The sequence below is a fragment of the Lagenorhynchus albirostris genome, chromosome 12 (assembly GCF_949774975.1).
Source record: "Lagenorhynchus albirostris chromosome 12, mLagAlb1.1, whole genome shotgun sequence".
Lineage (NCBI taxonomy): Eukaryota > Metazoa > Chordata > Mammalia > Artiodactyla > Delphinidae > Lagenorhynchus > Lagenorhynchus albirostris.
This window is the reverse complement of record NC_083106.1, coordinates 69,463,504-69,607,682: the sequence shown is the minus strand read 5'-3', so window position 1 is coordinate 69,607,682 and position 144,179 is coordinate 69,463,504. Positions and strand designations below refer to the sequence as shown.

The window sequence follows — 144,179 nt, the reverse complement described above, 5'->3', positions numbered from 1 at the left end:
AAATTTTCCTAATAGAATGTTATTAAAAAAAAATTAAAAGGAAGAAAAGAAAAAACACCAAAGCACCAGGAATGTAATAAGCTGTAGGTCCAGGAAAGAAAGTTTACTCTATGAATATAACTGAGTTGTCTCTCCAAAGTACTCAATTGTCTTCATTTCAGCAATATTGAGTTATTTTATGAGAAAGTTTAGATCCAGATAGAACTAAAATAAAGCTGATTTCTGTCCACTAATTTGTCTCCATAACAAAGTTACCAAAGCTTTCACATTTCTCTCGTTTTATTTCCATTTCCAGGAAATCATGAAAAGTATGGCACTGGTTCATAGAAGTTTTAGAATATAAATTGAATTTATAGTTAGTAAATGAGTTATGATATAAGCTAATTTTAAAGCAAACTGACTTTATAATTTTATTTTTAATCAGGAAGTAAGGTAATCTTATGACCTAAAGTTTGGAGAAAAGAGAAAAAAATAAAATAAAATCCTCCTCCTTAAATACAATGGTTATAATTTTTATATATTTTTTCTGGTCCTTTATTTCCTAAAGATGCTTTTAAATAGTTGCAAACATACAGGTTTAGACCCTGCTTTTTTCACTTAGTGTTATATATTAAGTGTTTTTCTATGTCAACATATTTAACATATTAAAGGTTGCATAACCCTTTACTGTTATAAACAGTGCTGTGATGAATCTTCAACTGTATGGCTTGTTTTACATTTTGGATTAGATTGCTGGAAGTGGAATTACTGGGTCAAAGAGCAAGAAATTTTAATAGCTCTGTGTATTAATAAATTGCTTTCCAAAAGTGTTGTACTAATTTATATTGTAAATGTAATGCAGAAAGTCATCTTTGCCAGCAGTGAGTATTATAACTCCTCAAAGTTTGCAAAGGACTGGCCCTTATTGTTTGCATTTGTATTTCTATAAAATATTTTAAAACAGACTCCTTCTGCCTACCATGTGAGTTGACAAGCAGGAAGTATGACAGTCAGTGGATTTCATGATCCTTCTGGTTATAATTAAGTGTTTCCCTATTGCCCACCACAGCAAATTCAAATTCCGAGCTCTTGTCTTCAAAGTCCTGGACCCATTCTCCGCCTCCTGTCCTGTCTTGACAGCTCCCTCCCAATGTGTCTCAAAGTTCACTGAGAATGATCACCTGGGCTGCTTGGTAAACACACACATGAAGGCTCTGAGCCCCACTGGACGCCCCTGAGGGTGGGGAGCCCGTATATTACCCTCTGCATTTGTTTCTTCATAAATCTCCTGGCTTCCTTTCTTTTATAGATTTTTATGCCAGGAATAGTCAGATTAAATTCAAAACTCATTTAGGAGACTATTTTCCCCAGGAAGTCTGCATAGATTAGGCAAGAAACGAATTCAATATTAGTACTAAAGTGATGAAATACAGCTAAAAGTGAATGATGATGGTCTTTGCCATCTGCAAACATACTTCGTTCTTAACTATGGAAGAAATAGAGCTATTCCGGTGGGGGACCCAGGTGGCTGGATGGTCCTGCTCTAAGCAGACTGACTCACCCCTAGAGGGAGAAACAGAAAAGTCCATGTGAAGAGAGGGTTAGATATGCTGGAGACCACTGGTGAAGGCGGGGTGGGCTGGAGTGTGAGGGTCAACCTTTGAGAAAGTCAAGGCAGCTTGAATGGGAAAGTAGGGACTTACCAGGTCTAGGAGGGTCCCCAGTTCTTCAGATCAACGTAGGGAAATATTTTCTTCATTTCTTTATGACTATTTCAGTCTCAGGCTGATGAAGCCAAGAAAAAGACCTGTCATGTAGCATAATAACTATAATATTCACGATGTCACAGATAATATTTGTAAGTACGCATAGTGTGCCTGGCATGGTGCTAAGTTCTTTTCGTATGATTTCATTTTAACCCTCGTGCCACCACCTCGCGCATGAAGTAGGCCCTGATATGATCCTTGCCGGGTTACAGAATAATAAATGATCCCGAAGTCACCTTGCAAACATCCAAACGTCTTGGTCCTTTTGTTGGCTGTTTTCTTATATGGGATTGTAAATTCCCCAAGGTTGTCAACCATGTCTTCTATGGTTGACATCGATAGACGTGTCTTCCATGTCTTCAAGTACTCACAGGAGGCAGGGCTGGAGACAGAGCCCAATCAGGTAGCTGCTCGACATATGAATTGAACTATAATGAAAGAAAAAGAATGCTTAAAAGATCTCTTGGGATTTTCTATTAAAAGATTTTTCTTAACAAATTACAAAATAGGTTTCTTCAAAAACCACCATAATTATCTGGGCCGTCCTCCTGCCCCCTCCTCCCACCCCTTGCCCAGCAAACCCTTGGAAGTTCCTTTTCCTTTTGGGTCCAGGTTAAAACCAAGCAATTCAAATCATCAACCACTAGGCTTTTATTTTTCCAGACAATTAGCAAAGGCCTCAGTAAACAATATTGTTTCTATTCCCTTGAAGTAAGCACATATTTTAAAATGCAAACTTGGATGCATTTTACGTAGGTCAAATCTTGGTCAAAATGATTGAATGGCTTGATTCCCACCTCTCATGTTGATGAGTGGAGGCCCATCATTGAGCTAAAACATCACACATGCTCAGGTCTTAGAAGGCCCCCAGGAGGCCCAAGTCGGTGTTGGCACAACACATTTTTTCAGCTTGAATTACGTGTTTGGGCTTAGATTCGTATTTCCTATTAAAGCTACTGGAGGAGAGCAAATGAGTAAGAACTCTGACAAACCCACTTCGCCCCAGCTGGGTGCTGGCAGCCCTTCTCCAGCTCCCAAAGACAAGGAATGGCTCTCTCCACCTCCCACCCTCCAAGGCAGAACAGCGCTCTGTGCCCGCTGTTCAAAGCCTCCATTTCGCAGGTCCAAAATCAGGCTATGGAATAAAACTAGGAAGGTTTTCATGGCTCTGCTGTGGATGTCAGAAACTTGGTTAAAAGACTAAGAAAGCCCACACTACATCCATTCCTAAAGGCTTGAAGGCATCACCCACTTGAAAGGCAGCCAAGGAGACCCTGTCCAGGGTTTGAGGCTGATCCTCTTCCTTCTCACTGGACTGGGATGCCGCATGAAGGCTTAAAACGCAAAGGAGCCTGGGTTTCCTTCCGTGGACCACAAAAAAGACCTGTGCCTTAAAAGAAAAATGTAAATGAAGCAAGAGGAAGTTTCAGCCCAGCAAGATGATGTAAAGGCTCCCTTTTCCAGCTCCCAGGAAACCCCGTAAAGGTATGAGAGAGGCTCCCTCCTATGCATTTCTTAAAAGTTGTTGTTCTCCCAGATTCTCCCTCTTAGAGCTTGAAACTGAAATGTCTTCCACCGATGATGACATAACATTGAGCTTCTATTTCTAAAGAAATCCAAAGTGAGCTTGTTACGAATCAGGGTATGCTGCTTAGGTAACGCTGCTGACATTTCCTGCCAAGTCTACCTTAAACCGTATTTTAAGGGCAATTGATTCTAAAGGCATTGATAATGATAAAGAAAAAAAGAAAAAACTATTTTTTAATTGAAGAAGAGGTCCATGATTTTGGGAGCTAGTCAAGTTCTTGGAAGACTTACACCTACACACCTAGGAGCGGCTCTGACTCCTACTTGGCTCTCTCCTTGTTCCTCCTGGCTCCTTATCAATCTTTATCCACTCCCAGTTTGCGGTTGTTTTATCCCCAGCTAAGAAACGATGCACTTCCATATGCCACACTCCCCAACCCCAGCTCTGACCTTAGAAATGACCCAAAGTTGATCCTGATACTCCACATACAACCGATGAGAGAAAGTGGCTTTCTAGAGATTGGAATATCCATAGTAGAATGAGACAACAGGGCCAGAAAAGTTGCATCCTATGTACAAATCTGTCAGCCTGTCCCCTGTAGCACCACGCTGGCCACGCAGTGTGCCAAGGGCACCTGTCAGCAACTGCTAGAAATGCTTTTCAAACCTCCTATAAATTTCAATAAGAGAAAAATAAACTAACAAACTCCAAACATTAATTTTAATTTAAAAATTTGTTTCTACTTCACTGTGTGGCTCTGTTTTATTTCGCTGAATTTTGGTGTGGAAAGGACGCTAAGGGGACAACTGATGTCCTCTTCCACTCTGTGAACAAGGAAACCAAGCCACCAAGCACGGTCCTGTGGTGGCCACAGAACTTATTCACGTCAGAGTCCCAGCTTGGAGGCCCAATGCTTTGCCAATTTCTATTTTTTACTTTTTAAACAACACCAGAATAGGAGTAAAAGCTCTCTTACTCCTATTACAAAACATGATATGCTTAATTTTTAAGATACATTTATATTTCTGAGTTTGTATTTCTAAGCCCCCTTTTCCCCCAGATATCTTTTTTCTTCAACATTTTTCTCTGTCTCCTAATACTCTTGGTATCTTCAGCCTTTTAATTTTTCTGATTTTTCCCCCTGCATTTGATCTTTAATCCCCTTGGTTCTCTCTCTCTCTCTCTCTCTCTCTCTCTCTCTCTCTCTCTCTCTCTCTCTCTCATCTACTTCTATAATCCATTTGTGTGCATCACTTTCCTTCCTCAACATTTTCTTATATCTCATTCGTATTTTCTTTATTCTTTTTAAACTTCTTTCCGGAATCTCTACCTCTCCCCCGCATTCCTTTTCATCTTGTTTCTATCTGTATTCCTTCCTTCTTGAATGCTGTTCTATTAGACCATTTTTAACCCTTTCTTCATTTTTTATCTCCTCCTTTTTTGTCCTGTTTCAACATGACCTCTTTGTTTCACTGCCCTTTCCACATAGCAATGAAGGATATGTGACTGAGTGTGAGTGCGTGCGTGTGTGTGTGCGCGCGTGCACACATGCATTTAGAATTACTTGGGGTAGGGGTGGAGAAAAGGGGAGAAGAGATTGAGGGAGACACCAAAGAATGTGTTCATAGAAGGAGAAATGCTTTGCTTATTCTCTCCCTGGGGACGTTAATCAGAGAGTTTCGATTCTAATGCCCGTTTAATAAATACAAGTTATGTACATATGTTTCCTATATAAAAGTATCCTGAATCAGTACTGTATGTGTGAAATGTTTCAATTTTCCTAAAACATTCTAAAACTTATTCCAGATCCATTGTACAAATAGTTAAGGAGGAACGGGATTGCTTTCTGAGTTTCATTTGGACCTATTTCAAGTGTAATAAACACATGTTAAGATTATGTTTTGAACATCACAGAAATGTTTATCAACTATTTTGAGACAACTATAAAATTACCATGGTAGCATTGAGTAAAGTTACTTGCTACTTTCTATACAAGAAAAATCTAGATATTTAAGCACAGTATTACTTAAAAAATTAATTTTTTCTGAGCTCTAGACTTTTGAGTGAATTTGGTTAATGTATATTATTTAAGAGTACTGCTTTTTAACAAAAGAAATTTGTTTTATTAGTCAGAGTACAGTAATAAAAATGACTGTGTGTGCGCCTTAAGGATTGATGTCTTAAATATTTATAAAGGTTTATCCTGTCTATACCATTAGGCACAAAATGTTTCCCTTTGTTCCATAATCACAGTTCCTTACCCAGCTCCATGACTGAGTAATTCAGAGTTGGAAATGAGCCCATGTATAACTGCATACATCTAAGAACCAAATCTTAACAATGACTGAGGACAATCATGGCACAAAAAGAACTTAAATCAGAAATAATTCAGATAACTCCCATTCATTTCTTAAGTCTGAAAATTATAAAGCATCCTTAAATACTAATGAATGAAAAAATAAATACATGAACAATAGTAATTACCTTTTAATTACAAGACCTCTGCTTAAAATCTTGTAAAAGGATCTTTCCTCACAGACTGCTTTTCGGTCATCTTATATTGGTGAGTTTGCCTGGTGTTCTCCCAGATGACCTGGGTTCAACATCTGCTCCGAGGAAAGATTCTCCTGGCTCAGTAATTAAAATGCAATGATCTTATTACAGTTGGAAAAATGATTTATTCACCTTTCTTATACATTGATTTTTGGCATGGCAGAAAATAGGGGAGAGATATTATATGTAATTCCATGGGGCCGGAGATGGGTCTAATATTACCTAATACCTTCAGAACTGACCAGATCAAATTAGACAGTAATCCAGAGTTAGAGAGGCTGACTCACACTTTGAAGAGATGGAACACCGCAGAGGCCATTGAGCATTTGATGAATCAGTGGGATCAGATGGCTTGAAGGAGGGACACTGTGACATACACCTGGAGAGCAAGAATAAAATATATGAATGGTGGGGGAGAAATCCAGAGAAACTGACAAAGAAGAAAGATGATCAATGAAATGACACATATGCAAAAAGAACAGAACTGACCTGAAATGCAAAAATAGAATGACCATGTGAGGTAACTATTCTTTCTCTTCTTAGACACAACTGTCTAAGGAAAGACACTATTGTTAAATCATAGTTTGGAAAACTAAACAGTCTGATTTTCTCCTGGCAGAAAGAATATGGGAATGCCGTGCCGCGTTTAATTCACCATTACTCTTTCTTAACGAATGAATTTGCTTCTCAATTCCCCACTTTCTTCTAATGCCAAATTCTAAATTAATGCATTTAATTGCCACCCCATCTTAACCTTTTACCTGTATGTAATCAGGTGTATTTATTTTCTAAAATGATTCAGTATTTCTGACCATGGTCTGAATGTCTATCTTAGTGTTAACAGTACAGAAAATAACATGGCAACAGATTAACAATGTTTTTAATACAAGGGCCAATAATGCATATAAGAAAAGATGACATTAAAAAATCAGCAATAACTGGGTAGACTGTTCACTTTCATTAAAATGCCTTGAGTCTGTCTGAAAAAAATCAGCTATAATAAATACTCATTAGGTAAATGGAAAGGTCTGTCTCTATAAAATGTTGTGACTCATCATTCTGTTAATCCTAGTTATTCATAATTTTTCTGTTTAAAATAAAATCACATAGAATAAGTCACTAAATTTTCTCTTTTTGAGAATTATTTTGCATATCCTAGGTTTTTTGCTTTTCATACAAATTTTAGAAATAACATCAGTTTCTATAAGAACCCCTCCTGGGGCTTTTTATTGGAAGTATCACCAATTTAAGTGATAGTTTTACAATAATGAACCTTCTGACCCACCAGTATGGTGCAGGTCTTGGGCATATTTTGTTAAATATATCCCTAAGTATTTAATATTGTCAATGCTGTTATAATTGGTATTTTGTAAATCTCAATTTTCAATTATTTATTGCTAATACATACAAATACAATTGATTGTGTATGTTGACCTGTTATCCTGTGGCTTTGATAAACTCATTTAATTCTAGAATATTTATGGATTCCTAAGCATTTTCTATATGGACCATTATGTCATCTGCAAATAAAGATAGTTTTATGTTCTCCTTTCCCAAAATAAAGGAGAAAAGTTGACACTGATCATTTTAAAAAATCGACTGGAGAATGACATTCTTGACAGACACAGTGTTTACATGTTTAAAAAACAACTCTATTTATAATGGGACATTTTTGGAGAATAGTGACTGGAAGAAAAACTATCCATCTTTGTCTAACAATGAAGTTTTAAATTTTTTCCTGTGGAATGGTTTTGTGTCTTAGAAAACCACAATGGCTTCTGCTGCTAACAAACATGAGGAGAAGAGTGTGTTAAGAAAAAAATAAAAATAGGTCCACTTGTTCTTGGAGATTTATAAATCATGAAAACAAGGTCATAACAATTAAGGAAAATATAAGAGGGGAAAAGTCAAGACACAGAAAGAATGAAAAAGAATGTGAGGAATTGCCTTTGGAAATCAGTATATCAATAACTTATTATCTGAAAGAATTTCTTGGTTCTTTCCAGAAATACAGGTCTTATGAAACCAAAACCAAATTCATCAACTTCCCCTCCAAAACCAGGGTTTTGGTTTTTGTTTTTTTCCATTTCTCCATTCTCTTTCATCAGAACCACCTTTCCCAGTATCCCAAGTGGAAACCAGTTAGTTATCTTTGGTCCCTCTTCTCCTTCGCTTTTGACATTCTACCCAAGTGCCAAGCCCCAAGCCCCATGCATTCTGCCTAAAAAAATCTCCCGGCACCCACTGCCCCGCATTTTCCCTTCATGCGGGGCATGGCCGCCTACTTTCCATTCCTCCCAGGGTCACCTGAATGTCAATTACTTATCCCACGGGCAGAGGGGCAGAGCGTGCCTCGCACAGTTGCTGGTCAATGGCTCATTCCTTCTCTTTCGTCTCTTCATCTTCTCCAGTTCATCTTAGACCAAGAACCAGGAACATATTCTGCAGACAACTCAAGGACACCATGCCTGTGCTAAACACCCCACTCCAGGCCCAAGCAGGCCGGTGCTCACAGCCGGGGTCCCTCTGTCTCTCATGGCTCTCTGCCTGCTCACTCCCAAGACCTGCAGTCCCTGGCTCGCCCCTCTTGGGAGGCAGCCCCCAGAAGCCCAGCGTTCCCTCCCTGACTCCCCCTCTTCCTCTGGGTTTCTTCATCCATTCCCATCAGTACCTTTCCTGTTAGCATGTAAATTTCCATTGCTATGTATAACTTTAGAAGTTTCATGGGTATAAGTCGGAGACTACTAGTTGACCATAATCCTTTCCATCTCCCAAAGCATCTAGCAGGCCTCATTAAATGCTTATTGAGTGAATAAGTCAGGAAATCAGTAAACACAGTTTCTTTAACACACATCAGGCCTTTTTTTTTCCCTAGGCTTTTGGTATTCGCCAAATCAGGATTCTATTAAAATGAAAGGATTTAATTTTTTATTTGCCAAGGCAGGATTCTATTAAAATTAAAGAAACAATTTATGGTTTCAGATTTTTTTGGAGGAGGAAAAAAGGCTTTTGTAACATTTTCAGATAATAAATGACAATGATAATTGTTGACTACTGATCACTATGTGTCAGTCACAGTAACTATATCAGTTTATTTAATCTTTACAACATTCCTGTAAAAGATTCATATTACTCTCACTTTGCAGATGAAAGAACTAAGGATCAGAGAGGGGAAGCAACTTGCCTAGTGTCACACAGCTAGCCTGTTTCAGGACTAGAATTTAGATTTAGGTAAACCTGGCTCTGTCTTCATCAGACCAGGTTACCTTAACAAAATACCACAGGCTGCATAGTGTAAACAACAGAAATTTATTATCTCACAGTTCTGGAGGCTGGAAGTCTAAGATTAAGGTATCAGCATGGTAGGGTGCTGTTGAGATCTCTCTCTTTGGCTTACAGACAACCCCCTTCTCTCTGTGTCCTCATGTTCCTATTTTATTTATTTATTTATTTATTTTTGGCTGCGTTGGGTCTTCATTGCTGCACGTGGGCTTTTCTCTAGTTGCAGCGAGCGGGGGCTACTCTTCGTCGTGGTGCGTGGGCTTCTCATTCCGGTGGCTTCTCCTGTTGCGGAGCACAGGCTCCAGGCGGTCGGGCTTCTGTAGCTGTGGCTCGCAGGCTCTAGGGCACAGGCTCAGTAGTTGCGGCGCATGGGCTTAGTTGCTCAATGGCATGTTGGCTCTTCCCAGACCAGGGCTCGAACCCGGGTCCCCTGCATTGGCAGGCGGATTCTTAACCACTGCGCCACCAGTAGAGCTCTTATATTCCTCTTCTTATAAGGCTACCAATCCTATCAGATTAGAACCCCAATTTATGACTTCATTTAACCTTAATTACTTCTTGAAAAGCTCTATCTCCAAATACAATCACATTATGGGCTAGAGCTCCCATATAGGCACTTGGAAGGGACATAAACATTCAGTCCATAATAGGCTCTAGAGAGATGTGGGGATATGGATTGGGCATTACAAAGTGAAATCCAAGAAACTGGCTCCCAGGGATAGATGGCCCAACCACCAACTCGTCACAACTTTCAAACTCCCAGACTTAGTTTCCATTAATTCAGCATGCCAGCTCACACTAACACCCCAATCCTACCTTCTCAACAGCCAAGGGATTTCAATTTTTAAAAACAGAGTAACAACTCTTAAAATTTTCCAGCCTGTACTGTTCTGGATTTCATGCATATTTCAGGATGTGAATTTAGGGGATATGTTTGACATTGAGGGCCATAGTTAGAAGAGGCTGCACAGAGCCTGGGGTGCCCGTGTTCTGTGGGTGGTGACAACACACACCCACCAGTGCTGGCTGGACTCTGGTGATACAAAGGCAGTGGAGAAGCAACCCATAAGGATGTATCTAGTTCTAGGTGGCTCCACTCATAAAACTCTGAAATGCACAAGCAGAGTAATTTTCTGTAAGGCAGGTGATAGTTGAACTCCTTGGCTGCTGGAATGGGCACCAGGCTTCCCAGGAAAACAAATCCAGTGTTCAGATTCTTCATGAAAACAGTACTGTACTGGCATTTCTGCCTTAGAGAACTGATACCCTGTGCCAAGCAGGATCCAGACATTCCTGTATGTCTCCCCTCCCGTGCGGTCATCTCTCAATGATTATTGATATTTCAGAAAAGAGAGACATTTCGGCAATTTCTGTTTCGTTAAAAACACATCTCACAAATAGTTTTGTCCTTATAAAATTTCTCTTCTTTATTTCATCATCATTTTTGTTTTTAAACTTTTCCTACTGTAATTTCTTTGGCTGTTGTGAGGCTCTGGTTTACTTATTTCTTTTTCAACGGGAGCACAAGCTCCGGACACGCAGGCTCAGCGGCCATGGCCCACGGACCCAGCTGCTCCGCGGCATGTGGGATCTTCCCGGACCGGGGCATGAACCCGTGTCCCCTGCATCGGCAGGCGGACTCTCAACCACTGCGCCACCAGGGAAGCCCTACTTATTTCTTTATCATTATCTTTACTCGGGTGGAAATCACTTACAGTGGTGGTGTTTTCCTAATGTGTTTGCCTCCAAATTCTCTTCTCTCTGCTTCTCTCTAAGACCCCTTCCTGCCCTGCTGCTCTGCATGAAATCTAACAGTATATGAACCCAGCATAAAGGTTTTATCCTAACAACTTTTTCTGTTGATTTTTTTTAAGTGGATTATAGAGAGGCAAAAGGTAAATCTCTTTCCCTCTGTGAGAAATGGCATGAACATTATTTGATCTAAATTGGAGGATGCTGTAATTCTTCTCCTATAGTGATTAATTCAGTCCATCCAGAGAGAAAATGGGGAGGTGATGTTTCCCAAGCATGCATTACTTAAGTATTCACAGTAAAAATAATTGTATAAAAATGACATTTAAATGCTACCTGATAGTTAAGAAAGTACATCTGAAGTTGAAATTACCAAAACTTGTACTCTGCTCCAATTTTTGTAGCGGGTAAGATTACTGAGACTCATAAATGAACTGATAGCAATAAGTTCACAGGTGTTATATGAAAATGGATGTATTATGCATTTTCCACTGTTTTATTGCTGACTGAGCAGGGCTGTGAGAGGCAGCCTGGTTATACTAAGACCTCCCCCCCCCCACAAATGTCACACATTCTTACATGTGACTATCATCTCTGCCAGGAAACTTTTCTTCACCAGCTTAAAATCCTCTTGAAATAACATCAGTTCACTTGGTTCTATTTCCAACTTCTATGGCAATGGAGAACAGCTAGTCATGAAGGAAAGCTTCTATATTCCTACATTCTAGACTAACCCAGAAGTCCTTTTACATTGTCACCCTAGAAGAGCTACAGTATGCTTATCGTTCTATGGTCTTTTTGTGTCTGCTGAGCTACTTTCCAAGCTCTCCTGAAGTAGTGATTTCAGACTTGTATACAGTTCCAGTTTTTTCTCTGTAAAGCCTCCTTGAGGACAGGGACTATTCTGGCATCCTTATGGTGCACAAAGAAGTGGTTTAAACCTTGGAGAAACAAATATATGTGGAGTGTATGTATTTAATTGAACACTGGTTGTATAGCGCTCACTGGGTGCTTTACAAATATTAACTCCATTAAACCTTATAACAACTCAATGACATAAATATTGTTTTCATCTCCATTCCACAAATGAGGAAATCAAGGTGCAGAGAGGTTAAGAAATCAGCCAAAGGTCACACAAGTTATAAATACCTGAGCCAGGATTCAAACTTTAAAATAAGGAAGTTGCAGACAACAGAGCAGCGTATAAGTTCTTTAAGTATATTATGTTTCCTTGCATGCGTTGTGCAGCAAGTGTATAATTTAGATATTACTTAATTTTTTAAATTACTGATTTTGACATATACAATCATCTGTAAGCACTTAGCTTTGTTGTTTCAAACCCTGATATAGATGAGGCCAGAGTCAACTTTACTATGACCAACATCAGACACAGAAAAACAGACAAAGCAGCTACCTGCTGTACCAATTAAATAATAGGTACGACTTGTTTATCATTACATTTTGTAATTATAGCATTTTTGGTATCAAAATGAGTTTATAAGATGGAATATTAAAAAAGTATACCTGCAAAAAAACAGAGAGAGAGAGAGAGCGAGCTGTCTGTGTGCAGGACCACCCTCTATGTAATCCCTCTCTGAGTGAATAAATACACGAAGGCATGGATAGGCCATCCTTTGATAAATTGTTCACAATATTGTACCTGCTTTTTTTTTTTTTTTTTGTACCTGCTTTGATCACAGTAGTTACTCATTGTGAATTTGTCGTGACAAATTGTTTTCTGCCCTAACTATACGGAATCAAGTGTTGCCCATTTTCTGCTTACAATGTGTACTCTTAACAATTCTTGCTTTCAATCTCTCACTCCCTTTTCCTTCTGCACTGATTCTCTCTCACATCCAGTTAGTTTCAGGGCCTTGGCACTCCTTTTCCAGTTTCTCACAGCTGTGATATATTCTGGTGTTATATTTTTTACATCATCTGCCACTTTACCAGTGCACACACAATTTCACCATCCAAGCGAATGACAAAAATTCTTCTCCAGGGAATATCGATCGGGCTAATTCCTGGCTATGGCACGCAATTTTCTACTTGGAGAGGAGATTAGGAAATTAGTGTTGTGCCCTTTAAAAATAAACACCTTCCCAATGCGTGTATTCCACTGGTAATGTTTCTAGGATTCGAAGCCCACCTTCTAGAAATTTATCTAACTACAAAAATTCCTATATAGCAGGGAGAATATTATTATAGCAACACAAGTGTGACTGAGAAATGTTGTATTTCTCTATTTTTTAAAAAATTAACTAATATGAGGTCCCCATCTGGCCCATTTTTTATTTATAATCTGTATAGCACAGGGAGCTCAGCTCGGTGCTCTGTGACCACCTAGAGGGGTGGGACGGGAGTGGGTGCGAGGGAGGCTCAAGAGGGAGGGGATATATGTATACACAGAGCTGATTCACTTCATTGTACAGCAGCAACTAACAAAACATTGTAAAGCAATTATACTCCAATTAAAAAATCCTCTATTTCTAAAAAATAAAAATAAAATCTGTACTCTTAAAGATTCTTGCTTTCAATCTCTCACTCCCTTTTTCTTCTACACTGATTCTCTTTCACATCCAGTTAATTTCAGGGACTTGGCACTCCTTTTCCAGTTTATCACCATTGTAATGTATTTTGATGTTATATTTGGGAATATAAGCTAGTGGGAAGTTAAGTCTTGGTCACTGTTGGGGCTCCTTCCTTTTCCTTGATAGCCTCATGAGAATCTGGAGGCTTAAGTGGTACCCAGCAGATAGGGGAGGTTGCCTAGTCTTTACGCTATTGTCATCATGGATATCCTCAGCCGTCCATGCCTGTACGCTCCCCCGCCGTCCAGGGAAAATTTGCTGATGGGCTACGTGTAGAGCACAGGAATGTCTGCCAGGCTGTTCCTTGGTCCACGCAGGGGATCCAGCCTCCCCAGGTGTGCCTGGCCTTTCCCTCTGAGCTTCTGCCACTTCCCCAGAGACTGATCAGGGTCAAATACGCCCACTAGTTGAAGTGTCTGCACACCTTTCTACCTTTCCCAAGCTGGGGAATGATATCTTCCTCTTTCCTGTCTTCCTATCCTTAGGCACTTCCCTCCCTTGCCTTCTAGAAACATTCCGTTTCTTCTATGAGTTCAGGTGTTTACAAAAGACAGGAAGAGCCCAAGACTGTAGGCATAGTTTCTCTTAGCAACCAAACTTTCTTTTGACAAAGGGCTGGGGGAGGGAGAATATATGTAGGAAAAGAACTAAATTACCATCTGAATCGATTACTCTGACATACTTGGTGATAGAGTTCTTGCTGTTAGTTTGCTTCCACCTTTAAGCCGAGGAGAAGAGACATGTTTGCCATGCAGAGATATCAACATGTGATCTTGCTAGGTGACCAAAAAAGCCTAAGAAATTCAGGTGCACAGAACTCCTCTCTAGGACTAGCCAGAAAGAGATCTGGCTTATGGGAAAACTTGTTCAGGGAAAAAAATGAGACAGGTTTGAACCAGGAAAGTAAAAGTGTTCAGCCATTTCATTAACGACTCATGGCAGGAAAAAGCAGTAGGAAGGCAGCGGGTGAAAAATCAGACATCATCTCAAAATTGGTGCTTTTGTCCACGCTTAGGGGTAGAAAAGGAAGTAACACTAAAGTGTAATGAAAGTACGTAGGTGTAGTCTCTGTATGGTAAGTGTTGGTGTGTTGGCTGTGCTGCTTTACAGTATAAGCTCCAGGTGGGAGACATCTAGCAGATGCTAATCCACGAAGCTGTTCAGCCTTGGCCTTGAACCATGAAAAGAAGCGGTAACATTTTAATTCCTCAAACTAACTGCTACCCAGCTTTTTATCACACCACTAATCACCCCACTAAATCGGATGTTCTTACTTATCCTCACCCACTTAAAAATGGAACAATCTTAATCCAGGAGGAAAGGGGTGGTGGTCTGGAGGTGGGTATGTTGTATGACACGCCACGATGGGGGTAGGAAGGGGAGGCCTAGAGCTACCTGGTGAGAGAGGGTATTTTTATGGGCTATACAAAATCCAGTACTGTGATCTGAAAGAAACAGTAATGGGATGTTGAGGTTACTTTTTCCATCAAAGTTTTCAAGGACTTCAAGCCAATTTCTGGGATAAATAAGGTATAGATTTTTGTTGTCTACTTCCTTCACCTAAAAGGTTAGTGGAAAGGCACATGTAGCATTACTGCTATATTCCATTAAATTTAAGTTAAATCATTATTCTATGTTCCACTAAAGAGAAAAAATACCATCAATTAAACTGACACACTATTTTCTAATCATTTAACATTTGTATATTATTGAAAACTATTTTGAGACTCATCTGAGGTATAGATTTCATTATATATCATATTTTTCTGTTCCTGTGTCTTTCTATGTGCATACTAAAACTTCAGTGCCGATTCATGGTGTAATTTTTTTGAGGACATTTTAAAAAACAACTAAACTCAACCTTTTTTAGCATCACCCATACACATAACTCCAGGAAATGATAGCAACATGAACAGCTATGACCAAGTATGAACACGCACAGGCTGAGCAATTATGTCAAAACCACGGCCTGATTAACAGCAATTGTAAGGTGCATCCCACTTAAAAAGGTGAAAAGTTTGCATCTCAGAATCAGTGAAATACAGCATTTGGGGATGAATAAAGCTTCCCTTTGCAGACAGTTTGGGTGTGTTTGCATAACTCTCCATTTTCCCCTAAGGATGCGCTGCCCTTTGAATAAGATCTTGTGCCAGCCCTTCAGTTTAAGATGATGCGATCATCCATCACGAACTTGGAGTTGCTTTTCTAGTTGGGGGAGTGCAATAGTGATTCATGACATCTATACTCAGCCTCCTTGCCTAGAAATGACCTTGGCTCAGTAAGTGTATTTTATTCCACACAATTCCAAATGCAGAATTTGGACGTGTCCTTGAAACCTGAGAAACCTTTACCCAGCTCCACGCCTAAGTTACAATCTGAAGATGAAGTTGACTCCTTGACTTAAGATTTCTGATCCGATCTTTCAAGCAGTTCTTAAAAGCTTCCACAGTTTGGATATCTCAAAGGAGCCAAGTTTGGAGGTGGGGTTTAAATGCTAAGGACAGCCTAATTGGTGTCAATCAAAAACACAGAAATTTGGTTATTTCCAAGAGGAATCAGAGAGAAGGTAGAGAGGAGACAGAGGTATTCTGTGAGGTGGCACAGTCAGTGGGAAAGTCCTAGTGATGCGACAGCTAAGAGGATTTGGAGAACAAGAATACCAGCTCCATTTGTCCACACTCTCTGTACCACCTGCTACGCACACAATGATCTCATAAAGGGGATGTGTGTGATACGGAAAAGAAAACAAAACATTGTCTGGTTTCCATAGTTAAGAAAACCTAGTACCTAATAGTATGAAGGAAAACCCCTAACCTGAATTGATTCTGTGGAACCAAGAGCTCAGAGTCAAGAGTGAGCATGAAAACAAAAGTCTCTTACATAGTCTCAACAATCCTGGGGAAGGCCTTGCGGATTCCCTCTAAGTCATAGAATGAAGGTGTAGAAAGAAAACTACATTCTTTTCCTTAGTTTACATGCCAGCTTGTGCCCAGGTGGCATCTAGGTCCCACGCAGTACAACTCTGATGCCTGGCCAGGCAGGTGGACAGGTGAGGAAAGCAAAGGAAGGCAAAGGGTCTGAGTCCAACCAAGAAGTCGGTTACCAAAGGACTTACATGGGTCTGAGGGTCTGGTTGCTCCTCGGGAACCAACTATGAACAAGGAAGAGTGAAAAACAGAGGACTCAGATGGTAAAAATAAAAAGAATGTGTGTTGTCAGGAAAAATAATCAGATCCTGGATAGCTACCCTCTTAGTATTCTCTTTGTAGGCTCCAGCCTCCTGGCCCCTGGCCTCTGGGTTACCCTACCTTCACTTCTTTCTTCCAGTTTCACTCGGTCGACCATAGATACTCTGCGGGCACCAGATCCTGCGGTGACCTGGCCAACGTTTGATACGACACTTGGGCTTCCTTCCAAGGTACCTCACTCTGTGTTTTAATCAAGGATCCACTCTTATTTTCACTAGAGCAAGACCTTTCACTAGATCTTGGCCATTGTCTTTCTTCCTGAAGTATCTGGCTGTAATCCTCCATTTTCATGATCAACAAAGCTAACTTGTGACCAGAGTTATGAGTCCCCTCACTGCCAGGTCTCGATAGCCTCCAGCAAAGAACGCAAAAGCAGCCTGCCACCAGCTACCTGGCCAGGGAATGCTGGAGCTGAGCCATTCAGGCTCCAGAGGATACTACTCTTGGCTAGAGAACAAAGTAAGCACTGAGGAAAACAAACAGACAGAAACAAGTGTAAGTCCTACACCTGCTCTAGTCAGGAGCGCTCGGGAGCACGTCCTAGAGGAGGCTTGAAGGGCTCCCCGGGTAAGACTAGCTCTTCGTCAATAGACGGGAGTCATGAAGACAAAAATGCTCAGGGGGGAAAGTGAACCTGGTGTAGGGAGAAGCATAACCAAGCCTCATTCCCATTCACACCATCGTCCAGCCACTTCTTCACCTTTTTTTTTTTTTTTTGCGGTACGCGGGGCTCTCACTGTTGTGGCCTCTCCCGCTGCGGAACACAGGCTCCGGACGCGCAGGCTCAGCGGCCATGGCTCACGGGCCCAGCCGCTCCGCGGCATGTGGGATCTTCCCGGACCGGGGCACGAACCCGTGTCCCCTGCATCGGCAGGCGGACTCCCAACCACTGCGCCACCAGGGAAGCCCTTCTTCACCTTTTTGAGCAGGCATCCTAAGGCAATTTCTGAGCACAGGCTTCATATATAAATATTTACTTGTTTATCATATATGTGTGTGAGTGTGCATGACACAGAGAGAGAGATGAAAGACATAGGGGTTAATATAGCATGAAGAAAATAATAAACAATTAAAACATTAAAATATCTTGATAATCATGATGGCTTCATACTTTAAGCTAATATCTCAAGACACAATATACGCTCGTGGCAGGGATCATCATTAATGTGAACGCCTATAAATCCATGTTTCAGATGGTCTTCTTGGTAATTTTACATTTCTTCACCTTCCTGTCAGATCTGATTAGCTAATTCGTTCTTTGCTTTCCTTCCTGAAAGGACTGATGCAGAACTGGAGCAGGGTGCTAAGCATGGGGTAAGGGACAGCTCTGCTGTCTTCTTGTGGTCTGCTTGCATATTGCATTATGATTGCATTCATCTTACCGTTTCTTCCCAAGAATCTTTTTCAGCCTCTTGACCATTTTGTGAGAATTGGTTGGGTTCAAACTTTATAATAAAAGTGCACACCTGCCTTTCCTAGGAAACCCTGCTCACAGCAGCATGGCAGACTGAGCATGGAAGCAATGCCAATACATGCACTAAACACTAACAGTACTTAATTACTTTCCTCATTTTTAGATTAAAACAACAGATGAGTAGCGGTCCTAACCCTTTCTTCCTGCGCCCTCTGGATTGTTTATTTAACCCACTGGCATGTTACATCCGAATTTGGAGACTACCATCTAAACGACTGAATTAATCTAATATGTAAACATTTGAGGAGTTGAAAAAAACTCAAGAGTTGGACCCATTTTTTTTACTTTCGATTTAATGTAAATGTGAGACGGGGGGGTGGATTGGGGGGGGAACCTAAAATTATGCCCTTATATATTTTTAAATCTTTAAGAATGTACTATTAAATCATGCCAGTAATTCTGTGATGCCAGCTTTAGACTGAAGACAATGAAAACTCTTCCAAAAGGAACAAAACAATAATTGCTAGCTGCACACAACGAGGCAGTCAGTGGCTATGTGATCCATCATAGATCCCGAAGCCAAAAAATGTGCCTGATGTTGGATAATGATGATGAAGTGTATCCAAGAACATAAAGAAAATGGACTGTGTTATTTTAAGGGAAAGACTGTCACTCCCTCCTCTCAAAAGTAGGAAAAATTATATTTCTTAATATAGTGAAACATTCAGACACCTTCCAGTTTACATAACCACTCAGATAATAGGCTGGACGACTTCTCACCTGTGACCACACACCTCCTTACTCCTAATATCTTGATTCATATTAGAATAAAGATACTGTCTCTCTAAAGAGTACACTGCTAAGATAGAGCATTATAAATATAATCTTTTTATTAAAGTTCAAGTCAGATTCCTTCTACTTGTTGGCTTCTATGGAAGGCTGAAAACCACTACTCTGAGGACCCAGAGTGACAACTTCAGATAGTTACAGTATAGCGCTTTCCTGAAAGCAGAAATTCACTACTTCTGTTTAGCTCTGAATCTTTGTACAATTCCATGAAGACTTCCTTAGCTGGATGAAACCTTCATAAATAAGACATTTTCCCGTATACTTCATGTGTCAAGTTTTGGCTGGGACTTCATAAGGCAAGGGCTCCATGGTGTTACTTTATCAGGTCCCTCAACCTCTGAGTTGCAATGATTGTGATGTTTGCTAATAGCACATTCCTTAAGTCAAGAATGAGAATGGATTTCCACTGCCCCCAAACGTACCCCTCCTGGTTGTGTAAGGAGGAAAGAGAAAAGGGCAGAGTGAGAATAACAAGTTTGAGACTCCCTCAGAAAATAATACATGTTAATAGTAATCACACTGCCACCCACATTCAGTTGGCCAGGACTCATTCGTGGGAATACAACCTAACTGCAATGGAAGCTGTTAACTGCAACCTTCCCCTATGTCTAGAAAAGGAACTGTGTAGCGGACACAGCATGGTCTCGGTCAAGTATGTAATAGCTCCTCGACCTCAAGCGTAATCAGAGGATGCACAGCCAGACAACAGCAAGAAACCATTTCCTCTCATCAGTTTGTCAAGAATTAGAGAGTCAAATGATACAAAGGTGAATGAAAATAGGAACCATCACAGACCACGGGTGGATGTCCGCACTCATTCCGGCAGAGACTCTCAGAGCAATAAGTGCATGTGAATACACACGTATCCTAGGACCCAGCGATTCTATTCTTGCGCACATGCCCTGTGATAACTTTCACGCAGATGCCCATGAAGACTTGTATAAAGATGTTCTCTGCAGAGTTACGGATGAAAATCATGGCAATCAAAAACTCCATCAATAAGGAAATGAATAAAGTGGAGCATGTTTTCAATCAACAGAATACTATGCAGTGATCAGAGGCACTGATAAATATAAATTTTCCTTTTACTCTTTTTATTTTGCACTATAGAAAACAACAAGAGCCAGTCACATATTGCTTTTCTTCACATTCATATGGAGAAATAACCTACAGACAAAAAGAAGTAGTACCACATTGTGAAACCTGCAAATTCCAGAAGTGGACAGCTTGAAGACCACACCCTGGGGGTGGGGAAGAAAATAAATGTCACAAGAGAGAAGACGTGCATATTAAAGATGGCAAGCTGGGGAGATGACCACTGTCAGTGCAACTGACCCAGATTGTAGGCGCCCTTTTCCTCCTGGCATCCACGGCCACCACCTCAAAGGCATGGTTTTTCATCTTGAAGAACTCTTTTCAAATGCCACAAGAGTTGCTCTGAGGAGCAATGCAAAGATGTAGATATCTTTGAGATACTGAAGATACATAGATCTCAAAAACGTACGTGAAAGAAGTAAAACTGAATGAGATTTGTAGCAAATATTCTTCATGTAAATTTTTAAAAACGTAATCACACTGTGTTGTTCAAGGATACACATTTTACAGAACTAAATGGAATTTGCAAGGACAGACACAAGAATGGGTGCTTATGAGGTTGGAGGGGAATGGGGTGAGGACAGAAAATAATACAATCCAAAACACGAGAAGGGCGCACACGATTCGGTACTTATTAGTGTGGCACCAGCTGAAGAGTCTGACCAACCAAACCCTGGGGCCAGCCCCGCCCCCCTGCGCGGGCGTCCCGGGAGCCACGGGAGAACTTCGGGTTAGAGGTGATATTTTATGATCATTTCTTCTACTTCTGAATCACGTTTAAATCACATGTGTTTGGCCTTAGCTTCCTCACATTCTTTGAATACGATTCTGATAATAGTTCAGGAAGCAGGAGAGCTGAGGGGACCACCGGGTCATCTGGTCCGATCTTCATTTCACCGATAAGGAAACTGAGACTACAAGCAGTCAGGGAATCTTCAAGACCTCCTTTCAGTTTCTTGGTTTCTGTTTATATGTGAATTTTGCTTAAATTCATTTGAGGAATTTGTTTCCTTTTCTAAATACTATCTTTCCTCGCTGCAGGGTTGCTCCAAATTCAGAAAAACAAACAAACAAACAAAACCAGGGGGCTGAAGAGGATTCAAACCAAAACTATTTTAAGTGTAAGAATCTGGGCAGATAATAAAAACATGTTTTTTAACTCATTTAAATTGTGCGCATCTGCATTTATTTGTTCTCAGATTTTGTACATTCCGTGGGTGGTAGCCCAGGAAAAAACACACGGAGACATTTGCTTGGGGACTGTACCACATAAAGAGCATTACCACGGTGGACAGGAATGTGCAAGCCAAAACCCAGCACAGGTCAGAATCCAGATCCACAGTCAGTTGATGCCCTGGAAGGGTCCATAGCTTGCCTGTACCCTTTCCCTGTTGAAGGTCACGTGCTTCTTCCCAGATGCAAAGATCTTTAGTAATACTTTCAGTTAACTACTGCTCTGTGTCCTGGTTACAATCATGTACTGCCAAGTTACTGTTTGGGCAACAGTTAATTATCAGCTGTCTCTACTAGCTCACGGTAAACATATTACAGTGTTTCATCACTCATGTTTTATTTAATTTCACTTGTCATCAAGGTCCTTGATTGAGCTCGGTGATTTGGTCTGAGAGAGGTGATTTCTATTCCCGTTGAAAACTGCTTGTCATTCATTTCGTGCCCTGCTCCCAAGGCAAGGATGCTCCTCTCGCCCCCATGAGGCCAGGTCTGGCGCTCCCTCTGGCAACTCCCAGAAGGAGCTGGGGCCATGGATTGTAATTGCGATGGGATGGCAAGAGGCTAAATGAGAGACACATGGCGTTGCGGGTGGTATCATCTGTCTTCAGTTTATAATGACATTTCCAGTGTGGATTACTAACAAGAAGACCCCAGGACCACTGCCCAAACTTCATATGTGAAGAATTAGTGAGCTCCCACATAGGTCTTGTGAACAATGAAGAAAACTTTAATGATGAGATACAGTTTTTCATGGAGATGTTTGTGTTGTGCCGGATGCTCTGGCGATGATACAGAGCCCCCATCTTCAACACACAGAACCACATGCGAGCACATACGCACACTGAGATGTGCTAGCTGATTTTCTCAGCACACTGATCGCAAGGCTCCGGGTCAGCCCCGTAGCGAAGCCAGTGGAAAACCTGGAATCAGCCCCAGCTCTGACACTCAGGTGAGTGGAGAGCTGTAAGAACCATCCTCGGCTGTGAAATGTGTCAGGCAGACAAACACACCCCTGTATGCCCCGTTCCTCTCTAACATGGACAAGGCACAGGCAAAATACGCTTCCTCCAAAGGAAAACCGCCCCTCCAATGCCCACCAGGTTGTAGCCTGTGGGCTGGGTTCTCAGCCAGAAAGGGCAGAGTTTACCCCTGACTGTAGAAGGAGCTCAGAAAGGAACTTCCCATCCAAAGAACCTGCCTGACCCATGAGGTTCTTCAGTGCAATCTGAGGGCTTCCATTTTTGGTGGGAGCAAGTAAATAAATAAATAAAAATAAACAATGGGACAAGAATGTCATGAAGTCAGTAATTACAGCATGTCCTTAAAACATTGATTTGCCCCAAATCTCTACGTCTATTATTTTCCCCCCTCTCAAATATTAGACATCAGTAGCCAGCGTTATTTGGAGCTGATTCTAATTTTCTAAGAAACAAACCTTAGCTACTTAGTCCAGGATTATCTGCTTTGGCACATAAGAGAGAAAGAAAGAACTCCAGTTGCAAAACAGTTAATAAGGGGACTTCTTGTTATTAAAGAAACAACACACTAATAATAACCATGTCTTTCATTTGTAAATGTATAATTTTGTAATGAATAATCTATAAAATAAATGATCATATTGATCAGCAAGGGGAACCAGTCATTCTAGGTGCCCTGAGCAACTCTCAGTACCAGGCGAAGCTGGGAAAGGAAAAGGAGGTGCGTTACACATGGCTCTTGCCCTTGAGATGCTCACAGCCTGCTTTAGGAACAGATGCACACAGAAATATTGGCATAGTAACAAAAGCACCATAAATGGCAAAATGATCAGAGGACTACAGAAGCCCAGACAAGGGAATATATAGTCTCATGTAAGTATATACCTGTCCCAAATATGTGTGCTAGAATAACTGCAAAAACTTAGTGGAAGAAGCATAGTTTTTATAATCAAATTCTTTTTTATCTCTTATTAAATGGCTTTGAGCAAATTGTTTGGGTGAGTAGTCAACGTGAATGTGGACACTGACATTGACCATAAGCTTCACGAGGGCACGAATGAGGCAGTCCTACCACTGCAAGCACTCTGAGCATCTGCTGAAGCTGTGCTACCGGAGTTGTGCCGTTTACTAGCAGTGTGCCACTGGGCAAGCCACGTGGGAGGGAAGGGTCTGAGACTTCTCTTCAGGTGCTCTCCCAGGACCCTCGCAGCTCTAAGGATGCTATGACACGCATAGAGGCATTTCCTCCCTCACAAGGAAAGGCTGAACGGACTCCAAGCACCCAAAGGCCCCTCCCTTACGTTTGTCCTTTCACTTCTGTCACTCTCTCCCTTTGGTCTAGAGGTCTGCTCTTACCACAACTGGCATTCCATAAGTGAATGTCCAAGACTGGAAACACATCCTGAAGCACCATTTTCCACAAACTGTTCCTTGAAACACAGGTGATCCCTTGAAAAAAGATCAAATAAGACTAGGAGATGCAACAGCCACTCACAGGCACACTAACGTATCAAAGGATTGGAGAAATTCTTCTGCAACACCCGCCCCCCTTCTCTTACCATATTTTTTCCTAAGCCATAATGTCGCTTAGAGATGACGATCCGTACATATTAAGGTAGATCCAGGTGATTCTCAGAAAAACCCTGATTCTCTGGCAAGGTTCATAAAATTCAATAAGGTATAAGGATGTGACAGGTTACTCTCAGGACCATTTCTAAAGAATAAGAAGGATGTGTTTGCAAAAATAGCCCCAATTCTTCACTCTGCCCTGAATCCAAACTCTTTACAGTGTGACTTTCCAGCTCCTCCTATTTAAAGGGTAGAGTCTACTTCCCCACCTTTGGAGACTGGAATGGCTTTATGACTTGCTCTGGCCAATTAAACAGAGGAGAAGGGACATTGTACCATTTACAAGCCTAGGCTTTAAAAAAAACCTTGCATGCCATCGCTGGCTTCCTTGGAAACCTGTCATCACTCTTCAAATGACCCTGGGCTAGCCTTCTGGGTGATGAAAGATAAGGTGGCCCGGTCACCCCCATCACTCCAACCAAGAGCCAGCCAATCACTGGACATATAAATGAGACCATCCTAGACTGAGCCAATCCCCACTGAGGTACCAGCTGACCACAGATGACTGAGTAAGCCCTGCTTCCTGGGTCGCTTGAACTGGCCCAGTTTAGCAGAATGACCCAGCTTGTGAGCTGGGTGAGCATTAAAAAATGGTAGCGGTTTTAAGCCGTTATTTTGAGGTGCTCCACTACATAGCAATTCAATAATTGATACACAAGGTGAAACCCCTGTTTACTCCCATGGACAAAAATGGAACGCTGATGGAGGGGTGGGATAGGGAGGGTGGGAGGGAGGGAGACGCAAGAGGGAAGAGATATGGGAACATATGTATATGTATAACTGATTCACTTTGTTATAAAGCAGAAACTAACACACCTTTGTAAAGCAATTATACTCTAATAAAGAAGTAAAAAAAAAAATGGAACACTGAAAAACATAGGATGATGATACATTATAAAATACCAGCAGAGAAGGAAAACTGGTTCTAACAGAAATCATAAGCATTTCCAAGGCAGGGGTTAGGTCTTATTCACATTTGTATCCCTTATACCAAACACAATGCTGTGCACATAGAGTGATCAATAAATGATTTTGAGGAATAAGGGCTTGGTAAGTTGCCCGTGTACCTGACAGCCAACTCTATACCAGGACCAGTGAATTATGTATCACAGTTTGAGAAATAATATAAGACAGAAGCATACCTAAAAACAAGGAGGAATGATACTGATGGCAGACAGTTGGAAATTAATAGTTTTCCTGATCTGAACTCCTGTTTCTCATGCTCCTGGGATTATAGGCAGGCGGCCCTTCCAGCGTTTGCACCCCGGGATTAACATCTGTGCAAATGTGGCAAAAGAAAAAGGCAGAGTGGATGAATTCCTGAATTGTTCTCCCTGACATTCACGACATTCACAGATATGTTTTCTTGGATGATCCCAGTTCACAGGTGCACTGGCCACACACTAATTGAAAGAATTATTTTCTTAACATTCAGTGTCAACTGCAAAGGCTTTTGTGAAGAGCAGAATTGTTTCAACCAGCTGCTAGGAGCTGTTTTTATTAATTTTTTAAAAAATCAAACAATGCCAAAGCAGGGGATGTTTGTAATATTCCCACCCCGTCACATTCCTTCGGGGGAAATCAGTGAAAGACAACAACCTACAGCTCCATGAGGCTAAGACCTTTGAAGACCAAAGAGTTGGGTTCTGTAAACAGCAACAACAAAAATGTGTCCTTTTTCTCTCTATTTTTATCCTCACCCCATGATAGACTGTCTGCATACGGCGTGTCTGGGGGACACCTGCTGGCATTTGTGGAGCCCAGAGCAGGTCCATCAAGGGCCGGTGCACTCGTTCTGCCTGATACACTTAATCCCATATTTCCACTGTGTTTGCGCCCTTAAACTAGAGAAGATGCCTCAAGTTCAACGACTTCTGCTCTCTGGGTGGCTGCCAGACCCATCTCCAAGAGACTGGTCCTAATCGCTGAAAAAAATCTCCTTATGGAGTCAAATCTCCAATGTATAATAATTCCCAAATTCTCCCAAAGGCAGACAAACTGTAAATGTTTCTAAGTCTAAATGTCACTGCAGCATTAGACTACTTTCTTCTAATTATTTGCTTTCCCTCCCTTTTTGATTTTAAGTTCCTGAAAGTGGCAAGTTAAAAAAAAAAAAAAAAAAGGAAAACATCCAGGAAAGAGATGAGTGAGAAACTAAAGGAAAAAGCATGCATGCTGTCACTCGCATCACACGGGGAACCAGCAGTGACCTAGAACAGGATTGTGACAATCAGGGTTGAAAGTGATAGTCCTTTTAAGTAATGAAATAAGACACAAATCAAGATTAAACTATTATTTTATAAGGCAGAATTGGGCTCTTTGACTACTTGGAATCTTTGGAAATACTTCTTTTAGGTCAAAATAGATGCTCTGTTGTAATAACCTATAATGGAAAAGAATCTGAAAAGGAACATATATATATATATATATATATATATATATGTAAAACTGAATCACTTTGCTGTACACCTGAAAATAACACAACATTGTACATCAACTATGCTTCGATAAAAAGTTGTTCGTTTTGAAAAAAAAAAATAGGTGCTCTGAGAGGAGTTTTGCACACACTTCCATCAGATTACGGTATCATTACAACATGCAACAGAAAACGTTAGCGTCATCCTCAAAGCGTAAGGCATTCATTCTGGAGCATGATTTCCTTACCTTTAAATTTTTTTTTTCACATAGCAATCAGCAGCAAATTAAATGCAAATATCTAGAGAAATGAACCACTTGCGCTACAAATTTACACACACCAAATCAGAAAAAGAGAAAGTTACAGTGCTCTGGCCGATTGTAAATCCCCAGACTTCTAAATACGTACACTCAATGCATTAAAGAGCAACTTAACCTTGCTTGGAGGACTTTGACTTTTGCAATTCCCAACATATGTTTATTCTTCAAACTAAAAATTGCATTTCCATTGGGTTTAATATTAATATGCCAGTTTCTGCTAGCGCTTAAGCTACTTGTTAGAAACAAGTCTGGCAGTTTTAAAAAATTACCTAGAGCTTTTTAGATAGCTGGAATCCCACATAGAAGAAATGTCATCAAAGGGGAATGCCAAATTGTAGTTAAGTACCAGACTGTTTTAAAAGACAAAACATAAGAAGCAATCACATATTCAAAGTCACATGGGGACAAACTCCACCATCAAATGCCAACAGGTTTTGCCATCACTTATAGACACATCTCCTGGCAGGCAATGTTTGCAGTGAGGTTATTGCAGCATTAGTGTGACATTTTCTCAAATTTAATGCATCACCCAAAGTCACCACCCCCACTGTACCACATCCACCGAGCTTCACGTCATCCTTTCCCAGATGTTGGATGTATTAGGTAAAATGTTGGAAATGGTATTAGATGTTGGATGTATTAGACCAAATCGGGAAATGGTACACTTCCACTTTTTAACATTTCTCTGTAATTGCTTCACCTAACGTAGCTCTCAATCACCCTCGTCCTTACTGATCTTCTCAGACCAGAAACAGATGTGCAGTGTCATTGTATACTCACCACTTAATGATTAAAAACAAGGGAACTGCATAGGGCAGGACAGAGTTGAAAGTCACCATGTAGATATTGGGTTTCCCTCTGAATTCAGAGGAACTGTGCTGAAAACCCACAGAGGGAAGGTAGAATTTAGAGTGAGAATCAAAGCCGCCTTTTGCCGAAGTTACTCGTATAACAAGAGAACCCAAAAGATGTCTTTAGCTCTCCCAACACCCCCTGCTATGTACTCTTCATTTAAAAATACTTTATAAGGACTACAATCCAAGAGCCACTTATTCACATACAAGGAAATGAGGACAATTCCATCGACCAAAGAGGAGTATGTGTAGTTTACGGGTCAACCTGAACAGTACAGAATATTTTACTCAATAGTTAAAACTCTCATGCTGAAAGATTCAGTTACTGTGGAGAGGAAGCCACCCTCTTGTCCTGTCATGTGGAAGCTAAAGCCACAGGAGACCTGGGAGCCGATGGGCTGGCCGCAGGTGATCCAGATGTGCACATCTGCTGCAGCTGCCCCCTCCCCCGGGCTATGGCTGGGCTGCAGTCCCTCACTGGGGACAGCGAGCTCAATGGGGAGGCAGAAGAAAAAGGTAAAATGACACTTGGAGGGTTTTCTGAGTTATGATGATAGTCTTTGAAATTCCCAAGCGTTGTGAAGGGTCTTCAAAGGGATTCTCAGCTCCAGGATTTAGTGCTCTGGGCAGCCACCCAGGTACCACAAAATCCCCATGTGTGCACGTCTCCTTTGTTACCCGTGTACAGGCTCCCTCCCTGACGTCAAAGCCATGTTTGCTCAGCTTGTGCAAAATGTGTTCTTCGCTGGCCACATTTTTCCCTTTTCTGAGTCAGTGAGGCTTCCACAGAGCTATGGCACTGAAGCTGCTCCCGCCATAGATGGGTCGGGGAGGGAGGACAGTTGTTTCTGTGTCGAGCCATATGCTAACCAGACAGGGCTTGTTTGCCTAAGAACCCTTGTGTTTATTCTTGTTTCTGTTTGTTTTTGGCATCTCACCAGCATTGTAGTAAAACGTCTGTCTCTTAGCTTTGTGAATGGAAGACTTGTGTAAGAGGGGCCTCCTCTCTATTCCTTGGTCCCTCGGTGGAGAACTGTTCTAAGAATGGTACTGGACCTGGCTTAGCCCAGTATGTGGCCAACTTCTCTCTCTATCTTGAAGAAGAATAAATGTAGCATTGGTGGAAGATGGTCGCTTACTGCTAGTGTGCAAGAGATGGTGATTGTCATTGGCTCTTCTGAGGTATAAAACATCTGAACACTTGCCAAAGTTTTGATTGAACTGTAGTCCGAGGAGTTTAAAAAAAAAAAAAAGCAAAAATCAGCTTGATTATTCAAGGAACTTATTTTAACTATTTTGGAGACTTAGTCATTTACAGCTACTCCAAGTGGGATGGCAAAACCTTCATCATCTCCTTTGAAGGTATTGGTCTTAGCTTAGAGCCTAGAAAGAAGGATTTGTGACCAATCGCCTGGTCTGTTCCATGTAATTTATTGCTAAGAATGGGGAAAGGGCCCAATATTTGTGATGTGTCTCTGATGTGACAGACTTTCAGCATGGATTATCTGACTTTAAATCTACCAGATAGTTAGTCCCATTTTACAGCTGGGAGACTGAGGTAGAGAGAGCTTATAGAACTCATTCACATTCACATCACTGGTAACTGATGAGATCAGAACTTAATCCTGTGCCAGAATGATATCAGAACGCTGAAAAAAAGGCTCCGACACTGTATTCTTGACAGAAAGACCTGATAACTTCATGGCTGGCCCCAGGGTGCTGCTGTCGTGACAACAGATGTCAATGGAAAGCAGAGAGCACTGAGGCGTCTGACGATCCCCCGACTATTCCACCCAGTGTCCTGCCCACCTTGTCACCGCATCCCACCCCTCTTACTCCTCAACATTTATTTCTCATATTGGTCTACTCCACACCAGCTACTCTTCAGGGCCCTTGGTTTCCATGGTAAATGGTCTCCCCCAGAGAGGAACTTACATCCAAGTAACATTTTCTCCTCACCTCTAGGATAGAGGTAACTCAAAATGCACTTATTTTCGGAACTGAGACTTTAAAGAAACTCTGCACTCATTGACATAGGCTCACACTTTTCTACCTAGCTCAGCCATTCTCAATTTGGAGCCCCTGAAAATAGGGGCATCTATAAGCTGTTTAGTTATCTGAATGTTATTCTTTGAGAGTTATTAAAATATTTAATCAGGGGAATTCCCTGGTGGTCCAGTGGTTAGAACTCTGCACTTTCACTGCTGAGGACACGGGCTCGATCCCTGGTTGGGGAACTAAGATACCGAAAGCCCTGCGGTGTGGCCAAAAATAAAAATAAATAAAATAAAATAAAGTATTGAATCAGATTAAATGGAAATCATACCTTTACTTGAGAAATATGGCACAGGCTAATTCAAGCAACAAAGTCCTTTGTGTTTTTACTGAAATTACAGTGAAATAGGCTTTCGACTCAGTAAAATGGGAAAACTATTAGTTTATAAAATAGTGTATAGGGTAGGGGCGATAGCACTGGTGATATCAAGGGAGGAGCTAATAAAATAACTTTACGGTGGCAAAAAATTGAATACTATTGACCCACTGCTTCAACTCAACACTGACAGGAAGGCATTTTAGAAATTATACATCATACTTTGAAAACAGGAGATGAAAGTGATTAACTCAAGATTACCTCAAATAGTTGCCAGCCTAAGGAATAGACCCCAGATCTTCTGATTCCAAGCCCATGATAACTTCTAGGACACGCTAATTCAATCAACGTGTGCGTGGAACGCCTGCTTTCTAGAAAATTATTTGAAGTTCTGAGAATGTGGTTAAATTTCTAACACTTCTGCAATTAGATGAGCATGTATTATACTCTAGGTTTTTAAAGATAAATAGTAAAGTGCCAAGAGAGACAAAACTCATCAAAGTAATTGTATATTGCAGGAAAATGTGTATATCTAGACCACCTATGCACTTGGTTAGCCACAGAACTTAGACCAGTAGATAGGTAGAAACACAGCCCCAAAGAGATTTGTCAATGAGTACTTGAGAAATAGCAACAACATCTCACTTTCAACTAAAATTACCACCCACAAATAATTTATAACTTCAAACACAGTTTATTTGGTGTCCCATTTTCCCCGTCCATAACTCCCATATTGAAGGGTAGGATCTCACGTAGGGTCTGCTACATGGAATTTTCACCACATTTTTGATGAAGGAAGAGTGCCAAAACACCATAAAGAAAATTGGGTCCATGGGCCAAAACAGCAATTATAGCTAAATGAAACACAAAAATTGAAGGGTGAATACTTTATTCAGTTCAGCTGTTAAGTCTTAATGCAAAGAAATAGCTTTCCACAAATCTGTAATGGACACCAATTTAATCTCCTCCGTTATTAGCTTTTGAAACTCTTATCATGATGTATTTTGGCAGCCAACCAAACCCAGGATGTTCAGCTTAATAGATTTAACCTGAATTTTTAGGGTTTCCCCTCTTCTGCCATTCAAAGCATACAATTAAACCTCTTGGTGAACTGCCGATAACATTTCTCTAAGCTAAATTTGCTTTTGGATACAAAAGACACATTCCTGAAGACTGACATAACATTGCCACTGGGCCAAAAGGCAAACGTGCTGTGGAACTTTTTTTCAAATGACAAAGTATATTGTTTCAGGATTATATGCAGAAACGGCACTATATCACTAACCAGATATCAGGCTGCTGGGACTGAAATAACATCCTTCGTGGCCAGAGGGGGTGTGTAGTTAACAGGGATGTCTCTATGAGATCAGTTGTCTGGACATCAGCATACATAAACTCTATCGTTGTAGAGGGTACAGTGAGAAATAGAACTCGAATGAAAAGGGTACAAGCTAACACGTGCTATTAAAGCTACCTTCTGACAGTTACAGAGAAATAGTAACACTGCCTGGACCAATACCAGCCTGAAATATTGGATCAAACAAAGCAATGCATTCATTCAACAAGTGCTTACTGATTATCTAAACTGCATCTGGCTCTGTATCAGGAGTACAGATATAGTGATCTTACTGAGTTTACAATCTGCTGGATTACAGGCACATTAATCAACAACTCATGCAAATGAACATCGAACTGCACCTGGGATAAGAAAATAAGAAGTCTGAAGAGGGTGCATGGTTGATAACTTAGTGTACTTCAGCTGTGTTAGCTTGGATACACTGCCTAATTTCCCTGAGCTTCTTTTTCTTATTTTTTTTCATGTTTTAATTGAAGTACAGTTGATTTACAATGTTTCAGGTATACAGCAAAGTGATTCAGTTATATATATTTTTTTCAGAGTCTTTTCCATTATAGGCTATTACAAGATGCTGAATATAGGTCCCTGTACTATACAGTAAGTCCTTGTTGATTATATATTTTATGTACAGTCCTGTGTATCTATTAATCCTAAACTCCTAATTTATCCCTCACTGCCCTTCCCCCTTTGGTAATTATAAATTTATTTTCTATGTCTGTGAGTCTATTTCTGTTTTGTAAATAAGTTCATTTGTACCATTTTTTTAGGTTCCACATATAAGTGATATCAAATGATATTTGTCTTTGCCTGACTTACTTAGCATGATAATCTCTAGGTCCATCCATATTGCTGCAAGTGGCATTATTTCATTCTTTTTTATGGCTGAGTGATATTCTATTGTGTGTGTGTATATATATATATATATGTATATGTGTGTGTGTATATATATATATATATATATATATATATATATACACACTGTGTACATATATATACATACCACATCTTCTTGATCCATTCATCTGTTGATGGACATTTAGGAGAACAGTATGGAGGTTCCTTTAAAACCTAAAAATAGAGTTACCATATGATCCAGCAATCCCACTCCTGGGCATATATCTGGAGAACTCTAATTTGAAGATACATGCACCCCAATGTTCATAGCAGCACTAACTGCAATAGCGAAGACATGGAAGCAACATTAAGTGTCCACTGACAGATGAATCTTTTACTTATTTTTTTTAATTGAAGTACAGTTGATTTACAATGTTGTGTTACTTTTTCTTATTTTTAAACGAGGTTAATGATGGTCCCTGTCTCAGAGGGTTGTTATGGGGGATTATATGAGATGATCACTGTAAGTATTCATAACAGTGCCTGTCCTATAGGATGCTCTCAGTAAATGCTAGCTATTATGATTGCCACTCACTGTTATTTTCATTACTATCAGTAAAGGGGGTCAGAAAAGCCCTTCCTGGGGAAATGAGTACTGGCTGGGGGTTCTTAGGATTAGTGGGAGTTAAAATAGTAAGGAAGAAGGGGATGAGACCTCTAGATGGGGGACCAGCAGGTCCACATGCTTGGTGGAAGCATGGCATGGGGGAAGAACCAGAGCAAGCTGGCACGGAAATACTGAGAAGATGGAAAATGAGGCTGGAGAGGTGGACAGTACTGAATATCTCTGTGGATGTATTTAGCTTACCTCAAATATTTATTGTGGATTTTTAAAAACACAAAAAATGGTTTTTCCATTAGAGTAGAAATCCTAATTTTATAATACTTTGCAGAGCAAACATAGCATAATTCTGTTCCTGTAACATTATAGTGGACCATGTATTTATTTAATCTTTTTTATCCATCTTCCAACCATTCAACATTTATTGAACATCTACAGTGGGTGGAGCACGGAGTCCATGCTGAAATTACAAAGGTGAATCAAGCACCTTCACTTTCATGGTGAGGGAACTAGAAATATGAACAAATAAAATAACTCCCCAAATTACTAAGAGAGAAGAACCAGTGTCTACAAGGACAGAGGAAGTATCCACTGATTGTGTGGAGAACAGGGGGAAACATTAAGGAAGAGATTTGGAAACCTGAAGAATAAATAGAAGGGAAAAAAAGAGGAAGGAGGGGAGCAGGTCATGAAGAGGACACAGCGCAGGAGTGAGGCCAGGGAGGGCAGGCAAAGCGATGCAGGGAGAAGCCGCAGGGAGATGCGCGGGGACAGCTGGGGAAGTCTCGGGATGCGGGCTTTGTACGATTTTATTCGTTGGGAGCCTGGAACCAAAAGATTGAAGCAGAAGCCTCATCACTGGGACAAACCAGGATCCTTCCATGTTCGGACTGCAAGGTCCTTGGGGTAAAGCAGTGTGAAGCACCAACACATACCATGCTTTGGAACTGCTTTTTACTCTGTTTGACCATCCAAGCGGCTTCTTTCCAAGCTGAGGCAGAAGGTCAGAGAAGGACAGAATTTTATCCCAGAGTTGTCACCTAGAGTGAGACTCGGAATCACTGCGGGTTGATAGTGCAAACCTGAAGGCAGGACATGTGTAGCCTTAAAAATCGTGTCTTTGACGAGTATTTTATATCACCAAATTCTCACCGTATAATGCTAACTGAACAAAAACAGGAGACAGAGCCATACGTAAGTGAGGGACTCCAATTTGGTTGCGAGCGTGGGGTGTATGAAAGAAACGTTCAAAGGAAAAACACCAAAATGTTCAAGGGTATTATCTATGAGATTATGAGTGATATTATTTACTTCTCTTTACTTTGGGTGACTTTCCAAATTTTCTTCAAAAAAATATATTGATTCTGCAGTCAGAATAATAACGTGTTAATTGAAAGTCATATTAAATGAACATCAATAGTCAAGCTAACATGGAGAGAATGTAATAAGGAAACCCTGGACCCACCAGCATACGACCCTTTGACACCAATTATTTAATAGCTTGTAAGAAACTCTAATTCATGCCACCACTTCACCCCTCAACGTTATGTCAAATATAAGGCAGATGATTAAGGGAGATAGAAACAATAAAGCTGAATTCGAAGATAATTTATATAAAGCACCTACTAGAGGGTCAACACACCATAAATGACAGATTTAGCCCTTTTCCCTGAAACTTACAGACTTTATCTCTCACAGAGGAGCAGACACTAGTGGCAAAAGAGGGAAACAACTTAGCCATGAGAGACCTAAAGGAATATGGAGCTTTCCTACTGAGTACAGAGCAAGAAAAGGTATCTTACAGATAAGCCCTGAGGCAAAATACAAGCATGTCAGTTATGGCCAGTTGCAGATTATACAGCACTGAAGCAAAAGGGATTTATGCGGCCAAGAATGGGAATGTGGGTACGTCTAAATCCCCAACCTATGGCCTGATTGTTAATCCTTGAATATAACATGTAGCATCATGCTCCCCTGAATACCTTGTAAACCCAACTGTGCATAAATTATCATTATTATTTTGAAGAGGTAAGTCATTTGGGATAAAATAAGAAGGAAGGCCAAACCAAAAAAAAAAAAAAAGAAAGAAAGAAAGGAAGGAAGGAGAAAGGGAAGGAAGGAGGGAGGGAAGGAAGGAAGAACGAAAGAAAGGAAAAACTTGAGCACATATAATTGCAACCATTTATTCAAGACTGGGAACATGAATTGGAAAAAATTGGGTACCCCATCTTCTTTATCCACTCATCTACTGATGGGCACTTAGGTTGCTTACATATCTTGGCTATTGTAAATAATGCTGCAATGAACATAAGGGTGCATATATCTTTCCTAATTAGTGTTTTTGTTTTCTTCCGATAAATATCCAGGAGTGGTATTTCTAGATCATATGCCAGTGCTATTTTTAATTTTTTGAGGAACCTCTATACTGTCTTCCATAGCGGCTTCACCAATTTACATTCTGACCAATAGTGCACGAGGGTTCTCTTTGCTCCACACTCTTGCCAACACTTGTTATGTGTTGTCTTTTTGATAACGGCCACTCTGACAGGCGTGAGGTGATATCTCATTGTGGTTTTGATTTGCATTTCTTTGATGATTAGTGATGTTGAGCATCTCTTCATGTGCCTGTTGGCCATCTGTATGTCTTCCTTGGAAAAATGTCTATTCAGATCCTCTGCCCATTTTTTAATTGGGTTGTTTGTTTTTTTGATGTTGAGCTGTATGTGGTCTTTGTATATTTTGGATATTAACTCCTTATCAGATATATCATTTGCAGATATCGTCTCCCATTCAGTAGGTGGCCTTTTTGTTTTGCTGATAGTTTCCTTTGCTGTGCAAAAGGCTTTTAGTTTGATGTAGTCCCATTTGTTTATTTTGCTTTTGTTTCTCTTGCCTGAGGAGACATATCCAAAAATATATTATGAAGACCAATGTCAAAGAGCATACTGTCTGTGTTTTCTTCAAGAAGTTTTATGGTTTCAGTTCTTACATTTAAGTCTTTAATAAATTTTGAATTTTGATGTGATAGAAAGAGAAGGTAGGGAGAGAGCAAGGATGTGGAAAGCCATACAGAGATAGAGTAGGGAAGCAGCTCGAGGTCCACGCCAAGCTTCCAACACTGAAGGAAGTCTCCTCTCTAGGAAACGAAGCAGGATTGATGGCCACAGAAATCGCTGCCCAGTTTTGGCATCCAGATGTTACATGTTTGTGGAAGTACATCTACTTTCAAGAGAGAAGGTTAGGGCTTCCCTGGTGGCGCAGTGGTTGAGAATCTGCCTGCCAATGCAGGGGACACGGGTTCGAGCCCTGGTCTGGGAAGATCTCACATGCTGCGGAGCAACTAGGCCCGTGAGCCATGGCCGCTGAGCCTGCGCGTCTGGAGCCTGAGCTCCGCAACAAGAGAGGCCGCGACAGTGAGAGGCCTGCGCACCGCGATGAAGAGTGGCCCCCGCTTGCCACAACTAGAGAAAGCCCTTGCACAGAAACGAACACCCAACACAGCCAAAAATAAAAATTAATTAATTAATTAATTAAAAAAATAAAAGAGAGAAGGTTACTTTACTGGTATTTTTTCCCTCTGCCCTTCTCCAGGCGGAATTTAGACAATATCGCTTGTACCTTTCCTCCTCACAGACCCAAGCTGACTCAGAAGAAGGCAGCACCCAGAGCAGCACTATCAATGAGAGCTGTGATTCAGGTGAATCAAATGCATTCTGGGGTAGCAGCAGGCAGGTGGCTGTTATTGCTTCCCAGGGGATTTTTTCCCTTGATTTTGTTTTATGTAGCAGAGTTCTATTTCCGCTTCATCTCTCTGTCTTTTTCTGACTATCTTCTTCCCACGCGTCACATTCTATCTGGTATCTAAAGAGTCTACACGTTGTAGTGCACACACTGAAAATAAGAAATAAACTAAGAATACATGAGGAATCAACACAGAACCTGCAAACGTAACCAGACTGTCCAGTAAACTCCATATTAAAAACCAGAGCATAAAAGATTGGATTCTTCATCCGATTTTCCCCTTCTGAAAGCTTACCCGATACAGTGGCACATTCATTCTGAGAAATAAGAATCAGAGCATGTGGAATACAATTTTTTCTTTCCTTGTTCCAGTTCTCAACTTCATTTGATCTTTCATGAATGAATACTTGTAGTATTCTTGTACTTTCTTTGATGAATTATTGAGAATTATCTGAAGAATTACTGCTTCCTTTTTCTAGTCTTATAGCCAATCAAGGGTTCTGGGCAAAAGCGAATCATTGCAGATTCGTGTTTGAGATCCATCTCTTCAGCTCTGAAGAACAGATTCAAGGTGGGTAAGGTTGGGAACAGGAAGGCCAGTTAACAGGCTGTGGTGGCCCAGGTAGAAGGTGTTGAGTCACTGAGCCAGGACAGTAGAGTAGGGATGGGGAAGCCAGGAAAGATTTTAAAAATTAGATTGAGTGGTTGAATATGTGCTTAAAAGAGACAGGGAATTTGGAGGCAGAGCTGGTTTGGGAGCAGAAATAAACGTTTCATTCTCAAACAAGTTGAGTTTGCAGTCCTTGTGTATGAATCAGATGAAAAGGTCCAGTAGAGAGCTGTACAAACATGAAATTCATGGAGAAATCCCTGGAGTTATAGACTAAGGCATCAGCAGCCTGCAGGTGACTGGAATGATGAGAGTAGTTGTGATAACTCAAGGGGAGTTTGCAGTGTAAGCAAGTATTAGCGCAAGGACAGAACTCTTAGCAAAAAGACTTAACGGGGAGAGAACAAAGTGCCTATGCCTGATAATGTGCTGAAGACCGTGTATTCACATTCAAGACTAGTCTCACCCTTCTGAGCTCTTCCTTGTACGGCAGGGGCTGAAAGCCTAGAAAATATATCTCTCCGACTCCCTTGACAGCAATGTTTCCATTCAACTCTGTAAATAGAAGGTGCTTACATGAGAATTCGAAGGCAGGAGAGAAGAAGATGTGACTCTCTGAAGGCTTGTGCTTGAGCTTGGTGGCCTTGAATGTTTAACAGAAGCTTCTGGGCATCTTCCTGAAATCATCCACTTCAGTGCCGCAAGCAGCAGAGTTTTGGGCTGTATTTTACTATGATTTTGTGGAGCTAACAGCAGCTTCCTTAAACTTTGCTCCCTGAAGCAAAAGCTTCTAATTTCCCATTTTCAATCACTTCTTACCCACAGTTATATGGGTGATTAATCTACAATAAAGGGGCCAAGAATATAAATGGGGAAAATAAAGTCTCTTCAAACAAATAGTGTTGGGAAAACTGGACAGCTACATGCAAAAGAATCAAACTTGACTACTCTCTCATACCATGCATAAAAATAAATTCAAAATTTATTAAAGACTTAAATGTAAGAACTGAAACCATAAAACTTCTTGAAGAAAACACAGACAGTATGCTCTTTGACATTGGTCTTCATAATATATTTTTGGATATGTCTCCTCAGGCAAGAGAAACAAAAGCAAAAATAAACAAATGGGACTACATCAAACTAAAAGCCTTTTGCACAGCAAAGGAAACTATCAGCAAAACAAAAAGGCCACCTACTGAATGGGAGACGATATCTGCAAATGATATATCTGATAAGGAGTTAATATCCAAAATATACAAAGACCACATACAGCTCAACATCAAAAAAACAAACAACCCAATTAAAAAATGGGCAGAGGATCTGAATAGACATTTTTCCAAGGAAGACATACAGATGGCCAACAGGCACATGAAGAGATGCTCAACATCACTAATCATCAAAGAAATGCAAATCAAAACCACAATGAGATATCACCTCACGCCTGTCAGAGTGGCCGTTATCAAAAAGACAACACATAACAAGTGTTGGCAAGAGTGTGGAGCAAAGAGAACCCTCGTGCACTATTGGTCAGAATGTAAATTGGTGAAGCCGCTATGGAAGACAGTATAGAGGTTCCTCAAAAAATTAAAAATAGCACTGGCATATGATCTAGAAATACCACTCCTGGATATTTATCAGAAGAAAACAAAAACACTAATTAGGAAAGATATATGCACCCTTATATTCATTGCAGCATTATTTACAATAGCCAAGATATGTAAGCAACCTAAGTGCCCATCAGTAGATGAATGGATAAAGAAAATGGGGTATGTGTGTGTGTGTGTGTGTGTATATATATATATATATATATACACACACACACACACACACATACACACACACACACTCACACACCACACTGGGATATATGTACTATATACACACACACACACACACACACACACACACACACACACAGAATGGAATGCTACTCAGCCATAAAAAATATGAAATGTTGCCATTTGTGACAACATGGATAGACCTAGAGGGTATTCTGCTAAACGAAACAAGTCACACAGAGAAAGATAAACACCATAAGAGCTCCCTTCTATGTGGAACCTATAAAACAAAACAAGGCAGCTGCTCACCTGCATCAGCCCACTGTTGCCCGAGAGCGAACTCCCACTCAATAAATCCTCACTGTGTTTTCTCTGAAACAACAGCAAACAAACAAAACCCAAAAAAACAAGTGAACAAACATAGCAAAACAGAAAGAGTCATAGATACAGAAAACAAACTGGTGACTGCCAGAGGGGAGGGTGTGGGAGAGGAGAGAAATAGGTGAAGGAGATTAAGAGGTACACATTTCCAGTTGCAAAATAAATGAGTCACAGGTATGAAATGTACAGTGTGGGGAATATAGTCCATGACTATGTAGTATCTTTGTATGGTGACATATCATAAGTAGACATACCATGGTGATCATTTTAATGCATAGAAACATGCAATTGCTATGTTGTGTAACAGGAACTAACTATGTTGTAGGTCAATTATATTTCAAACAAACTCATGGAAAAAAGAGATCAGATCTGTGTTTATCAGAGGCTGGGGGTGGGGGAGGAAGGGAAGGGAACTGGATGACAGCAGTCAAAAGGTACAAACTTCCAGTTATAAGTACTAAGGATGTAATGTACACGATAAGGATAACACTGCCGTAGGTTATATATGAAAGTTAATGTTAAGAGAGTAAACCCTAAGAGTTCTCATCATAGGAAAAAATTTTTTCTATTTCTTTAATTTTGTTCCTATATGAGATGATGGATGTTCACTGAAATTACTGTGATAATCACTTCATGGTGAATGTAAATCAAATCATTATGCTGGACACCTTAAATTTACACAGTGCTGTGGCATGGACATATATACACTACCAAACATAAAATAGATAGCTAGTGGGAAGCAGCCGCATAGCACAGGGAGATCAGCTCGGTGCTTTGTGACCACCTAGAGGGGTGGGATAGGGAGGGTGGGTGGGAGGGAGATGCAAGAGGGAGGAGATATGGGAACATATGTATACGAATAGCTGATTCACTTTGTTATAAAGCAGAAACTCACACACCATTGTAAAGCAATTATACTCCAATAAAGATGTTAAAAAAAAAAACCATAAGAAAAAAAATCTCTTCCTTAAAATACAATAGGGTCTGTCTTCACGAACAAACCTTTATTAATATAGAAAGTATGGTGTCATAGCGGTGTAATGACAGCAGGTTGAGAGTGAGTGATACATGAAAAAAGTAGAGACAGGGAGCATAGACAAACTTTTAGGGGGAAAACCCTTATGAGAAGGAGAGGCAACATATTAGACAGCAGCTGAAAGGGGAGATGGGGCAAAATATTGGAGAGTGTGTGTGTGTGTGTGTGTGTGTGTGTGTGTGTGTGTGTTATGAGATAGACCTGAGCAGGTTTATACACTAAGGCAGGAGCGAGTAGAAAGGAAGAAGGTGAAGACACATGAAATAGTAACCATGACTGATAAAGTCAGATCCTGGACCAGATGGAAGGAGTCAGGGCTACTGGTGGATAGGCTGGCCATGAACAGGAGGAGGGGGAATCTATTCTTCTAAGACCATGGCAAGAAAGAGGATGTGAACTGGGAAGTTGAAAAGCGTCCACTTGTCTTGATGAAGTAGGTTCCCAGTGCAGAGGACACGTCGGTTTGGCTGCCCAGCCTCCACGCCCCCTTCTTTTGGTAACCAAAGCCTGACTTCTCTTGGAGAACCACCCCTTTCCATTCTCCACCCTGTGACTCTGGAGTGGGACACATGATCGCATCCTCAGCCAATCAGGGCACCACATTTTCTGTCTATAGTGACTGGTCTAGGCGTGGGTTACAGTTGGAGCTAACAGGATGTGATGGGACATTGGCTGAGGCTTCTGGTTAAGAGGCAGGTAAACTTTCCCACAGGGCTTCAAGCAGAGATGGTCTGAGTTATCTTGTTTCTGTGGTGGGAAAAGACGCTCTGAGAATAGAGTTAAGCCAGAAGGAATGGAGCTGAGAGAGAGTGAGAAAAATCAGGTCTTGGTGATAGAGCTCAAGGCTCTGCTCTGAGCTTCATTTGAAGCTACATCTTTTCCTGGACTTTTCAATTAGTTTAACCAGTCAATTCCACTTTTGCTTAAGCCAGCTTGAGCTGGGTTTTCTCTCATTTGCTGAAAAGAGTCCTAAACCATAGAATGAAGCTGTCTGCTGAAAGTGAAGGGGGTGGGGCATTATTTTTAAAAAATAAAAAGCAGACTGATAGCATAAACAGCAAAGGGAAGGATCTTAACCAATAACCACCCAGTTAGTTCAGTTTGGCTGAACTCAACCATGCTAAAGTCAAGCCCAAGTCAATAATTTGGCTTTTTAATGTTCTCTGTGGCAACTAAAAGAACTAATTTTTTTCATCACTTGCAATTGCCTTTGTGAAGTATGGACCGCCTTTGACTGGGCTCATGTGATGCCTAACATCTGGATAAAAATTGAAAAATGTGATGTCAACCATGTGGTCTGTCAAACACAATTACAAACCCCTGGGTAGTTAGAAAATATCTAATAATTGTTTCAGATTTCGTCTGAATCATGTGCACACAGAATTTGTGACTCCAAACTTTCACAGTTAAGGAACATAATCTCTGCACCCACCATTCCTCTGTTTTACAAGTCAGCCCCCAGCCCAAATTGATATCAGCTTTTCCAATATTTCCCATGTAGTGTTTCCTCAATACAAATACATGAAATTTTCAGCTCCATGAGCACTGGAGTCTTACGTCTTATAGTTTAATTGTGTGGCGCATACACTGCAGTAGAATGTAGACTATTCCAGTTGAAAGGTGAATGTCAATTTGGAAAGGCAAAACTGAACCTTTAATTTTACCAAGAATGAAACTGACGTGCAGTTCAAGACAGTTGAGAGACTTGTGCAGAGTCCCATTCCTAGCTAGTGGCTAAGCTGAGGCTTGAACCCATGACTTACGGCTACTGCCACCACTCCATGCTGCCTCCTCCTCCATAACCTGGAAATTTAGGTTACATTATGATGTTGCAGTCAAGGGCACTTTGTGACTATGAACATCTTTAGAGCTGCCTAAAATAGTGTCAGCCCAAGTCAATAATTTGGCTTTTTAATGCTTAAATGCTTCCTTCTAAACATCTAAAAAAGTGCAGGCTTCAGAAATCTAAAATGTTTCTCTACATTATTAAATACCTTAGCACCATAGCTATCATCCCTGCCTATACACAGTTCCTGAGATTTGTTGTTCAAATACTTAATGATAACTCGTGTGGCTACTACATTTAAAGGGACTTTCACATGAATTAGCTCATCTATGTGATTCTCTTTTTATGTTTCTGGAACAATTTTATATTTGCTATTACCTTGTGGAATGGAATGTAATATAACAAACAAATTCATGCAATATGATCTCATTTGCAATAGGCAGGGCAGGGTTATCTTTACTTTATATAAATATATAAAGAGGAGAGCTTAAACCCCTGTCTTTTGAAGTAAGTCTCTTACTTCAGAGAGCGATCTGAGATTCAGCATCATTTGTTCAAGCCGTAGGGAGATTATGACCCTATGAATTCTTGCTTATTAATTCATTCCATTAGAGTTGTAATACCACCAAATATTCCATAACAAAATTTCCATTACTTCATTATGTTTTATCATTATCATCAAATGGATTCACATAAACATGGTTCTGAGCTAAAAATTATACAAACAAGCTACATAATTTATTCTGAATCAATTTCAGAAAAATATGTTTTATCATTTTCCTCATGTTTTAGAGGCAGAATCAAGATTAAGAGTTAAAAAAGAGGGGAGTTTGGCTCAAAAAACCTAAAGAAATGAACAAAAAATTTGGTAATTTAAGCAATCAGTATCTATTTAGCTTTTTTTAAATCAGGAAAGATAAAAGTGAGGTCAAGAATTTAGAAGAACATCATCTTTTAAAAATGGTAGCATTCATAGATTCTCACAGTTGTTTTTAGCTGCAAGGAATAATATTCACAGTAACTATCAAGCACCCAACCAATTCACCACACACAGTAAATATAGGACACTCAGAAATGTGAGACATGGCTCTGGATTCTAAGAAGTTTATGATGCCATAGGGATGGTAAGTCAGGGAAACAATTAGTAGAAAATATCATATATCATCTACTGAAGTGATAAATTCTTCTTCTCCCTCATGCTCTGGTCTACGCTTAATAATCTGGTTAGGACTTTGCCTGAAGCTTCTTGGGATCAGTCTCAGCTTGTATGAAGGAGTATAAGCTTTTTGTTCCTATTGTTCAAACCTGAAGTCAGTAAATTGATGATGATAAAATGACTCTTCATTCTGAGGACTTGGTTTTTACAAAGTAGATAGATACATAGTCATTATTATCTCATCAAAATAATTCAGAAACCCTATAATCTTGGTAACAGAAATGTTTCTCTCCATTTTATAAAGAAGCTCAGGCTGAGAGAGAAGACCTCTCTTGATGTGTTCAGCAATGCCTAGGTAACGGTAGCACAGTGAAATTTAATTTAGTTACAGTTCAAATTTAATTCCAAGGGCATTCAACCTAAAAGTCAGGAGAACTGGGTAAAGTCCAACTTCACCACTTATTAGCTATGTCATAAGAAGCATGTTACTTTCAGTCTCTCTGGACCCAATTTCAGAAAGAGCTGCCTATATTAGTAAAATTAGGTTTAGTTCTGAGTGCTAGGAAACCAAAAATAAGAGTGACTTTAAAAAAACAGAAGTCTATTTCCTTTACTCATAAAAGACATCTGGAGGTGGGCAATCCAGGGTAACCCCATGAATCAGGGCTCCAAGCTCCTTCTACATTGTTGCTCTGTCATTTTTCAGCATGAGATTTCTACCTCAGGGCTCAATATAGTTGCTCAAACTCCAACCATCACATCTGTATTCCAGCCAACAAGAAGAAGGGTGTACCACTTCCCATTCATACTTCCTGTGAGTTGCACACAACACTTCTATTTTTGTCGGTCGCACACAACACTTCTATTTTTGTCGGTCAGAAGCTTGTCACATTCACATCTACTAAAAGGCAGATTGGGAAATCGATATTTATTCTGGAATGTCATTGTCTTAGCTGCAAGTCAGGAGTTATATTAAAAGGGAAAAGGAGGGGATAGGATTTGGAAATCAGTGCCAGGCTGCTATACTGTCCTGTCAACATCATTGCTAAAATGTTCACTTGAGACATTATATGTAGAAGTGTATACCTTACTCTATAACATAAGGCAGTTTCCTGATATTTCCAATGAATCTGACTTCAAGTGTAAAGTGAAGGATGTTTCCTCACATAGCACTATTCTTGGGTGTTTCAGATGAATCCAATATAGATGTGACCACCATGAGAATGTACTTGCAGCCCTCCCATCACGGGGAGCCTCTGTAAATTGACCACATGCCACACCTTCCGCAGCTGCTCCCAGCCAATGAGGGCTGGGGCAGAATTGCAAAGACAGTTTCATTCCTGAGAGACCCAGGACACCTCTGACAGCTGATTTTGGCTCAAAGACTCTGGACAGTTTTGCTGAAACTTCTTAGACGGCAGAGCAGTCCAAGATGCTTTGCCCAACCTTCCTCCTGTCTTCACTCGGGATCAGGGATCAGCCTTGACCACGGTCTCCCAGCCCTCTCCCTATTTTCTCTATTTTCTCTCACACAGACCACTTCCCTTAATAAAATCCTTGCATGTTTAATTCTATTTTTATGTCTTCCTTTTAGAGGACCTGGATGAACAAAACATAATATTTTGTGAAAAACAATTGAACTCATGGAATTTCTTGATTTAAAAGTCTTTTTGGCAACACTAAGCTTGTGCTAAGTAAGCACAGCTTCAAGATCATGTTTTAGGTCCACATTAATCTCCAAAAAGTTCAAGTTCTCCTCTTAGATTACTTTTAATTATAACAGGTACTAAATACTTTGTATCATTATTTCTTTTTAGATACAATGGTAACATTTTACTGGGCTTATAACTATAGAATTGGCTTAAGTACCTCATAGCAATATTTTAAAAATCCAAGATAACATACATATACATTTAAGGACTCTATTACTAAAGGCACTTTAGATTTAAACTCTTTGTTCATTCATTTAAGCAACATTAAATATTGTGCACCAACTACGGTGCTGGGTACACAGTTAAAACACTGAGAGACAGAGGTGAGTAAAACAGATCTGCCCTCTGAGCTTGATGCTTTGTGACCACCTAGGGGGTGGGATAGGGAGGGTGGGAGGGAGGCTCAAGAGGGAGGGGATATGGGGATATATGTATACATATGGCTGATTCACTTTGGTGTACAGCAGAAACTAACACAACATTGTGAAGAAATTATACTCCAATAAAGATATTTTTTTAAAAAAACAGATCTGTGCTCAGGGGCTCCGTCATCTAGTCATGGAGGACCAATCCTAACAACCAACCATCAAGACCCCTTAACCACACCCTTCCTTAGTCAGTGGGAATCACGACAGAGGAAGGACCACAGGCTGACCCCAGAGAGGCCTCCTTGCCAACAGATCGCAGCTGTACTTCCCAAGTTACTCATATGGATGTCCATCTACACACAGAGTAAGACAACCATGGAGTAACTCAAAAAACCACGGAGAACAGCTGCAAACTGGAAACAATGCACGCCTACACTTCTTTCTTCAAATGCTTCAAATCAGCCATGTGGAAAGAGAACTAGAGAGAGCAAAGGGTCGGGGAAGAACTACGAAGCCAGCAGTCAGATCCAGGATGACAGAGAACTACCTGCCCATCAGGGGCCGACACAACACGAAGTTCAGAGAGACTCATTAGACATCCCCCAACGCCCGAGGAAAGCACCGGAGAAAAGAAGGTCCCCGTGGAGGAAAAAGCAGGCTTGCTTTTGTTGTTGTTGTTGTTATTTTTACAATTCCCCAGAATAAGTTTAGCCTGTCTGGGGTGTCATCCTCCACTTTTTTTGCCAGCTCATACACTGGCAAAAAGTAGAGCTGTTAGAGTCCACAGAGCTCGTGGACTCAAAATTTATTTTGTAAAAAAATGTAAAACATTTAGAAGTAAGTTCAAACTAGCTAGTTTCAATTACTCCTGAATAAATTATATTTTATACTGAATATCAAATAGAATCATTCTATGAGCAAAACAAGTTGTTGACTGCATCACATATTTTAATGTTCTCCAAGTACTAAAGTGACTTTAGCTCTGGAAAACATTCCTAAAATATAAATATTGCCTATGTTTCAGATTTTGCCAAAATGTCTTTTCTTTCCCAGCTTAATTCTTTTTACAGAAATTCTATTCTTTCCTACAGGATCACATATGGAAAAAGCAAGCAGTCGTGAATGGCAGGGGTCCAAGGGGTCAGTAAAAGTCAAGGAGACTAAGCAGAATTCTGAGAAGCCCTGATGTTTCTTGAGGGGAGTTTGTCATATACCTGTTCTGTGGCTTCCCTCAACTCCTAGGATGGGTCTTGATGCCCCAATCCTTTAGAATTGGATGGAGGATGGACAGTTGAGTGGAAAAGAACTAGGAAAGGAACAGAGAGAGGTCAGAGAGAGATGAGGCCATCTCAGAGCGCTTAGTACTGGACAGAAACAAAAGAAAAAAAAAGAGCCCTGGACCCTTGGAAACCAATGACCTCAAAGCAGTCAAGAAAATATACAGCAGATTGTCTTTGTCTTCAAAAATAAGCAGTTGGAGGAGGTAAACACCTGAACTAATGAAAACTGGTATCTTATGGCCTTCCCTAAGGAAATGCAAACAGCTTGCGTACGTTCATGTTAGACACAGATGTCCAGAAACCCCTGAGGGCTGCTATGGCATCAGGGAAGGTGGGGCGAGAGGCAGGTGGGCACGCACAGCCTGGGACCCTCCACCTCACAAGTCCTTTTTCTTCTCTGAGAAGCAGTGCTCCCTTAGACGAGGGCTCGTGTGGTCCTGGCCCCAGGTTTCAGTTTGGCTTTACTTAGTTAGCATCTGCCTTGGGATTGGAAGGGAAACTCTGTGAATTCTGAGGCAGGCTGAATTCTGGCAGGTGCTGCACAGCCGGGCTGGGAAGCTGAGGCATGTAAAGGCTGGGAGGCTGAGAGCTCTCTCCAGAGTGTAACGAGGCAGGACACGGAGTGTACCTTGGACATCACCTTCTCCCGCGGGCTGGCCAGAGGAAACTGCTTTTTTCTCAAACTTGAGCAATTTGTGCTTTCCTTCCAGAGTTTCTCTTAATCAGCTTGTGTTCATTGTTTGCTTGTGGTCCTTTCTCTCTTAAAAGACCACGTACCTCCTGGAGGTGGCAGCATTCATGTGTGTGCTTCCCCCCGGGCCTGGCTCCCAGGGGGTGCTCATGACATGGCTGCCGGATGAGTCAATGGATGACAGACAAGTGGAAAGCTCACGGCAACATCTACATCCACTGCCTCTACTTCCCCCCCATAAACTCTCACCTCCTGGGTTTTTTATTTCTCTCTCTCTCTCTTCTGAAATCTCCCTTGGAAAAGTTAGAAGACAGTCCCAGACAGCTAAACCGAACAGCTTCTCATCCTCTGTCCTCCTCTTGCGTCTCTTGGATCTACACGATGGCCTTCCTACATTGTTTTAGGGGTCTCTAACTCTTTGGGGTTCTGTTGCCTCCCTCTGAGATCATTCATGCTCAGTCTTCTTTGCCTTTTCCTCCTTTAGCATTAGCTAACAGCCATCCACAAAACACAGCCTTCATTCATTTGATAACATTTTATTGAGTGTCCAGGATGGGCCAGGTACCGCATTCATGGCTTTGAGGAGGGAATCGGCTCATCTGAATTCAGGTACCACCTCTGGGAGAATGTGCTGGGCCTGGGACACCAAGAGGGCATCAGCTCTCCTTGCATAGAGAGTGATGCTGGCAAGCAGACGGGACCCTCACTGTGGTTCAAGGAACAGGACAGCTTGGTCCTCTAACCTTTCTGAATCATGGACTTCCAGCTTCTCTCTTCATTGTTCCCCCCTTAACTGCCCCTCCCCTGCTGGATATTGTACATCATCACACACCTACACGCCGTTCCTCTTACAAAAAAGCACCACTCTCCAGTCCCTTTCCCCACTTTCTAAGTTAAATTCCATTTGAACACATTCCACTGCAGTGAAAACCTCTTCACAACAAGTAAGTGATGTCCAAATCCCCAAATATTGCTAAAATAACCCTTTCCTCTGATGATATTTTCTGATTCTCACTGAAAATTTGCTTTGCAGTTTTGCAAACCACTTTCTCTGTAATTCATTCTCAATTCGGTACAACAAGCATTGCAGACATCTCCCGTAGGAAAGTCTGTGTGCAAAAAACAAATAACACCACCCCTGGGTCTCTGCCCTAGAGATGCTCCTTCTTTAGCACAAGCAACAAGACCAAGTCTAGAGAAAGAAGTCAGTTCTTCTGCCCAACATTTCTACCTGCCTCCAGAGTAGATACTCCCCACTGAGTAGCCAAATCCTTCCTAAAAGAGTTGAAAAATCTTTCGCCAACTATGCAATTTTCGGATGCAGCCCTGATGCGAAGCAGCACCCATGTGGACAGGATCCAAACTGCTGGACCCTTTGACTGCAGAGTCAAGCACTGCTCTCCACTGCTGGCTCTAAAGCATGGTGCTGACACTCCCTAGCAGACCACGAAAACACTGGAGGACTTCCTGTATGCCCGACTTCCAGCCAACCTGAAGCTTTCCAGGCTGCGGGACACCTCGACGGATGGGTGGTGAAGAGGAACGAACAGAGATGGAGCCCAGGGCTTCCCTGGTGGCGCAGTGGTTGGGAGTCCGCCTGCCGATGCAGGGGACACGGGTTTGTGCCCCGGTCCGGGAGGATCCCACATGCCGCGGAGCGGCTGGGCCCGTGAGCCATGGCCACTGAGCCTGTGCGTCCGGAGCCTGTGTTCCGCAACCGGAAAGGCCACAGCAGTGAGAGGCCCGCGTACCGCAAAAAAAAAAAACCAAAAACAAACAAACAAACAAACAGAGATGGAGCCCGGCAGCATTCTGGGGTCCGCGAAGAGCATCTCTGACTCTTTCTCAAATGGCTTGAATTTGGCAAATCCCAAAATACTCTTTGCCAAGAACTTTTTTGCCTTAATCTTACACCCATGTGAATTTCAAAGGAAATTTCATCCGTATGTTTCTGATTCATTTACACTTAACTCATCACAAAGTTGTTGTGAAATAGCCATTTGATGTCCAAGAAGGCTTTAGAAGTCCTTTCCTTCGCCTTTTCTCCCTTGCCAATGCTAAAACAATTCCACTCCAGAATCTCTGTAAGTTGGATCGACACTCAGAACTGAAAGAGAACTCTTGTCTTGATAAAACATTCTTGTCAGCACGTAGACGATTTAAACCCATGGGAAACAGAATTCCCTGAAGCTTCTGAAACTTCCTCCAATTCAGGGCTTGTTTTCCCTTTTCTGAACTCATGTTAGATGAAAAGCAGGAACGCTGGGGTGTCAACAGACATGGCACCAGGTCTCACCTCAACCGCAGCAGAACAGTTGACCCAACCTACGCTAACAGTTGTTCCGGCTCCCACTCTTTGGGAGAGTTCCCATCATGCTCCCGCGGTATGACCTTTTTAAGACACAAGAGCCTTTGATGTTTCCAAACTCACCCACCAGGATCCAACATGCAGTGTAGCCCAGCCATCAGCTATAGAAGGCCCAGACTAAAATAAGTCTCCGCTTACCTCATACATAATATAATCCTAACGTAAGCCAAATACAAACTGATAGAATTTAGGAGGAAAGGCTGTATCAGAACTGTGGTTTCCAGCTGGTCCTTTGGTGTGGACACTGTGGTGTGGGTTTTAGTATCGAATACTGGAAAGGAGATGCGTGGGGTTAGGATGGGTCTTTTGTGCTTTGCTCAAGGGTCTGTACACACGAGTGACCTCGGAAACCTCACGTGTCCTGGGGAAAGTAGGCACTGCCCGCCCGTCTGGAGAGGAAAGTGATGAGGGTTCATCCTGGGTACCTCTTGGCAGGCAAGCATGCATGCAGGCCCGAGTGCTGCCTCAGCATCTTCATCATCTTCCTTCCTGCCAGCCCTCTCCCGCAGAACAAAGACTCTTCAGATCCCAGGACGTCAAGACTGGGTCACGGCAGGAGGAGAAATCCCTCCCAAACAATCCCCTCCTTCACCTCTGTGCTCCCCACCTCCATCGTTTTTTATTTCCTGCTTATTCTGAAATCATTTTCTTAAGCATTTTTCAACAATATTTGCATTTAATCATCTGGAAAAATATCCTTTCTTGCAGCCTCCGAGCTCTTTCAAATACCCGTTCATGAATCTAAACAGAACTTGAACCATTTCACCTAACTCCCTCTTGGGCTCAGTAAAGTTGCCATGTTTTTTCCCCCTTATTTTAAATTGTGCAAACAATCAGACACTTTGAAAAAGGCATACATCAAGTCGGACAAGTCAGGTTTTAATTACTTTAAGACATTTATAATCCCTGCTGTCAGAATCAGCCTTCTCCCTTTGGGCATGTCAAATTCTAGCACTCTTGTGATATCTTTCGCGTTTGACCTAAATATCTATTTACTTTATTGAGTCAGTATAAGGCCTGATAGGTCAAAAATTAGGCATGGGTGGTTAATAAGTAAATACCTGCTACAAGATGCCGGAGTTAAGAGGAATTATAAAATTAAATGCATCTTTAGAGGTCTGTAACGAAGTTCACATTTGTATTTAAATACCAAGTAATCTTCCAATTTTTATGCATAGTTTTCAGTCACTGTAACGAAAACATGATGTCGCCCTCATGCTGTGAGCCCGGTGCTTTGCTTCCTTGTTTACATTCACAGCTATAAACACAGTCTTATCCAGGCTAGCTTGGAAGCAAATTTCCCATTGTTTTCTGCATTCGCCATGTAGAGAGATTTCTAGCATTTTTCTTCATATTCTCATTCTTTATGCACTGGCCCTTAGTGCCTCAACTTTGCAGGGTCTGACCACACCTCCGCCTACCAGCATCCCATTGCAGATTTATGGTCTCTTCATTTTTAACCCCTCTCAGATTTCAAAAGTTGTAAATAGAAAATTGTGCCAAGGGTATTTATTAAAAGTCATTTCTATGCAGATGCCTTTGCTTTAGCGCTAGTCCATACTCTAGGCATCTTTCCCACTGCTTAAAACCCATCTATCTTTCCAGAAAGAGCTCAGCTAGCCCCAACTTCACCAGAGCCACCCTTGGCAACTAACTCCAGGGAGAGGGATTTTTAGATAGAATTTTCAACTCTCTTCATGGGCCAAAAAGAAAAGGACCCTATGTCAACGCGATGGCTGGAAAGAGTGGTAAACTGGGCTTCATTAACTTGATCAACAGAAAGTTGAAAAGGGGTGTAGAAGAACAGAGATAAAGGAAAGAAGAGAGAAACAGATGATGATCAGAAAGAATTCAAAGAAAAGGAGAGAAAAAAATATTGAAAAGCAAATACCAGTGAAAGACCATTAAATGTATTAAATTGAAACAGGGCAAACAAACGTGAATGTGGAGAGAAAATAATTAAATTCAGAGTGACTTTGCCTGTGTAGAAACATGGACTGCAGAAATAAAATTCTCCAAATGCACATTTTTATTACCAACAAATACCTACCTTGTACTATGGAATTAAATTCAGTGCGTGTGCGTACACACACACACACACACACACACACACACACACACACACACACACACACTCTTGATCTGCTGCTCTTCTAAACCAGATGCAGTCAACAAGTGTGCCCTAACAGTGAAGAGACTAGCCCCACGTATCCCCTTCCCACACCCGCAAATTCCAGGTCAGGGGTGGTCTCCCACCTCCTTGGTACCAGCTGGGATCAGAGCACACGGCATTAAGTCACCAATCACCACCACCACGAAAACCTCAACCATCACTTTGCAAACATCACTAAGACAGTGGGCCTCGCTCTGGTCTCTCAGCAGCATCCCACAGTCAAGAAGGCACCGTGTTCCAGGATCCACAGCCTATCTCTGCACACGGCTCTTCCTCGGAAGCTCTCAAGCACTCAGTCTGGATTTACATAAAATGTAGAAGCCCCTGCCCCTTTGCTGCATAGCCATATTTCACCCAGATGGGGTCCCCTGTTAGGGATCATATGTTGCCTATCTGGCAACTACACTGAGCCTTTCTCTCTGTCTCATGAATGATGTTTAAAAATAAATTGTATAAAGATAAAAAGATTTCTATCTTTAAAAATAAAGGAGGTAGTTGTCCCTGCCATGCTGTACTTTGCTGATGCTCTGAAATCCAGCCCACCTTTCAGATTCTATTACAGCCCTTGTGTTTCTGACTCTTCTTTTGACAGAGAAGTGTTTTTCTTAGATTACTTTTTTCGTTGATATCTACTGGTTTCTAAAACACAAGATCTAATTTTAAACTTGATTTTATTCTTTGTCATTTTCTATCAGAGGAGAGAAAAATATGCTCCTGAGGTTCCGGTATTGGAACAAATATCTAAAATCCTATAGTCTCTGAACTCAATACGAACTTCTTTACGTACATGGAATACTTTTAGGGCTAAGCAAAAAACATGCATGCAATTATCTAATTTTTAAGCCAGAAGGATACAGCTGAGCTCACCAGGGACAGACAAGATAGGTCTACCTCCTTTAAGGGTTTGGAGGCCTTCCATAATTTTGCTGCACTTTTCCAATGTAACAAGCTCAAAGGAGGCTCCAGAAAGCAGAAATGACCCTTTGTTTACTGTTAGAGTGAAAATTAATGTTGATATGAGACAACAAAACATCCTGAAGTAACTTCTAAACCAACGAATCCATAAATAATGTCCAATATCCTTGAATATGTTTTAACACATTTTTAAAAAAACTTAGACATTCAGTGTAACATCTTAACCCCAAAATCCTGTTCCCTGACCATCCCGTATGAAGGAAAAGGAGCCACATAAAGTGTTCAAATCAGCAGAGAGAGGAAACCCTACGGAGAGCAGCCCAAGCCAAAACACCGGGTTTTCAGGGAAACTGAGTGGAAAATAATAGAAAGGAAGCAAACTAGAGGGTAGGAGAAGGTGAAGGGGAGCTGTAGGAAAAATGAAAATGAATGAAAACTACAGGTGGAATGACTGTGGGCCCTTTGATTGGTTTCCTGAAAGTCTGCTGGCGAAGCAGCCCGGGAGCCAGGGTGGAATGCGCACGCCCACAACATTCTACCGCCGTTGTCAAGTTCATAGACCCCCTCAGATCCACCTGTAGCACTCTAGAGAAGCAATAACGCGAACATCTTTGAACCCTACAGTAGTGTTTAATCAAGATACTGAAACAGGAAACTGGTGAAAAAGACAGCTGTGTCATTCAACACAAAATTACCACCCCAAACTATTTTGCTTCAGTGAAGGCAGCGGAGTCTATTAAATCAAAACTTGTGCGAAACCCAGGTCAAGACATGGTTCTATATCCCGTTTTGTTTCCTTCAGAGATATTCTATTAAGAATAAGGTCATTCTTCGAAGTGTTTAAATGTGGGTATCATTTTAAAATTTTTGATGCTTATAACTCAATAATTTCACGTGGTCATAAAAATAATCTGTGTTTAAGAGCTCTCCAAGGATTCTGTTCCAAGAGCTGCAATTCCTTTTATTTGGCCTAAAGCCTGGGTGACATCTCCCTGCTAAGGGTCCCCCATGGGTTCCATCTGGATCGTGTGAGTCTCTGGGCAATCTGCGTTTACTTTATGTTGAGTCAGTCCCTAGTTCCAGTGTTGCTGGGTCAGAGATAGAGCCAGATGCCGTTTACTTGGGGGATTGAGACTTCAATATTTTTGACCCTTGTGCCAGAGAGGCTACCTTCTGAGGGAACTCATTCCAAAAAGAATAAACAAACTCTGGAAAAATGTTCAGCCTCACTGGTAATTAAGGAATTGTAACTCAAGCCAATAAGTTACTACTCTATAGCATGTGTTAGAAATAAAACAGAATATTATTCCCAAGGCTGATGGCACTGTACTTTGGTATAATCTTTATCAAATTGAAGAATATTTTAGTAATACATAGGAAGAACAGTAAAAATATTTATTCCCTTTGACTCAATCATTCAATCTTTAGGAAAACTTGAAAAGAGTGAGAGAGTAGAAAAGACATATACCCAACTGTTTCCAGCAACTGAAAACAAGAAATGGCCTAAACAGCCAACAATAAAAGATTGGGGGGCTTCCCTGGTGGCGCAGTGGTTGGGAGTCCGCCTGTCAATGCAGGGGACGCGGGTTCGTGCCCCGGTCCGGGAGGATCCCACATGCCGCGGAGCGGGGGGCCCGTGAGCCATGGCCGCTGAGCCTGCGCGTCCGGAGCCTGTGTTCCGCAATGGGAGAGGCCACAACAGAGAGAGGCCCACGTACCGCAAAAAAAAAAAAAAAAAAAAAGATTGGTTATCTAATTATGGTTAGTCCATGGGGACACTGTGATCCCCATTGACCATAATAATTCTACCTCCAGGCCAGTGTGGGCTTGTGAATGGCCGCAGGACTTGATTCTGCCTACTAAGATGAGAGGAAAAGTTTCCTTAGGAGTGTTGGGGGAAATGTATCTCCCGCCTAAGAAAAAGGCACGGGAAGAAACAGCTCATCTTCTGGGCACTGTGCTGGATGCGGACCCTGGCACGGGTGCCGCCATCTCAGATACACCAGAGGGGAATTCAACACTGTGGTGTGAGCTCCCCAGAGAAATGGAAAAAACGTGGGTCCTTGACAGGATGACAGCACTGAGCTACTAAGTCAATCATCCCAAAGCCTCAGCTTCCATTATATGTGAAAAATCCCGTATCTGTGAAATATTAAACTTTCTTGTAACTTAAGCTAGTTTGAGTTCAGGTTTTCTGATTCCTCTGCCAAAGGAATCTAACAGAATCAAAATTAGTTTAATCTTGCATATCCCTTATAACAGTGAAGACTAATGTAAACTTATTTTGTCAATAATCTTAAATAAGACAGTTAAGTACACCAAGGTATATCCAATATAATTATAACTGCATAAAAACCATGAATATATCTATATATGTACATTATGAATAGAACTAACAAGAAATAGTTACATCACAGTTAAAGAAATTAAAAGTAAATTATAAAGTACTTTAAAGTTTTTTTAAGTTTTTTTTTTTTTGCGGTACGCGGGCCTCTCTCTCACTGCTGTGGCCTTTCCCGTTGCGGAGCACAGGTTCCGGACGCGCAGGCTCAGCGGCCATGGCTCACGGGCCCAGACGCTCCGCAGCATGTGGGATCCTCCTGGACTGGGGCACGAACCCACGTCCCCTGAATCGGCAGGCGGACTCTCAACCACTGCGCCACCAGGGAAGCCCTAAAGTTTTTAATTAATATTTTAAGCACTGCCTTCTATAATTTTTCTTCACATCGTTTCTCAAGATGGTGAGCTACCAAAGGTTAAGTGGCAAATCTGATTCATCCCAATTTCAAGTACAATTGTTAGAATATTTTTAGTTTTATATACATCAGGATGAATTCGGTTCTGCTGCAGTAACAGACAAGCCAGCAATCTCAATGCCTTAAAACAACAAAGGGTTGTTTCTTGCTTAGGCTAGAAACCCCAGTCGCCTGGGGTTAGATGGAGTGGTGGCATCTCTGGGCTAATCAGAGTCACTCAGATGGATGGGGCGGCCACCATTCCAACCGTTGATTGTCACCATGCCAGAGGCTAAAAAAAAAAAGCATACAAATTGTGTTCTGGATTTTAATGCTTCCGCCACATAACTTCCACTCACGTTTCATTAGCCAAAATAGGTCACATGGCTTTGCCTAAGTTCAAAGGAAGAGGGAAAGTTTAATTCTCCCATGTGCCCGGAAGCCCCAAATATTGGCAAACAGCCCTAATGACTAACCACAGGGTTACAGCAAACGCATAGTTTCATCAGACGTACAGAAGGTAGACTTTTTTCTAAAACCCCAGAGGTAAGAGAGAGATGAAGCCTCTATGTAGTAAAATTAGTCTAGTGAGACACGAAACATCCCCTCACATGTTTTAAATACATGCTCAACTTCACCCAGCAATTGATTCCGCAGGGTTCATATGGTTGCTAAAACATGTGGTTCAAGTCTCAGCCTATTATAAATGTAGTGGAGACTTTTATATCATTCCTCAAGTGCTACCACGAAAGACCACCAGACAGCAAAGAGATTCATCATCACAGAAGATCTCCCTTGCAAAGTCTGCACGCATCAGCAAAAGCAACCAGAATCTGCCTGATAGGACATACCTAGCACTTCTCTCTACTCCCTGCTATCTTTCTGCATGTGTTTTGGACGTTTTTAACATTTTAGGCTCAGTTCAAACATAAATTCTGAACTGTGAGACCCAGAGTGTACTTATCCTACTTCATTCCTCACCTCGTTTTTCTCTTCTTCCCTTACACTTCATTCTCCTAACCTATACCCGTGACTCCCCAGTAGCACAACTTTTCCCATTGCCGAGGTGTGAACCTTCCACCACTGAACTGCCATTCTTCCTTGGCTACTTTCTCCAACAGCCCATGAAGATCTTTGGGCATCACCAGCTGCTAGAAGTCTAAACTCTCCACCTGAACCGTAGGTTGGTTCCTCCCAGCCACCGGAGGACTATGTCTCTGAGAGCAGTGGGCTAAGAAGGTGGCCAGGACCTGGGCTACGGAGATGGAATAGCAGCTGACTCTGGCGGGACAAGATTGGCTTGACTGCCCCTCATTGGTCCATTTCTCATCATGTTCTACAGAGATAATCTTACCCTTCCCAGAGCACATCAACCAGAAATGTTTAGATGATAGGTATCAGAAATCTTCACTCACCCTGGATTTTTTTTGAAAAAAAGTATTTATTTATTGGCTCATAAAATTTTCAAGGGTAGGGCTTGTTGGTGGCAAAGCTTAATCCAGGGGCTCAAGTGACGTCCTCAGGATGTGGTTTCTTCTGTTTCTCTGCCCTCCTTTCTCCATCCTGGCTTGCTCTGTGACAGCTTTTCTCTCATGAGTGCAGGACGGATGCCAAGAGCTCTTTGGTTCACATCTAGTTCTCAGCAGACCCAGTGAATGCCTTGAGCTCCACATACTGAGAGGTCAACACACTGACAGGTCACGTGGGCCCCCCAATCAAGGCGTCCATAACTGGCATGGAGGATTAAATATGCAGATTGAATAAGGCCAATCAGGCTTGCCCCTGGCGGTGAGGGCAGGGTCATGTCTCCCCAACCCGCGGCAGTGGGGAGGGGACATATAATGTCCCCCCCGTAAGAAATCCAAGGTACTCTTATAGGAAGAAGATTGAAAGGATGCTAACAACCCAGACATGGGCTCCCAGGCAGCCTTTCTTGGACTCGGCTCCTTGCCTCTGCCCCCTTCAGAACTGGCCTTTCTTTTGTTTCACTCTGGACGGTTAGGGGGAGATGGCCTTAGTGTTCAGTAACAGTGAAGGCGTGTTGAAATGGGGGCATGTCCATCAACAGAGGAATGGCTAAAGAAGATGCGGTACATATGTACAATGGAATTTACTCAGCCATAAAAAAGAATGAAATAATGCCATTTGCAGCAACATGGATGCAACTAGAGATTGTCATACTGAGTGAAGTAAGTCAGACAGAGAAAGACAAATACCACACGGTATCACTTATATGTGGAATCTAAAAAAAGGGTACAACTGAACTTATCCACAGAACAGAAATAGAGTTACAGATGTAGAAAACAAAGTTATGGTTACCAGCGGGTAAGGGGGAAAGGGAGGGATAAATGGGGAGACTGGGATTGACATATACACACTACTATATATAGAAGAGATAACTAACAAGGACCTACTGTATAGCACAGGGAACTCTACTCAGTACTCTGTAATGGCCTATATGGGAAAAGAATCTAAAAAAGAGTGGATATGTGTATATGTATAACTAAGTCACTTTGCTGTACAGCAGAAACTAACACAACATTGTAAATCAACTCTACTCCAGTAAAAATAAAAAAAAAGAAATGGGGGCAGTGAACACAGATGAGACAGGAAGCGCTGTCTGCTCTGCAGCCCGGGGAGGGGTGGGGTATGGGGCTTGGGAATGGGGGAGACTTGGAGAAATGAGACAGGAGCTCTGAATCACAGCGGTGAGGAATAAATTAGTGACTCAACAACATTTGGGTTTTTTAATTTGCCCAGAAGAGCTGACTAACTGACGTTAAATTGTACAGACTGCCCCTCCAGAAGCGCGCTGGAACTAAGTGTCAAGGCAATGCGACAGAAAACTAGAGCAAAGCTCACAGAATACAAACGAAGTGGACTTGTATTTATTTGGGTTCCTCAGGGCTCTCAGGACCCATTCAATCCCTCGAGGGCCAGGACCTTGTCTTCCACTCCCCTTTCACTCCCCTCATGTTTGGCAAAATGTCCTGGAGCCCAGGGGACCCAGACTCAACCAAGGGCGGGGGACAAACCCTCCAAAAGAAAGAAATGATCAACGGATGAACAGAATCCCTTCCTCCAGAGAGAATCATTCATTTCCACACACTTTCAGATCGTATAAAAGGTAATGTGGCATGATTACAAATGGAATTATAAATGCCTGCCTTATCCCAAAATAAAGCTGGGGCAGAAAATACTCTCACTTCTTACGCAAAGAAGTAGGCCATTTGGGAGGAAGTTGGACCCACTGCTGAAACAGTCTTCAAAGGCACAAGCCTCTGAATGGTCGTTTCTCAAAGGAAAGGCAGAGACAGAATGAACCCTTGCTAAGCGGGTGGGAGGCCATCCTGGACTTCTCCGTCCTGCTAAGACGCAGACCCCGGCTGGAGAGTAGAGCGAGCTGTGGCCGTGCGCTCTGTGCTGCCACCTAGTGGATATAATTGGTAACTACAAAGGCTTGGGAAGGGCCAGGAAAGGAAAACTTCCTGCTTCCCGATTTAAAAAAAAAAGAAAACATGTCCTGTCCAGAGTATCTGTAGAGCAGCAGCAACCAGCCTCCTGACAGCTGCAAACACATCCCTTATTAGTCCACCCTGTAGGCCTGAGAGGCCCAGCGACGCTTCTCATGCTGAGCGCTGGAGAAACACAGCCGGCGCTGCAGGCAGCAGAAGGCAGGTGAATCCTGGGCCCTTCTGGGACATATCCTTTGCTGTGGTTCCAGTCCTGGCAGCGGACTCTTTCTCTTCCTGGTCTGGGCTTTGCTATGCGGCAGCCCTTTTCAGTCTAGGACTGAAACCATTGGTGATGAAACCATCAGTGACCAGTCAGTAGGCAAAACACATGCTCGTCCACTTTGGGGGAAGAGATGTGCCAAGTTAATGAGATGCAGCCGCAGCCTCTTCCCGGTCGCACCTCACGCGTGCACACAGGCAGGCCGGCGCTCACAGGAGGTCCGCGCAGCCGCAGTGTGCCCGGTGCCGGCTGACTCTAATCAAGGCAGGCATCGGCTCGCGTGGGAGACCTGCTTCTGGTTCCACGTCCAGGTGGGATCTCTCTCCTGTGCTTCGCTTCTCTGGTGAAGAACCGCCAAGGCAAAGTGGCTCACAGACTCCGTTCTTAGTTAGTCACCAGCCAAATATCAGCTTAGAGATGGCCCGTTCTTGATGCCAGGGCCACCTTACCGCTGCAGCCCTGTTCCCTCTCTAGGTGTATATAGTAGAGGAAGAGCAGAACAGACCTCTGCAACCCGTCATTTGGCATCTCACGAAGAAGGAGTAACAGATGGTTAGAAGCCTGGAACCATGGTTACTCGAATTTCGGACAGGATCTTTAGACATGTTTTCCCTGCTGAACAGAAATGTTCTATCACTTAAATAATTTCATGAAGACAGCTTTGAGACGGACAAGGAAGAAGAAGGCCCTGTGAATTCCACAGAATGTTGCCAAAGGCAGTGCAACTATCTATTGTTTTAAGAAATAACTGACTTTTAAAAACCTCCATATGATTTATAAATCAAAATCATTTCTCCCTCGAGAACAATCCAGAAAGAGTAAAACATTCAAAGCACCAAACTTTCAAAAGACCTGTTGGATTTCAGGGTTCTATCCAAGAAAATAACTCCCTGGATTACTTAAATGGCCGTGCAGCTCTTGGAAACGCAGATGAAAGACACCATCAAAGTACAGAGTGCTATTAATAACCCTTGGTGTCCAGCCATCTCCTTCCCCTTCTCTTTGGGCAAGCATCTGCCTGGTTCTATTTTGCTATTTGATTTCATTATGTAGTTTTCCGACATCTGCTCCCAGGCTCTCTGAGACAACAGTGAATTCCGCTCAGAGACGAAATCGCACAAAAAAGGGAAGGAAGACCTCGTCAGCGTGCCGCATCTCATCCCTCAGGTCCCTCTGCCCTGCTTGCCATGGGGGCGGGGCAAGGGGCTGGTTCACCCTCCACAGCCAGCACCTGCCTCGCTCCTCCAAGGGCTGTTCTCAGACTCTGCCCTTGGGAGCCTGGGAATTGAAGCCCTTCCCACTTCAGGCAGCCCGGATCCAAAGATGGGCAGGTAGGAGAGAACAAGTATTCCAGCTCCCCGGCCCCTGATGGAGACCAGTCTGGGGGCGGGCGGGGGTGGGGGTGGTAAACTATGTTATCTCCAGAGCTTCCCTGCAGGACACAGCCAAAGTTTTAAAATGTCCACAAATTCTTTGACCCTCCTCCCTTCAAGCGAGCCTAGTGCTCGCTTCGGCAGCACATATACTAAAATTGGAACGATACAGAGAAGATTAGCATGGCCCCTGCGCAAGGATGACACGCAAATTCGTGAAGCATTCCATATTTTTGAGAGACCCGCGTACCGCAAAAAAAAAAAAAAAAAAAAAAAGGTGGAGCCTAATTCCCTTCCTCTTAAATAAAGGCCAACCCAGGGCTTCCCTGGTGGCGCAGTGGTTGAGAGTCCGCCTGCCGATGCAGGGGACACGGGTTCGTGCCCCGGTCCGGGAGGATCCCATGTGCCGCGGAGCGGCTGGGCCTGTGAGCCATGGCCGCTGAGCCTGCGCGTCCGGAGCCTGTGCTCCGCAGCGGGAGAGGCCACAACAGTGAGAGGCCCGCGTACCACAAAAAAAATAAAAATAAAAAATAAAATAAAGGCCAGCCTGAGTGCTTCTGCAGAACAGAAGATGGGGGAAACGATGCTCGTCGTGGTCCCAGGCTAGGTCATGAAATGGATAGCTTCTGCCTGGCTTTCTCTCTTGGGCTACACACCTGGGGACTCACACAGCAGGAGGACACTCAAGCAGTCCTGGGAGAGGCCCATGTGGAGAGGAACTGAGGCCTCCCACCAACAGCCAGCACCAGCTCTCCAGCCTGGTGAGTGAGCTGCTTTGCAAATGATCCTCCCGCCCCAGGTAAACCTGCCGAGATCTTGACTGATACTGTGGCTACAACCACAAGGACACACCAGCCGGCACTGCCCAGCCAAGCCACTCCTGAAATCCTGACCCACTTAAACTCTGAGAGGTGATAAAAGTTTATTGTTGTTTGGGGCAATTTGTTACACAGAAATATAGAAGGAATAGGGCTTCCCTCCTTGGGACTTGGCCCAATACTACACCATTGCCTGCCCTCTCTCCCTAATCATGAATTCATGCTTTCCCATCCCCCTACAGGCTTTCCCTGGGAATGCTTCCTAATACAGTTGAGCCTGCACAGTGCGGGGTTGGGGTGCAGGCCCTCTGCACAGTTGAAAATCAGAGTATCAGAAAATCAGAAAATCATAGTCAGCCCTCCATATATGCGATTCTTCCATATCTGGGAATCCTCCATTTCCATGGTTCCTCCGTATCTGTGGTTTCCACATCCAGGGAATCAAGCAACTGGGGATCGTGTAGGGCTATTACTATTTTTACTATTGAAAAAAATCCACGTGTAAGTGGACCCTACAGTTCAAACCCACGTGTTTCGAGGGTCAAGGAAAATCCCTTTCATAAGAACCCTTGTCTCAGAACTGAATTCCCCTCTGGGAACTGGTTAAAACTTCTCATAAAATAATTCTAATTCAGGGTCCTTTTTCCCAGCCCATTTTCTCTTCCACCCCAAGAGTCCTCTTTTCTTATCTGGTTTTGCCTCTTTCCATAGTAACTATCCTCACTCCCTTCCTTCACCCCCTGCATTATTGCAACGCCCCTTCCTCAGCTAATGGACCACAGGAGGGCAGGAGGCTGATGTGATAAAACCAAACCGAAAGGGAGAAGGCCCTTCCTGCCCGTCAGCCAGCTACGCGAGCCTTTAGCCGCCTTGGCAATGCGTCCCTACTCTGCTCTTGCATCCTCTGGGTGACCATGGGAACCACAGGTCTGCCAGTGGGATGGAGGGTCTCCCTGCTGCCCAGCTGAGACTCAGGGGGTGGGAGAAGCCTCCTGAGCTCTGGCCGTGTGTGAGGCAAGCAGAAGTGTGTGTTCCCTGGGCATTTTGCAAGGCACACTTTGGAACCAATGTCAATTCCTTTTTCTAAGTAAACTTAAAGGGGGGGGGGCATAGGTTCTACAAACTCCTAGCTCTGTCAGTCTCTCCCAGAGAAGGAAAAAATGAAAACAAGTAGTCTTGGGATGTTTCCCACATGGAAATTCACAGACTAGGGAAGCAATCCCACTATGACACAGACTGTGCTGAATGGTCGGACATGGCAGGGGACAAACAAGAATAAAACTCCCACTGACGATCCACACAAAGGTTGTCTGAGTGGGAACATGATTCCTCTAGATATGTTTCATGGGGGAGATTTTATTTCAAGCTAAGCCAGTTTTTAAACCCCTGAAATATCTGAAAAATGAACTGATTTGAATTCATTCCTTTGTAGTGTATGATCATTTGCCTGCACTCTGTCTAGGCTTATTTTTCTACTATCAGTGAAGAAATAAATAATCTGCTAAGTGCATTCATAGGCTAGGAAGTTGGTGGGGAACGTAGCTGATCTTCTTATAAGAAAAATCTTTCAAGAAATTTTAGCACGTTTATACTTTACCTGTAAAATGCAGCTTCAGGAGGAAACAAACTTCAAGAAAAACACTCAAGAGTTTTCCAAGCCAATATACTTGTTTTCAGTAAATTTGCACCCTTTGAACAAAATTTTTTTTTCTCAAGGCGAGTGTATTAGTTTGCTAGAGCTGTTATAACAAAGTACCCGAGACTGGGTGGCTTAAACAACAGGAATTTACTTCTCACCGTCTGGAGGCTGGAAGTCCCAAGCTGTCAGCAGATATAGTTTGTTCCCAGGCCTCTCACCCTGGCTGGTAGATGGCCTTTCCCTGTGTCTTCACAAGGTCTTCCCTCTGTGCATGTCTGTATCTGAACCTCGTCTTCCTGTAAAGACACCAGTCATATTGGATTAGAGCCCATCCCACCAACCTCATTTAACCTTAATTACTCCTTTAAAGACCTATGTCCAAATACAGTCATATTATGAGGTACTAGGCGTAGTTCAACATATGATTTTGAACAGACACAAGTCAGCCAATACCAGAGAGTTTATTAATTCCGTCTAGATTTTGCTCTATAATAGTTCCCTGAAAATAACATTTTGCTAGGTATTAACATTTTTTTTAAGAACAGGGTAAAACAAGCCCAGTGGGAGTCATACTTGTAATAGAGACAAGAGAAGAAACATGGTGTGTAGAAAATCATATGTCTTTATAACCTCTTGGGGGGAAGGGTGGCAGGGAAGCAAAATCCTGGTCTGAAAAGACCTCTGGAAATAATGCGTCCAGTTATATCCTCGGGGTTTGTTCTGACTTCCAACTTGCACCAAGCCCTAGGGGGCCGTGTTGAGCCTTCTCCGTCACTCTTCTTCCTCACAATGTGTTTGTGGATCCACTAAACACTAAACAGTAAACGTGGACCCGCCAGACTGACCCTGGCCACTGCTGGCAGGATGGCTGTCTGGCTGCATCACAGCCCACCTTCATGACAGAGAGGATATGCCAACTGTTCCCAGAGTACCGTTTGCACTGACAACCATGCCCATTCACCATGACAGGCAGGGCAGACCTTGAGAAAAGCTGGCCCGGGGCGAAGTTTAGAAGTCGGCTGAACTTTCCTCAACAGTTTACCAACTCCAAGGACTGAGCTGAATATGTAGTCCCTCAATGAAGAGAAAATATTTCCAACCCTATTGAGAGATTCTACATGCATCGCCTCACCACATCCCATCCTTCAACCCCTCAGAACCAAGGAGGGAAAGCTGCAGACACCTAGGACAGCAGCAGTTTCCTTTGGTGAAGACATGATGGAAACGCTGGGAGTTTCACCAGTTTTATTCATCTGAGAAATGTACTCAGATGCGTCATTATGTTCCCAGATCCACAGCTGATATCCAGACGAAGGAATGTGTAAAGTTGTATAGTGGGAGCTGAAAATATCCAGACTTGTGAAAAACACAGAACAGGAAGCCTGAACTCCCCCTGGAGACGATGAGAGAGATAGTAAAAACTTGGATTTTCACACACGCACGCGCACACAGAGAAAATCCTGCCCAGAGAGGGAATGTCACCGATGGGATGAGAACTATGGGGTTTGAAGAGTCCCTGGTGATAGGAGGGGGCCAGATACCAGCTGATCCACACTGCCAAACAAGCAGGCTGTGTAGGAGGATTTGACCCAATGAATCAAGAAGAGGCCTGGCTGGAGAAAGTCCTTTAGGAGATGGGGGACATATGAGTGCTTTGAACTCAAGGGATCAGGAATTTTTTTTCACAAGCTTTAAAAAATAAACAAGATGAAAGAAATCATACAGTAAGGTGCTAGGCTCTTATTGTTTCTGGGCTTGAGTCCTAAAAATCAGGGCCAAAGGGAAGAATTAAGTGTGGTTTAACACACACACACACAAACACATACGCACGGATTTTGTTAATGTATATAATTATGTCTGCAGAGAATTTTTCCAGTGCAGGTTGCCTTCAGTGAGAAAGCAGAGACTCTTTAAGTTATCCTCCAGGGAAGGGACTGAAGGAGGCAGAAATTTAGTTGGAAGCATCACAGGTGACACCAGTCCACCCGTTTGCTCAGAAGAAAAGGTAATTGAAGTGGTCCTCCTTCATTGGATTTAAACCTCTGATCAAAAGGCTTCTCACTACTTCGATTCTTTCTTTGCTTGACCTTTATCATCTGTAATGTTGTTCTGTCTTTAAAGGGGATGTAAGGTTTTAACAGTCATCTCTGTGCGTGCAATATATATTTTACTGCTCAACTTTTTCATGTGAATTGTGATTTTAAAAAAGCCTGGGGCTTCCCTGGTGGCGCAGTGGTTGAGAGTCCGCCTGCCGATGCAGGGGACACGGGTTCGTGCCCCGGTCCGGGAAGATCCCACATGCCGCGGAGCGGCTGGGCCCGTGAGCCGTGGCCGCTGAGCCTGTGCGTCCGGAGCCTGTGCTCCGCAACGGGAGAGGCCACAACAGTGAGAGGCTTGCGTACCGCAAAAATAAAGGCTGGATTCATTTAACCTCATTATCAGGACATGCTGACTTCAGAGTACATGGATCCCTGTTCCAACAGGCTTCATCATGCTTTGGTGGCTGAGGAAAACCTCCTTCCTTGACCAGTTGTGACTAAATCTGGCTCAAAGAGTCATGAAGACTCCACATGTGGCTACACGTTAGCAGAATAAAATATGATCTAATCTTAAATCCTTAACAAGTATTTTCCACAGAAGAACAAGGGAGGGAAGAAACTGATTATTTTGCCTGTTTGCTTAAGTTCTTATTATCTTTATGTGTTTTCCATTCATTATCTTGTTTAATCCTCACAAGAACTGGGGCAGGAGTATTTTTAGATGAGTTTCTCTAGATGCTCAGAGAGGTTAACTCATCTATTCATCATCACACAGCCAGTCAGTTGGACCCCAAAGCCTAAACTCTTTCCTTTTCAGTGTTTGGAGATGCGGGAGATTTGTCAGCCCACCAGCCATCGAGTATGATTCCTGCAATGAATATGACATTCTGGTCATAACCAGTCATGATACAGTCCTTGTTTATTCAGAACTCTAATGTCTAGAGAAAAAGAAAGTGCGTCTATGGTGGGTCTGATTAAACAGATGCTGACTCAGTGAAAATGGATGGAATTTTTGTAGATGTCTACTGTCCTGGATGTAAAACATTCTATGACACTTTGACATCAATGTCCTGGGTTGAAAGTCCCCAGCTCCTTTGTCTCTCGTCTCTGTTCTCTCATTCCACATCTACAGCTGAACAAGTAGCCAACTGGCACTCATCTGTGATACTGCCATGGGGCAGGACCTGCTTAGTGATGACAGCACCGTCTTCTGGGCACCAGCAGAGGCAAACAGACTCCCAGGGGAGTGACATGCCTGCATGTCATCCTTACTACTCCCCGGCAGCATCCAGCTTTGCAATGGCAGCCCGCGCCCCTTAAGTTCAGACCAAAGCAGTGCCTGCTCTCATTCATAAAAGGGCCGTGTCCTTATTGGCTGAGAGACAGAGGGTGTTTATCCTTTTCACATCATCATAACATACCTAAAGAGTCTAGTTCACACACACACACACACACACACACACACACACACTCTCTTCTTACTAGGACACACTTCGATAATCTTACTTCAGTGACATTTTCATTACTGACAAGTTCTGGAGCTCTTAGGTGAGCAGCGACTATATAACTGGCAGCCTTGCTCACGTATGCAATGTCCTCTGTACCAAGTTCCTTGTGGATTTAATTCAAGGGTCAGGATGACCAGTACATTTAGAGCAGATAGAGCTCTGCACACATCGGGAATGAGCCCCCAGTGGTTGGAAAAACTGAATCTGCTGGGTAATGATAAGACTCGTCAGATTTCCAGGTGACAACTCAAAGTAGCTAAGCTTCCCAATTCCGCAAAATTAGCTATAAATCAGGCAAGAAGCCACCTGTCCCAAAGACCGAGCCCTGGCAACTCAATGGAAACCACCACAGTGATTGCAGTTTTTTAGAAATTTAAGACCCAGATCAAATTCAGAAGGGTGAAAATTACACCCAATAGGAACTAAAAGAAAAAACAGTCTGAGTTTTTTATTCTGTTCTTGCCAAAGAAAGTTTCCATCTCACGTTCTCTCCCATCACAAAATGATTTTTCTAATTTTAAGTGTTGATGGAGCTATTGATGGAGAAAGGACACATGGGCCAATGAATTAAGCATCCCAAACCCATCCCTAGACCTGTATTCACGCCACCAATGAAAACAGCGACGGACCCACCGTCCACCTGTCCACAAAGGAGCAACCCCAAATATTTCTAAAATCAAGAATGCATCCACAGCAATGCAGTAGCATCCTGCTGGCCATTTATGGACAACTTGGCGTGTTCTCCGGTGGCGGGGCCACTTTCAGATCCTTAATTTGTAGATATGCATTTTCCACACCACTAGAGCTTCAAACGGGCAGCTCCTACACCCTTTCCACATAAAACCCTAACCACTAACATGCCTCACAAAGGCCCCCTAAAATAAGAATCGACTTGAATACATAGTGAACTTAATTGCTCATATTCCCTGGCAAATCAGATCCACTATTAACAGTCTAATAACGAGTATGCATACAGGCGCCCAAGCGCGACCAGATGCACGTGTAAAATAAATAAATAAAGTCGAACTGCCACGCTAAATAAAGTTGTCCTGCCACCTCAGGTTACCATCTGTTTCGAGTTTGCCTCAACAGTTTTCCCTCAGCTTGTTTTCTCAGCTCCAAACAGCTCCAGCTGGTGGGCCTTACAATGCAACGTGGACAGACCCACGAGCGCTTGGGTTACCTCTAGCTTTCCGTGAGCCCAGATTTGGATGTGACCTCCACGCACAAGATCCCTGCCATCCTGCAACTTTCTGGTCCCACATTCCCTCAGTTTAAAAAGGGCGGTGGGTTGCGGGCAGGGAGGGGGGCAAGAAAGGATGGGGGATAAGAAAAATTCAAGCGTGCTCCTGTGGGGAGGGCTGCTAATAATGGACAAGTGTGAGATTTGGCAATAAATTATTGTCCAGATGAAGGGCAAACAATTACAAATTAGAAACATTTATTCACACTCGGTGCATTAATGAAAACTTTAAAAAAAAAGAGAGAGAGAAAGAAAGAAAACTAAACTGTGTGTACTGTGTGGAAAAAAATAATGGCCCGGCAGGCCCACTTTTTATTAACAACTCATCAGTAAGCAGGTTGTAATTCATAACAAAGAATTCACCCCGAGGAACACCACATGACTGTGAGTTTCCTAAGAAAATACATATGTTGTTCCACTTGGTTTCCTTTCAATAAAATCCACCAGTTAGCACTTCATTTTCAAGCTGTTCTGACAAATCAGGTGAGTTAGCTCTGTAGAAAAAACAGAAGCCAATTTTTCAGCTGAGAATTTTTTTTTTAATAACTTAGATAAATTTCCCCAATGGCAAGGAAGCCACGATAAAGGCTATGAAATGAGTTCGTTGGGAACAGCTTGAAAGAAGGTCCGTTTTAATGCACTTCATTAATTTTTCCTGAGGAAATATTTAAGGATATATCTCTTGCTGCTAAGGTATGTGTCTGAAGGGAGGAGGGAAAAAATTGTGTGATTTCTGTGTTTTTTAATCCCTTAAAACGTGATTAAAGATTTTTGGAGAGCACTCAGCAGCTCCACAGAATACAAGACGTTAAAAGAGTAGCAGCAAGGGCTTCCTGCCACCAAACTGTTACTGAAATAAACACAAATGCCTCCGCTCTCTGCACTGCGGCCACCACCCATGCCATGTGATCCCCCCACGCCTCCTCAAACACCAGGTAAACTAGACCGTTGGATGTTCCCAGCAGAGAATGAGGAATTTCCAGCGTTTCATCTCTGGGCAATGACCTCCTTCCTGCCTGATCTCCTTCCCATCTTCCAAAGTTGCCTTCAACCTTTGAAACCTACTTTATTTCCAGCCTCCTCCAATGCAGTCTCCACTGATCACCCTGAGTAAGTGAACAGAGCCTCATCTCTCTCTCCGAATCCCCACAACACAATGTTTATTCCTCTGAGGTTCTGCCTTGAAGAAAGTCCCATGTGAAAGAGCTCTTGGAGAATTCCACTTTATGAGAAGGTTGCACGGCCCGTGTGTGTGGCAGAGGTGCTAACCTGACCAAGTATTGCATTTCTTGGCCCCTTATAGTCTGGTACGGTCATATGACTCATCCTGGCCAATGAGCTGTGAGCAGAAGTGACATGTTCTCTACTCACTCTCGTCCTCCCTCCTACAGCCAACACAGAGGCCTTGGGTTGAAGTAATCAACGAGATGAAGGTGGCCTGGACCCTGCAGTCACAATGGTGCCTTGTCCTGGAGAGCTTCTTTACCTGCAGTCTAGTCATGGGATGAGAAATAAGTACCTGTTGTGACGGATGCCTCTGAGATTTGGAGCCAGCATGACCTGGCCTATCCTGATCAATTCAGGGTGGACTTAATATTTGATATTGAGAATTATGTACTTGGACAGGTTTCACTCTTCACTTTGGATGCCAGGAAACTCAGAACTCGAAGCTCTAGGTTGACCTCCAGGGTCGCCATTCACGTTATTCCCCCTTCTTGTATGTGATCAGGATTTTTTAAATTTAATAATGTCCTAATTTAAATGTAACATCATCTTATTGTGGAGGCACTTGTGAGCAGCTTCACATACATTCTGTAGGATGAAGCACTGCATATAAATATATATATATATATAAATATATACATACACAAAGAAAGAGAATTAATATGGTTGTTAGTGTCTGTGCTTGTCTTACTTTCAGTACTAGACTGTAAACCGCTCCAGGGAAGCACCTGAAAGCCCCCCATCTTCCCATCCCTCAGAGTTGCTAACATAGTGCCTTGTCTAATAAATATTTTTGAGTGAAATAAACTCTGAGGAGCCTGAAGATGAAGACAATAAAAACACCACAGGTCACTTTGTCTGGTTGCACAGTTGGTGCACTGCACAAAGGTACCTGCTGAGGGGACAAGCAGCTCAAGTAGGGGCTGAAATCCAGCCTATATGCTGCCAAGGCTTACACCTTGGCCTGGAGGAGAGAGTCCTTTATGTAATTTTATCACCGGAAAGGACATCATTTTGTACTTTATTCACCTAGAGGGAGCATCCTTTTATAATTTGTAGAGCTAGCACCGCTAGCTTGTACCTACTGAGAACACAAAGACGCCTAATTATGGAATTTAAAAATATAGCAAGAAGCATTGATCATAGAAGTAAAATAAAAAGTGGGAAAACACACCAAAATGCAGACAGAGCTACCCAAAAGAAGTATGTATCACTGAACAAAAGAATATATAGAATATATAATATTTTTAGTTAAACTCAGTGTCAAAGGTCTGTAAAAACAAAGTGTACTGTTCTGGGAAATGATAATACCAGAAAACCTGTATTTGTCCCCATGTGTTTAATGCATCAAAATTTCTATTATTTGGCTTCATTAAATATTAGCACCTTTGAAACTCATCCTCCCCACATCCTACCTTCCCCTTCGATGTACGAGTAACACGCTGTGTGCTGCTGAACTACAAGTGCATGGCTGCAGAGGATGGCCACGGAAGGGAAGACTCCGGAGGGTGGAATTTTCGGTCCAGAAACTTCCCATACAACACAGGTGACATACTGCACCTGGACACCCTAGCACTGCTGTCTGCAGACCTTAACGCACATTAATGAAACTGGTCCAATGCAGCTCTTTTTCCTACAATTTGGAAGGGATGCTTCCAATTCTATTGAAGTGATTGTTGACAATAAACTTTGAGCTGTAGTTTTTGATGAGACTGACACTAAAATGTAGAGGAACTACTAAAACGACTCTGTACTTAACCAAAAAGATTAGAGAAAAGCCTCCAAACCTTTCCAGCTGACATTTCCCCCCTCACGTTTACAATGACCCTGTCTCTAAGAAAGAAACTATTGCCCCCGGGACCTGCCATGAGACATCACACACCTGGGAGAATACAATCCACAATCCCAGCCCACATGGAAAACGACCCCAGTTCTTATTACTTCCTTTTGGACCACCACCCCCTATGAATGGGCCCCTAATTGTTCTTTATCTAAAAATAAACTTTTGGTACAATTTACAAGACCCACATGGTCCATGCCCACCTCTGCAGCTTTACCTATCTCCCCGTTTCTAGCTCTTCTATTGTCCCTGCTCTTTGCCTCCTTCAGGTCTTCCTACACTGAAGCCACCCCCCTCCACAGTCTCTCCCCACCCCACCTCCCCTTGCCTGGCTAGCATCTCCTTCTCCTTATCCTGCAGCCCTTGGCTTTTAAACGCTGCCTTTTTGTTCAGGAAGACATCCCTGACCTGTCAAACTCCTGCATCCTCTACACTTTTCCTTTTCGGCACTCAGCCATCGCCCATTTTTTTCTCCAGGCTCCTTGAGGGAAGGATTACTTATGTCTTCCTCATTGCTGCATCCCTAGTGCTAAGCTCATGCCTGGCCCTCAAATACTTTTTGAACAAGTGAATAAATGGGCGGGTAAGTGAGAGTTCGTGGTGTAGAATGGAAATTCAACGGCTCTCCCATTCCTACACCCAGATCATGAAGTGTAAAAGACATTTGCCAAGTGAAGAAAGTCATTCTCTGCATTTGACGTGAACCTCATCTCCTGACAGTTTCCTTTCCTACACCTCTCTGTTCAGAAAGAAGATACAAGTTTATCTTTGGCAGGAAATTGTCCAGGCTATGATGTGAGTTACAAAAGGACATGTTGGTAAGCAAACTTGGCAAAATAAACAAGCGCAGATTTGATCTTTCAGTGAAAGACGTGGTTCTGCTAAAAGAAGCTGCTCAAACTTTCCACTCTAGTCGGGACCCCTTAGGTCCAGTCTTCCCACCTTGAGGAGCATCGAGCTTAGCACTGGATAGTCTCTGTCCTGCTCGGCCCCATCCACACTTCCTCACTCAGCCTTACTTCCTCCTGCCATCCTGGCTTTGATTTCTGCTTCCTGCTACCAGCCCAGAGCCACCACTGCTTGGATGACCCACTTGGGACCACTGTTCTCACAATGACCTAACCCTGATCCATGATCCTTAATTAATAACATCTCTCACCACTGGTCTAACACCTATTTCTATGGATTAGAAATAGAGATTAGATTAGATTTAGATTAGATTTCTAGAATCTAAAGATTCTCTTGCTACCATCCCTAGCCCTGCTAAAGCCACAAATGCCAGCCTAACCCCCTGGATGAATGCTAGGGAAGGGTACTCAGACTCAAAACACTCACCAGTCCACTCTGGTCCCAAGCACAGGCCTCTGAAACACAGCTTGTCCTACTCATTGACTTCCCTCCTCCTTCAAATCTGCTCATCTGCCTGGTTAAAGAAATCACCATCCACTCACTCTCTTAAACAAGAAGTTGGTTCATCCAGTCTTCTCTTTGTCTCTAATAAGCCTAAATTAGCCTGTAAGTCTGATCAGTTCCATCAATGAACTATTTCCCGTTTCCATGTCCTCCTCTACATCATAATGCTTGTTCAAGCATCTGTTGTCTCCATCCTGGACCACTGTCGTCACCCACCCACCCCCAACCTGCACCCTGCTCCCTCAGTCTCCTCCCTCTGCAACCATTCTCTGAAATATTATCCAAACCAACTTCAAAATACTAGTAGTCTCATATCACTCCCCTTCTCCAAAACAGTCCATTACACTCGGCCACAGGATGAAGTTGAAATCCATTGGCATTCAAGTAATTTGCTCATAAAATTTAATTAAACAAATATTAGCACTGTACCAGAGACACGTTCAGGAGATTACCCGATGATACTGGTCCTTGATACCTAAGAATCTGTGATGGAAGGAAGAATACGATAGAAAGAGCTGTGAAGTAGACCATCTGTGCCACGGGAAAGGCACAGATGCCCACTGAAACTCTGAGGGGAGGGGAGGTCTCTGCTGCTTGGGAGGAAGAGAGAATGCTTCATGGAGCAGTAATCATTTGGAAGGTGGTAGATTTCATATGTAAACACAGAAGAAAGTCAACACATTATGAAGATAAATTATATATAGAATTTTTGACTCATTACACATCTTTAAAAATTTTTAAATCCAAAATGATTTATTTTAGTTTTACTACAATGAAAGGAAGTGGACCAAATAGAATATTTATTATCAGAGGGAAACTGGCATCTGAATTCCAGTGAGGCCCATTTCCTCCACAAAAAATAGGGAAGAAATAGAGAATCCAAGGATTCCACAAACTATTAATTGGTACTGTTCTTTAACGTTTCCTTGGAGGAAACCAAGGTTTCTAGATGCTATGTTCCTCATCTAATCTCTGAGTCACACATCCTGGGATGGCTGAGCCAGCACTAGGATCCAGGGATGTGGACTCCCAGCTCCATGCTCCTTCCATCACTCAATGTTACTTTCCCAAGGGCTGCTAAGCAAATTTACTAAGGGCAAGGATTCCTAGCCCAACAGGTGCAGAAAAGTGAGAGGATCCTTCACCTGTCATATTGAGTTGATAAACTTTTTCCTGCACGTCTGTGAGACTAAGGAATTCATTCAACATTCATTCATTCAACAAGTGTGTACACAGTGGCCCTGATGTACCTGGCATTACACTAAACATCGGGGACCCAGCAGGGAATGAGCCATATCCTTGGAAACATGCCTGTCCAGACATCAATGTCTCCTGCTTGACATGGAGAGGTGTGGGTGGGAGCAACCTGGTGTTGATCTGGCTCCAGGGAAAATAAGGGGAGTTCAGATGTTCCATTGCAACCCTCCCTACTCTGTGCAGATCTCCATTTTCTCATCAATGATCTGGAAACCCCATTAAAACATGCAAATGATATTCCCATATAAAGATAGAAAACCATGCCCTCTGCTACCCGCCTCTCTGCAGCCAACTAGCTCATCTCCCTCACAGTTCACACTCACTCTTTTGTCCAAGAGCAACAGATCTTCCAATGACAAATTGTTTGCTTGTCTCCAAACTTTAGGCTGTCAAGTTTGTGGTCAGTAACTTTATCACATTTTCTCAGCCCTTCAGTGCACCTCCAATGAGGTGAAAACTCATAAAACTACGGGAACTTCGAAGAATACAAGAGAAAGAGACCTTCAAGATGGTGGAAGAGTAGGACGTGGAGATCACCTTCCTCCCCACAAATACATCAGAAATACATCTACACGTGGAACAACTCCTCCAGAACACCTACTGAACGCTGGCAGAAGACCTCAGACCTCCCAAAAGGCAAGAAACTCCCCACGTACCTGGGTAGGGCAAAAGAAAAACAAAGACAAAAGAATAGGGATAGAACCTGCACCAGTGGGAGGGAGCTGTGAAGGAGGAAAGGTTTCCACACCCTAGGAAGCCCCTTCGCGGGCGGAGACTGCGGGTGGTAGAGCGGGGGAAGCTTCGGAGCTGCGGAGGAGAGCACAGCAACGGGGTGTGGAGGACAAAGCGGAGAGATTCCCGCACAGAGAATCGGTGCCGACCAGCACTCACCAGCCCGAGAGGCTTGTCTGCTCACCCGCCGGGGCGGGCGGGGCTGCGAGCTGAGGCTCGGGCTTCGGAGGTCAGATCCCAGGGAGAGGACTGGGGTTGGCGGCATGAACACAGCCTGAAGGGGTTAGTGCGCCACAGCTAGCCGGTAGGGAGTCCGGGAAAAAGTCTGGAGCTGCCTAAGAGGCAAGAGACCATTGTTTCCAGGTACGGGAGGAGAGGGGATTCAGAGAACCGCCTAAACGAGCTCCAGAGATTGGCGCGAGCCGCGGCTAACAGCACGGACCCCAGAGATGGGCATGAGATGTTAAGGCTGCTGCTGCCACCACCAAGAAGCCTGTGTGCGAGCACAGGTCACTATCCACACCTCCCTTCTGGGGGCCTGTGATGCCCACCACTGTCAGGGTCCCATGATCCAGGGACAACTTCCCCAGGAGAACACATAGCGTGCATCAGGCTACTGCAACCTCATGCTGGCCTCTGCGGCTGCAGATGCACCCTGCATCCGTACCCCTCCCTCCCCCCAGCCTGGGTGAGCCACAGCCCCCTAATCAGCCGCTCCTTTAGCCCCGTCCTGTCTGGGCGGGAAGAGACACCCTCAGGCGACCTACATGCAGAGGCGGGGCCAAATCCAAAACTGAACCCCAAGAGCTGTGCAAACAAAGAAGAGAAAGGAAATCTCTCCCAGCAGCCTCAGGAGCAGCGGACTAAATCTCCACAATCAACTTGTACCCTGCATCTGTGGAATACCTGAATAGACAAAAAATCATCCCAAAATTGAGGCAGTGGACATCAGGAGCAATGATATATATATTTTTTTCCTTTTTCTCTTTTTGTGAGTGTGTATGTGTATGCTTCCGTGTGTGATTTTGTCTGTATAGTTTTGCTTTTACCATTTGTGCTGGGTTCTGCCTGTTTGCTTTTTTGTTTTTCTTAGTATAGTTTTTAGCACTGGTTATCATTGGTGGATTTGTTTTTTGGTTTTCTTGCTCTCTTCTTTCTTTCTTTCTTTTCTTCTTTTTTATTACTTTTTAATTCTTTTATTTTTAATACCTTTTAAATTTTATTTTAATAACTTTATTCTATTTTATTTTTTTCAATCTTTCTTTTTTTCTCCCTTTACTTCTCAGACATGTGGCTAACAGGGTCTTGGTGCTCCGGCCTCGTGTCAGGCCTGTGCCTCTGAGGTGGCAGAGCTGAGTTCAGGACACTGGTCCACCAGAGACATCCTGGATCCATGTAATATCAAATCACAAAAGATCTCCCACAGATCTCCATCTCAATACTAAGACCCAGCTCCACTCAACGACCAGCAAGCTACAGTGGTGGACACCCTTTGCAAAAAACTAGCAAGACAGGAACACAACCCCACCCATTAGCAGAAAGCCTGCCTAAATTCATAATAAGGTCACAGACACCCCAGAACACATCACCGGACACAGTCCTGCCCAACAGAAAGACAAGGTCCAGCCTCATCCACCAGAACACAGGCACTAGTCCCCTCCACCAGGAAGCCTACACAGTCCACTGAACCAACCTTAGCCACTGAGGAGAGACATCAAAAATAATGTGAACTACAAACCTGCAGCCTAAAGAAAGGAGACCCCAAACACAGTAAGTTAAGCAAAATGAGAGGCAGAGAAACACACAGCTGATGAAGGAGCAAGGTGAAAACCCTCCAGACCAAACAAATGAAGAGGAAATAGGCAGTCTACCTGAAAAAGAATTCAGAGAATTGGTAGTAAAGATGATCCAAAATCTTGGAAATAGAATGGAGAAAATAAAGAGACATTTAACAAGGACCCAGAAGAACTAAAGAGCAAACAAACAATGATAAACAGCACAAAAAGAAATTTAAAATTCTGTAGAAGAAATCAGTAGCAGAATAACTGAGGCAGAAGAACGGATAAGTGACCTGGAAGATAAAATAGTGGAAATAACTACTGCAGAGCAGAATAAAGAAAAAAGAATGAAAAGAACTGAGGACAGTCTCAGAGACCTCTGGGACAACATTAAATGCATGAACATTCAAATTGTAGGGCTCCCAGAAGAAGAAGAGAAAAAGAAAGGGACTGAGAAAATATTTGAAGAGATTATAACTGAAGACTTCCCTAATATGGGTAAGGAAATAGTTAATCAAGTCCAGGAAGCACAGAGAGTCCCATACAGGATAAATCCAAGGAGAAACATGCCAAGACACATATTAATCAAACTATGAAAAATTAAATACAAAGAAAAAATATTAAAAACAGCAAGGGAAAAACAACAAATAACATACAAGGGAATCCCCATGAGGTTAACAGCTGATCTTTCAGCAGAAACTCTGCAAGTCAGAAGGGAGTGTCAGAAGAAAGTGATGAAAGGGAAAAAACTACAACTAAGATTACTCTACCCAGCAAGGATCTCATTCAGATTTGATGGAGAAATTAAAACCTTTACAGACAAGCAAAAGCTAAGAGAATTCAGCACCACCAAACCAGCTTTACAACAAATGCTAAAGGAACTTCTCTAGGCAGGAAACACAAGAGAAGGAAAAGACCTACAAAAACAAACCCAAAACAATTAACAAAATGGTAATAGGAACATACATGTCGGTAATTACCTTAAACGTAAAAGGGTTAAATGCTCCAACCAAAAGACATAGACTGGCTGAATGGATACAAAAACAAGACCCATATATATGCTGTCTACAAGGGAACCACTTCAGATCTAGGGACACATACAGACTGAAAGTGAGGAGATGGAAAAAGATATTCCATGCAAATGGAAATCAACAGAAAGCTGGAGTAGCAATTCTCATATCAGACAAAATAGACTTTAAAACAAAGACTATTACAAGATACAAAGAAGGACAATACATAATGATCAAGGGATCAACCCAAGAAGAAGATATAACAATTGTAAATATTTATGCACCCAACATAGGAGCACCTCAATACATAAGGCAAATGCTAACAGCCATAAAAGGGGAAATCAACAGTAACAAAATCATAGTAGGGCTTTAACACCCCACTTTCACCAATGGACAGATCATCCAAATGAAAATAAATAAGGAAACACAAGCTTTAAATGATATATTAAACAAGACGGACTTAATTGATAATTATAGGTCATTCCATTTAAAAACAACAGAATACACATTCTTTTCAAGTGCTCTTGGAACATTCTCAAAGATGGATCGTAACTTGGGACACAAATCAAACTTTAGTCAATTTAAGACAATTGAGATACTATCAAGTATCTTTTCTGACCACAAAGCTATGAGACTAGATATCAATTACAGGAAAAAATCTGTAAAAAATACAAACACAAGGAAGCTAAACAATACACTACTTAATAACCAAGAGATCGCTGAAGAAATCAAAGAGGATATCAAAAAATACCTGGAAACAAATGACAATGAAAACACGATGACCCAAAACCTATGGGATGCAGTAAAAGCAGTTCTAAGAGGGAAGTTTATAGCAATACAATCCCACCTCAAGAAACAAGAAACATCTCAAATAAACAACCTAACTTTACACCTCAAGGAATTAGAGAAAGAAGAACAAACAAAAAAAAAACCCCAAAGTTAGCAGAAGGAAAGAAATCATAAAGATCAGATCGGAACTAAATGAAAAAGAAATGAAGGAAACAATAGCAATAAAACTAAAAGCTGGTTCTTTGAGAAGATAAACAAATTTGATAAACCATTAGCCAGACTCACCAAGGAAAAAGGGAGAAGACTCAAATCAATAGAATTAGAAATGAAAAAGGAGAAGTAACAACTGACACTGCAGAAATACAAAGGATCATGAGAGATTACTACAAGCCACTATATGCCAATAAAATGGACAACCTGGAAGAAATGGACAAATTCTTAGAAGAGCACAACCTTACAAGACCGAAACAAGAAGAAATAGAAAATATAAACTGACCAATCACAAGCACTGAAATTGAGACTGTGATTAAAAATCTTCCAACAAACAAAAGCCAAGGACCAGATAGCTCCACAGGTGAATTCTATCAAACACTTAGTGGAGAGTTAACACCTATCCTTCTCAAACTATCCCAAAAAATAGTAGAGTGAGGAACACTCCCAAACTCATTCTACAAGACCACCATCACCCTGACACCAAAACCAGACAAAGATGTCACAAAGAAAGAAAACTACAGGCCAGTATCACTGATGAACATAGATGCAAAAACCCTCAACAAAATACTAGCAAACAGAATCCAACAGCAAATTAAAATGATCATACACCATGATCAAGCAGGGTTTATCCCAGGAATGCAAGCATTCTTCAGTATACACAAATCAATCAATGTGATACACCGTATTAACAAATTGAAGGATAAAAACCATATGATCATCTCAACAGATGCAGAGAAAGCTTTCGACAAAATTCAACACCCATTTATGATAAAACCCTCCAGAGTAGGCATAGAGGGAACTTTACTCAACATAATAAAGGCCATATATGACAAACCCACAGCCAACATCGTGCTGAATGGTGAAAACTGAAACCATTTCCACTAAGATGAGGAACAACACAAGGTTGCCCACTCTCACCACTATAATTCAACATAGTTTTGGAAGTTTTAGTCACAGCAATCATAGAAGAAAAAGAAATAAAATGAATCCAAATCGGAAAAGAAGAAATAAAGCTGTCACTGTTTGCAGATGACATGATACTATACATAGAGAATCCTAAAGTCTCTACCAGAAAACTACTAGAGGTAATCAATGAATTTGGTGAAGTAGCAGGATACAAAATTAATGCACAGAAATCTCTAGCATTCCTATACACTGATGAAAAGTCTGAAAGAGAAATTAAGGAAACCCTCCTATTTACCATTGCAACAAAAAGAATAAAATACCTAAGAATAAGCCTACCTAAGGAGACAAAAGACCTGTATGCAGTAAACTATAAGACACTGATGAAGTAATTAAAGATGATACAAATAGATGGAGAGATATACCATGTTCTTGAATTGGATGAATCAACATTGTGAAAATGACTATACTACCCAAAGCAATCTACAGATTCAATGCAGTCCCTATCAAACCAGCAATGGCATTTTTCACAGAACTAGAACAAAAAATTTCACAATTTATATGGAAACACAGAAGACCCAGAATAGCCAAAGCAATCTTTTTTTTCTAGCCAATTGATATTTTTATTTGCATTAAAATCATATTACTCCATTTTCTCATTCAGCAAACAGTTTTTGAGGTCTATAGATAAAGTTAACTTTTTTAATTTTTAAAAATAACATTAACTTTGGATTTTACTTTTTTTTTAAACATCTTTATTAGAGTACAATTGCATTACAATGGTGTGTTCGTTTCTGCTTTATAACAAAGTGAATCAGTTATACACATAAATATGTCCCCTTATCTCTTCCCTCTTGCATCTCCCTCCCTCCCACCCTCCCTATCCCACACTTCTAGGTGGTCACAGAGCACTGAGCTGATCTCCCTGTGCTATGCGGCTGCTTCTCACTAGCTACCTATTTTAAGTTTGGTAGTGTATATATGTCCATGCCACTGTCTCACTTTGTCCCAGCTTACCCTTCCCCCCCTCCATTTATCCTCAAGTCCATTCTCTAGTAGGTCTGTGTCTTTATTCCCATCTTGACCCTAGGTTCTTCATGACCATTTTGGTTTTTTGTTTTGTTTTGTTTTAGATTCCATATATATGTGTAGCATACGGTATTTGTTTCTCTCTTTCTGACTTACTTCACTCTGTATGACAGACTCTAGGTCCATCCACCTCACTACAAATAACACAATTTCATTTCTTTTTATGGCTGAGTAATATTCCATTGTTTATATGTGCCACATCTTCTTTATCCATTCATCTGTCGATGGACACTTAGGTTGCTTCCATGTCCTGGCTATAGTAAATAGAGCTACAATGAACATTTTGGTACATGACACTTTTTGAATTATGGTTTTCTCAGGGTATATGCCCAGTAGTGGGATTGCTGGGTCACATGGTAGTTCTATTTTTAGTTTTCTAAGGAATCTCCATACAGTTCTCCATAGTGGCTGTATCAATTTACATTCCCACCAACAGTGCAAGAGGGTTCCCTTTTCTCCACACCCTCTCCAGCATTTACTGTTTGTAGATTTTTTGATGATGGCCATTCTGACTGGTGTGAGGTGATACCTCGTTGTAGTTCTGATTTCCATTTCTCTAATGATTAGTGATGTTGACTATTCTTTCATGTGTTTGTTGGCTGTCTGTATGTCTTCTTTGGAGAAATGTCTTTTTAGGTCTTCTGCCCATTGTTGGATCGGGTTGTTTGCTTTTTGATATTGGGCTGCATGAGTTGCTTGTAAATTTTGGAGATTAATCCTTGGTCAGTTGCTTCATTTGCAAATATTTTCTCCCATTCTGAGGGTTGTCTTTTCCTCTTCTTTATGGTTTCCTTTCTGTGCAAAAGTTTTGAAGTTTCATTAGGTCCCATTTGTTTATTTTTGGTTTTATTTCCATTTCTCTAGGAGGTGGGTCAAAAAGGATCTTGCTGTGATTTATGTCATACAGTGTTCTGCCTATGTTTTCCTCTAAGAGTTTGATAGTGTCTGGTCTCACATATAGGTCTTTAATCCATTTTAAGTTTATTTTTGTGTATGGTGTTAGGGAGTGTTCTAATTTCATTCTTTTACATGTAGCTGTCCAGTTTTCCCAGCACCACTTATTGAAGAGGCTGTCTTTTCTCCACTGTATATTCTAGCCTCCTTTATCAAAGATACGGTGACCATATGTGCCTGGGTTTATCTCTGGGCTTTCTAACCTGTTCCATTGATCTATATTTCTGTTTTTGTGCCAGTACCATACTATCTTCATTACTGTAGCTTTGTAGTATAGTCTCAAGTCAGGGCCCCTGATTCCTCCAGCTCCTTTTTTCTTTCTCAAGATTGCTTTGGCTATTCGGGGTCTTTTGTGTTTCCATACAAATGTGAACTTTTTTGTTCTAGTTCTGTGAAAAATGCCATTGGTAGTTTGATAGGGATTGCATTGAATCTGTAGATTGCTTTGGGTAGTATAGTCATTTTCACAATGTTGATTCATCCAATCCAAGAACATGGTATATCTCTCCATCTATTTGTATCATCTTTAATTTCTTTCATCAATGTCTTATAATTCTCTGCATACAGGTATTTTGTCTCCTTAGGTAGGTTTATTCCTAGATATTTTATTCTTTTTGTTGCAGTGGTAAATGGGAGTGTTTTATTAATTTCACTTTCAGATTTTTCATCATTAGTGTATAGGAATGTTAGAGATTTCTGTGCATTAATTTTGTATCTTGCTACTTTACCAAATTCGTTGATTAGCTCTAGTAGTTTTCTGGTAGCATCTTTAGGATTCTCTATGTATGGTATCATGTCATCTGCAAACAGTGACATCTTTACTTCTTTTCTGATTTGGATTCATTTTATTTCTTTTTTTTCTCTGATTGCTGTGGCTAAAACTTCCAAAACTATGTTGAATTATAGTGGTGAGAGTGGGCAACCTTGTGTTGTTCCTCATCTTAGTGGAAATGGTTTCAGTTTTCACCATTCAGCGCGATGTTGGCTGTGGGTTTGTCATATATGACCTTTATTATGTTGAGTAAAGTTCCCTCTATGCCTACTCTGGAGGGTTTTATCATAAATGGGTGTTGAATTTTGTCGAAAGCTTTCTCTGCATCTGTTGAGATGATCATATGGTTTTTATCCTTCAATTTGTTAATACGGTGTATCACATTGATTGATTTGTGTATACTGAAGAATGCTTGCATTCCTGGGATAAACCCTGCTTGATCATGGTGTATGATCATTTTAATTTGCTGTTGGATTCTGTTTGCTAGTATTTTGTTGAGGATTTTTGCATCTATGTTCATCAGTGATACTGGCCTGTAGTTTTCTTTCTTTGTGACATCTTTGTCTGGTTTTGGTGTCAGGGTGATGGTGGTCTTGTAGAATGAGTTTGGGTGTGTTCCTCCCTCTGCTATATTTTGGAAGAGTTTGAGAAGGATAGGTGTTAGCTCTTCTCTAAATGTTTGATAGAATTCGCCTGTGGAGCTATCTGGTCCTGGGCTTTGTTTGTTGGAAGGTTTTTAATCACAGTTTCAATTTCAGTGCTTGTGATTCATCTGTTCATATTTTCTATTTCTTCCTGGTTCAGTTTTGGAATGTTATGCATTTCTAAGAATTTGTCCATTTCTTCCAGGTTGTCCATTTTATTGGCATATAGTTGCTTGTAGTAATCTCTCATGATCCTTTGTATTTCTGCAGTGTCCGTTGTTACTTCTTTTTCATTTCTAATTCTATTGATTTGAGTCTTCTCCCTTTTTTTCTTGATGAGTCTGGCTAATGGTTTATCAAAATTGTTTATCTTCTCAAAGAACCAGTTTTAGTTTTGTTGATCTTTGCTATTCTTTCCTTCATTTCTTTTTCCTTTGTTTCTGATCTGATCTTTATGATTTCTTTCCTTCTGCTAACTTTGGGGGTTTTTTTTGTTGTTGTTCTTCTTTCTCTAATTCCTTGAGGTGTAAAGTTAGGTTGTTTATTTGAGATGTTTCTTGTTTCTTAAGGTAGGATTGTATTGCTATAAACTTCCCTCTTAGAACTGCTTTTGCTGCATTCCATAGGTTTTGGGTCATCGTGTTTTCATTGTCATTTGTTTCTAGGTATTTTTTGATATCCTCTTTGATTTCTTCAGTGATCTTTGGTTACGAAGTAGTGTATTGTTTAGCCTCCTTGTGTTTGTGTTTTTTACAGATTTTTTCCTGTAATTGATATCTAGTCTCATAGCGCTGTGGTCAGAAAAGATACTTGACATGATTTCAATTTTCTTAAATTTACCAAGGCTTGATTTGTGCCCCAAGTACATCCTGGAGAATGTTCCATGAGCACTTGAGAAGAATGTGTATTCTGTTGTTTTTCGATGGAATGTCCTATAAATATCTAATGAAGTCCATCTTGTTTTATATATCATTTAAAGCTTGTGTTTCCTTATTTATTTTCATTTTGGATGATCTGTCCATTGGTGAAAGTGGGGTGTTAAAGTCCCCTACTATGATTTTGTTACTGTTGATTTCCCCTTTTATGGCTGTTAGCATTTGCCTTATGTATTGAGGTGCTCCTATGTTGGGTGCATAAATATTTACAATTGCTATATCTTCTTCTTGGGTTGATCCCTTGATCATTATGTAATGTCCTTCTTTGTCTCTTGTAGGAGTCTTTGTTTTAAAGTCTCTTTCACTTTCTTCACTCTAAGCCACCTGGCTTCCTTTCTCTTCTCTCAACATGTCAGGGCTTCTTCTGCCTCAGGGCCTTTGCACTTGTTGTTCTGGTGCTTGACTCTCTTGTCCCCCATATTTATGTGGTTCTCATACCTCTTCAAGGTCTTTACTCAAGTATCTTCTTCTTAACATTTGTTTCTGGTCTCCCTATTTACAACTGCAACATTCCGTCTTCCCCCAACATTCTAAATACTTTATGACTACCTTATTTTTTTCTATAGCTATCACCTCCATGAGAGATTATTTTATTTACATAGGTGTTAATTTTCTGCCTTCCCCTCTAGAATGAAGGCTATGCAAGAACAGGATTTTTTTTGTCCACATTGTTCTTCATGTATCCTCACTACCTTGAGTAACATTTGCTGAGTAAATTAATATTCCACGATTTTTATATCAATGTCTTATTGAAAAAATTCTAAAATTATAATCTTTGAATAAAGGTGCAAAACAGTTGAAACAATTTACAACCTTACGAGTCTCCCTCATACTCAAGATATGATTTGAAGGTATCACTGGTAAGCATCAGTAATAGTGACCACTACATATTTACAAGAGAACCTACTGAACCAAAGACTGCCAGTTTCAAAAACTTGGACTAAGAATGCTTAGACTAAGAATGCAGGAAATTACAAGTTGAAGTGCAGTGTTATCCTGGACTAAAAGTAAGAGAAGTTGGCAAAATAAATGTACATAATTCCCAGAAAAAGATTTCCTGGAAAAATAGTGAAAAGTGTAAGTATGATTTTTCAACCCAAATTTAACTCTACAAGTTTAAGCCCATTTTCTTACAATGTGTTTAGTGACTTTAGGTTACTAAAAGGGACTCTGCTGGCCAGAGGGAGTGCAGTTTCCCATCAGAAATGGGCTACCTCACGGCTATGGGGAGGCCCCACAGCTACCATGCCTCACTTGCTAACCCAGCACTCAGTGGTGCCAGGCTTTGGTTTATATGAAGAAAACTGAGAGGAAAGAGAACATATGAGCACAGAGAAGTTTCGGAGAGAATGTTGAATTGGAGTCTCCACAGTGATCAGATGAGAAAACAGAAATATATTTTACATTGACTGTCAATTCTTGGTGACTCTAGCCCAGAAGTCCCTCTGTAATTCCCCACAACTGATTTAGGAGCTCCTTATTGTTCAAATGCTACTCGATGAGTCACTGGGCAGGGACAGCAGACCCAATAATGTGGGCTTCTGAAGAACAAGTAAAGTTAGAAGGTTTTGCTGGAAGAAAAGATAACTAGTGGATAAAAAGAAGTTTTGGTTTTGGCCTGTCCATGATGGAAACCATGGTTTGCCTGTGCAGTTTGCCCCCAAATTGTGAATTTTCAGTGGTTAATAAATTACTAAGTGACACCAGAGGTAACATGGATTCATTACAGTCCACACTGCACAAGGACATCTCTGCTTAGACATCTAAAACCATCTCAAAATTAAATTCAGAACTGAACTCCTGATCTTTTCACCAAAACCAATCTTTCCATCTCAGCTAACTGCAACTTCTTTCTTCCAGTTGCTCAGGTCTGAAGTCTTGGAGTCATTTATCTCAGTACGTTTGGGCTGCTATAACAAAATACCACAGAGTGGGTATCTTAAAAACAACAGGAATTTATTGCTCACACTTCTGGAGGCTGGAAGTCCAAGATCATGGTGCCAGCATAGTTGGGTAGGGTCCTCTTTCTGGTTCATAGCTGGAGCCTTCTCACTGCATCCTCGTCTGGCAGAAGGAGTTAGGGATCTCCCTGGACCCTCAGTTACAAGGCACTAATTCCGTTCATGAGGGCTCCACCCTCATGACCTAAGCACCTCCCAAATGCCCCACCTTCTAATACCATCACATTAGGCATTAGGATTTCAACATATAAGTTTTAGGGGGACACAAACATTCAGATCATACCATCATCCTTGATGATTTTTTTTCTCTCACAGCCAGTTTGTCAGGGAATCATTAGCTCTACCCTCAAAGCACATTTGGAATTAGATTACTTTTCACTATCCCACTGTTCCCACTCTGGTCCTCATCATCTGTGCTCCTGTCTCCCATCTGGTCTCCCTCCTCTACCTCCCATTTAATGGGTTGAATTGTGTCTCCCCAAAATACACGTTCAAGTTCTGATACCCAGTACCTGTGAATATGACCTTATTTGGAATTAAGGTCTTGGTAAAAGTAATTAAGATGTAAATTAAGATGATGTCATACTGGATTAGGGTAGGCCCTAAATCTAACTACTGGTGTCTTTATAAGGAAAGAAGAAAACACAAAGAAACAAAGGAACACATAGAAGGGAAGCCCATGTGACAACCAGACAGAGATTGGAATGATGCAGCTACAAGCAAGGAACACTGAGGATTGGTAGCAGCCACCAGAAGCTCAGGAATGGCAATAAAAAGTTCTGCCCTAGAGACTTCAGAGGGAGGGTAACCCTGCCAACACCTAGATTTTCAACTTCTGGCCTCTAGAACTGAGAGAATAACTTTTTCCTGTTTTAAGCTACCTGGTTTGTGGTACTTTGTTACAGAAAACCTAGGAAATTTATATACCCACTGAAGTCTAGTCTCGACATGGCAACCAGAGGAGTTCCTTTAAAATATAAGGCAGATCATCCCACTTATTCACTCAAAAGTCTCCAGTGACTTCCCTCTCCTCCCAGAGAAAAAGCTGAGAGCCTTACAAAAGCCAGGAAGGTCCTGCAGGACTGACTCCACAGTGATGCCGATGACCTCATCACCTACTATCTCCAGCCACACTGGACTCCTTGTGTTCTTCCAACACTCCAAGCACATTCCTGCGGAAGGGCATTTGCACTGGCAGTCTCCTTGCCTAGAACATTCCTTTCCCAGATTTAAGTATGACTAGCTGTCTCACTAGTTCAGTTAAATGCCAACTCCTCAGTAAGACCTAATATGGTTACCTAAAATTGCAAATCTCCCCCACCAGTTCCAAAGCTTCAGAATCTCCTTTATCCTGCTCTCCTTCTTCTATCTCTGAAAAACATTTATCACCTTCTAGTGTATCATACAATTTACTTAATTATCATGTCTATTTTATATTGCCCATCTCCCCCTACTAGAAAGTAAAGTTCGTGAAAACAGGGATCTTTATCTATTTTAACTGATATATCCACACACACACAAAGTGCCTGGCACATTATAGCTGTTCATCCAATATGTTTAGGATGAATGAATAAGAAAAGGCAACACGACACAGCAGATGTGAGGGTTTGCCCACCTCTGATCTCTGCTATTCTTAATCCCGTTTTTATTTAGATCAAGTTTTCAGTGGTTAGATAAGGCCTTGAGGGTTCCAGCTGAAAGGCAGAATCCTCACTCTCTCATTTTTAGATAGGTGTGCATAGAGTGTTATCCTTGGTGTCTTTTTCATCAGAAACTGCCACCAAAACTGAACGCAGAGGAAATTCCAAAACACGTAAACTCCTGCTACTACTGCTTCCAAATATCCTTGTTGAGGAACAAAATGCTGAAAGTAAGAATTAAATGCTTCAAAGGTTCTAGTCATCTTCCCAAAATACAGGCATCACACTCCTTTCCATCTTAGTAGAATGGGCTCACAGAGGCTCTATAATTTGTATAGTTAAAAATTACCAAATAGCTTAGGGGTGCAGATTAGAAGTTCTAGGCATTGGTGTCTATGAAATCATCATAGGCTAAAACACTTAATCCTTTGAGCCTAAATCCAAATTGCAAACTACCCAGGAAAAAAAATGAGATCATATATCTGCTACTCAGATCATGTTCTTATCTGCCAAAAATGCCTCTGAGCAGAATGATGTGTGTGCGTGTGCACATATACAATACACACACACGCACACACACACAAGCACACTCTCATTCCAGCAGCAAAATTACTTTGAAAACATTAATACATATTAATAAAAATGTAAAGACAACAGCTGTTTGAATTTCAGATAAACTGTGGACCATTTTTTACCATTTAAGTCATTGAGAGTGCGGTGCACATAATTGAACAAAAACATGGTCCAAAAAAAAATGCAAGTCGGCTAAAAAAGGAAGTTAAAAATTTGAGTTTAAAAAAATTTATCATAAATTATTAGTTATCTTGCCTGGTTGCCGAGGGAGATGCTCCGGTTAATATGTGTTCCATATGTGAATCAGTAATTTTGCCTATCATAAAATATACTTAGTACTCTAAAAGAACATCCCCTTTCTTTGATGAGGCAGTTAAAGGTTTTTCAAAATATTTCTGGGCCTTATAGTCACCATGGTTAGCAAGAAATATCACTTAACTACAATTGTATGCAAGTGCCAGCTAACAGAACTCTGACGAATACCAGAAAGTTTACTGTAGATGAAATTCAGCGTTACCCAGAGAGACATTTACCTTGCAGTGTAGCCCTTCCAAGTTTTATTAATGTCAAGACTTGGACTGCTCTAAGTGCCCATCTAAATATTATACAACCCAGAGGAGAAGCACTTAAAGCCGCGGGAGAGGGTGCAGGAGTGGGGTTGGACCCAGGGCTGAGGCAGGCACCCCCCTCCTTCCTGCCTCAGTGGGTCATGCCCAGGGCAGCAGCAGCAGGGGAGTGACTGGACGGTGCCCGCACAGGGGACAACGCCTTTTCCAGTTACAGCGCAGGGATCACAACAAACACAGCCGCCACAGAAGCACTGTGGCATTACCTCTCCCATCAGTTTAGCAGCCCCCAAGGAGACTGACTTACACAGGAAAGAACTGAGACTCTGAAGTCTTTTGGGGTTTTTGAAGAGGAAGAGGGACTGCAGCACAGAATTTTAATTTGGGGAAAATTAAATAACCTGGTAAAAGAATGGATACAAGAAATCAGTGAAAGCAAGAATCTTCCACAGTCTGTAATTGAAAATGTTGGGGGGAAATTTTTACATTTGGATCTTATGGATTAAGAGTACATACAAGGGCTTCTCTGGTGGCGCAGTGGTTGAGAGTCTGCCTGTCGATGCAGGGGACGCGGGTTCGTGCCCCGGTCCGGGAGGATCCCCCGTGCAAAAGAGTACATACAAAAGGTGCCGATATTGATGAGTTGTGTGTTGCACCAAGACATGTTGACTGAAGTGACTTTTTCACCTCACTCTATTGTAAGTTGAAATTACAGGAAGAAGTAAAAGATTTAAGAGCTGCTGAGGAGGCTTTTGTACCAGTTATCAAACTGTGCTTTGCTGGGATAGAGATTGATATTTTGTTTGCAAGATTAGCACCACAGACTACCCCAGAAGACTTGGACTTAAGAGATGACAGTCTGCTTAAAAATCTAGATATAAGATGCATAAGAAGTCTTAATGATTGCAGGGTAACTGATGAGATTTTACATCTAGTACCAAACATAGACAATTTCAGGTTAACCCTGAGAGCTATCAAACTGTGGGCCAAACACCACAACATCTATTCCAATATATTCGTTTCCTCGGTGTTTCCTGGTCTATGCTAGGAAGAACTTGCCAGCTTTAACCAAATGCAATAGCGTCAACTCTTGTACATAAGTTTTTCTTGATATTTTCTAAACGGTGTGCATTTAGATCATATTAAAACAAAATTGATTGTAGACACTGAAAAAATACATACATACATACAGCCCAGAGAAACACTGCTCTAATTCTCTGTGGCATGTGGCCCCTAGGCTTCTGCTTTACACTTGTGCATGCTACTGTAAAAGGCAGCAACTGGAAACACATTCCCTCACAGCCAAAATCCTTCCCGTCAAGTAATTGCTGGAGACCCATTTCAGAGGCAAAGGCATGACAGTTAATGGGTGTTAAAAAATAAATCAAATGGGATGGAAACAAATGCACAATGTGAATGAACATACTCCTCAGATGTCAGACTTTGAATAGGCACAAGCAGACAAAACTTTGGGTCCCAGCAATTGAGCATGTCCCTTTCCTTCTCTGGGAGGCCACATACTGTCACTTCTGTGCTCAGGCTCTTAGGATGACTTCCTTGTTAATGATAAGTGAGATCGCCCAAGTTAATGATGAGTGGTAAGTGCAGCCAACTCTATGGTCTGAGACACCACAAAATGCACACCTAACCCACTGAGGAGAGAACATCGCTTATACCAGGTCAGCCTGATAAAACTCCATATCCAGTTCTCAAAGCCGCTCTGGGTTTGATAAATCCATGTTACTAGGATATAAAGAACATCCATGAGAGCAAGGACTTTATTTTACTCACTGCCATATCCATCTCCAAGAACAGTGCTTTGCATGTAGTAGGCACTTGAAAAATATTTATTGGATGGGTGAATGGCTAGTCTGTTCTACTGGAAACACCTGTACAGTGGTAAGAAGTTTGAGCCTATGTAGAAATGAAATGCCTCTAGTATCCAGTTAGCTTCCATAAAGCTCAGATTAATGTCAATGCTTCCGAGGCAGCAGTTCTAAAAACTCCATGCTGGTTGAATACTACTTTGGATTTTTTTTGTTCCAAGGAAATAGTTCTGATGAAGTCGTGGACACTAGGATTTGCTCTGGGGACTAAAGGAACAGGCAAGTCTTAATACAAATGTTACCAACCACAACAGCAGAATTCCAGAATGATAATATCAATAAATAGAAGAGGACTTTGGCAGGTTACCCTCCTGATGGCCCTCAGATTATATACAACACTGTCCCTGCTGGTCCAGTTTCTCCGAACAAATGGTTTTTGCTTTTTCTCTATATCTTGCCTCACGGAGGTTCCGTTCCCTTCTGTCTGTTGTACAAATCTTGATTAGATCTCATTTGAGCTGTCACAATATCATCACAACTGCTCTCCTTACATCTAATCTCTCCTCCCTCTAGTTCATCTCTTATGTTTCCTCCTTTTAAAAACTCTCAGTTCATATTCCCAATATAATGAGATCCAAATACCTCAGCAGGACCCAGAAAGTCCTTCACGAACATGCCTGATCTCCTGCCATTTCTTTCTACCCCAGATCCACCACGTTCTCGTGCCCGAATATATACACATACTGCTGTAGCTCTACTGCACCACCCTCTAGTCCCCATGCCCTTTCCAGCTTCCCTGTCATTACTCATGGAATTTCCTGGGCCTATAATGCTTCCACATCTTGTCTACCTAGGGCATTCAGAGTTCAAATATTACATCTTTCCTGGATACCCCACTATCTACCATGCCCCCACCAGCACCCCCCCTGTCTCCACAGCCTGACACAGAAACCCTCAGAGGCCACCTGACAAAACTGATCCTCCATCTGTGATCTCAGAGCATTTTTGACACCTCTAATGTGGTAGATTTTCTCCAAAAATGGTCACCAATAACCTCCCCCATCCCTTTATGTACATGCCACTCCTCCCGTGTATTTTGCACTCCTTGCATTTTGGCTGGCCTTGTGACTTGACTAGAATCCAGTAGAAGTAACCCTGTGCCAGCTCTGGGACTAAGCCTTAAAAGAAGCCAGACACCAGATAAAGAAGCGTGGACGAGTTTACTATTTGACACAAGACCATGTGGAAGAGAACCAAGGAGCCCCCAAGCCACCCCAGCTGAGGCAGCAGACATGAGTGAAGCCATCTTGGGCATTCCAAGTTCCTAGTTCAATGCAGCCAAATGGGTGACCCCATTCAACACCATATGGCACAGACCCACCAGCTGATAACTGATAATTGTTGTTTCAAGGCAGTAAGCTACGGAGTGGGTTATTTCCCAGCAAGGTAACTGAAACATTTCCTATGGTATATTATAGTTACATGTTTACATGTCTAGTTCTCTGCAGCGGGCTAGATTTTCCAAAGGTGATTGCAGCAACATCTCCCATACTCTTTTGCTGTATCCTTGCCATTCTGCCTTCAAGACGTAAAGTCCAATTTCTCTCCCCTTGAATTTGGGGTGTCCATAGTGACTTACTTGTAGCCACAGAATGTGGAAGAAGTAACAGCGCATGACTTCCAAGGATAGTTCAAAAGAGCTCTTTCAACGTCTACCCTGGTCTCTTGGAAAGCTCTCTCTTTGGATGCCCCTCTTAGGTGTTCCTTTTTGGGGGCAGCTTCCATGCTAGAGAAACTAAAGCCACATGGAGAGGCCATGTGTAGATGCTCCAATCGACAGCTCCAGCTGAGCCTACACTTTGAGTTATCCCAACCCAGACACCACATATGGGAGTAAGGAAACCTCTGGAGGATTCCAGCCTCAGCCACTCAAGTCTCTTCCAGCCACTAGAATGTTCCCAGCCAAGTTCCCAGATATTGTGGGGCATAGAGAAGCCTACTCCACCATGCCCAGTCTGATTTTCTGAGCCACAGAATCTGTGAGCAAAATAAAACGGTTGTTGTTTTATGTCACTCAGTCTAGGGCAGTTTGTTACCCAAAAACAGGCAACTGGAGCACCTCCCAATCAGACTCTGGGCTCCTGGAAAGTGGGGAAACATTCAGTCATCACTGTATCCTAGTTTATAGTATGATACCTAGAGGCACAAAAGAGGCTCTCACCAAATATTTATTGAGTGCAATTGAAAGGCTGGAATGTCTGCTATCTTTTTTTTTAATGTTCAGCTTCATGCAATTTTGGAAATCTACACATTTGGACCAAAAATAACCTAGAAAATATATCTATGCATTAGGTTTATCATACTATGTTTTGAGGATTCTTACAGAAATGGCTCTTTACTTTTCCTTTCTTCGTGGTATGAAATCCTATGGGAGGAGTTGGACCTGGTATTGCGAAGCAAACTGAAATAGCACAAAATAGAGGAAAGTATTCAGTAAAAAGGAAAATCAATCCAATTCAGCTAAGTGCAAGTCATTTGTTCCCTTTTCCAATCAAAGTGTCTATCCTGTGTTCCTCTGTTCCATTTTACACAAGGGAAAAAATTTCTAAATGCCCTGTGTGCCCATGATTTTCCTCTCCTACCAAATCAAAAGTCAATACCCAAATGCTACTCAACATAACTCTGTAATTTCTTTGGCTCAGTAAGATGTCTGTAACATTGAAAAGTTCTTTTAAAAAGTCTATCTTAGAGACCCAACAAGTGGTGATGTGTTTCCCTGGTAGCACACTAATTTCTTCATTTTCTTGTTTTGTCAAAGAAAGAGATGCTCAGAGTAAGTGAATTTTCCAGATAGCCTCCCCCAACTCAGACGACCTTACTTAGAAAGTCTACGAACTCTCCCACCACAGGGAACTGGTCACCCCTGCAGTACCTTGGGCTGAATGAATAAGGCCTGGCCAACCCTTGTGTGTCAGTAAATGCTGGGCTATAGCAGTTTCCAATCCTAAATTGCATAAAGGCTGAGGGTTGTGCACGCAAACACTTAGCGTCCCCTGGAGCAAACCCATCAGTGACTAAGATTCCTCCACAGAAAGTGGCAGGTACGAAGCAAAATCCACATTTAATAACCTTACTCTTGAGTTTTAACACTATTTATTTACAGACACTAGAATGGTGGAGGACTGGTCCCACCGCCCAAGGCTTCAGGCTCCTTTTAACCCTTGGCAGCCCAACAACGGAAGGGTCAAAGCTTTCTAGCCACACTGATCCAGATCCTGTCAAAGGTACTATATCTGAGTCCCCTGAGATGAGCAAAAAAGATTTATTCCCCCCTGTACAGACTTGATGTTTCTACTTTCACCATGATTCACTCAGTCACGGTTCTTACTGACACCATTAAATGCTTAGTTTCCAACTTGATTTGACTTGATTAATTTATTCACTCACATATTCATCCGTGCAAGATTTATTCAACACTCACTATGTGCCAGGCTCAGATTAGACGCTGAAAATAGAAAGATGAACAAGACCCGCTCTCTCATCTTAGGAAACTCACCAGCTAGTAAGGATGGGAGACAAGTAAACAAATGATTGGAATGTTCCACAACAAACTACAGGCTGGGGGCTATATCCGACCAGCTGCCAATTTTTGTATGTAACATTGTATAGGAACCCAGACACATTCATTTGCTTATATATCAACTATGGTGGCTTTCAAACTGCAATAGCAGATCTAAGTCATTGCATTGAAGATGCTGTTGCCTGCAAGGCCAAAAATATTTGCTATCTGGCCCTTTACAGAAAAGGTCTGCTGACCGTATGATAACAGAGATCTGTTCCATAATGCAACAGTCCACAGAGGCGGGGATGGGTTGCCAAGGAGCGCCTGCGCAGAGCGGAAGCACGGAGGATCAGCCGGGAATAAGGGCAAAGGCAGACGATAACAGGCAAAAGGGGAGGGGGGCTTCTGAGAATGGTTAGGTCATGGGGGGAGAACAAAGGTGTGGAGGGAGATGCAGCTGAGAAGGGAGAAAGTGCAGGTCTCCGCAGGCCATGAGGAGGCTGTGTTGGACTCTATTCTGTCAGCAGTGGAGGTTTTCTATAGGGTTTTAAACAGAAGAGGCAACAGAAAACAGATTGAAAAGAGATGAGCAGAAAAACCAATGAAAATTGCATTGCATTGGTCTAAGCCAGAGATAATGACTCAGAAATAAAAAAGGCAGTGGCAGCTGGATGGAGAGGACGATTCAAAGGTCTCGAAGAAAACAAATTAACCAACATTAACGTATCACATACATTCAGTGAATACTCTATGTGGTGTAATAACTGCGGTGGCTGAGTAATAACTGCTCTGTTCTAATCCATCCCTGAAAGGCTCGGACAAGGACCATCCTGTACCTGTGGGGCTCAAAGACGAAAACCTTTGGTCAGCCTTTTAAAAATAATTATAGCTAAATATTGTTCGATGGTCCCTGGTGAAATGAGTGGAACAGGTGACTAGATTGTTGACCACAGGAAACTTCTACTCATTATCTGATCACTTCCTCCCCTACCCCCCACTTGCTTTTCCCTTGATGAGACCTGCGGAGCAGGGAGGTGGGTAGGACACCAGGTGGCAATGAGCACAGGCTTTGTATCCAGATTGACTTCAAGCAAGTCCTGAAACATTCACTTCATTGCTCTGTGCCCTTGGGCAAGCTCCTTAGCCTTTTGTATCTCAGGATGCTCATCTGTAAAATGAAGATAAAAAAAATGCTCATCTGTAAAATGAAGATAAAAGATGTACTGGTAGAAGAATTAGATAGGACAGCACAGGCGGAGTGCTTAGCTCAGGACCATAGTTAGTCGAAGTGAACACCAGACTCCTTTAGATCTCAATCAACAGAGAAGCCTCAACCCACCTCAACCAAATAGGTGAGATCGCATTTCTACTGGCACCTAACACAACTGAGTAACTGAGGAGCTGAGTACACTGTTTCATGTCTGTTTTCCAAATAGAGTGAAGGCTCCAACATATCAAAGTCCACGACTCCACTGGCCTCCTCGGAGCCAGCACAGTGCCAGGGACATGGTAAGGGGCCAGACATATTTGTTGAACAAAGAAGAGAGTGGGGAGAAGAGGGAGGAAGGAGGGGGAGGGGGAAGGAGAGGAAGAGAAGGAAAGACACAGAACCTCTCTCTGCCTCTCAACATCACTGCCCCTAAACCTGGCTGTTCAGAAAGGGAGGAGGGTGGGGTTTAAGTGGCTAGTGTGGATGACATGCATCTCTGATCCTTGAAGCCATCTTTTGAGGGTCCAAAGTATTCAGACCTTCTACCCAGCTGGAAGCAGCTTCCTTGGACTTCATTTAGCAACAGGCAGTGAATATCTCAAAACAGGCAGACTTCCCCAGGCCTGGGAATGGAGGGACTGATTAACCAGAAATTCTGGCTGCCAAGGGCCAGGGACCAAGGCAAAGCGGGGCAGAGTAACACTGCAGCTCAAGGGACACAGTTCAGAAATTCATTAAAATCAAATCTTCTTATAAGCAACTTTATTTTTTACAAAATTTGGGCTTCTAGAAATCTCAGCGGGAGGCCTTGGATTTAGCAATCTGGGTTCATAGCAAATGTGGACTCTAAGGCAGAAAATTCAAATCTAATAATGCTTAAAGCACCAAAACAATTTTTAACCACTCTAATGGAAATCTTTCCAAAATATATTATGTGCCCCCAACCATGATAAACAGAGTAAACAGGCCACAACCTTTCTTGGTGACCAGAATCACAATGAAGAGTGCTGGCGACTCTGCCGAGTTATAGGCATTGTTGATTATTTCCCTAAGAGCCCAGACTTCTAAACTGCTCTCATCTGTAGGAGTTTTGACTCTCTTTCTTGACACTTTTCTTTAGGTGGCTACAATAGGCCTATTAAACTGTTGTGCCTACACCAAAATGCACCCAGAATGTTCTACTTGATACTTCTATTTCTACTAACCGTAGCTGCCTCTATTTTCCTCTGCTGCTTCTCATGTTGCTATGGACCGCCTGTAATTCTTCCCATTCCTTGCACTACCCATCTGCCGCCCCTCCAATCTCTGGTTAAAACAAGGAGAAAGCTACAACTTTCCAGAATAAAGGAGAAAACCCACTATCATATGTCAAATTTCGGTTCCGGTCTCTAGAGTTATTGATACTGGTGTAAACTCACATTTGCGTATAGAAACAGATGGTTGCCTATGGGACTATCTATAGATGTGTCTAGATACATGGGTCAGTATACACTCATATATATCAGCACACCTGATATATATGAGTGCAGCAATGACATTCCAAAAGCAACCAGCACAACTAGGACACAGATCATGGTTTCTAATACTATTCTTCAGTAAAAGGAACCAGGGTTCCTTGGAGAAATGGTTGATTCTAGAGCTTGAAATATACAGTATGAGCCTGGAGTATCTTGTAGTACTAGAAAGCAAGGAAACACTGAAACTTTTAACCCCACAAAACAGGGGCATGTCAAAGGGACAGGGGAACCAATTGAAAGAGCTCCCAATAGACAGAGCTAGGAAACCCTGAGCAACAAAACAGATAAAGTAGTATTAGATTATAATTCAAAGTATAAAGCAAGTGTCCACAAGTCCATAGTGATATAAATGACTAAATAGATAAGTAATAGGGAAATCAAACATACCATGTAGAATAATTCCAAATAATTTACATAGACACTCTACCCTCAAGGAAATTGAGCATAATGCCCCTCTCAAGCATGGACTGCAAGAAGTGACTTCCTTTCAGAGAGGACAGCATAGAAAGGTAGGGTTGAGATAGGCTGGGACCTGGGATCTGGGACCCTTTGCTGCAGTGCTTGCACCTGGACAAGCGTCTGGTCCAGCAACAAAATAAAAAGAAACTATAAAGGACTAAAAATTACTGTGTGCACTGCAGTTTGAGCAAATTCTGGACAATAAGACACAAAGAGACCAAAAAAAAAAAAAAAACCCAACTGCCACTTCTGAAGAGCTAGGAGAAAAAGCAGGGTACTGCACATGCCCCCTGCACTCAACACCACCAAAGGGGTGGGCAAACCACCTAAGACACCCCACTGGCCCGACCCCTGGACACACCCCTACCCTCGTCCCATATAAGGAAACAGCTCACCTCCCATAAGGGAGCGAGCAAGGGAACCTGTTACTTGTTTTCACTCCCCCCTGCTGCAGCAGGGGCCCCAATAAAGCCTTGCCTGAATTTCTTGACTGGTCTCTTATCAATTTCTATTGATTGGGGAAGGCCAAGAACCCTGGTCTACTGGTATCAGGGGGAAAGTAACTTTACAGTGGAGAAACATGACCTCAGCCAAGTGCTCAAGATCAACGTCAGTGATGCTGATAATATGTACCCTTGATATGATGTGATAAGAATGGCCCATCCCCTCTGCAGTTTTCATCCCCAACACCCATAACCACAGTGGAATGATGAGAATCTCGTCAGACAAATCCTAATTGAGGAACAGTGTTCAAAACACCTCACCGGTATTCCTCAAAACTGTCGAGGTCATCAAAAACAAGGAAAGCCTAAAAAGTTCACGTAGCCAAAAGGAGCCTAAGGACACATGACAACTAAATGACTAAATGTAATGTGGGTGCCTTGGATCCTGGAACAGAAAAGGGACATTAGGGGAGAAGCAAGGACATTTAAATAAGCTGCTCACTTTAGTTAACAGTATTAATAATGTGTCAATATTGGTCCATTCATGAAAACATATGTACTCATCTTACTCACGTAAGATGTGAGTAAAAGGGATAAATGGGCCTAGGGTATATGGGAACTCTCTGTACTATCTTGGCAATTTTTCTATAAATCTAAAACTGTTCTACAATGAATAGTTTTTTTTTAAGAAAAATTAAGTCACAGGCCTCCAGGCTTGGGAAGGGAGGGTGAAGGGCTCCACTCCCACAGACCCTGCTGCTCTGAGGATGGGGGCTTTTGCCCATCCAGGTACAACCCCTGCCCTCAAGGTGCTGGCCCCCGACAGTGGATCAGGGCAACCTGCATGCCCTTAGAACATGACTCAGGGCTTGAAGACTTTCAAAAGTCTGTGCAAACAATTATTTCCCATATGTACTCTTGTCATATTTATTCTTCTGCAAGCTAACAAGGCTCAGATTCATCAAGGAAGAAAAGCCCACCCAGAAAATGACAAAGACTCATGTGATACTAAGAAGCCAATTGGTCAGAATTTGTTAGGGAAAGACCACTCCCTGTAGTTCTCATTTACAAGCTTCTCAAACTGGCTCCTCAACTAGCTTCCAGCTGTCAAAATGCGTTAAAACATCCATGAAACAGTATCAATAAGCCCTCCATAACCAAAATCTCATTGACGCTTATAAAGAGCGAGAACACCAAGTACTCCTTAAAAGGCAAAGGGAAGGAGGTTGGTCTTCCATAGCCAGCAGAGCCATGAGGTGGGACTGCTTTCTCCCGGGGCTCCCATGGGTGGGGAGAGCACTAGGGTCCCCCAGAGTGGCGGTGTTCTCCAGAGACGATGTCAAATCATGGCATGACACGTTTTGGCTGCAGCAAGGAAGCTGAACTCCAATGAGTAGAACTCTAGACAGGTAAGTGGGATTCAATTCTACTCTTTCCCTCTCTGATTAAACCACTCTACTGCTCCAACCAACAGTTTCCTCGTATATAAATGAAGAACAATGAAACTCTTATCCTGACCTACCTAAGTGGCAGACTGTGATCATTAATGAAACATAATCGTACAAGCATAAGGAGATACCTGTTTCTTCAAGACACTGAGTACATCATTTTCTTTGTAGGATTCTTTGAGAAGTAAATCAGGGCTTTAGAGTCAGTGGATGGGTCTTTGTTTTAGCCATGTACTTGGCAAACATCCCTCAATCCATGCATTTGTGACATTCACTTCCTCTGGTTATTAATTGCATAAGACCTTATTCATAGACCTCAGCCATGTGCTCTTTTTCCCCATCTTCCAAGCCCTCCTCTTCCCAGTCTGACCCTCTCCCAGTACCCGTGGGTACATCCGAAATACTGAACTAGAATTCTTACCACAAAGACACATCAAAAAGTCTGGTGGACCAAAAATGTCACATTGTACAGCGTATCTTAAATCATCCATGGATGGCCTGCCTAGAAACAGGGAGAATTTCTGGTGATTTTGATCTACACCCTCTGTGTACCTCATCCACAACCAGAGATATTTAATCTTATTCGTGGGCTGGCATGCAGGGCCTCCGTGCTGTTCATGTTCTTCTGTGCTCATATTCCCCCATTTCTAGGGCTTCATTCTGAGTCTCACTTTGGCAACACCTTCCCTCGGTCCTTAGCTCACTCCACCCCCAGGGCCAGTCTGCACGATCAGGCATGCTCTTGGAAGTGGCCAGGAAATTCCTCTCATATCCATCCAACTGCACCCCCTGCCCCTTTCTTCTCTGCTGTGGTCATTTTGGCTACCCTTTCCCTCTGATACTTTCCACAATGCATACATAGAGGGCTTTCCTGTTTCCAGTTTTCTTAGCATAAGTGCAGGCAGAGGTAAGAGTGCTTATTTGAGGGGTAGAAATCACCACTAGAAAAGAAGAGGTCAACGATCATGAAAAAGGGAAGATCTTCCAGCAAAGTTATGGAAGAAATAGAAGGGACCTGGAGTCTGAAGCACAGGCGGTTGAATTTGAGAAGGAGGGAAGGAGGGAAAGAGAGAGGGGTGAGGATAGAGTGGGGATGATATTAAGATGGTTCATGCACACAGCATTTTAAATTTTTTTAGTGAAAGGAAAAAAGATCCCTGCTGAGACTGCATTTGGGCAAGAATTATGGAAAATAAGAGTAAATTAAGGAATAGCTATTGAGAATGGGATAAAGAACTGATCAGGGGCAAGGGTTAGGGTTTCTCCCATCACATGGCAAGTCTCACTGGGACTGGCTATAACTGCCAAGAACCTGGAATGGCACCTCACAGCCATTCTGGGGGGCTTCATATTATCATGCAGACTTTAAATGTTTCCACAAAGCTTGTTTAAATGGGTCTGTGACTCAAAAAGTTAAGCCCCATTGCTTTAGACAATCATGTCACTTTTTCTGCCAGAAAGCTTCTATCCTGGAATGTCTTTCAACCATAGAAGAGTTAAGAAACCACCTCTATCTGGATTTGAAGTAAAAGACATAAGGTACTAGGGGGAAAAGTTTACATTCTCATAACTTTCCTTCATCATGGGCATTATTTTGGTGTGTTGCCAAACACCAATCAGCTCTGGGTAGTGCCTGCATTCCAGAATAATTCTGTAAGAATATATTATTCTATGAACAATAAACTGTTGTAATGTTTCTTAGTTCCAATATCAGACAGAAAAGAATACCACATTACTTGACCACTTGATTATTTTCTCAGGAACCCAGAGTATTTGATTTATGCTCAACTATTCCTATATCTAAAAACATTTTGGTATTTTATAATCAAGTTTTAATCTTCGAACCTAGATGATTCAGGAAAAATACTTAATCCGTCAAAATAACTCCAAACCATGTGCTTTTCAAATCACCCCCAAAATGGCATTTAGTTTCCATCATGTTTGGCTTTGTAAAAGGCTTGGCAATTTAGGACCTTTGGCTTATTTCTAGTTCCCTTAGCTGTCAATGCTGTACTAATGCCATCCTCCAAAGGACCTCTGGCAGGATTTCACAGGGATGTCTGTGGGCTCAGATTAGCAGGAATAACCAATGAATTTATTAAGTAATATCAATCAGCCTTGAATATGTTCCCAAGTGCCCATGTAGTTCACCAGAATTCTATCTTTGAATAGGAAATAAGCTTGATGGAAAAAGAAAGGAAACTAAAAGTATTACGTGCCCACTAAGAGCCATATTTTGCAATATATTACCTCATTTAAATTCAGGGAATTATTTATCATACTGTGAGAAAATCATGGTTCAGAGTTTCATAATTTACCTAAGGACACAGCCAAGGATTCGACCTCAGGCAGGTCAGCTTCTTAAGCTCATGGTCTTCCCATCACTCCATTCTGTTGATTCCTACTAATGATTGTTAAAGCAAGAGTAAGCATCTCTAAAAGTCTATTCTAACCAATTTCTACTAGAGATATGACCATATATATAAAATTCACGTATATCCCCACTAATACTCAGGGTATGTATGAATTTGGTCCACCAAAATAGTAATAGTTGGGAAATGTGTCTTTCCCTAAACCACAGGTAAAAAGAATATAAAGAAATAAGTTCTAATAACTTTCCAGACTTAGACTGAGGCTGGAAATTGAAGTTCAGAAAAAGAAAAGGCATATCTAATAGTACACTAAATGACTAAAAATAGGGAAAATTATCTCAAAGTAAATGTCCTTATGAAGACAGCTTTTCCAGGGTAAGTAGGAATTTATTATTCATATTGTTGGGAATAACTGCCCTTGTCTTGCTTCTATCTTTAGAATGTGCACACATTGTTGAATATAAAACATGTACAGCATGTAATCTTCTAACATAACTCATGTCTGAAGAAGCAAAATAAAACCACCCCTTCAGAAATTCCTTTCTGGCATCTTATTTTGTTTTTAAGAAATCTATTTTTAAAGAAATAGAGGGTTTTACTGTTCAATAGAATAATTTCTTTTTTTACTTCAGTTTATCCCTTAAATTATTTTTACTCTTTGCCACAAAAATGAATACATCTTTATCAATAAAAGACTTTTTTAAATAGTTACTTCCTATTAAATCCTTCCAAATATTCTTCCATGGATTCTGCAAGTGTTTCTCCTTTTCCTTATTCTTTTAAATGTATTGCCTACACACACTTTAAAAAGCCACCAAATCTGTAACAAGTCCTTATTTCTAATTCAAGAAAGGCTGTCAGTCATTCCATAGATATTACTGAATGTTTACTTTTTGACCAATGCTGGGGCCTCACATTCTTCTCTATTAGCTTCTATTTGTTTTCGTTTAAACATTGGCCAAGAGGACACTAATAATTACAAAGTCTGAGATCCAATCCTGATGCCAGATGTGCCAATAATTAGCTGTGTGACCTTGGACAATCTACTCTGTCTCTCTGGGTCTCAGTTTCTTCTTGTCCAAAATAAAGAGACTATGATATTGTTACAGGCTGAGCTGTATGCCCCTCAAAATTCATATGTTGAAGCCCTACCCCTGGTATTTTATATGTGACTGTATGTGGAGATAGGGCCTTTACAGGGGTGATTAAATAAAATTGAGGTCATTAAGGTGGGACCTAACCCAAGCTGACTGGTGTCCTTATAAGAAGAGGAAATTAGGACCCAGACAGTCAGGGAAAAGACGATGTGAGGCAGTGAGAAGGCAGCCATCTATACGCCAAGGAGAGAGGCCTCACAAGAAACCAAAGCTTCCAACACACTGATTTTGGACTTCCAGCCTCCAGAACTGTGACAAATAAATTTCTGTTTTTCAAGTACCCAGCCTGTGGTACTTTGTTATGGCAGCCCTAGCAAACTAACAGATAGCTAAGATCCTCTTCAGTTCTACCATCCTGAGATCATCTCTCCCCTCAAGAGAAGTAAAAATATAAAATACTCTAAGTAACAATAGAAGTGTTTGTTAAAGGAACTGCATCTCATTAGTTCTCTAACAATTCACTGATTAACACTAGCAAACCAAGTTCTATATAAAGAATTTTTAAAATTCTTTTTTAAGGCTCAGTTGCTTAATAGAGAAGAACCTTTAAGTATACAAATTTTAAAATGTTTGTTCCTCCATAAGAAACTATAGTAAGCAGTCCCTGTAATTTTACTTCAATACATTTCTGGAGTGAAATTTAGCAGAGGGTCAAGTCCCTCTTAGACCCCAAAGAAGTGACTGAAGGCACAGAAAGCATCCAGATCGATCAGTCCCACTGGATCTCCAGTGACGTTCATATACCCTGAAGAAACGTATAAACCATATCTAGTTAAGGCTTTTTGTTGTTTTGGTGGAGTGGGTTTTTTAACACCATATTTGTCTCCCTTTCCACATTTCACAGAGGTTCCTCTGATACAGCCTCAGGACTCTGCACTGAAGCAAATGATACCTCAGTTGTTAGACTGAGCGTCAACTTGCAGATTTCTGAAGGTTTGGACTCGCTGGGTTTAACAGGTTGATAAACTTAAAACAAAGGTGCAATAACTAAAACTGTAAGACAAACACCTATAAATCTGAAGGAAAAGGAGGGTGGCCTGGGTGAGGGTTAGGGGGGTGATATTTTTCTTTTATGAACTGCTAGTCAGGAAATGAGGCTTAAGTATTGAAGGGATGGTGAAGCAGAGGGGAAGAAGGGATCAGGTAAACGGATTTTGCAAAAACACCAGAGCAAAGGTTAAAAGGTGTGTGCTGAGAAATTGGTTTTAGCAACTGATTCTGTTACACAGAAACAGGAGCCAATAATCTGGGATCCTCTGATATTAACTCGTAAATATCTTAACTGGTGTATTATCTCAAGCAAAACCATCAGAAAACATGTTTTTCTGCTCATTCCTCCAACCTATATTAATATCTTTGAATGACCTCGGACAAATGATCTTGGTACATTTATTACTTGGTGGTCATTCCTGATAACCATCACTTTATTATTCCTTTGTTTCAGGTCTTCCCAAATGACATGATTACCCATCCCAGGAGAGCAACAACTGTAAAAAAAAAAAAAAAAGAATCAGTAGCATTGCGGTAACATGTAATTGTGTTTGCATGCCATTGTGATTGTATGTCACTACATCAAGACTTGGGGATTTTAAGAGAAAGGGTGTCTGAGAAAGGCCTGTGAGTTTTGGTTAGGTCACTATGGTAGTAAAACTGGCTCTACTAGCTGGTCATTTAAAAACTTCCACGGAACTTGATTGCCTTCCAGTGAAATACTTCATTTAATTTCCCCGTAATCCATTCCCTCTCCCGCCCATCACACCTTTAATAACCCTACATCATATGCTCATTAATCTTTCTACCTCTACATCATAGAGATTTACATTTTAATATTAGAGCCAGTCATCTTGTTAGTGTGATTTATTGTTTTCCTCTTTGAAAAGTCCACACTCTTTTTCTAAGTACTATAAATAACAAAGCATGGCTCCGGATTGAATAACGGGGCTGTAATTCAGGTTTGGGATTTAGCTGCCATTCCTAAAGCCTCAAGCCACACCCCTGGGGATCACAGTGTCAGCAGAGGCTGGTGATTGAATTATGGCCCTGCAGTCAATCAGGGACGGTACTCTATTCAGAGTATTTCTACCAATGAGAAGTTATTAATGCTTTGAAATGGAAGTTAGAACTACAGTAGATCAGATGTTAGTTTAATAAGGATAGCTATTTTTTCCTACTCAATGAGGTAGGAGAAATAAATTTTCCTTTTTCTTAGAGAAATAAATCATAAGCAATAAATATAAGAAAGATCTTAGGTGATCAGGCTTTATTGTTGTTGTTATTATTTATAATATTGTACAGGGTTCTTTGCAAAACACACCCATTTTTAGACTACTACAAAAAGTAAAAAGAATAAAACAAAAAGAAGAGAAGGAAAGGAAAAAAGAAGGAAGGGAGGGTGGTTATCTGAATGCAATCCTAAAGTTCCAATCAACTCATAATTGAATTTCATAATTCTAGACACGGTTGAAGAACTATGGATATGAACACTCAGCAAACAAAAAAGTGAAATGGAACAACTAAATTATAAGCCTTAAGACGCTGAGTCAAATAGAGCCATATATCTTTATTATTCATGTCTCAGGAAAACAGGCCATAGTTGCAGAATACTGTAAAATTCTGGGGCTCTCCCAAAAGCTATTTTTGAACACTTCTTTCTTAAACACTAGCAGAAGGTTCCATTTTAATTTCTCCAACATTAAGATTTTTGATGATAAATGTTTTAGAAAAGATTATTTCAGAAATACAACACAATCTGTTTCCATCTGCAGAAAAAAGGCTCTTATAACCAAATAACTCACCTGAGAAAGTGTTCTTACTTTTGGACAGGGGTCCTTAGCGACAGACCTTTTTAAGAATCTGATAAAAGCTGTAGACTTTGCCCCAGAAAAAAAAATGACATCAACAAACAAACAACTCTCTCTCTCTCTCTCTCATACACACACACACACACACACACACATGCACACACACCACACACACACACACACAAACCTACACAGATGCACTACTTCTCACACACAAAATATTGCACATTTGGGGGGATTCATGGCCTCAGATGGGAACCCTTGCCCAATGTAGTAAACTGTGTTTTTAAAAGGAAACAAATCTTTCTCTAGTTTTCACATAGATTACATCTGATTTTTATCAATTAACAAAATACACAATGCTTGATTTGCAGATTGGAATCAAATTAAATTCCACAGGAAGCTAAACTTTATCAAGTGTTCTAGAAAAGAAAAATGTATCTCATTTCAGAGGACCAAAATGTTTGATACATGGGCCTGTTTGATGCTACTCTGAATCAGTTCTATGAAAATGTTCTTGATGGGAAAGCACAACATAACAATCTAAAAGTTCGTGTCTTTTTCAGTATGCAAGTGAAATACATCATAGGAATAACTATTGTTATTATATTCATAGTGAAATAATAGATGTAATTGAAAATATTCTTCGCATCCCATTTTTGTCATCGTAAAATACGCATACTTATAAATCAATCTAATCATGTAACTATTTTAGATAACAAGCCTTTGATAAGAGCCTAACATTGTATAGTGCATGTTATAAGCTTACTAACTCGTACTTACATGTCCAGGGTCAAAAAGAAATGCAGATGAAACCATAATATGCTTCTTTAATGAACTCTGCTTTTCTTCCAGTAATTCACGTGCACTACTTTCTTTACAAATTTTCTAACCATTGGTGGAAATATCTCATTTTATCTTTATTCTTTTGTTTCACTGCCCTTTTCATCATACGTGTGTGTATGTGTATGTGTACACACGTGCAGATTATAAAGGATCTGAGAGTGATATATGCTGGAGGCAATTTTTTCCATAGCCCTCGTTAAGTAACATGAGAAGTGGTCCAAGTGCCAGGGGAGGAAGCTACGAGTGTGACCAGGTGACCACCTGGAGTCCATTCCTCACATCATTCAAGGTCTTTGAGATGTGCAGTGACAGATGCCCTTGATGTCTTTCCTTTGCTATGACTCATACTCAGTGCCCAGGGTTACTCTGTCAAGTTTTCCTTCTTTATCCGGACTCGGAGTCATTTTAAGTTTCATTCAAGGTGGGGGAGGAGTTTTGAAAGGCAACTAACTCTGCCAAACCTACTATCACAGTGAATTGAGCGTTCTCCATTTAAAATAAACTGGAAAACACTTCATTCCTGTGGCAAGAATGTCCCCATCCAGTAAATGTCAAAGATAATCTGTGCTCACCCTGAGTGAGCCAAGTTGAAGCCTCCACATTTCACTGGATTGTAAGGCATCCCGGGATTCCCAGTCTGCATACCCAAATGACCCAAAGTTGCTCTTCTGCCTTTCAGCAATTAAAACTTACCCACTCTATAAAAAAATGCACATGGGAAAAAATCAAATAAGAATGAAGGCAGTAAGAGTAAGTTTTGACATTTTATCCTTGATTCTATGATCCAGGGAACTGTCTCCCATTTACCACCGTCACAAATGAGCAGCCCTGTTGAGAATCAAAGAATCAGGATGGTGTCTAAAATCTATCAGGCTTAAAGTTTTTTGAGTTCTTGTGAGCCCATGTTCCTTGGAACTTTGTGGGAATTCTCAGAGACCTGTGTTTAAAGGGCACCCAGAAGAATGTTTGCTTCAAAGTGATTCTTTTCCTGTGGAATTGCCTGTCACCATTCTATTTGATTTAGTCGAATTTCTCATTTTGAGATTAGCACGTGCATGAAGTGCTACCCCACACTTACTGAGTGCTTTCTTTCTCTATGCAAAGTCCCACATATAGCATTTTCCTTATTAAAGTTTCACAAATCTGGGAAGTAACAATATTAATTTCATTATAGAGATGAGAAATCTTCCATACTCTTTAGTTCTTTTTCCATTTATTCTTTTAACTCCACTATTTCCTCCTGTACTCTGGAACAGTCTAACTGGAAAATTAAATCCAGAGCCATTTTCACCTGAAATCATAGTTTGATGCTGGATTACGCTAACTTTTCTTGGTTCCCAAATTACATTATAGACTTAACTTTCTATCAATGTGGAAACCCCTCCAAGTACTGCACAAATAAAACTGCTAGTTAAAATATAGAATCATGATTTTAATGCATGGATAAGTTGGCTAGAGAGTAAGGGAATTCCTCAGATGTCAGAAATGATGAGAAAGCATAAATCCTCAGGGGTAAGTAAATGCTGGAGCCAGCATCTGTCTGGGAGATACATGCCAATCATTAGTGCTCTGAGCAGGGCAGGCTTCAGGTCACAGACACAAACTTAAAAGCCAGGACCTCTGGGGACCAGTTTTCTCAGTGGGTGAAGTTTCAATAGAATAAAATCCACTGCATGGAAGGAGACAATGCCAATACCTGCCCCCCTCTGTCTCTCCCACTGAGAATTAATTCCTAACCTCAAGCCACACTCACTGAGGACAGATATAGGGGCCTGAATTTATGCCACCTACATGGTCAAAGAGCAAACAAACAAAAAAATCTAAACTAAAAATATAGTTTAAAATGGCCTCACATGACAGTGCCCTCATATGCCCACCAGACAGAGGCAAAGGAAAGTCAGCTCAGAAGGAATGCTCTTGCAAACAGGCACACAGGTCAAAGCAGAGCCCACAGCACTTCCCTGGTGGTCCAGTGGTTAGGACTCCGAGCTTCCACTGCAGGGGGCACGGATTCGATTTCTGGCCTGGGAACTAAGATCCACATGCCAAGGGGTGTGGCCAAAACAAAAAAGAAAGCAGAGCTCACAATCAACAACCAAAGGGTATTAGAAACACACAAATACTATCCTTGAGCCAGTAGACATGTATAGAATATGGCACCCAGCGACCGGAAAATGCATTCTTTTCAAGCACACAAAAAACATTTACAAAAATTAAACAAGAAGTAGACCCAATAATTCTCAACAAATTTCGAAGATTCTATAGCATGAAGACCACACTTTATAACAACAAAATTAAGTTAGAAATTAAGACGAAAATAGTAACTAAAAACACACTTGTATTAGGAAATTGAAATATATACTTGTAAATAATACACACATCAAAGAAATTTTAAAATAATCAAAAATGCACAATCATGAAAAACACTTATCAAACTTGGAAATGACACTTGGAAAAATGTGAAGCCTTACATGTTTGTATTAAAATAAATAAGTTGAAATAACTGACCTACGCATCAACTTAAAAAGTTAGAAAAAGAAAATAATGTAATAAACCCCAAAGAAAACAGAAGAAAGGGAATAAATATGAGCAGAAATTAATTAAATACAAAACAGTGACACATTAGAGCTAATCTAATAACTAAAAGTTTGCTTCCTTTTTTGTTAAGTCTAGTAGAATTGATATATCTCTTGCAAGATTTATCAAGAACAAAATAGAGGAGGCACAAATAAACAGTATTAACAACTAAAAAGATTATAACTCCACGTTTGCAGCATGGATTATAAAGATAATAAAAGAATATAATGAACAACTTTTTGTTAACTTGTAAACATTGAAAAATGTTAGGCCATAAAGCAAATGTCCACAAACTTCAAAGAATCTGTACCAAATAGACCACTTAAAATATAGGTAAAATGGAAATATTCTTAAAAATATATAGATTTACACACTACTTAAGAAGAAACAGAAATCCTGACTTTTCCTCTATTGATTAAAAAAATTTACTCCAGAATTACAAATCTTTACACACAAAATAAAACACCAGGGCCAGATTATTTTAAACATGATTTCTACCAAATACTGAAAGAACAAACATTTACAAACATTTCCATTTTTTACAAACTCTTTCAGAGAATAAAAAAAGAGGGAATATCTCTCTATTTATTTTATGAAGCTAGTACAGCATTGATACCAAAACCAAAGACAGAACAACAAAGTAAAACTGCAGGCCTATCATAAACATAAATTCAAAAAGTCTAAGCAAAATATCTGCAAAGCAAACCCAGAAATGTATAGAAAACATATGTTTATCTAAATACATGAAGAATAGGCATTAAAGAGCTTTTTAAACGTTTAATAAAAACTCCTAGTAAACTAAAAATAAAAAAATAACTTCCTAACCCTACAATAAACCCACAACAAACCTATGGTGGAATACTGGTCTTTCAGATCAGGAATAGGACAATTTTTTGGCCAATGCCACTACATTAGAGATCGTCACCATTGTATTGGAGAGCCTAGACAGAATAGCCATGCAAGACAACTAAATAAATATCATCTATTTTACATGTATTAAAAAGGAAAAGATAGGGCTTCCCTGGTGATGCAGTGGTTGAGAGTCCGCCTGCTGATGCAGGGGACACGGGTTCGTGCCCCTGTCCGGGAAGACCCCACATGCTGTGGAGTGGCTGGGCCCATGAGCCATGGCCGCTGAGCCTGCGCATCCGGAGCCTGTGCTCCGCAACGGGAGAGGCCACAACAGTGAGAGGCCCGCGTGCCGCAAAAAAAAAAAAAAGGAAGAGATAAAATTGACAGAATTTATAGGTGATAAGAGTATACCTGGACCCAGCCACGTCTAACAAAACTATCTTGAACTTTTCAGTTATGTGAGCCAATAAATTACCACAAGAAAGAGTATACGTGGAAAAATTTTTTAAATATGCACAAGATTTTTTTAACTTAATAGGAAAGTTTATAAAGTTGTTGAGTTCAGAATCAATTCTTAAATATCAATTCAATTAATCTGTTAGAAAACTAAATAAAACAATGTATCCCATGATCAATAAATATGAAAATATGTTATTTACAATGATATATAACTTTATCAAATACTTAGGAGTCAATATAACAAACATGTGCAAGACCTTTAGTGAAAAATTATACAACTGTACTGAGAGAAATTGAAGACTTATCTATTATTATTTATTATTGTTATACAACAAACCACCAAACTTAGGTGTTTAAAATAACAATCACTTTATTTTGACCCATTTTCTGTGGGTAAGGAATTCAGAAAAGGAAAAAAAGTCTGCTTCATGATGTCTAGAGCCTAAGCTGGGAACACTTGAAGGCTGGGAATGACCCTATAGTTGGGCACTGGAATTATCTGAGGATTTGTTCACTCACATGCCCGGCCCCTGGGCTGGGAGGACTTGAAGTTAGGACTGCTGACAGGAATCTACTTGTGGTTTCCCCATGTACCTGACTTTCTTACAGCATGGTAGCCTCATGGGTGGATTTCATGTCCATCCGTTGGAAGGCTCAGCTTTATAAAACTATCAATTCTCTCCATATTGACTTGTGGATTCAATGCAATCTCAATCAAAATTACAGTAAGTATTTTATGTGTCTGTGTGTAACTCAACAAACTGATTCTGATAATTATACAGATGTGTAAGGAATCAAGGCACTCTTGAGAAAGAAAAAGGAGGTAGGAAGATCTGCTCTACTAAATATAAAGACTCATAAAATTATAGCACATATGATAGTGTAGAATTACACCAGGGAAAAACAAGTAGGCCAATGGAACACAAATGAGAACCCAGGCTGGCCATGGGATGGGCTGCGCCCACAGCATCCAAGTCTCACAGAATGGCGTGATCTACTGCGAGGACTTGGACGAGTCCAGCTCACCCCACCAGACCACCAGCATGTCGCAGGGCCCCGCAGCCCCCCTGCACAGCCTCTTTGTCCAGACCAAAACTGCCGATGCCATCCCCCCGAGCCGTGCGTCCTGGCCTCCCGGAGCCACCTGCAGCCACAGGGCCCAGAGTGAGCTGGGCAGCGGCAGCAACGTGGGCACCATGGACCCTGCAGCAACCACCTGCAGGGGCCAGAGTTGCCACTGCTGCAGCAGCGCAGAGACCGAGACCCAGATCAGCTACACCAGCGCCAAGAGCGATTACGTTAAAAAAAATCATCTGGACAGTGACTAGAAGGTGCCTCAGCACTCAAGCAGGTTTTTTTGTTTTTCTGTTTATTTATTTATTTTATTTATTTATTTTTGGCTGTGTTGGGTCTTCGTTGCTGAACACGGGCTTTCTCTCTAGTTGCGGCGAGCGCAGGCTATTCTTCGTTGCGGTGCACGGGCTTCTCATTGCAGTGGCTTCTCTTGTTGCAGAGCACAGGCTCTAGGCATGCGGGCTTCAGTAGTTGTGGCTTGCGGGCTCTAGAGACCAGGCTCATGGGCTTAGTTGCTCCGCAGTTGTTGTGGCGCATGGGCTTAGTTGCTCCGCAGCATGTGGGATCTTCCCAGACCAGGGCTCAAAACGTGTCCCCTGCATTGGCAGGCAGATTCTTAACCACTGTGCCTCCAGGGAAGCCCTCAAGCAGGTTTTTGTGTGGATATAAGTTTTCAACTTTTTGAGTAAATACCAAGGAGTGCAACTGCTGAACTGTATGGCAAATCTATAGTGAGAAGTCAGACTATAACCAGAACACTGCTAAGGAAGCTCGGAATCTGACAAGAGAAGATAGATAATCTGAGGAAGTGTCCTTCAAGCATAAGCCGTGTGGCTGACAGGTTCTTGGTGCTCCGGCCAGGCGTCAGGCCTGAGTCTCTGAGGTGGGAGAGCCGAGTTCAGGACATTGGACCAGCAGAGACCTCCTGGCCAACGTAATATCAATCAGAGGGAGCTCTCCAAAACATTCCCATATCAATGCCAAGACCCAGCTCCACTCAATGACAGGCAAGTTCCAGTGCTGGACACCCCAAGACAAACAACTAGAAAGACAGGAACACAACCCCACCCATTAGCAGAGAGGCTGCCTAAAACTATACTAAGTGCACAGACACCTCAAAGCACACTACCCGGGCTTCCCTGGGGGCGCAGTGGTTGAGAGTTCTCCTGCCGATGCAGGGGACATGGGTTTGTGCCCTGTTCCGGGAGGATCCCACGTGCCGCGGAGCGGCTGGGCCCGTGAGCCACGGAGCTGGACCTGCGCTTCTGGAGCCTGTGCTCCACAACGGGAAAGGCCACAGCAGTGAGAGGCCCATGTACCGCAAAAAAAAAACGAAAAAAACACACCACCGGATGCAGTCCTGCCAACCAGAAAGACAATATCCAGCCTCATCCACCAGAACACAGGCACCAGTCCGCTCTACCTGGAAGCCTACACAACTCATTTAACCAACGTTACCCACTGGGACCAAACACCAAAAACAACAGGAACTATGAACTTGCAGCCAATGAAAAGGAGACCCCAAACACATTAAGTTAAGCAAGATGAGAGGCAGAGAAACACACAGCAGATGAAGAAGCAAGGTAAAAACCTTCCAGGCCAAACAAATGAAGAAGAAATAGGCAGTCTACCTGAAAAAGAATTCAGAGTAATGACAGTAAAGATGATCCAAAATCTTGTAAATAAAATGGAGAAAATACAAGAAACATTTAACAAGGACCTAGAAGAACTAAAGAGCAAACAAACAATGATGAACAGCACAATAAATGAAATTAAAAATTCTCTAGAAGGAATCAATAGCAGAAAAACTGAGGCAGAAAAACGGATAAGTGACCTGGAAAATAAAATAGTGGAAATAACTGCCACAGAGCAGTATAAAGAAAAAAGAATGAAAAGAATTGAGGACAGTCTCAGAGACCTCTGGGACAACATTTAATGCACCAACATTCAAATTATATGGGTCCCAGAAGAAGAAGAGAAAAAGAAAGGGACTGAGAAAATATTTGAAGAGATTATAGTTGAAAACTTCCCTAACATGGGAAAGGAAATAGTCAATCAAATCCAGGAAGCGCAGAGAGTCCCATAAAGGATAAATCCAAGTAGAAACTTGCCAAAACATATTAATCAAACTATTAAAAATTAAATAAAAAGAAAAAATATTAAAAGCAGCAAGGGAAAGGCAACAATCAACATACAAAGGGATCCCCATGAGGATAACCACTGATCTTTCAGCAGAAATTCTGCAAGCCAGAAGGGAGGGGCAGGACATATTTAAAGTGATGAAAGGGAAAAACCTACAGCCAAGATTACTCTACCCAGCAAGGATCTCATTCAGATTTGACAGAGAAATTAAAACCTTTACAGACAAGCAAAAGCTAAGAGAATTCAGCATCACCAAACCAGCTTTACAACAAATGTTAAAGGAACTTCTCTAGGTAGGAAACACGAGAGAAGGAAAAGACCTACTATAACAAACTTAAAACAATGAAGAAAATGGTAATAGGAACATACATATCGATAATTACCTTAAATGTAAGTGGATTAAATGCTCCCACCAAAAGACATAGACTGGCTGAATGGACACAAAAACAAGACCCATATATATGTTGTCTACACGAGACCCACTTCAGACCTAGGGACACATACAGACTGAAAGTTAGGGTATGGAAAAAGATATTCCATGCAAATGGAAATCAATAGAAAGCTGGAGTAGCAATTCTCATATCAGAAAAAATAGACTTTAAAATAAAGACTACTACAAGAGACAAAGAAGGACACTACATAATGATCAAAGGACTGATCCAAGAAGAAGATATAACGACTAAATATTTATACAGCCAACATGGGAGCACCTCAATACGTAAGGCAAATGCTAACAGTCATAAAAGGGGAAATCGACAGTAACACAATAATAGTAGGGGACTTTAATGCCCCACTTTCACCAATGTAAAGATCATCCAAAATGAAAATAAATAAGGAAACACAAGCTTTAAACGACATATTAAACAAGATGGACTTAATTGATATTTATAGGACCTTCCAACCAAAAACAACAGAATACACTTTCTTCTCAAGTGCTCATGGAACATTCTCCAGGATAGATCATATCTTGGGTCACAAATCAAGCCTTGGTAAATTTAAGAAAACTGAAATTGTATCAAGTATCTTTTCCAACCACAATGCTATGAGACTACATATCAATTACAGGACAAAAACTGTAAAAAGTACAATCATATGTACGCTAAACAATACATTACTAAATAACCAAGAGATCACTGAAGAAATCAAAGAGGAAATCAAAAAATACCTAGAAACAAATGACAATGAAAACATGACAGCCCAAAACCTATGGGATGCAGCAAAAGCAGTTCTAAGAGGGAAGTTTATAGCAATACAATCCTGCCTCAAGAAAAAAGAAACATCTCAAATAAACAACCTAACCTTACACCTAAAGCAATTAGAGAGAGAAGAGCAAAAAACCCCCAAAGTTAGCAGAAGGAAAGAAATCATAAAGATCAGATCAGAAATAAATGAAAAAGAAATGAAGGAAATGATAGCAAAGATCAATAAAACTAAAAGCTGGTTCTTCGAGAAGATAAAAAAATTGAAAAATCATTAGTCAGACTCATCAAGAAAAAAAGAGAGAAGTTTCAAATCAACAGAATTAGAGGGGCTTCCCTGGTGGTGCAGTGGTTAAGAATCCCATGTAGGGGATGGGGAAGATCCCACATGCTGCAGAGCGACTAAGCCCATGCGCCACAACTACTGAGCCTGCACTTTAGAGCCCACGAGCCACAACTACTAAGCCTGTGCTCCTAGAGCCAATGCTCCACAAGAAGAGAAGACACTGCAGAGAAGCCCGTACACCACAACGAAGAAGAGCGCCCACTCTCCACAACTAGAGAAAGCCCATGCACAGCAAAAAAGACCCAATGCAACAATAAAAAATAAATAAATAAAAATGAAAAAAGTTTTTTTAAGTTAAAAGCAAAAACAGAATTAGAAATGAAAAAGGAGAAATAACAAGTGACACTGCAGAAATACAAAGGATCATGAGAGATTACTATAAGCAACTATATGCCAATGTAATGGACAATCTGGAAGAAATGGACTAATTCTTAGAAAAGCACAACCTTCGGAGACTGAACCAAGAAGAAGTAGAAAATATAAACGACCAATCACAAGCACTGAAATTGAGACTGTGATTAAAAATCTTCCAACAAACAAAAGCCCAGGACCAGATAGCTTCACAGGTGAATTCTATCAAACATTTAGACAAGAACTAATACCAATCCTTCTCAAACTCTACCAAAATATAGGAGAGGGAAGAACACTCCCAAATTCATTCAACGAGGCCACCATCACCCTAACACCAAAAATAGAGAAAGATGTTACAAAAAAAGCAAACTAGAGGCCAATATCACTGATGAACATAGATGCAAAAATCCTCAACAAAATACTAGCAAACAGAATCCAGCAGCACAATAAAATGATCTTACACCATGATCAAGTGGAGTTTATCACAGGAATGCAAGGATTCTTCAATATATGCAAATCAATCAGTGTGATACACCATATTAACAAAGAGAAGGAAAAACCATATGATAATCTCAATAGATGCAGAAAAACCTTTTGACAAAATTCAACACCCATTTCTCATAAAAAGTCTCCTGAAAGTAGGCATAGAGGGAACTTACCTCAACTTAATAAAGGACATATATGACAAACCCACAGCCAACATCGTTCTCAGTGGTGAAAAACTGAAACCATTTCCACTAAGATCAGGAACAAGACAAGGCTGCCCACTCTCACCAGTATTATTCAACATAGTTTGGGAAGTTTTAGCCACAGTAGTCAGAGATGAAAAAGAAATAAAAGGAATCCAAATAGGAAAAGAACAAGTAAAACTGTCACTGTTTGCAGTTGACATGTTACAATACATAGAGTACCCAAAAGATGCTACCAGAAAACTACTAGAGATAATCAATGAATTTGGTGAAGGAGCGGGATACAAAATTATTTCACAGAAATCTCTTGCATTCCTATACACTAATGAAAAATCTGAAAAAGAAATTAAGGAAACACTCCCATTTACCATTGCAACAAAAAGAATAAAATACCTAGGAATAAACCTACCTAAGGCAGACAAAAGACCTGTATGCAGAAAACTATAAGACACTGATGAAACAAATGAAAGATGCAACAAACAGATGGAGAGATATACCATGTTTTTGGAAAGGAAGAATCAACATTGTGAAAATGACTATACTACCCAAAGCAATCTACAGATTCAATGCAATCCCTATCAAACTACCAATGGCATTTTCCACAGAACTAGAACCAAAAGTTTAACAATTTGTATGGAAACACAAAAGACCCCGAATAGCCAAAACAATCTTGAAAAAGAAAAATGGAGCTGGATGAATCAGACTCCTTGACTTCAGACTATACTACAAAGCTACAGTAGTCAAGACAATATAGTACTGACACAAAAACAGAAATATATATCAATGGAAAAGGATACAAAGCCCAGAGTAAAACCCACGCATATATGGTCACCTTATCTTTGATAAAGGAGGCAAGAACATACACTGGAGAACCTCTTCAATAAGTGGTGCTGGGAAAACTGGACAGCTACATGTAAGAGAATGAAATAGAACACTCCCTAACACCATACACAAAAATAAACTCAAAATGGATTAAAGACCTAAATGTAAAACCAGACACTATAAAACTCTTAGAGGAAAACATAGGCAGAACACTCTATGACATAAATCACAGCAACATCCTTTTTGACCCACCTCCTAGAGAAATGGAAATAAAAACAAAAATAAACAAATGGGACCTAATGAAACTTCAAAGCTTTTGCACAGCAAAGGAAACCATAAACAGGATGAAAAGACAACCCTCAGAATGGGAGAAAATATTTGCAAACGACCAACTGACAAAGGATTAATCTCCAAATATACAAGCAGCTCATGCTGCTCAATATCAGAAAAACAAACAGCCAATCCAAAAATGGGCAGAAGACCTAACTAGACATTTCTCCAAAGAAGATATACATATTGCCAACAAACACATGAAAGGATGCTCAACATCACTAATCATTAGAGAAATGCAAATCAAAACTACAATTAGGTATCACCTAACACCAGTCAGAATGGCCATCATCAAAAAATCTACAAGCAATAAATAAACGCTGGAGAGGGTGTGGAAAAAGCAGACCCTCTTGCACGCTTGGTGGGAATGGGAATAGATACAGCCATGATGGAGAACAGTATGGTGGTTCCTTAAAAAACTAAAAATAGAACTAACATGTGACCCAGCAATCCCACTACTGGGCATATACCCTGAGCAAACCATAATTCAAAAAGAGTCATGTACCAAAATGTTCACTGCAGCTCTATTTACAATAGTTAGGACATGGAAGCAACCTAAGTGTCCATTGACAGATGAATGGGTAAAGAAGACGTGGCACATATATACAATGGAATATTACTCAGCCATAAAAAGAATTAAATGATGCTATTTGCAGCAACATGGATGGACCTAGAGATCATCACACTAAGTGACTTCAGACAGAGAAAGACAAATATCATATCACTTATATGTGGACTCTAAAAAAAATGATACAAATGAAATTATTTACAAAACAGAAACAGACTCATAGACACAGAAAACAAACTTACGGTTACCAAATGGGAAAGAGGGGAGGGATATATTAGGAGTATGGGATTAACAGATATAAACTACTATATATAAAATAAACAATCAACAAGGATCTACTATATAGCACAGGGAACTATATTCAATATCTTATAATAACCTAGAATTGAAAAGAAACTGAAAAAGAATATATATATATATATGAATCATTTTGCTATACACCTGAAACTAACACAGCATTGTAAATCAACTATACTTCAATGAAAAAAAATAAGTCACAGAGTAGGAAAAGGTATTTCCAATTTTTACTAATAATGAAGAACTTGTATCCAGAATACATAAAGAACTTCTTCAGATGATTAATAAATATATATACCAGGGCTTCCCTGGTGGCACAGTGGTTGAGAGTCTGCTGCCGATGCAGGGGACACAGGTTCGTGCCCCGGTCCGGGAAGATCCCACATGCCGTGGAGCGACTGGGCCCATGAGCCATGGCCGCTGAGCCTGCACGTCCAGAGCCTGTGCTCCGCAATGGGAGAGGCTACAGCAGTGAGAGGCTCGCGTACCTCCGCCCCCCAAACAAGAGAGAATATATATATATATATATATATATATATATATATATATATATATACCAACCAATAGAAAAATGAGCAAAGGACTTGAAAAGGCACTTCAAAAAGAGGAAATTGAAATGTGCAACAAATATTTAAAATGGTTTCCACCTCATTAGTAATCAAGAAATACAAATTAGGACTTCCCTGGTGGCGCAGTGGTTAAGAGTCTGCCTGCCGATGCAGGGGACACGGGTTCGTGCCCCAGTCTGGGAGGATCCCACATGCCGCAGAGTGGCTGGGCCCGTGAGCCATGGCCGCTGAGCCTGTGCGTCCGGAGCCTGTGCTCCGCAATGGGAGAGGCCACAGCAGTGAGAGGCCTGCGTACCACAAAAAAAAAAAAAAAAAAGAAATACAAATTAAAAACATAATGAGAGGTTATTTCACAGCCCTTACATTAGCAAAAATTAAGAATTCTGACCATACTAAGTATTGGCAAGAATATGCAGCAATGAAGACTTTAATAGACTGCTGGTAGGGGGTAAGTTGTTGTATAAGTACTTTGAAAAAAAATTGTGTTTATATAGGAAAGCTGAACATGCATAGATGAAAAAAAATTGTGTTTATATAGGAAAGCTGAACATGCATAGATACCTTATAAGCCAGCAATTCTCCTCATAGGTCTTATTATAACAGATACATGATGATGTTCTGAGCACCACTAACTGTCAGAGTAAAAAATATGCAACCCACAAATGTCTACCAACAGTACAATGAATAAATTATAGGATATTCATAAAATGGAATATTATACAGCAATGAAAATGAATGAACTATAGTTATATGCATTGATACGAATTATACCAATGTAACACTGAGTGGAAAAAGACTCACAATGTGTACAGATGAATTCCATTTATTTAAAGTTCAATACATTGTTTAGATATTCACATATGTATTAAAGCTATAAAGAAGAGCAAGAGAATGATTCACTCAAAATTCAGGCTAATATTACCTTTGATGGACAGAAGGAAGATGGGAGTAGAGAGGCACACAGATGTTTTAAAAGGACTGACAATATTGTATTTCTTGAGGTAAGTGGTGGGTAAATGAGGCTCAAGTTATTAGTCTTCTGGTTGTACATAAACTTTATGCACACTTTTTATGTATGACATATTTCAGAATAGGATTTTAAAATTACATTATATACCATAGTATTGATAATTATGAAGTTATTATCCGGTTCTATGGCCACACAGAATAGACCCCAAACAATTAAATAGCAAACCCTGCAGTTCCACAGTTAGAACGATATTTGAAAGTATAGCCCAAGAGATATACTCCAGTCAATGACTTCAACAAAGTGGGAAAGAAATTTCCAGATGGTAGAAATTTCAGCAAAAAAGCTTGATATACATATATATGTATGTATGTGTATATATATGTATGTGTGTGTGTATATATATATAATAATGTATATTTTTAAGTTGTGCTTTATATATAATAATATATATATACATATACACATTTTTTTAAGTTGTGTCTCTCTATAAAACTTCTACCATTCCTGAGCATGTGCAGAGCACAGGAACAGAGCCCAGAGACAGTCAAGAGTCTGGGGAGGGTTGAGAGAAACATGGTAAAGGAGAGAAATCCTCCTTTATATTTCAGCCCTGTAGGTATCAGCCTTGTGTGAGCAAATTAGGAACAGCAGTTATATTCACAGTAGAAATACAGCTAGTGATGACACTTTAAATGAAGTCTGAGCAAACACAGCAGTGACAGTAATATTTGCCACAATTCGGATATTCATCTCATTGCAAGGATGTGACTGGTCAAATGGGATGCAGAGCATCATGGGACACTGAAGACCAGAAATGGTGCAAAACAAGATGATGAAAGAATAGGGTGGTTTGAACAAAACCAGGCATGGACTATTCCCTGAACCATACCTGTCTAAGGGTTATGCTGACGCCCTAGGGATGCGGAATTGGAACCACCAGATACACCACTGCATATCATAATTGCTTTGTTAAGTATATTTTCTCTTAAGTAAAGAGACTGTTTTATAGGCTGCAGAGCTCTCTCAGTGGTAAAAGTTCAATCATTTTCAAACTCCTTTGTTATATTCACAAATTTCCAAGTAAGAAACCCCTCCAGTGATTTCTATAAAGGTACTTGCACAGGGTGGATCCAACTGAGGGCTGCAATTAGGATCCTAGATGATGACAAAGGATAAGTAGCAGCCTTCCTCATGGAACAGTGCCTGACCCAATCTCCTTCTTACCTGGGCAGAGTTGCACATTGTTACCTTAACAATTTTTTTTTAACATCTTTATTGGAGTATAATTGCTTTACAATGGTGTGTTAGTTTCTGCTTTATAACAAAGTGAATCAGTTATACATATACATATGTTCCCATATCTCTTCCCTCTTGCGTCTCCCTCCCTCCCACCCTCCTTATCCCACCCCTCTAGGTGGTCACAAACCACTGAGCTGATCTCCCTGTGCTATGCGGCTGCTTCCCACTAGCTATCTATTTTACGTTTGGTAGTGTATACATGTCCATGCCAGTCTCTCACTTTGTCACAGCTTACCCTTCCCCCTCCCCATATCCTCAAGTCCATTCTCTAGTAGGTCTGTGTCTTTATTCCCATCTTACCCCTAGGTTCTTCATGACCGTTTTTTTTTCTTTTTTTCATAGATTCCATATATATGTGTTAGCATACGGTATTTGTTTTTCTCTTTCTCACTTACTTCACTCTGTATGACAGACTCTAGGTCCATCCACCTCACTACAAATAACTCAATTTCCTTTCTTTTTATGGCTGAGTAATATTCCATTGTATATATGTGCCACGTCTTCTTTATCCATTCATCTGTTGATGGACACTTAGGTTGCTTCCATGTCCTGGCTATTGTAAATAGAGCTGCAATGAACATTTTGGTACATGACTCTTTTTGAATTATGGTTTGCTCAGGGTGTATGCCCAGTAGTGGGACTGCTGGATCACACGGTAGTTCTATTTTTAGTTTTTTAAGGAACCACCATACTGTTCTCCACAGTGGCTGTATCAATTTACATTCCCACCAACAGTGCAAGAGGGTTCCCTTTTCTCTACACCCTCTCCAGCATTTATTGTTTGTAGATTTTTTGATGATGGCCATTCTGACTGGTGTGAGATGATATCTCATTGTAGTTTTGATTTGCATTTCTCTAATGATTAAAGATGTTGAGCATTCTTTCACGTGTTTGTTGGCAATCTGTATATCTACTTTGGAGAAATGTCTTTAGGTCTTCTGCCCATTTTTGGATTGGGTTGCTTTTTTGTTATTGAGCTGCATGAGCTGCTTGTAAATTTTGGAGATTAATCCTTTTTAAGTAGTCTCTCTCCCCAGGTAACTAATTACCTTCCTTTTGCTGCTCTTTCTGCTTCTCTACTAATGACCGCTAAAATCTGACAAATTCAAAATTTTGAGAGTCATCCAACTATTTGTCAGCCCTTAGATTTCTTTTTAGAGAAACAGAAACTTCCAGATGTAGATAATTTATTTAAACTACAAGTCATTCCTCTGCATTGACATGCAGCCAACTCACAATTATCCCCAATAATAGAAACTAGGCACAGCAGGCATAATAGAAACTAGGCACAGCAGGCATAACTTAATTGCACTGATGATCAAGAAAGCTCATTTGCCTTCCTTTATCAAACTTTCACAAAAGTCACTAGTCTGTATAAAGTATTGGTTCAAGTTTCATCTTTTATTTATCTTACCTTTCCTCTAGTGAGAAGACTAATGAGTTGCCAGGGTCAGGCAACAGGAGAAGGAGATCCAAGGAGAAGAAAGACCATATAATCCCTTAACTGGAAGATCACTCCTGAGTCAAAGTTGAACCTGTTTTATCCTTGGTTTTAGGTTAATTTACTAACTGCATGTTTTTATTCTGTATATTATGCCTGAGGTGACCAGATGTCCCACTACTGTCGATTCTTCCAGCAGTATGTCTATCAACATGCCCTTCATTTTATTCTTCTTCTCACTTTCTTTTCTTTTTTTTTTTCTCTTTCTCTTTTTTTTCCTGTTCACTTCCAGCTAACCCTCTTTTTCCAGGGCCTCCTTTCCCTGAATTCTTACTGAAAACATGTAAGTTTCATATGAGTAACTATGGGCTCCAAAGATTAGTTGAGGGCCCTCAGGAATGGGGAGCATTTCCTAGTCCCATCCTCCTCCACCTCCCCTGAGAGTTGCCATCATTCTTCCCACTTCCTTTGGTGCGAGGGAAGAGAACTAACTTCTGCTGTGCACTAGCCCCTATGCTAGACATTGGTGGCTCCTATATCCATCCCCTACTCAGCCTTGCCTTTGGCTAAATACAGTATTGGTTTATTATGCCTATTTTACAGAGGCCTCAAAGGGATTAAGTTTTATTCTGCTACTAAGTAGCAGAGGCAAGATAGAGATCCAAGCTTTTACTGTTTCTACCACAAAAATGCTACCAGGCACAAGATACACAGCTTTTTTGCTGTGTTTTTGCTAACTTTCAATCCATAATTTGGTCAATCTATTGTGTTTTCCACATTAATTCCCATGTTTACAGAGGAAATTTACAAATTAGAGAACATTAACATTTTTATTATGAAATTAAATAGAAGGATATTATCATTTGCAGATTTTAACGGATACCGAAATCAATCTGGTTTCATTTAAAATACTTCAAGGGTATTTCAGAGAAATGTAAAGATCAAGGGTTTTGTGTATTTACTTCTGGTTAAGGATGGCAGCTTATTGTATTATCTCTGTTCCCTCTACTGGAGGGACTCTATTAGAATGACAGCAAACAAATTTTTGTTTAAGTCATAAACCTACAAGACCAAGGGAGGAGAAGATAGAAGCAACAAAATTCTGGACGCTGGAAAGAAAACGAATGAGAGCAACAGATTTTGCAGACCCAATAAAGCTAACTGCTAAGTCAGCAGTAGGGAAAGCCAAGAAGAAGCTATATTCATGCCCTAGACCTCCAAGAGGTTCAGGAATTGGCAGCATCTAGGATTTTTAGAAATAGGGGTGAAGGTAGAGCTAATAAAAGGATTACTGATTGACAGTCTTGTGAGATTTCCAAATATCTACTTCAATATCAAGATCCAGGAGACTGCTACCTCTTACAACGGAAGAAAACAAATGTTTATCCCCCATAGAAGGTAAAACAGAGGCTCTTTGACCTGAAGGACACCAGGCTCAGTTAATGACAGGGATACACTGAAATCAGGACCTCTGCTTTCCAGATCTCTTTCCATATTTGCCTTCCAGAAACCTGGACTATTTCCTCCAATAAGACATTTTAATATCCTTCTCTAGAGAATCTGGATATCCCAAGAAAAAAAGCCCAAAGATATTGACATTGGTGCTGCCTCAGGGAAACGACTGAAAAAGATCATCCTGCTCTTCAGCCCACAGTTGGCCTCAGCAACATACACAGTTTGCAGTCAGCTCTCTAGTGCCCTACCCTTACACATGAGCAAAGACATGACTCTTTGAACTTTGAAGAATGCATCTAATATGAAAAATGGAAGGTCCAAACAAATAAACATTTAAAAACCACTAAAAAAACAATGCAAGGAAAGAAAATTTCATAAAAGCTATTGCTAATATTCTCAGAAAGACAGGAGAAAACATTACACCCATTAAAAAAGAATGGCATAATGTTTAAAAATCAAACAATATTTTAAAAGTCCAAGGAAATTAGAAAGAAAATAGTAAATGTTAAAAAAAAAAAAACTTAAGGGAACAAGGGAACAGGCTGGAAATTAAAGTTGACCAAAAAATCACATAAAGAAGAGCCAAAAAGACAAAGAGAGGTTAATAGGGTCAAAAGGATAAGAAATTAGCAGTAATCCCACATCTGAATAATAGCAGTTCCAGAAGGAAAAAACAAAGAAGATGGAAGAAGCAAACAAAAGAAGCTTAAGAAAATGGTCCAGACCAGTGGATGAGTTTCCAGTTGAAAGGATTCACCACATGCTAGCACAATAGATAAAATCAGACCCATGCCACAAGGCACCTTGTGACAGTTCTGTGATGCATTCCTCAGATCTCTCCTTAGGAAAGGTATTCCCCTTGCTGCAGGGAGTGCTTTAGGTGTCATCCCTCTTTGGGATTGCCTCAGCAGGAGAAAATTGCCTTACCCAAGGTCATGTTTCCTTCCAGGGGCAGCCATATCCAATCAACATGAGGCTATAAAGGACCAGCCTCCTTTCCACACTAGTAAACTCTGAAGGGTTATCCCAGTTATAGACCCCACATGCTAAGGTTTCTTTGAGAGTACATCACAAGTCATCTTCTCTCTCCCCCCTTTCATACTTCCCTTCCTTCCTTCCCTAGGTATTGATCCCAAGAGTACTCCCTAATATACCTCCCTAACACTGATCTCCATCTCTCAGTCTGTTTCCTGGCAATCCAAACTGTAATACACATCACTGTGAATTTTCAGACTGCCTGAGATTTTTTAAGAAAGAAAAAAGGACAGATCTTAGAAGCTCTCTAATTGGAGTAGAGGAGAAGTGAGGGGGAACAGGTTTGTACAAAAGATCAAGCATAAAAATGGCTTTGGATTCTCAATAGTAACATTGAAAACTAGTAGACACTGAAGAATACGTTTAATTAAGAGAGAAAAAACACTTTGAACTTAAAATTAATACCTAACAAAATTCTAAATGCAGTATGAGGGTAGAATAAAGATATACCTAAGCAATGTAGGCATACCTCAAGAAACAAGAAAAATCTCAAATAAACAGCCTAACGTACCATCTAAAGGAATTAGAAAAAGAAGAACAAACAAAGCCCAAAGTCAGCAGAAGGAAGGAAATAATAAAGATCAGAGAGGAAATAAATAAAATAGAGACCAAAAACAATAGAAAAGATCAATGAAACCAAGAACTGATGATTTGAAAAGATAAACAAAAATGATAAACCTTTAGCCAGTCTCACCAAGAAGAAAAGAGAGAGGACCCAAATAAACAAAATAAGAAATGATAGAGGAGAAATAACAACCAATACCACAGAGAGACAAAAAAATCACAATAGAATGCTACAAACATTTATATGGCAACAAATTGGACAACAAGCAGAAGTGGACAAATTTCTAGAAACATACAACCTGCCAAGACTGAGTCAAGAAGAAACAGACAATTGGAACAGACCAATCACTGGTAGTGAAATTGACTTTGTAGGGGAAAAAAAACCCCAAAACACCCAGCCAACAAAACCAGATGGCTTCATAGGGGAATTCTACCAAATATATAAAGAAGAACTAATACCTATCCTTTTCAAACTATTATAAAAATTTGAAGAGGAAGGAACACTCCCAAATTCATTCTACAAGGCCACAATTACCCCCATACCAAAACCAGACAAAAACTCTACAAAAAAAGAAAATTACAGGCCAGTAACTCTTATTAATATAGATACAAAAATACTCAACAGAATATTAGCAAGCTGAATTTAAAAATATATAAAAAGGATCATACACCATGATCAAGTGGGATTTATTCCAGGGATGCAAGCATGGTTCAATATCTGCAACCATTCAATGTGATACACCATATTAATAATAATCACAGGATCATCTCAATAGATGCAGAAAAAGCATTTGACAAAATTCCACATCCATTCATGATTAAAAACTCTCATCAAAGTGGGTATAGAGGGAACCTAGCTCAACATAATAAAGGTCATTTATGACAAACAGCTAACATCATGCTCAATGGTGAAAAGCTGAGAGCCTTTTCTCTAAAATCAGGAACAAGACAAGGATGCCCACTCTCACCATTTCTATTTAACACAGAATTGGAAGTTATAGCCACATCAATAAGACAAGAAAAAGAAATAAAAGGCACCCAAACTGGAAGGGAAGAAGTAAAACTGTCACTATTTGCAGATGACATGACAATATATATAGAAAACCCTAAAGTCTTCACCAAAAAACTACTGGAACTAATAAATGAATTCAGTAAAATTGCAGGATACCAGATTAATATACAGAAATCTTGCTGCTCTATACATTAATAATGAACTATTAGAAAAAGAAAGCAAGAAAACAACCCTGTTGAAAATCACATCAAAAAGGATAAAATACCTAGGAATAAACTTAACCAAGGAGGCGAATACTCAGAAAACTATAAAACATTGATATTGTAAAAGTAAAATTGAAGATGATATAAAGAAATTGAAAAATATGCTGTGTTCATGGGTTGGAAGAATTAATATTATTAAATGTCCATATTACCCAAAGCAATCTACAGATTTAATGCAATCCCTATCAAAATACCCATGACATTTTACACATAACTAGAATAAATAATTTTAAAATTTGTAGGGAAACACAAAAGACCCCAAATAGCCAAAACAATCTTGATAAAGAAGAACAGAGCTGGCTTCAGACTATGCTACAGAGCTACAGTAATCAAAACAGTAATGGTACTGGCACAAAACCAGACACATAGATCAATGGAACAGAATAAAGAGCCCAGAAATAAACCCACACACTTATGGTCAATTAATCTATGACAAAGAAGGCAAGAGTATAAAATGGGGAAAAGACAGTCTCTTCAATAAATGGTGCTGGGAAAACTAAACAGATACATGTAAAAATAAATTAAATTAGAACCTTCTGTCACCATATACAAAAATAAATTCAAAATGGATTCAAGACCTAAATGTAAAACTGGAAACCATAAAACTCCTAGAAGAAAACATAGGCAGAGAACACTTTGACATAAATCATAGCAATATTTTTCTAGATCTGTCTCCTAAGGCAAAAGAAATAAACAACTGGAACCTAATTAAACTTAAAAGCTTTTGCACAGCAAAGAAAACCATAGACAAAACAAAAAGGTAACCTGCTGACTGGGAGAAAAATATTTGTAAATGATATGACTGATAAGGGGTTAATATCCAAAATATATAAACAGCTTATACAATTCAATGTCAAAAACACAAACAACCTGATAGAAAAATGGGCATAAGACCTTGATAGACATTTTTCCAAAGAAGATGTACAGATGGCCAACAGGCACATGAAAAGATGCTCAATATTGTTAATTATCAGAGAAATGCAAATCAAATACACAATGAGATATCATACACACATGTCAGAATGGACAGCATCAAAAAGAACACAAATAACAAATGTTGCTAAGGATGTGGAGAAAAGGGAATCCTCATATGCTGTTGGTGGGAATGTAAATTGGAGCAGCAACTGTGGAAAACAGTATGGAGGTTTCTGAAAAAAATGAAAAATAGAACTACCATATGACCCAGCAATTCCATTCCTGGGTATATACCCAAAGAAAATGAAAGCACTAATATGAAGAGATACGTGCACCTCAATGTTCATAACAGCATTACTTACAGCAGCCAAGATTTGGAAGCAACCTAAGTGCCCATCAACAGATGAATGGTTAAAGAAGATGTGGTACATATATATAACGGAATAATACTCAGCCATAAAAAAAGAATGAAATTTTGCCATTTGCAACAACATGGATGGATTTGGAGGATATTATGCTAAGTGAAATAAATCAGAGAAAGACAAATACTGTATGATATCACTTATATGTGGAATCAAAAATATACAACAAACTAGTGAATATAACAAAAAAGTAACAGACAAGATATAGAAAACAAACTAGTGGTTACCAGTGGGGAGAGACAAGGGGACAGGGGCAAGATAGGGGTAGGGGATTAAAAGGAACAAAATACTATGTATAAAATAAATAAGCTACAAAGATATGCTATACAGCACAGGAGATGTAGCCAATATTTTATAATAAATTTAAATGGAGTATAATCTATAAAAATGTTGAATCATTATGTTGTGCACCTGAAACTATTATAATATTGTAAATCAGCTATACTTTGATTTAAAGAAAAGACATACCTAGTCTCATAAAATTTACCATTCATAAACTTTTTCTCAGGAAAAACAGCAGCACGTGCTTAAATAAAACAAAGGAATACGTTTTTTAAAAGGATGAAAAGATGGAATCCAGGAAGTGGGGCCTCCAACTCATGAGAGTGGCAAAGAGAATACCCAGGATGATAGGACGACGATGGCTAGAGAGAGGCCTAGAGATCAATCAGACCCACCAGGTCAGCTCAGAAGACTGCTGAGATTTGTTCAGTCAGATAAAGTAGATAGACTAACAGGTATGTTTGAATTTACCCAGAGGAAATTCACACGGTTAGAGGAGTGTGGTGATAAAACAGTGATGTGCATATGGAAAATTGAGAAATGAAGGAGAAAAACAAACATTTACAAGTTCCAAGAAAACCAAGGATATGGAGGAAAGGGAAAGGAATAATAAAATCTTGCTTAGCTTTCACTTGTCTTGACACAATAAAAATGTAAATTAAAATATTTATTGAAAGATCTACCAAAATTGAAGCTAAGTACATTGGGAGGATGAAGGTACAGCGAATGTGTGTGTGTGTGTGTGTGTGTGTGTGTGTGTGAGAGAGAGAGAGTGTTAGGAAGTGGGAGGGCGTGAAGCGCAATCAAACCCCTCATTTTTCATAATGGAAAGGTAGTAGAAATGTCTAAAACCAGGAAAATCAAGTGGGAACCCTGCTGCATGTTATATAGAAATACAAAAAATAATAGACAAAAAATAATCAGTTCTAGGTTGAAAGTGATTGCTCCCTGGGAGCAGGAACTGATGTATGTGGGAGAGGTGGGAATGCACATTAATAAAAGTAAAAGCCAGATTGCAAAAAGAAAAAGAATTTTGGAGGGCTTGGGATTTATTTGCTGGCTTTATTCTAGCCAGAAAACTGACTGTGTCACCAAAGGTTTAATTTGAGTGCCTTGTTTGGGGGTTTGTATTAGTGGCACTGTGGGTGCTACTTCATTCTTTGGGGGATTTTTACTGGCTGAATGAAGGTAACAAAAAGGAATTATCTACAAACTAGTTTTTAGGATAAAGTGCTTCTTTTATGTATACTGTTATTATGCTTCCCAAATCTCAGCTGGCCGAAGAGTCTTCAGGGTATACTCTGAGGCACAATATGCTATTTTTGCATTCCTAAAATGTAGTTAAGTTATGGCAATTTTTAACCAATGATAAAAAGCTGACCACTTCAGTTTTGGAATTAGTGCCACAGAAGGAAGTGCTCTCTGCAAAGGAAACTGAATCCTTGTGCTGACCTCCTGAACACAATAGAAAATAAAGACTGCTCCTAGGTCAAATCCCATGGAGCCATCTGGGTGGCTTTGGGGGTGACAATGGGATATTGGTGGAGACAGGGAAGGCCAAAGGGAAACCAACACCCCCTCTGCAACATTCCAAGACTGGCTCACTGCGCCTGATCAACCTACACTCTAATCTTTCTCTGAGAAGCCTGACATCCTTCAGGCCGTCTTGAAACAGCTGGAGGCTGGCCCCCTGGATATGCATCCTTAGGAGCTCCAGAAGATACTCCTTCATGGTGGCCAGGGTCTGATGGCCTTCAATTGTCACCAAGAGTCCACACTGATTCATTCACTCCCCACTCAATGCCCAAGAACAGGAAATCAGTGGACAAATGGGACTCCTTGCTAAATCACATACATAGACAACAAGCAGTCCATAAGGGAAGGGCAGAGCAAGCTACAGAATTTGCAAGGCCCAGGGAAAAATAAAATGGGGGGGGGCCCTTGTTCAAAGAGCAGAGAAAAGGTGCTGTTAATGGTACTAAAAAGTATAAAGCCTTTCCTTTCTTCTGCGATCTCTCTCTTGACTTATTACGGTGGTTTTGGTTTTATTTTTGGGTTTTTTTGCTATATAATATTATTCTCAGGAGAGAAAAATTAAAATTTTAAGCTATTAGTGTAAATTTTACTGTTAATCTTCATATTGTTCAATGCCAGTTTTAAATGCAAATATAAGAGCATTTAATTCCTATGCAGAATTACCAAAATTACTCCACTTGCATCTGTGGTGCCTGCATGCACGTATATTTAATTCTTACCAGATCAGTGAAAACACTGCACAAAACTAACTCAACTATTTTTATTTCATTTCCTTATACATGCACAATCTACCTAAACTATCTATTTTCAACTTACTGATCACGTGACACAACTAAAACCTGACACAGCCAAAAATAAAATAAAAATTAAAACAAAAGAAAATACACTTTGTTTGCCTTCATATTTGCATAATAAAGTTTCTTCCTCAGAGATATATATATATACATATCAGAAATATAATTATATATATCAGAACAGGTATACTGTATATATATGTGTGTATATGTCTGTACATATATATGCCTGTTATATATATGTGTCTGTTTTTATATATATATATATATATGTGTGTGTGTGTGTATATATAAAATGGCACAGATGGGAGTCAGTGACAGTTAACGGAAGAATTGTTTCTGAAGTTCGTCACTGAAAACTTAACTAAGAAAAGTGTGACATTCCAATAAAATAACTCAAGCCCCTAAGCCATGGGCTTGTCTAAAATCACGAGCTCCCAGGAACTGAGGAGTCTGCACTGTATCTGATTTATGTGCTTCGTCTGATTTGTCCATTTCTACCTGCCTCCAAAGTCTTTGGCCAGTTACTCAACAGAAAGTTCCAGCTACCCACCTCACCTCTGAATTCCACCAGTTATCTTAAACTCTCTCAAGATGAGAACTCGGTTGGGCAAGGCTTCCATTGCACCTCCGTTGGTTGATGGAGCCTCAAGCCCAAGCCAACCAGATGCCTGGAGGTTCTGGATCCTCCCACTACATCTGGACCCAGATTAAGCCCTATGCTTTGGGGCAATGTTTGCCACTGGTTTTGACTTCCCAGAAGATGCCCAAAGGGGCAATTAACACAACCCAGAAGGGTGGGGGAGTTGATGCCCTAAGGGGCAAACTTTGGCCAATGAAAGACAAAAGACAGGAAGGACCCAGCAGATACATTTGTATGGGGTACTTGAAGGCCTGTTCCAGGGTACTGTATTTCCAGGAAGTCTATCCAGAAATGAACCACAGGACAAAGCTCCAGGGTGTGTTTTCCTATGGCCAGCTCTGCAACATACTTTGTATTTGCTTTCCCTCTTTCCCTGCCTCATTTCCTTTACTCTTCACCTACAATAAAGCTACGCTTTGCCTCAGTCTCTATTCCTAGGACGTGAGGGTCAAAGCAGTAATCAATAGCAAAAGCCACCTCTTAACTGTCACCTGGTACAGGAGTCCTCTAGCTGAGTAATCCAGCATAGAAGACAGATACTGGGGAATTCAAAATGAAACAACTAACACTGAATCCTTTTATTTTATATCTTTGAATTATCCCCTCTACATTTCTATGGATGACCTACTATGAACCAGATAGTAGAGATATAAGGAACAAGAGAACTGTAATTCTTGTGAAACCTCACAGTCTAGTGGGGAAGAAAAAAACAAACCTAACAAAGTAAGTTTTTGTTATAACTGTTAAAAAGGAATTAATGGTGCTTAGATGGAGATCTTGGTAAGGATCCAAGGTAGGGAGGGAGGTGGAATGTCCATCAGTGAAATGATCAGAGGAGCTCGGTGATGTTTAAACTGAGACTGAACAGGTAAGAGGAAACCTCTAAGCAAAAACCTGGGGATGGGAAGCACCTTGGAAAAGGATGTGCCAAGTTTCAGAGGCAGAAATGAAGTGAGAAGGGTCAAGAAACTGAAAGAAGATCCATGTGGCTAAAGGAGAATAAGAGGGGGCCATAGGTCCCATACAGCACCAGGGAGCTGGCTAAGCAGGGGCCCAGTCAGGCCTGCCAGGTCAGCCAAAATAAGGGGTTTGGAGTTTCATCTCATTTCCCTTGAATTTGAAAATATAGTCCAATGCCAGGGTTTAAATTATATTTTAACCCCAAATCATCTAAATGAGATACTTAATCTTCAAAGTGTTGACCTTAAGGAGGCCCTGGTTGGCACAACTTGATCAATGAGGGAGGCAGAAAGAAGGCACAATGGGGAAAAATTCTCAACCGTCAGAACTTTGAATTCTGAAACAGAAGTCACGATTCTATTTATTTTACGACAGTTTGAACATGTAAGATGCGCATCATCATTGAAAGGAAAAGATTCCTTCTACCACACCCAATTATTCTGTGGCCTCAGGGCCCCAACATTTGGGTCTCCCTGCCACAGAAACCCTTCATTTCTAGAATAGCAACTCATCTTCATCAGCAATGGTCACTAAGTTAACCGAGTGTGACTCAACTAAAGCAGGCCTTCACAAGGTCTTCAAACAACACACAGTTCCAGCTCTAATCCTTTGGGTTAGAGACTAAATCGAGCCTTTTGATTTGGACCCTGTCTTCATGCTTACTTGGAAAGCTGGCTGAGAGGAACAGTGGAGAGATGTCAATCCTTACTAATACTTAAAACTGACAGCCTCCTTGTCTGTCTGCTCCTTTCGGATAGCATATCTTCTCTAGAAATTCCACTTGGAAAACTCAGGCACTATCCCTTTGTACAGTACAGCACTCCCTCCTTCAGGAAACCTCCCCCAGATTAATTGGCACTAATACAGCCCTTCACAGCTGTATACAAGATGTTGGGGAGTGCAGCAGAGAGAGGGGCGATTATGGTTGCCTGCACACTGTCATTGCTTAGTAAGAACAGACTCCTTCCTTCAGAAATGGCATGATAATGAAATGTAATAGCAGAACCTCTTGGCAATCAATGCCATGGTGGAAATAAGCGCACATCTCAGTGACAATAACAAAGATGGAATGTGAAACAACAAAGCCCTCTCTCTCTTGGCCAGAACTCTCGAGAGCAGCTCATTACTTTAACCTTTCCACCTTCACTGGAGCACAATTAGAAACATGCATTTCCACGGGCATTAAATCCACTCGTTTGCTCGCTCTGCCCTCATTAGAACACTCAGTGGGGCCCAATTAGCTGGATGGCCATAAACAGATGTTTGTGACTTGAGAAAACAGAAAGAGAACATTCTTGGAGCCAAAAGAGAATGGAGAAAATCCGGCACACCCCATCTTATTCATTACCTGAAATCTAGAGTTTTCGTTTTGACCTGAGCCTATAGTTTTTGCTTGGCTAGGAAGAAACTTATGGCCAGAAACATGGAGTTCTCCTATTGCAGAAATCAATATCTCATGTGGGTCACGGAATATTTTTTAACTTTAGTCAATCTTCTAAAATTGACTTTGCAGATGGTCTGCATCCCTGGAAAAGAAGCCAGAAGATTTGGCCACTTTCCTGCTTGACCACAAGGGCTGGAGGTGAGTGGGGTCTGCGCCAGGTAGGGAATATTTGCCCCACATCACCACCATCCCCACCACCCTGCTCACCTCCAGAACCTGGCCCACTTCTCTTGTTCATGTTTTCTGCCTTGTACCCGTAGGGGTAGACTCACAGTTCTACAGCTTACCTGCTTGGACAACTTAATCAACTTCTCTGTGCCTCAGTTTTGTTTTGTTTTGTTTTTTTAACATAAAGTGGGGTTATAATATTCACCCACTGGATTGCTGTTAGAATTAAATGATTTAAAACACAAACAGTCATCCCTGTATCCATGGGGGATCGGTTCCAGGACCCCCCAGAGATACTAGAATCTGAGGATGCTCAAGTCACTTATATAAAATGGCATAGTATTTGAGGATAACCTACACACAACCTCCTATATTCTTTAAATCATCTCTAGGTTACTTTTTTTTTTTTAACATCTTTATTCTAGGTTACTTTTATTACCTAACACAATGTAAATTACTATGTAAATAGTTTTAAATATTTTATAAATGCTATGCAAATAGTTGCCAGAGCACAACAAATTCAAGTTTTGTTTTTGGCAAATTTCTGGCCCTTTTTCTCCCCCCCAACTATTTTTGATCCTGGGTTGGTTGAATCCATGGATACAGAACCCGTGGATACGGAGGACTGACTGGATATTGTTAACAATCATGTGTGACACATAATAAGTACTCCATAAATTTAGCCATTACCTGGTCATCATCATTTGAGCAGGAATCAGGTTTCTCTCCAGCAGAGGCCATTCACCTTCCGGGGCCTGCCTGTCTCAACACCTTGCTTTCCCGGTGGTCTTCATAGACCCATCAGGAAGAAGGGAAGATGAAGAAGCCCCCTTACTAAAATGCACATAACAGGGAGGGGGAGTGTTTTCCTTTTCTTAACTTATTCAAATGATTGGTTAAGATCACTCTACGGAATACTTTCTAATTAAGGTCCTCAACCAGGTGTAATATCATTACTCCTCTCAGGGGCATTTGCAAATGTGTGGGTATTTTTAGGCTGTCACAGTGATGGGGTGTGACAGGCCACTAACAGTGGGCAGGGACCAAGAATGTTAAATGTCCTATTAAAGCTTGGGAAAGTCAGACGCAGCTAACTAATGTCCATTCCAAAATGCCAAGGACAACCTCACTGGAAAACACTAAATGATTTCTTATTATTCCTGTTCAAATAGGGCATGAGCAAAATCTTCCCTGAAGCGTAACAATTGCATTCTGATAGACTGTGGTTAGTTAACATTTGACCCCAGCCCCAAATATCACTGTCAGAAAGTCGTTCAGTTGAATTTTCAGTTAAGAAGGTGCACCAGTTGTGCCAACGGCAGCATCTATTTAAGATGTTCCTCTATAACTTCGCTTGAATAAGTCCACATGGTTCCACAGTTTCTCCTAGGAACGCCAATTCCCCTTTTACGTGGAGATACAACCAAAACCCTAGTATGTACTAGTTCCTATCCTGAGTGCTGGGAAGACACTTTAGTAAATCAAATGGATGAGACTGATGTTCTCATCAGGCTCCCATTCTAGAAAGGGGAGAGAAATAATAAATGAGTGAATAAATTACGAAAAATATAATTTCAGAGCTTAAGAAGGGCCATGAGTGCAATGAGTCTTTTTATGCTGTGATGTGGGATAGGGGTCCCGAGATGCAGTCAGGAATAGCTCCCTGAGAAGGTGTCATTGGAGCCGATTTCTGGATGACAAGAAGTAACTGCCCAGGGGAAGATGCATGGTGGTAAAGCATCCTAGGCAGAGATAACAGCAAGAAGGAAAGTCCTGAGTCGACATGAAGCAGGCATGTTTCAGGAAGAAAAAGCATCCAATGTGGCTGAGCAAGGGGGGAAAGAATACAAGATAGAGTTGGAGAGGTAAGTTGGGACCAGGAGGTCATTGCAGACCATAGAGAGATGCTGGATTTTATTCAAGGTGCAGCAGAAAGCAATATGAAAATGTGTGCAGTGTGAGAAAATGGATTGTAAGGGATCAAATCAGAGGCAGGGATACCAGTTAAAAGGCTGTTGGACAAAATTTTGGATTAATGGCTCCTAAAATCCATTTCAACTCCAAAATTCTAACTTTGTCCTATGGTATCATGACAGGCAATGAATACCAGACAGAGCCTAGAAAATGGAGTCTTGGGATAACATGACCAACTAAGGCCCATTTGCTGGCAGGATCTCTTTTCACCAAAGACATCAATACTCCAGAGAGACCACAAGGGCCCTATAGTTTTCTGTCCTCATCCTCCGCAATCTTGTCAGAACCCACAGTGGTACTAGTGGACTCGCTGTAAGTGTTTAAAATCAGAAGGCCTCTACATCTGATGCACCAACCACAAATATTTCTAGTTGCTGACACTGGACACAAAAGGTAGAGGGTACTGATTTTTTTTCCGTGTGATCGTTAAGCAATTTGTTTTTTTCCAAGCTCCCCCTTAATGGTAACTTCGAACAAGAAATACATGTTATAAAGTGCACTGTCCCCCTCCCCCAAGAGCAGATGATTCACACTCACCAAGAAACAGCATCTGGCAACCATTACTGTACTTGGTTCACAGCTGCTCCTAGAGGAGTTAAAAGGACTGTGAGGCAGGACACGGAAATCAATTTTAATTCTTATTTTAATTATTGGTTGCTTTCGTTTAATACGTGGTTATGTTTCATATACATCTTGCATTAGGTAGGCAGCAGATCGTTCCCTGATTAAAGGGCCCAATTTTTTAATTTATGCTTCCATCCAAATGATTGGCTTCCATGCCAAACAGAACTTGCCTTCGTCGGGGTACTTGCCTAAGCTTAGAACTTTCTTCCATGTGGATATTTGGTTATTCTGGAGAAAGACATTCAAACCCCTCCACCCAGGTGTCATGAGCTCTCATCACATAGCAAAGCAACTTCCCCGGGACTAGGTACCTGCTGTTGAGGGCAAACTGATCATTGCTGGTTGCTATGCAATTTATGGAAGAAACTCTATGTAAGAAACTCTAAAGAAATTCTTTAATGTTGACATTTCCCTAAGAAACAGATAAGACTAAGAATAAATTTTGGCTTCTGCGCTCATTCAAAAACGCAAGAGGGAAGAGATATGGGAACATATGTATATGTATAACTGATTCACTTTGTTATAAAGCAGAAACTAACACACCATTGTAAAGCAATTATACTCCAATAAAGATAAAAAAATAAAAAATATATATATATAATCAGAGTTGACATAGAGTCCTGCAATGAGAGAAAGAGAGAGAGAGAGCATGCATTAAGTAGTGAAACAGAATGAAAACAAGGGAGAAAGCATCTCTCCCACTGTCAGCAGCAGCTCTCTGTCCTCACATTCTTTGAGACACCCCTGTTCCCCACTTTCCCAACTTCCTTTGTCATTATGGGTGACCTAGTTTTGGCCAAAGGGACATAAGAAAGAATCTGCTCTGATGATTTTACTTTCCTGATAAAAGTTGCAGACACAGCTAGCTTCACCACCTTGCTTGACCTGCCTTCCTGCCTCATGCTTTAAACCCCAAGATGGATGCAGCTATAGCTGCACTGAGAGGATGAGGAAAAGAACTGCCAACATTTTTGGCCCCCAAACATTGTCCAATGAAGTTACAATGATCACAAAATGCTCATTACACAGGATACCAGGGATGGGTGTTTCCCTAAAGAAAAACATGCATCTTTCTCAATGTTTTTAATGCAAAAGCACAAGGGAATTCCATTTTAAGCAGTTGCAGGATTGAAATGTGGAACAAAGACAAGAGCAAATGATCTGGAATGATAATTGTCATCATAGTGACCCCTTTGATTAGACTGCCCTCAGGGAATCACAGAGATGCCAATCTACAGTCCTGATACTGTGAAGCCACTGAACAAGGATCAACAATTGCCGACCTCCTCACTTGTTATGTAAGAAAGTAAAGTCCTATTTGATTTGAGCCACTTTGGTTAGGTGTTCGTATGTGACACACCTTGGTTCCACACTTGAGAAAGTCCACCATTAGCTATGGGTCCCAGGAAGATCAAGAGCCCCTTCTGGCTCAGGATCCAGCCTGACATCTCCTTAGACTACTCCTCCAGGAAAAGAATCTTATAACTTGTCAGCCAAAGTTTATTGTTTCTTGGCACTAAACACTGATGCTGTCTGTGACAAACCTTGATTAGATATCCCATTGGTCAGGATCCAGGCAGGAAAATAGAGCCCATGTTAAGTAGTTTGTAGGGAGGACTTAATATCAGGACATAGTTACAAAGGCATTGGGAGAGCTGAAAGGCCTCATTAGAAAACCTGGTCAAGTAACAAAGGCAGAAGCTGCAGCCGGCCCCAGAGCTGAAGGCACCCAAGAAAGGGAGGGAGGGCTGCCCACAGAAAGCAGCACAGCAGTGAAGCCCTCCCAGAGGGAGTGAGATCCCAAAGGGAAGGTCTGTCAAGAAGGAGCTGGAGCCTTCGAGAAAACACTGCCTCTGAGATCATCTGGAAGGAAGAGAAAAGGAATAAATGCCCTGACTTGGCCCTTTCTCCTACCTCTCAGCTGCCCTCCAGCGCCTCCCACTGGCTGAACCTGAGAGTCTTCAGGAGTCAGCCCCTCAGTCCACATTGGAGAAGGAAGAACAGAGCATACTTTTGAAAGCAAACAGCTGATGACTAGCACTGACTTTCGTGGCTGTTAATAGGGTAGCATGCGTAATAATACCTCAACGGCTTATTTATCCAGGGACATTTTTGTCCCCCCGCATTCTCCAATGAAGTTATTACAATGATCACAAAATGCTCATTACACAGGACACCAGAGATGGGTGTTTCCCTAAAGAAAAACATACATCTTTCTCAATGTTTTATTTTTTTTTTATTTTTTTTATTTTTTTGCTGTACGCGGGCCTGTCACTGCTGCGGCCTCTCCCGCTGCGGAGCACAGGCTCCAGACGCGCAGGCTCGATGGCCATGGCTCACGGGCCCAGCCACTCTGCGGCATGCGGGATCCTCCCGGACCGGGGCACGAACCCGTGTCCCCCGCATCGGCAGGCGGACTCCCAAGCACTGCGCCACCAGGGAAGCCCTCAATATTTTTGATGCAAAAAGCACAAGGGAGTTCCATTTTAAGCATCTGCAGGATCGAATTGTGGAACAAAGACAAAGAAGAGCAAATGACCTGGAAGCATAGTTGTCATCACAGCCCCTTTGATTAGACTGAAATCATCAGGAAAGAATTCCCCCCTTGGCCTGTCTCCATGAGGCTCTTCTCCAAAGACGACAGAGACCCAAGCCCCGTGCTTCCAACCTTAGTAGAGAAGAAAGAGGGGCAAGAGGAATTTCAACATCATCGACCACAGAAAACTTAGCATGAAGGATTTGTAGAGTTGAAAAAAGACTTACATAAAGTAAGATTTTGTTGATCAGTGTCTTGAAATCCATGAAGCTTTATAGAAATAATGCGGACTGATGATTGATAGATACATAGATAGACAGATATGTACATAGGTAGATAGATGAATACATAGATAGGTAGATAGATAAATGATAGATATGTACATAGGTAGGTAGATAGATGGATACATAGATAGATATGTACATAGGTAGGAAGATAGATGGATACATAGATAGATAGATAGATAGGTAGGTAAATAGATAGATAGATACGTGCATAGGTAGATAGAAAGATGGATACAAAGATAGATAGATGTAGAGATAGATTCTATTCTCTCAATTGATTTTATGATCTTACATTCAACATCTCTAAAAAGTGGGCATTTAACGTCAGTTTGAATCTTTACAGTTCCAGAGTGCTCAGGGTTTCATGGAGTGGCTTGTGTTGAAGCCTCATGGCTCTGGTGGTTAGGAAGCCAAGAGTCTTCACGTTTTTTTCAACCCTGTGGTGGGGCTCTTGCCCCCCTGCCTCCACGTTATGCCTCATCCAAGTAGGTGAAGCCAGGTACCACGCCACCTCAGCTCCACGCTCAAGGCAGTCCTACCTCCTCAACCAAAGCTGCTCTTCCTCACACTTACTTCTTAACATCTGGCATCTGGAACGAGACCTGATTATGTAGTGGTTGAGGGGTCACTACAGAGTACAGGGTGACTCACTTCTCATCTGTAGAATCTCAGATTGTATTTACTTTTTATCATACATGGTTCTTTCCCACAGGAACTGAGATAATGCTTGCAAGCACTTAGGAGTGCTTGAGAACAGTCTTCAGCAAGGATAGGCTGGTACTGGTGTCATTTTACATTATTTTTGTACTATTTATACAGTATCGTGGTCTATTTTCATTATTAACCGCTCACAAGCAAAGTGCCATCATTCCGTGGTTGCGTCACTGGCTCTTCAACACAAATACATAATTGTTCATTTTTAAACGTCAGCACATGATTTTGGCCCCTTTTTTAAAGCCTGTCACTGGAATATTTAATCCATCTTTGCACTGCTGCAACATTCCAGCTCTGTGCTTGCCACAGGTCTGACTAGTGTTCAATGGCTCCCCAGCCAGGGCAGGGACAGAGCCCCCTGATATTCGGCAAGCCATTCATCTCATGGTTGCCATTGATCCATTAATCAACTCATTTTGGGAGCAACTGTTCAAGCAACTATCAATGGGCCAAGATAAACAACCATTACCCACATTTCTCCGTATTGTACATGAGGAAATCCCCAAAGATTTGCTGAAATCCTTGGACTTCTAGCTTAGGGACCATGCCAGTTTTGGGCAGCTGCAGGAATATTATTATGAGTGAATTACTCAACCCCCGAATAGTTGAGATCCTTAACTATTTGGAAAGTGGTTCTACCAAATGAAATTAAGAAAAATGTATTAACCCCACTAAAAAAAAAGTTCAGTTCAGTTTTGTGAAACTTATTTTTAGTAAACTCTGGATCCTACATTATTTCCCATCCTGTTTACAAGTGATCTGTTTAATTAGCTACACTAATTCTTCCATTTTGAAAATGAGGACATTTTTTTCCCTGTCGCAAGTATTCTGATACATACCTCTTCTATTTTGCATTTATCAGAATTTTGCGAAGAGGAAACCAAAGAATTCAGTACCTCTGGAAGATTGTGTATATGAGCTTCTATATATAGAACACAGGATGGTTTAAGAGACCAGCACTACTCAAAAGAAGACTAATATATTTGATTTATTATCATGATAATCCTAACAAGATGAAGCTACTTAAGTTACCATGCATTGGAGGGCAGTTTTTTAAATGACGATCCATGTTGATAGAAATTTCTAGTTTTTTCCCCCAGCTGCTAACAAAATTTCTTTCCTAAGCAAATGTTTGGTGGCTTTGCAAAATACAGCTTTTTAGGTTGAAATTCCAGATAGATTTCACTAGTTAGTTGCTCTCTGGCCACACAGATAGCAAGATTTATAGGTGAAAAAAATGCAGGTGCAACATACACTTTGAGGTGGTGTTGAGCATCAGTTCATTGTTTGTTCCCAGACTCTTCAAGACACAGACATGTGGCGATTTGGCCTGAACACAGAGAGAAGAAATTATGATATCTCAATTCCCCGGAGATCTTACTATTCCCAAATGAAGCAGCAAATGGTGAGGATTCTTTTTGTAATTATAGAAAGTTTTGTTTCATCATACTGGACTTGTTTTTTATTAAAGGAAGAATTGAATTGCGCCATCATATAATAAATAGCACTCTTTACCTCTGATTTCTTGAGGAAATCACAGGATCATGAGCCTCTTTGGGGTTCAGTCTGAGTTGTCATCTTTCTAGCTCTTAAACTTGAGGAGAGGAAGACAACAACAAAGGATATTTACATTTTCAGTCCCTTTGGGTGAGTTCTCATTGTATCCAGGCTAACATAAACATAAGTAATAAAAATAATGTTTCTGGATAATTTTACACTTCCTTAGTATAAAAGGAAAATATTAACAACAGCTACCTTGGAACAAGCACCTCCTGTGATGTTTCACTTAATTTTCACAAAAACCCAATGAGGTAGGTATTATTACTGTCTTATTGTATAGGTGAGGAAGCTGAGGCTTGGGGAGGTGAAGTAACTTGTCATGGTCACGTGGTTTGTAAGTAATGTAACCCACGCAGTCTTATGCCAAAGTCTAATTGCTTAATCTTTGTATTATGTTGCTTCCTGAAGACCTGACCAAGTCACCAGGACCAGGAACTTGCTAATGCATCTAGTTAGTAAAGAGAGGGGAAATAAGGGGTGGGCGTGAGGTGATCTAGGAAAAGCCCTTATGTGTCTTCATTACGGCAGAATGACAGAGGTTCTCCTGAGGCTTTACAAGTTCTGGTGGGACTGGGTTCCACTCTCCACATCCCAGCAGAAGATGTTATTATTGGAAAATCTTGCCCATCACTTGTTGCTAAGACAGAGGAGGTGTCATTGACAAAACTTGCCCTGAAGCTGTGTTTGATGTTGAAAGTCTGTCATTAAGGACTCGGCTAGCTGGCCATTGCCGTCATTGGGTTGAGATTTACTCCTCACTCAGGAGTTACACTTTTATTTCAGGATAAGTCCTGCCTGCATTCTGAAAAGAACTCATTCTGAGTTCACAGACCACACCTGCAAATACACAGTCCAGTGACTATTGGTCCTGGTATTTTTTATTTTTTTAGTCTATTTCCTGTAAGAATCTATCAGCAACACACCTACCGTGTGCCAAATTCATATGTACACAGGTCCTACAGCTGCAGCTGAGTCCCAGCGTTCCTCAGTTTACTTCACATTTGACTCACGTCACCGACAGAAAAACCACTTCTAACTTTAATGTGAAACGCTGTCAGACACAACCTCGTGATTTGTCCATAAGCTCATATGTTGCTCTCGAGCCCAAGTCGGCACTTTCTCCATATGCCTCCTATAAGCCAGACTTTCATTTGGCTTTGGCTGTGAAGAATAATTAAGGTTCGGGAGAGGCAAGATGGTCTTGCCAACTCAGCTGCTCTTGAGAGCAAGGACTCCTCAAGTTGTTAGCACAGCACAGAAGAGCAAGATGTGTCCATCCAGAAACACCCAGGGAGGCAGTGGCCGCCTCCCCACAGGCCACAGTTAGGAATACCGTGCAGTACCATGGCAATCCAGTGCATACACGCGATATGCCTGTGTGTGTATGTGGGTATGCACATGCACACACGTGTACTGAAACCAAACTTGTGTCTGCTCTTCTGCCTCATTTGTCATAACATGTTGGCCAGTGGATTAGTTCTTATGGCCTCTGTAACGAATTGCTAAAAACTAGTAGCTCAAAACCACATAACTAGTATCTTACAGTTCTGAAGATCAGAATTCCAAAATCAAGCCTCACTGGGCTAAAACCAAGGCATTCACGGGGCTGGTTCTCTCTGGAGACTCTATGGGGAGAATCCATTTCCTTACCTTTTCCAGCTTGAAGAGCTCACATGCATTCCTTGGCTTGTGGCCCCTTTTCTCACATAACTCCAACAACCTCCTGCTTCTGCTGTAAAAGCTTCTACTTCCCCTTTGGTCTTCTTGCCTCCCTCTTAAAAGGACCCTTGTGATTCTATTGGACCCACACGGAAAATCCAGAATAATCACCCTTTCTGATGATCCTTAACCACATCTGCAAAGTCCCTTTTGCCATGTAACATACTCACAGGTTCTGGGGATTGGGATGTGGACATCTTTCAGGGGAGCCATTAGTCAGCCTACCATAACCATGAACAATAAATCGATTTTTCAACTCACTAATAGGTTGCAGGCTGCAGTGTGAAAATCACTGGTCAAGCATATGTCATCAGGCATTCGAGAAGCAGGGGATCAGGGAGCATGCCACCTGCCCGTGGGAACCAAGGGGCATGGGCACGTAGCCAGCATCCCAGGCACAGTATTATGTATGATACACAATCCATCCCTTCCTTCACCAGTCATGACTCACTGTGAATTAAGTTCTATGGGCCCCACTTTAGAGATGGGAAAGCGGGCTCAGAAAGGCTAGAAAACTGCCCCAAGAGCACACAGCCAGGAAGCGGCAGAGCCCATATTCAGACCTGAGTCTCTCCACCCTTGATGACCAGGTTCTCTCCTCCATGTCTTGTGATGGCTTCTGTCGTGTCCTCCTTAACCCGCCTCCCAAAGCCAGGACTCAAGTGCTCACTCCAATCCACTGGGTCATCATGTAGAGGAGCAGTCTTCCCCAGCAGGGCTTATTTCCTGGGAATTCCTGAGGTTGGATGCTGCTACTTTCTCGTCCCATAAACCTCCCTATAGCAGAAGAATTCTCCCTCTCCTCACTTCAACACAAACACAGCACCAGCACTTTTGAATATAAGACAGAGTCGGCTAGCTTTTAATTTGGACCTAACAATCCCAAGAAACCTGGTTAAAGCTGAAGTTTAAGTCAGGAGTGAGGCAAAGTTGAGCACAAATTTAATATAAGCTATGGAATTTTATCTCAAGGTTTATTTCTATGTTTTCAAATGGACTTGGTGACGAATGCTCTGGCAATCCTTCTGAAAACTTTCTCAAGATGACTGACGTTGAACAAAGTCGAGGCTAGAGCTGTTGAGTAATATGGCAGACGGTGCCTTGGGCTACATAGGCTGTTACTCCACGGGGTGTGTGGCTTGAGTGCTGAAGGGGAACTCAGGAACCCCGTGGTCTAGCCCCAGTCTGCTGCTAACAAGCCACGTGACCTTGGACTTAGGGTTGTAAACTCTCCAGCCTTCAGAGAGGAGACAGAGTGCAGAGGTTAAACCTGGGCTTTCTTCAGCCAGATTAAATCTGAGTTCCAAACTCCAAAGGGCCCCTTTCAAATGTATTAATTAGAAAATAGATTCCCATTGCGAAAAAGTCTTCCTGTCATTTTCATGTAACTCCCTGATAGAAAGAGAGAGCTAAGGCAGAATGGATGTCAAAGATAGTCATGGTTTAAAGTGTGAGAGAGGCCTCTCCGGGGACTATGGCCACAGCACTGTCCCCTGCCCCAGAACCCCACCAGATCACCATTAACCAGACTCAATAATATCAACACACTTCTAGGGAAGACAATCGCTTTGTCACTCTGGCAAGTTGAAGGGTCAAAACAG

General features: G+C 41.2%; 1 long non-coding RNA gene, 1 other non-coding gene and 1 pseudogene across 2 annotated transcripts in view; all 3 read left to right on the top strand.

The window, feature by feature from the left end:
• Positions 1-21,207, top strand: part of LOC132530820 (uncharacterized) — a 26,218-nt gene extending 5,011 nt beyond the window's left edge. Inside the window, exons 2-4 of the long non-coding RNA XR_009543902.1 lie at positions 16,779-16,869; positions 17,977-18,013; positions 21,099-21,207. This is a non-coding gene — a long non-coding RNA (uncharacterized LOC132530820). The remainder of the gene's footprint in view (positions 1-16,778; positions 16,870-17,976; positions 18,014-21,098) is intronic.
• A 6,734-nt stretch (positions 21,208-27,941) lies between these two features.
• On the top strand, positions 27,942-89,218 carry LOC132530496 (poly(A) polymerase alpha-like; annotated as a pseudogene).
• On the top strand, positions 60,637-60,743 carry LOC132530941 (U6 spliceosomal RNA). The gene has a single exon (XR_009543948.1). It is a non-coding gene; the product is annotated as a U6 spliceosomal RNA (small nuclear RNA).
• Positions 89,219-144,179: the final 54,961 nt, after the last annotated feature.